Genomic DNA, 131728 nt, shown 5'->3' with positions numbered 1-131728 from the left:
ACTATCATTGGACTCATACGTAAATTGGAATAAGGACAGAACACGACATAAGACTCAGATACTTAAAAAAACTAAAAGATCGATTGGAATAATTATAACTTCAACGATTCAATAATAAATGAATTGATTTCAGATCCGTAAATTTTGATAAATTCTTTAAAGGATAAATATCGGGATTATTTGGATAATAAATTACCAAAAATATCCCCATGGGGTAAAATTACGAAAATTCCATTATGTTGTAAAAGACCAAGACTTCTCCTGATGGTGAAGAATAACCTAGAAAGTACATACTTGACCATTTATGTAACACCCCTAACCTGTACCCGACCTAGATACGAATCCGAGATGTCACATTGACTTTTCAAAACAATTTATTTTTTGAGTTGTATGAAAATTTAAACTCTTAACTTGTATTTCAGTGGTGAAACCCTTAGAATAAAATGTATAATAAAATGAAATATGAAAATAAGCATTCGTTAATTTACATAGATACCAAAATTATGAATTTACAAAATAGATCAGAACATTTCAATTTAAACTTGTAGTACATGCCAACAGTATACAAATTTACAAAAAACCTACATTTAAATTGTCTTGATTTGATCTTCACGGGAGTATGATATCCTCAACTAGCTTCAACCTTCCGTTTTCTTCAAACCTATGTGTGAAACAATCACACACTAAGTCGATGACTTAGTGAGGCAATTACGAGTGAAATAAACTTTGTAAACGAAATCTTTACTTATTTCATAGAAACATTTCATAAGGGATTCAAATTGCTTTTTATAACAAGAATGATACTTTTATATATTATTCGTTTTATATAACTTTGTTTTCAAATGCCCAATGTATACTACTGAGAACTATAGGTATTTGAGTACATTGAGGTTGTGCATTAATATTGTCACCACATCTCACATAATTTGCACTGAAGTGTCACATATTTGTCCTAAAGGACCACATAAGTTTGCCCTGAAGGACCACATAATTTTGTCCCGAATGACCACATAGAACCCTCGACTCTTGGCATGTTAACTATACCTCTAATCCTAGTACATATACCTTGGGCTTTTAACCATATAATTATTTATCATTTCGTTGTTCAAAGGATATATTGTTCACATAGGCACTTGCACATCAAGTATTTTCGTATACACATGTTCACATGTCACATTTTCATAATCATGTACACATAATCATCAAACATAGCTTAATTAATATAACTTGAATAAAACATTGTAAAAATATAACATAAAAGAAATTGAAAGGTTTTTTTATCGAAAACTTTGAGGTTGGCTTATCGCAAGCCACCCTCGAATCGAATATAAGAAAATGAGTTGTACTCACATTTGCCTCAGTGAAGTCCTAACGAATCCTTATCACTTTTGATCGATAACTTAAAATGTCGAAGTGTTCGAAACGTGTCTTTGGTCGATGTCTACACAAGAAAAATCGAAAATGAATATCACAATTTATATCTCTTATAACCACAAATAAAAACTTAAACTGAAAGAAACACTTATTTTATCATTTCAGGCGCATTAGTATCAGTACTCCCATAGTACCAATACTTCCCTTCTATGTTATCGATACCCACTTTGGTACCGATACCATTTCGACATTCTGGAATTTTAAACCTAATAATGGTATCGATACCTTACTCTTGGTATCGATATTCCCCTTTCAATATTGATACCTTCCTCAACCAGTACCGGTACTGATCATTGAACTCAAACTGATTTTGCCTTGAAGTATTGATATTTTTCTTCCAATACTGATACCCTTACCCAAAAATTACAATTTCCAACTCAAAATTTAACCAAATCACCTACTTTAATCTCCTTTAGTGCCCTTAAACTCAACTTTACTTATCAAGACCAAATTATCTTAAATTAACATTTCTAAATATCCAAAAATCTCATTAAAACCCTTGAATCTAAAAATCATACTATAATTTCAAACATGTTATTAATCATTTCTAATCTTTCTAACTCCTTCATTAGACCCTTGACAAGTTAAATTTGTCAATAGAAGTACAAAAACTCAACCATAACAACATATCCCTTAAAAACCTATTTTTCAAATTCATCTCTAACTCATCCATCTTTTAATTTTACTTAATCCTAAGCTTTCCTTAATTATATATATAACCCAAAGAACAAAAACCAACTTAAAAATTCAATGAACAAAAAATTGAAAATCAACTCACCCTTGAAATGGTTTCCACGAGCAAGAAGAAAGAATATAGTTAAAGTTCTAGATTTTCCTTTAACCCTTCACCCCACGTGTTTATATCCCTTAAAAAGGGATGATAAAAATCTTTCTTGTGAAAAGACCATAATGTCCTTCCAATGATCCAAATTTGATATCAATTCCTAAACAACAATTCTACAATAAATCCTTAAACTTTTCAAGTTATTCTAATTAAACCACTAAGTTTTGAATTCTTACAATTTAATCATTGACCCGATATTTGGGATGTTACAAATTATCATAAAAAGTGCATATTGTTTGGATTGAAAAGAATTATCAAAATGTCCTCGAGCTACGAAATGACCTCAATTATTCAAATGACCAAAATAACCTGAACTATAAAGGAATTAGAATATATTGAAGCCTAAGTTATCAGAGGTATACCACTGACATAATTGAATGAAATGATAATAATACCCTTAAAGTGTAAAAAAGAATATGGATGGCTATGATAAGAGCGACGATCTGAGAACTTATATTATGATCCAGTTGAATCTTAGAATCACCGATTAAATTCTTGATTTAGTTGAAATGCCCTTGACTTGTAATATGATTCGAAGCACGTCCAAGATCTAGAATAACTAATTACCCTATGCTTTGAAATGAACATATCAACCTCATATACCATTATGACTATATTATATGACCAAGTAAACGAAATGGAAGTAATGTATATATTAGAATTTCGGAAGCGATAGAATTACTCTGAAAACTCCAAAGTGACCAGGATAGACTTGACTACTAAATGACCTAAGTAACCTCAATGACTTAGGATTAAGTAAGTGCCTTGGATAAGTCTGAAAACGATGATGAACTTACATGATGTACCGTCCCTAAGGGTTATAAACCACTAATCAAGTACATAGATATTTCCTGATATCGTAGCAATGTGGAAATGAAATAAAGACCATTGAATATATGTTCGTCTCCCTAAGACCTATTATGTGATGATTCTGAAGATGATCAATGGATAAGAGTTGTCTGTATTTGTTACATCCGCAATACCGGGTTAGTGACTAAATTGAAAAGTCTCAGAATTTGGTGACTAAAGTAGAAGAATGAAATAATTCAATGATTATTGGAAATATATGATAAAGGTTATTTAGTAATTATTAAAGGAAATTAAAGGTATTATGGTCTTTATCCTTTAAAAGATATTTTTTTCCTTTTATAAGAGTGGAAAAAACGTGGGAAGAGAGCTATCTGGAAGCTTTCTTCTTCTTGCTTTCTCTTCTTCACGTTGGCCTTAGCTACAATAGGTAAGTTGGGTTTTTATCGTTAATTACTGTAAATATTAAGTGGATTTTGATTCTTTGGGTATTAAATAAGCTTAAGGAAAGCTTATATGGAATTTAAACAATAAGATAAAGGAATTAAGAAGGAATTTGTAATATGAGTTTTAAGATGGAATTTTGATATGGTATGGTTGTTGAAGTTTTATGGATGAATTTGACTTGTCATCAATCTAATTAAGAAGTATGAAGTGTTAGAATTGGAATTAGAACATATTGAAAATTTAGTGTGATTCTTGAATGCCATGTAAATGATGGAATTTTGGGTTTAAAGAAGTGATTATGGAATAGAAATGAGTTTAAATATGTGTATGGAAGTTAGGAATATTAAAGGAAGTAAAATATGAAGGTTTAAGCTGAAATGAAGTGAATTTCGAGCTCAAAATAGGATTTCTGGGCTAGGGGAATCGATACCCATTCAAGGGTAATCGATACACTCTCAAACGACAGAATTCCAGAATGTCATGAGGGTATCGATACCCCCTAAAGGAAAATTGTAAATATTGGTTTAATAAGTTTGTTTAAGTTGCTAGTATCAAATTACAAGGTATAGGTATCTAATAATTGTCTTAAAATGTATAATTATGTAGATTCAGAGCCTAAACAAGTTCTGGAATCATTGACAAGTAAGATCGATAAAAAGGGAAGATAAGAGATTAGAATGGACTAATGAGGCCAGGTGAGTGCATATTAGTATTATATGATGTTAAATGGAAATATGACTTGCGACAAGTCTATTTCCATAATAAAATGCATGAATTCATAAATAGAAGAATATATGTGTATGATTTATATGTGTTGACATGTTATTGTATATATGTATTTTATGGTTGATGTGAATATGTGATATGTTATGATGATATAAACCATATGATATGATAATAAATTATATGAATATAAAAGATAAGTTATGTGATAAGATCTTTGATATATATATATATATATAAATGAAATATTACTACGTGAATACATTTTATGAGATAATTTAAGTAATAATATGAGAATATGGTAAAAGTGAGTTTATGAGAAAGGATATGAACTAAGTAAGCAAAGATTACATAAATAATATATTAACTAGGAGACTTGAACTTCAGTGATACTATGAGCATATAAGATAAGATAGATGAGAAAGATTCATATGCTTAAATAAAATTATGATACATTAGTTGTATAATAGAAGCTATGGAGTGATATGAAATGATTATAGGAGTTGTACGGAATTGAATTAAGTAAATAGATTAAATTGTACATAAAAGAAATAATAGAAGTAATATATTCAGGTTTATAAGTATAATGTAGGTTAGGTAATGTAAGTGTATACTAAGAAATACAGAATAAGGTAGGTGATATGATGTAAATTATATTATGAATTAGTGATGTAGGAATGAGATATAAATATGCAATAAAACTTATGTGTTATATGATAAATATGAACATATGAGAATAAGAGATTAGATAAGTGACTTGGTGATAAAAGCTATATGACCATGGATTAGGTAAATATGAATAATTTAAGTGATATGTAACTATGAGTATTTGAGTATGTATCCATGTGAGTTGTTTCATGAGGTTATATGAAATATTATACTATATGACTATGTGAGTATATGAAAAAGAATATAGGTACATGCAAGTTATATCGAAAGGAGTTGTGTAACCATGCTTGATATGTATTACATGTATGGGAATATAAGAGAATAAAGCATAAATTATATGAAAAGATATGATTCATGTGATGTGAACCATGTGAACATATGAGAAAGTGTATAAGTTATATGTATTACATGATATATGTGATTTTATAAGAAATGACATGAGCTATGCGATTACATGATTATAAGAGATCAGACATGTGATAAAAGATAATTAATATGCATGTGTGAATATGAAATGATATAAATGATAATGCCCATGTTATGTGTCATGAGAGCTAGGGGTATAGTTGGCATGCCAAGAGTCGAGGGTCTATGTGGTCCTTCGGGACATATATGTATCCTTTGGAACATGTGTGAAGTCTGGTGAGACACATACTTGATCCCTAGTATATGTATATGATTCTTAAGGAATGATATGTGGTCATTCGGGACATATATGTATTCTTTGGAACATGTGTGAAGTCTGGTGAGACAATACTTGATCCCTAGTATATGTATATGATTCTTAAGGAATGATATGTGGTCCTTCGGGACATATGTATTCTTGGAACATGTGTGAAGTCTGGTGAGACACATACTTGATCCCTAGTATATGTATATGATTCTTAAAGAATGATATGTGGTCCTTATGGACATTATTATATGGCACTACGGTGCAATTCTACGCGGCACTACGGTGTAATTCTATGTGGCACTTCGGTGCATTTATATGAGCTGTGGTGACAGCATTAGTGCACAACCTCCATAAACTCACATATCTATAGTTCTCACATATGTACATGGGCTAATCAAGAAATATAAACAAATATATGTTAGTGATATGATAAATGTTATAGAAATGATATGATGTTGTGTATGTATAGTGTTTGATTGAAAAGTTTAAGCATAAAATTATGTGATTACATGATAAACTGTTAATGATGAGTTATGTGTATGTATGTATTTACTGTAATTAATCTTATATGATTTTATATATGATACGAGGAAATCATGTAATTTGGTATAACATGATAGAACAGAACATGCATGTATTGATATATGTTATAAAGTGCATTATAAGTTTTTATGCCTCACTAAGTCTTCGACTTAGCGTGTGATTGTTTCACACGTAGGGTACAGAAGCAAGAAGAGAAGAGAAGAAGAGTAATACAGGTCAGCATCTCCCTTACAAGATTTCAGATCAGAAAATAGATGAGTTAAATGATTTTAGTTATTTTGAATATAGTTGGCATGTACTAATTGATTGAGTTAAATATGCTCTGATCGATTTTGGTTATTGTGGTCAAATTACGTAACTAAACTACTTTTACTCTAAGGAAAGTTTTAAATTTTCTTTGAATTTTGACAAGAGTCAAAGTTTGAAAAGTCAATGTGACACCTCGGACTCGTATTCGGGTCGGGTACGGGTTGGGGGTGTTACATTTAATGGTATCAGAGCTAAGGTTTAGCCGATTCTCGGTATAAACCGAAGTCCAAAGTGTCATAAAATGTGTACATACCAACATAGAGTGAAAAATTTCTGATCTGATAGTGTAAGGAGTATGTTGCCTTGCTAATAAAATAAGAATAGTTTAATACAGTAGAAATATGATCGTGATAATTTTGAAGTAAGTGAAAGGTGATATTCCTGACTGTGATAGCTATTCACCTACCCTGGCCAGGCAGGATGAAGAGCGGACACCTCAGGAAATGCCTAGTAAGATCAAAAGTTGATTTCAGAAAGCTGAAATCATATATGAATAATGATAGAAAGTTTTTCATTGTTTTGAATCGGAAACACGATATGGAATAGTTTTGTTATTTTGTGGATATGATAGAATATGGTGAAAAAGTGTCACTATACGATTGTTAAAAAGATCTAAGGATGTAGTTAGAATTTGTGGAAAGTTCGAGAATAAGTGCATCAGTGACAAGCATATAAGATATATACAGTCAGAGTTGATGAGTTTGAAATAAAGGAATAATACTATGTATTAATAAGAATGTGGATAGAATCAGGGTTTGTATTTTGGATGGAAAGAGTTAGCGTTGACTAACCAGATTATGTGATGGAAAAGGTATAGAATTTAATATTTTTAGATGTTGTCATGATAAGACAACCAAATATGAAAAGGATCTGGATACAATTGTATATTTGGATCATAGTATTGTGGTATAGTAAAGGGAATAAGGATTTGTATATTTGAGTAAAGCTGAGGATTGATAAGAAGAGTTTAGGAATGGGTATATCGATGATCAATTTATAAGAGAAAGTAAGTCAGAATGTTCAGTTGAACAACGGAAATTATAGGATGTATGAGAATGGAGGTGAAATTGACAAGTTAAGTAAACGAATTTTGAGATAATTTCGATTGGAAAGGATGTATGTTTGGTTGATTAGGGTTGTGTTCTAGATTGGACAGATGTTATTGATTAACTGTCAGAGTAAAAGTGATAGAGTTATAAGATTGGAATAAAAGGTAAAGTTGAGTTGATCAATTATGATGTGAATCTGAATATAGTTGGGTATTCTGATCAGATAGCTATGATGTAGAAAAGGAGATAAGTATTTGCATGGAATTTTAAGAAATGAAAATACAAGTATAAGAAATAATAAAGAACAAAGTTCTGTATAAGAAATAGGTTATCAAAGTTATGAGGATGCAATGAAGATTGGTATATAGCGATGAATATAGGTGATAAGACAAGAGTATGTGAACATGAAAGGAAAGATATTATTTGTGTATAAGGAATAAATAAAGGAAGAATGGAATAAAGAAATGAAATGGGATTGAGTTAAAGGATCAGACACGATAAAGGTTATATGGAAGTGTAGGTGATAATTTTGGATATACAAGTGAGAAAAGAGGGATTTGTGAGGTGAAAAGATTTTATAAAGTGTATGTTGAATCATATTTAAAGAAGATTTAAGGTCGTGTTCTTGGTTAAATGATGATGGAAAACAAATTTGGTTATTATTATAAGGTAGTTAAAGATGGATTTATGATGTTGATTGATGAAAGTGGATTGAAGTTACTGGTTGTTGTTTAAGTGATAAGTGACATAATATGAATGTAGAAAAGAAAAAGGTAATTGAAAAGTTAAAGGATTGAAAAGTACGTTTCCTGATGATGACAAGAAAGAGTATGTAAATGAAGCAACATGAGAACATTAGAAGATATGTTTTATCAAAATGTTCAGTGAAAATTCGAGGGTGAATATTCTTAAAAAGGATGGGAGATTTGTAACATCCGCAATACCGGGTTAGTGACTAAATTGAAAAGTTTCAGAATTTGGTGACTAAAGTAGAAGAATGAAATAATTCAATGATTATTGGAAATATATGATGAAGGTTATTTAGTAATTATTAAAGGAAATTAAGGGTATTATGGTCTTTTTCCTTTAAAAGATATTTTTTTTCCTTTTATAAGAGTGGAAAAACGTGGGAAGAGAGCTATCTGGAAGCTTTCTTCTTCTTGCTTTCTCTTCTTCACGTGGGGCTTAGCTACAATAGGTAAGTTGGGTTTTTATAGTTAATTACTGTAAATATTAAGTGGATTTTGATTCTTTGGGTATTAAATAAGCTTAAGGAAAGCTTATATGGGATTTAAACAATAAGAAAAAGGAATTAAAAAGGAATTTGTAATATGAGTTTTAAGATGGAATTTTGATATAGTATGGTTGTTGAAGTTTTATGGGTGAATTTGACTTGTCATCAATCTAATTAAGAAGTATAAAGTGTTAGAATTGGAATTAGAACACATTGAAAATTTAGTGTGATTCTTGAATGACATGTAAATGATGGAATTTTGGGTTTAAAGAAGTGATTATGGAATAGAAATGAGTTTAAACATGTGTATGGAAGTTAAGAATATTAAAGGAAGTAAAATATGAAGGTTTAAGTTGAAATGAAGTGAATTTCGAGCTCAAAATATGATTTCTGGGCTAGGGGAATCGATACCCATTCAAGGGGAATCGATACCCTCTCAAACGACAGAATTCCAGAATGTCATGAGGGTATCGATACCCCCTAAAGGAAAATTGTAAATATTGGTTTAATAAGTTCGTTTAAGTTGTTAGTATCAAATTACAAGGTGTAGGTATCTAATAATTGTCTTAAAATGTATAATTATGTATATTCAGAGCCTAAACGAGTTCCAGAATCATTGACAAGTAAGATCGATAAAAAGGGAAGATAAGAGATTGAAATGGACTAGTGAGGCCAGGTGAGTGCATATTAGTATTATTTGATGTTAAATGGAAATAAGACTTGTGACAAGTCTATTTCCATAATAAAATGCATGAATTCATAAATAGTAGTATATATGTGTATGATTTATATGTGTTGACATGTTATTGTATATATGTATTATATGGTTGATGTGAATATGTGATATGTTATGATGATATAAACTGTATGATATGATAATAAATTATATGAATATAAAATATAAGTTATGTGATAAGATCTTTGATATATATATATATATAAATGAAATATTACTACGTGAATACATGTTATGAGATAATTTAAGTAATAATATGAGAATATGGTAAAAGTGAGTTTATGAGAAAGGATATGAATTAAGTAAGCAAAGGTTACATAAATAATATATTAACTAGGATACTTGAACTTCAGTGATACTATGAGCATATAAGATAAGATAGAGGAGAAAGATTCATATGCTTAAATAAAATTATGATACATTAGTTGTATAATAGAAGCTATGGAGTGATATGAAATGATTATAGGAGTTGTACGGAATTGAATTAAGTAAATAGATTAAATTGTACATAAAAGAAATAATAGAAGTAATATATTCAGGTTTATAAGTATAATGTAGGTTAGGTAATGTAAGTGTATACTAAGAAATACATAATAAGGTAGATGATATGATGTAAATTATATTATGAATTAGTGATGTAGGAATGAGATATAAATATGCAATAAAACTTGTGTGTTATATGATAAATATAAACATATGAGAATAAGATATTAGATAAGTGACTTGGTGATAAAAGCTATATGACCATGGATTAGGTAAATATGAATAATTTAAGTGATATGTAACTATGAGTATTTGAGTATGTATCCATGTGAGTTGTTTCATGAGGTTATATAAAATATTATACTATATGACTATGTGAGTATATGAAAAAGAATATAGGTACATGCAAGTTATATCGAAAGGAGTTGTGTAACCATGCTTGATATGTATTACATGTATGGGAATATAAGAGAATAAAGCATAAATTATATGAAAAGATATGATTCATGTGATGTGAACCATGTGAACATATGAGAAAGTGTATAAGTTATATGTATTACATGATATATGTGATTTTACAAGAAATGACATGAGCTATGCGATTACATGATTATAAGAGATCAGACATGTGATAAAAGATAATTAATATGCATGTGTGAATATGAAATGATATAAATGACAATGCCCATTTTATGTGTCATGAGAGCTAGGGGTATAGTTGGCATGCCAAGAGTCGAGGGTCTATGTGGTCCTTCGCGACATATATGTATTCTTTGGAACATGTGTGAAGTTTGGTGAAACACATACTTGATCCCTAGTATATGTATATGATTCTTAAGGAATGATATGTGGTCCTTCGGGACATATATGTATTCTTTGGAACATGTGTGAAGTCTGGTGAGACACATACTTGATCCCTAGTATATGTATATGATTCTTAAGGAATGATATGTGGTCCTTCGGGACATATATGTATTCTTTGGAACATGTGTGAAGTCTGGTTAGACACATACTTGATCCCTAGTATATGTATATGATTCTTAAGGAATGATATGTGGTCCTTATGGACATTATTATATGGCACTACGGTGTAATTCTACGCAGCACTACGGTGTAATTCTATGTGGCTCTTCGGTGCATTTATATGAGCTGTGGTGACAGCATTAGTGCACAACCTCCAGAAACTCACATACCTATAGTTCTCACATATATACATGGGCTAATCAAGAGAAATAAACAAATATATGTTAGTGATATGATAAATGTTATAGAAATGATATGATGTTGTGTATGTATAGTGTTTGATTGAAAAGGTTAAGCATAAAAGTATGTGATTACATGATAAACTGTTAATGATGAGTTATATGTATGTATGTATTTACTGTAATTAATCTTATATGATTTTATATGATACGAGGAAATCATGTAATTTGGTATAACATGATAGAACAGAACATGCATGTATTAATATATGTTATAAAGTGCATTATAAGTTTTTATGCCTCACTAAGTCTTCGACTTAGCGTGTGATTGTTTCACACGTAGGGTACAGAAGCAAGAAGAGAAGAGAAGAAGAGTAATACAGGTCAGCATCTCCCTTACAAGATTTCAGATCAGAAAATAGATGAGTTAAATGATTTTTGTTATTTTGAATATAGTTGGCATGTACTAATTGATTGAGTTAAATATGCTCTGATCGATTTTGGTTATTGTGGTCAAATTACGTAACTAAACTGCTTTTACTCTAAGGAAAGTTTTAAATTTTCTTTGAATTTTGTCAAGAGTCAAAGTTTGAAAAGTCAATGTGACACCTCAGACACGCATCCGGGTCGGGTACGGGTTGGGGGTGTTACATTTAATGGTATCAGAGCTAAGGTTTAGCCGATTCTCGGTATAAACCGAAGTCCAAAGTGTCATAAAATATGTACATGCAAACATAGAGTGAAAAATTTCTGATCTGATAGTGTAAGGAGTATGTTGCCTTGCTCATAGAATAAGAATAGTTTAATACAGTAGAAATATGATCGTGATAATTTTGAAGTAAGTGAAAGGTGATATTCCTGACTGTGATAGCTATTCACCTGCCCTGGCCAGGCAGGATGAAGAGCGGACACCTCAGGAAATGCCTAGTAAGATCAAAAGTTGATTTCAGAAAGCTGAAATCATATCTGAATAATGATAGAAAGTTTTCATTGTTTTGAATCGAAAACACGATATGGAATGGTTTTGTTATTTTGTGGATATGATAGAATATGGTGAAAAAGTGTCACTATAAGATTGTTAAAAAGATCTAAGGATGTGGTTAGAATTTGTGGAAAGTTTGAGAATAAGTGCATCAGTGACAAGCATATAAGATATATACAGTCAGAGTTGATGAGTTTGAAATAAAGGAATAATACTGTGTATTAATAAGAATGTGGATAGAATAAGGGTTTGTATTTTGGATGGAAAGGGTTAGCGTTGACTAACCAGATTATGTGATGGAAAAGGTATAGAATTTAATATTTTTAGATGTTGTCATGATAAGACAACCAAATATGAAATGGATCTGGATACAATTGTATATTTGGATCATAGTACTGTGGTATAGTAAAGGGAATAAGGATTTGTATATTTGAGTAAAGCTGAGGATTGATAAGAAGAGTTTAGGAATGGGTATATCGATGATCAGTTTATAAGACAAAGTAAGTCAGAATGTTCAGTTGAACAACGGAAATTATAGGATGTATGAGAATGGAGGTGAAATTGACAAGTTAAGTAAACGAATTTTGAGATAATTTCGATTGGAAAGGATGTATGTGATTGGTTGATTAGGGTTGTGTTCTAGATTGGACAGATGTTATTGATTAACTGTCAGAGTAAAAGTGATAGAGTTATAAGATTGGAATAAAAGGTAAAGTTGAGTTAATCAATTATGATGTGAATCTGAATATAGTTGGGTATTCTGATCAGATAGCTATGATGTAGAAAAGGAGATAAGTATTTGCATGGAATTTTAAGAAATGAAAATACAAGTATAAGAAATAATAAAGAACAAAGTTATGTATAAGAAATAGGTTATCAAAGTTATGAGGATGCAATGAAGATTGGTATATAGCGATGAATATAGGTGATAAGACAAGAGTATGTGAACATGAAAGGAAAGATATGATTTGTGTATAAGGAATAAATAAAGGAAGAATGGAATAAAGAAATGAAATGGGATTGAGTTAAATGATCAGACACGATAAAGGTTATATGGAAGTGTAGGTGATAATTTTGGATATACAAGTGAGAAAAGAGGGATTTGTGAGGTGAAAAGATTTTATAAAGTGTATGTTGAATCATATTTAAAGAAGATTTAAGGTCGTGTTCTTGGTTAAATGATGATGGAAAACAAATTTGGTTATTATTATAAGGTAGTTAAAGATGGATTTATGATGTTGATTGATGAAAGTGGATTGAAGTTACTGGTTGTTGTTTAAGTGATAAGTGACATAATATGAATGTAGAAAAGAAAAAGGTAATTGAAAAGTTAAAGGATTGAAAAGTACGTTTCCCGATGATGACAAGAAAGAGTAAGTAAATGAAGCAACATGAGAACATTAGAAGATATGTTTTATCAAAATGTTCAGTGAAAATTCGAGGGCGAATTTTCTTAAAAAGGATGGGAGATTTGTAACATCCGCAATACCGGGTTAGTGACTAAATTGAAAAGTTTCAGAATTTGGTGACTAAAGTAGAAGAATGAAATGATTCAATGATTATTGGAAATATATGATGAAGGTTATTTAGTAATTATTAAAGGAAATTAAGGGTATTATGGTCTTTTTCCTTTAAAAGATATTTTTTTCCTTTTATAAGAGTGGAAAAAACGTGGGAAGAGAGCTATCTGGAAGCTTTCTTCTTCTTGCTTTCTCTTCTTCACGTGGGGCTTAGCTACAATAGGTAAGTTGGGTTTTTATAGTTAATTACTGTAAATATTAAGTGGATTTTGATTCTTTGGGTATTAAATAAGCTTAAGGAAAGCTTATATGGGATTTAAACAATAAGATAAAGGAATTAAGAAGGAATTTGTAATATGAGTTTTAAGATGGAATTTTGATATGGTATGGTTGTTGAAGTTTTATGGATGAATTTGACTTGTCATCAATCTAATTAAGAAGTATGAAGTGTTAGAATTGGAATTAGAACACATTGAAAATTTAGTGTGATTCTTGAATGCCATGTAAATGATGGAATTTTGGGTTTAAAGAAGTGATTATGGAATAGAAATGAGTTTAAATATGTGTATGGAAGTTACGAATATTAAAGGAAGTAAAATATGAAGGTTTAAGCTGAAATGAAGTGAATTTCGAGCTCAAAATATGATTTCTGGGCTAGGGGAATCGATACCCATTCAAGGGGAATCGATACCCTCTCAAACGAAAGAATTCCAGAATGTCATGAGGGTATCGATACCCCCAGTAGGGAATCGATACCCCCTAAAGGAAAATTGTAAATATTGGTTTAATAAGTTCGTTTAAGTTGCTAGTATCAAATTACAAGGTGTAGGTATCTAATAATTGTCTTAAAATGTATAATTATGTAGATTCAGAGCCTAAACGAGTTCCGGAATCATTGAGAAGTAAGATCGATAAAAAGGGAAGATAAGAGATTGGAATGGACTAGTGAGGCCAGGTGAGTGCATATTAGTATTATATGATGTTAAATGGAAATAAGACTTGTGACAAGTCTATTTCCATAATAAAATGCATGAATTCATAAATAGAAGTATATATGTGTATGATTTATATGTGTTGACATGTTATTGTATATATGTATTATATGGTTGATGTGAATATGTGATATGTTATGATGATATAAACCGTATGATATGATAATAAATTATATGAATATAAAAGATAAGTTATGTGATAAGATCTTCGATATATATATATATATAAATGAAATATTATTACGTGAATACATGTTATGAGATAATTTAAGTAATAATATGAGAATATGGTAAAAGTGAGTTTATGAGAAAGGATATGAACTAAGTAAGCAAAGGTTACTTAAATAATATATTAACTAGGAGACTTGAACTTCAGTGATACTATGAGCATATAAGATAAGATAGAGGAGAATGATTCATATGCTTAAATAAAATTATGATACATTAGTTGTATAATAGAAGCTATGGAGTGATATGAAATGATTATAGGAGTTGTATGGAATTGAATTAAGTAAATAGATTAAATTGTACATAAAAGAAATAATAGAAGTAATATATTCAGGTTTATAAGTATAATGTAGGTTAGGTAATGTAAGTGTATACTAAGAAATACATAATAAGGTAGATGATATGATGTAAATTATATTATGAATTAGTGATGTAGGAATGAGATATAAATATGCAATGAAACTTATGTGTTATATGATAAATATGAACATATGAGAATAAGAGATTAGATAAGTGACTTGGTGATAAAAGCTATATGACCATGGACTAGGTAAATATGAATAATTTAAGTGATATGTAACTATGAGTATTTGAGTATGTATCCATGTGAGTTGTTTCATGAGGTTATATGAAATATTATATTATATGACTATGTGAGTATATGAAAAAGAATATAGGTACATGCAAGTTATATCGAAAGGAGTTGTGTAACCATGCTTGATATGTATTACATGTATGGGAATATAAGAGAATAAAGCATAAATTATATGAAAAGATATGATGCATGTGATGTGAACCATGTGAACATATGAGAAAGTGTATAAGTTATATGTATTACATTATATATGTGATTTTACAAGAAATGACATGAGCTATTCGATTACATGATTATAAGAGATCATACATGTGATAAAAGATAATTAATATGCATGTGTGAATATGAAATGATATAAATGATAATGCCCATTTTATGTGTCATGAGAGCTAGGGGTATAGTTGGCATGCTAAGAGTCGAGGGTCTATGTGGTCCTTCGGGACATATATGTATTCTTTGGAACATGTGTGAAGTCTGGTGAGACACATACTTGATCCCTAGTATATGTATATGATTATTAAGGAATGATATATGGTCCTTCGGGACATATATGTATTCTTTGGAACATGTGTGAAGTCTGGTGAGACACATACTTGATCCCTAGTATATGTATATGATTCTTAAGGAATGATATGTGGTCCTTCGGGACATATATGTATTCTTTGGAACATGTGTGAAGTCTGGTGAGACACATACTTGATCCCTAGTATATGTATATGATTCTTAAGGAATGATATGTGGTCCTTATGGACATTATTATATGGCACTACGGTGCAATTCTACGCGGCACTACGGTGCAATTCTATGTGGCACTTCGGTGCATTTATATGAGCTGTGGTGACAGCATTAGTGCACAACCTCCAGAAACTCACATATCTATAGTTCTCACATATGTACATGGGCTAATCAAGAGATATAAACAAATATATGTTAGTGATATGATAAGTGTTATAGAAATGATATGATGTTGTGTATGTATAGTGTTTGATTGAAAAGGTTAAGCATAAAAGTATGTGATTACATGATAAACTGTTAATGATGAGTTATGTGTATGTATGTATTTACTGTAATTAATCTGATATGATTTTATATAATACGAGGAAATCATGTAATTTGGTATAACATGATAGAACAGAACATGCATGTATTAATATATGTTATAAAGTGCATTATAAGTTTTTATGCCTCACTAAGTCTTCGACTTAGCGTGTGATTGTTTCACACGTAGGGTACAGAAGCAAGAAGAGAAGAGAAGAAGAGTAATACAGGTCAGCATCTCCCTTACAAGATTTCAGATCAGAAAATAGATGAGTTAAATGATTTTTGTTATTTTGAATATAGTTGGCATGTACTAATTGATTGAGTTAAATATGCTCTGATCGATTTTGGTTATTGTGGTCAAATTACGTAACTAAACTGCTTTTACTCTAAGAAAAGTTTTAAATTTTCTTTGAATTTTGTCAAGAGTCAAAGTTTGAAAAGTCAATGTGACACCTCAGACTCGTATCCGGGTCGGGTACGGGTTGGGGGTGTTACAGTATTAAAGAGTGAATACCCTTGAAGTGAATTGATTTGATCGGTTGACAGGCATCGTTACTGGGATTTATACAATTCGAGTTAACTCGATATTCCGATAGATCGACACAAATCGTAAATGTCCTGAATCTTCGTTTCTCCCTTATTAGCTCAAATCACTAAGAATTCTCCAAGAACCTTATGCCCAAAATGCCTCTGATTTCCTGGATAATGGAATTACTCCTGTCATTCATGAAAACACAAGTAACTCTGATGCATGTGATTCAAAATACCTCTCTGATTGCATAATGCCTCCGAAAAATATCTGAATACTTTATGATCCTGATAAATCACGTTCTGAATAACTGATGAATTTGTCAGCTATCAACCCTTATTATGGGGATCTCATTTCTGAATTTAATCATTTTACAGAAGTTTCATAACTCCATATTTGATAAATATCAACCACCTCTGAATAATATTTGGAACCTCTAGTGTGTTTCATGATCATACGGATGGTTTCTCTTATTTCTGTTTTGATCTCTGATTTCTTCTCTGATTTATTATATCTCTATTTACTGACTGAACTTATGTTTATATGGGGTACTTTGCGACTCTGATATGACTAAATACTCTAGCAGATTTCATCGTTGCTAGTAATTCCTTGTATAGGTTCAACATCGACTGGTAATTCCTTATGGACCAAAGACGACCCTTGGGTAGGCTCTGTGGCCTCGTGATCTTTCTTGGGTTAGCCATGCAGCCTCGAGATTCTTCTTGGGTAGGCCCCGTGGCCCCGAGAACTTTCTTAGGTAGGCTCTCAGACCCAATGTACTCCCTTAGGTTATACAGTTCTTGGGAACTGCATATGGCGTTCGGTTGGAGGTTTTACTACGGTTTTAAACATATGTTTTAAACTGTTACTGTTTAAAAAGATCTCTGCTTTTTCACTGGTTTTGCGAGAATACACTAGACACCATATTCTGATCTTTTGAACATGGTTCTCTGAATGTTTCCTCTGAACTGAGATCTTCATGCCTGTTACTCGAAAAAATATCCATAGAACCTCAGCTCATTCTGAAAACATGTATACGTCTGAATCAACAAGGAAATTTTAAGGCTTTCCATTTATCTGCATTTCCTTCTGCATCATCTGGTAGTTTTGTATTACTAAGCTTCCCAAAGCTCACTCATTTACTTACCATTTCAGGTTATAAGGATTCAAACTAGTGCATCTATCGGCTTCAGTAAATGAGTTCCACCGACATTGCTTGCAGAGTACGGTGCATATGATTAGGGGCATGTAGGTTGTAATTTGTTTTACATACGAGTCTGAAATTTGTTTTATTTCTGAATATTGTTAAATTTTACTTTTGTATTTTATAAATTGCTTTATGATTTTACGTGTTTTAACAGAATTTTTAATTGTTCCGAGATTTTTAAGGTGAGTCGCTCCGGTGGCCCTAATGTGACACCCCGAATCTGATCGGGTCACCCCCATTGGCTCATGGGTGTTACAATTGTCATGAACAACATTATAATTGAAAAATAATCCAGACTTCTCAAAATTATTTTCTTAGCCATAACTTTTGCCATAGATGTCCAAAATCGATTTAAGATCCGAAGCAGCAAGAGCATTGGCTTACTCAAACATCATGTTATCATCAGGAAACAATAGATGTGTTATAGTCGGGTATAATGATTAATTCTAACTCTTTTAAATATTCTCATGCAACTAGACTGGCACAAAAGAGATGAGAGTCTATCACTGCAGATCAAGAATAAATAGGACTCAATGGATCGCCTTGACGTAAGGCATGTTGGGGATAAATATTTCACTGGGGAAGTCATTTATCACGATTGAAAATGAAGCTGAACATACACAACGACGCAACATTTCAATCCATTCTAAAGAAAAAACCCATTCTTTCCATAATAGCCCAAAAAAATTGTCAATTGACCCGATCATAGGCCTTACTCATATCCAGTTTCAGAGCAAAAAAACAACCATTCCTTCTCGTTTCTGAGTAAATGAGTGTAGCAATTCATATGCCGCTATGACATTATCGGTTATGAGACGGCTAAGAAAAAAGGTGTTTTACACCTCATCGATACATAACTAAAGAGTATTTTGCATTCGGAGCACCAATATTTTCAACACAAACTTGTAAAAGACGTTACACAAACTAATAGGCCAAAATTGAGTAATACGAGTGGGCTCACGAATCTTTGGAAGTAGAACAATATGGATATGGTTTACTATAGTAATATATGTTTCACGTCGAGATAGTTTAATGCAAAAATATGCTATTTCACTTCCGACAATATGCCAGAAACGCTAAAAAAATAGCCCCTAAACCATCATCCCCAGCCGCCTTTAGAGGCTGCATGGATTTTACTGCCTTCCAAACCACATCGACCGAAAAGTCACACAACATATCAACATTCAACGATGTTGTTATACATGGTCTTATAACTTCAATAATTCTTTCATCCACTCCATCGATTGGGAAGTAAATAGAGACTGAAAATAGTCACGAACAAGTGATTCTAACACAACTTCACTCTCTCTTTGCTCACCATTATCATCCCGTAAAGATTGGATTCTATTACAGTGTTTCCTAAACGACGCAAAACGATAGAAAAATGGTGTATTGTTATCCCCAAATTTCAACTAGTTCACTTTTACACGCTATTCCCAACAAAGCTTTGATTTATCCGATTCAAAATTTAATTATATCTTAGTGTCTACAATGTCCCCAACACATCATCAGTGGGCTACTTCTTGGGTAATTTCGCTAGTCTCTTTTTTAGCATAGACTCTGACAACTTCTTTTCTTTATGAATACGATTGAACTAAGCATCCAAACCACCACGAAAAGTAGCTAACTTGTCAACAACAGAACCATTGACACTTCTCCACAAACGTTGAACTTTTGACTCACAAGTCTCCTGTAGGAGCCACGAGGCTTCGAATTTGAAATGCTAATATATTTCTTCACTTTGGGACCCAACAATGTCCATTAACAGTGGGAAACGCTCCGATAATGAGCTGACCAAATAGGTCAACATAAAATTGGGAAAAATAGATTCCCAAGATAAATTGGCTACACCTCTGTCCAAGCGTTCACAGATATTATTATCCGTCCGACGACCTTTTTCCCACGTGAAATATAATCCTAGATAACCCACATCAGCTAAATTACAATCACCTAACATACTTCTAAAAGATTTCATTTGCATATCATTCCAAATTAAACCACCTTGTTTTTCATGTGAGTATAAGATCTCATTAAAGTCCCCAATAACCAGCCACGAAACATCAAGACTATCATTTAATTGGCATAACAGCTCACATGATTCATGTCGACATTGCTCTTCAGGGGTCCCATAGAAAGTAGTACATCTCCAGCATAAACCGTCCAAATCAGGATTGAATAGTACATCAATATGTTTATTAGAAAACGATTGCAATGTAACATCACATGTATCCTTCCAGGCTAAGCAAAGACCACCACTACTACCTCTAGGATCAACTTCAAAACCAAACAAAAAACCACCAGACATACGAATTTTAATCATACCCGAACTCTACAACTTAGTTTCCATGAAGAAAACTATAGTGGACATGATATCTTCAGCATATGCCGAAGATGGTGAATTGCTCGAGGCTGCCCAAGACCTTGGACATTCCAACTAAAGATTTTCATTGTGACCTGCCATCTTGATCATTCAGGCCTACCGATATACCAGAAACAAGTCCACTATTATCCTTTCCACCTGACCCGTGTTCCATGGACAAACACTGTCGTGGCCTTTCCAAACCATCCATCTTGAGAATTGGATCATTCTCCTTCTCAGGCGTCATATCCACATCAAAACCCATATCTCCAACATTCTCCTTCCCAACAGAGGAACTAGCCAAATTTGACCTCGCCCGAATACAGCCCCTAGTAGTACCAAAAAACCCACGATAAACAACCTACTGACCAATCCCAATCCTCATGCCACTAGCACCCTCGCTCAGTGACAATTTTGTCTCCCCAGAACCCTGATCATCATCCCGTAACCACAGACTTTGCAGACTATATCAAAATTTAGGAGGTGCCTGTAACGATAAGTCTCATATCGAAATGAGTTGATGTTTCTCCTTAAGAACTCGTTGAGGACAAAAACTTTCACCATGACCCAAATACCCACGCAGGAAACAAAATAACCTCAACTTTTCGTATTGAAAGAGGTCATAAGCATGTTTTCCCTCCGGTAAGAGCAACTTCTTTTTCCTCTTGAGAGGGTTGTGTGTGTCCACTTGCACACGCACCCTAATATGACCCATATATCCCAACCAAACAACCTTGTCATCATATTCAATAAATTTGTCAATAAAGTTCCTAACTGTTGTGCAATTGGTTCCGACATAAAGCCCACTGGAAGGTTCGAAATTTGAACCCAAAAATTCATGAAATACAATGGGATATTCATCGGATCATCCCCAGTAACAAGATGATGCAACATCAAGAGATGAGAATTAAAGTACCACGATCCATCAGCTAGAATCCTCTCAAGGTCCACCGTATGATATAATCGTAACAAGAAATGATCATCCCCCAAATCAGAAGTCGAAATCCCGCCAATCGGGTGCCAGACATTTGCCAAAGTCGAGCGCATCGCCTGGAAATTTACCATTCCAGAAGTAAGGAATGAGGCCACTAAACAATTATCAAAAGAAATTGTATTCCCCTCTTTCGTTTGGACTAACAGTAATGCCTCCTCCTCATCATCATCAAAGCATAAACCAACCATCACTTGTTCTATGTCACCCATCACCGAAACTACGAAAACCACACTAAAAAACTTGAAATAAAACAAACAAATCACGGACCACAACCGTATAAATTAAAAAGAACCCTAAAGATCTTGTCAAAAGATAAAAAAACTAGGAAAACTCTAAAAAAATATTTTTTTTAAATTAGATTTTTTATATTGTCGATTAGTAATTATCATATAATTTAAAATTCAATGTTCCACATACTTTTCTCACATTGACATTAATGCAGCAATGAGCATATATTATTATTAAACTAACCCATCTCTTTCTCTCTCTCCATCTCATTCACTTTGAGTTTGACCCGTTGCCAGCCACCGCCACCTCTTCTATGTTGTCCAATGGCTACCCCATCCCTCACTATCTTGCAAGGATCTTCTTAGTGCAAAACATTTTTTTTTTATGAGATATCCTTTCTCTTCCCTCTTTTCTTTCATTAAAAAACAACCACAAAGCTTAAATACCCTTTCTTCTCCCTTCAGTTCTCTCTTTTCCTGCTCTTAAAAGTTAAAACCCTAATTCTTTTCATCTTTTATGGTGAGTAATCACAACAGCGACAAGAGAAAAAAAGAACAAGAGGGAAGATCAAGTTCGATATCAGGGGAAAAGGGGAAGCTTTAAGAATATATGGCAACTTTCTCAAGCTCTTGTTTTAGAACCATCCATCTCTTACCTGCTTTTTCAGTCTCTTCATAATTGCCTTTAACCCGTTTTTATTTCTTGTTGCCTTTTTCAAAGAAATTATAATCGGAGGTTTTCGCCATGGATTCTGGTAACAGTAGTAGCATGCAGTCTTCAAGCGGTGGTGGTGGTGGTGATGACGAGTACGACTCAGTCACGGGGCCTGAGTCAGTCCCAGCTTTTCTGGACAGTTCAGGCCATTTTAACCCCTTGTCAAATCAACACCCCTCACTCGTCGTCCACCAACAAGATCATCAGCCGTCCACTTTCTTTGATCCGTCTGCAAATTATCTCAACAACCCTTTCTCTCTATCTCCACCGAGCAACTCACTGCTGAATTTTGAAGGGGTTAGGCCTCGGATGAGCCTAAGATCTGAACCCAAAACCATTGACCTCGGTAACCTATCGAGGCAATCTTTGTTAGGCTCACATGGTCTTAATCAAGGTTCATTCCCGGGCTCATCGTCGATGCAATCGAGGTCAGTTCATCATGACAATGGTGTAAGAACTTCAACACAATCTGATCAGACCATAAGTGTTGTAAAGAACCCCAAGAAGAGGACAAGAGCATCAAGGAGAGCACCGACTACAGTTCTCACCACCGACACAACGAATTTTAGAGCAATGGTGCAAGAATTCACTGGCATCCCAGCACCACCGTTTTCGGGTTCATCGTATTCTCGAAGGCTCGACCTTTTCGTATCTGGCTCAGCCTCACGGTCCAGTCATTTGGAACCTTTGGGTTCTTCTCTCTACCCTTTACGTCCTTCGGCTAAAAGGGTCCAGACGACTCCATTCGCATCATCGTCTTCTCCTTCATTGTTAAACAATCCTTTACTTGCCGCTGCTAATACAAGCAACACCACCATGGCCAATGCTTTCAATCCTAGTTCCAGTAACTATCAAATTCCTTCTGATGTAGACTTACTAAAGCAGCCTCAGAATATGTCAAACTTGCAGAACCAGAGTCAAACCCTATTGTTCCAGTCCTTCCTAGACGCGCCTCCTCCTTTACACCCATCTCTTGGTTTGCCTGGTTTCGGTGTGAAATCCCAGGGAAGCTCTGCCATGCCTTCCATTGATGAATTGGGGTTTCGCCATGGTAATGCAAGCCTCGGTGGCTTACAAAATCGTTCAGCACCAGAAGCGGAACGTTCAAGGAGCGAGCGCAACTGGAGTGATCATGGTGTTGGATTGAACGATGGCAATCAAGATCACTTGGGGCCTTTAGATGGGAATTATGGTAGCAATAATTCACAAGGAGTTAACAGCTGCAAATTGAACTACCCGGCTTCCTCATCAGCTTTTCACCACCATGACAAGGGATTGGAGAATGTTTCTTCAAGAGCAGAAGGTACAGTTGATTCATGGATTTGTCCTGCAGAGTAGACATTACCGATCACCTACTAAACTTAATTTGTAGAAATACTGTCATGCAGAAGAAGAATAGTAGAAGGGTTTCTTTTCTTATTTTTCTTTTCTTCATTTTAGAGAATAATCAATTCATAATTCTATTATCATACTTATCAGACACATATTATGATATTATCGTCCTTTATTGGGATTAAACACTTACTAAGATATACAGTGATGCCATTTAAGTTAATTTAATTTATTATGTGTTTTAAACATTGGGTTGGGGAACTCAACTGCAGCATCTATGTATGATAAGGAATAAGGAGAACTCTTTCCTCGTACCTTGTCTTGTGGGAGAAACTAAATAGGTCGGTGCTGTTAATAAAATAAAAGACCTTTTCTTTTATTTTTTATTTCTTAAATTCTCCCCAACTCTAAACCTAATCTTTATTGTCCGGCGAATATATTGAATATCATTAGTAATAAAAGATAATATTAATCATCTTAAAATATTTAAATATTATTCCTCTTAAAAAATTAAATTTAAATAATTAAATAGAATATAAATAAAGTATGTATATTATCAATAAATTAAAAAATCTAAAAAAAATATTATTCTATAATTATTTTAAACTATATATAAAAAAAATTCTCCAATGAATGTGGTCCTTACCTACCCATTTTCCCAAGTGCTTCAAAATGTCTTGGGAACTGCTTCATCTTGTTATGTGACTCAACTGACAGAGAGAGAACCAAGTGGACCTTCCCTGGCCCTTCTCACACATCCGTTAATTTTTAACATATTCAACTTCTAATAGTTGCAGTAAAAATAAACAAAATAAATAAATAAAGACAAGGTTTTTTCTAGTTAATTTACAAGTCAATAATTCCTCAACTTTTCTATTTTGGGTATTATATTGTTAATTTATGGTATACTTCAAATAATTTTCTTCGTTGAACAAAAATATAATAATGTTCTTCAGTCTTCACATATAACTACAAATCAAATATTGAAAGTTTTAATTTTGTAGTAATTAATATGATCTTTTGTAGTTAATTAGTACGATTACTATAATATTTGTTTTAATTGATTTATACAATCATCTTAACAAATAACATTTGATGACATTGTATCATAGGGTGTAGTTTTTACTTTTTTATAATTCAAAAAAATTGAAAAATTTTATGATTAATGCAGTTAAAAAAGTTTTAAGGATTAAATTGAGAAAAATTATTGAGTTAAAGGGCTTAAATATTACTTTACCCCTTCACTAAAGAAATAAGGGAAGGGAGGAGAGATGGTGCGGAGTAATCGACGGCGAGATTGAAGCAATCCACACCTTACCTGCCGCAATCATTAACTACAAGTTAAAATATAGCTTCCTATTATTATTATTGTCCTTCATTTTTGATTTTATGTTTGATTAATATCCTAAATCATTCTCTTAAGTTATTATTAGTTTTTTAAGGCAGCTGCCGTTCACATTAAGATATACTCTAATTAACGATCAAAATTGTTGGGTTGCGTATGTACAAGGCAATTTTTATATACATTCTTCTATTTCTAAGTTCAAATTTCACTAATAATACATAAGAAAATAGTAGTCAGGGATGGATCGAAAAAGGTGTTAGAAGATACGATCGTGCTTTCTATAAATTTTAATTAATGTTATAAGATTTTAAGTGCATCCCTTATAGTATTCATAAATCTATGCCCATGGTGATGGTATTTGGGAGATTATATATGTAGTAAAAACTAGCTTGTGATGTTCACAATAATTCGTTGATGAACTGGATTCTTTGCATCTAAGTAGAGTAATTGGAGATGTATTACAATTGATGAAATTATTAAAGCAACGAGAGATGCTACATTCTGCCAAAAAGTCAATGATCATTAATTCTTTTTTTTTTTTACATAATTTGATTGGTTGTCCAAGATTTTGCACCACATGCTAGATCCTTGTAGCCTATTTATTGGAATATACAAAGAGATGTACATTATCTGTGGCCGTATATGGATGAGGAGAGAGAGAGAGAGTTTGGGGATAAATTGAAATCTGCTGTGAATCATGTTGAAAGCTTGGTGGAATGATTAAACATTAGAATTTGTGAGATGGGTAAGAAAAAGAGGATGCAAACAGGGACGGATCAAGGAGAGTGATCGAGATGATCGTCTGTTGAAAAATTTAAATTATAGTATATTATAGATATTGTTTATAATTTTTTTAATAATTTATTTTAACTTTTAAAATTTTATAAATTTATCTCTTAATATAGAATAATATGTTTATCCTTGATATAAATAAATGGCTTATTAAAATAAAGAAGACATGATAACAAGGAAGTGAAGGGGGCTGATTGTTACAATATGGGAATTTGTTGGTTGAAGATGAGAGGGAAAAATGTTGGTAATGACATGTGATATTTTCCCTTTTGGAATCGTGGTGGCCCATGCCAGAGAATAATCTGGTTTTTAGCAATTATGATTGTTTTCACTCCTTCTCCCAGTCATGTGAGACAGACAGCACTTTCAGGGAAGTTCTACAGTTTCACCTTAATATAAGCATCGATTATTGTTTAAATAATAAATCGGTAAAAATATCTAACATATCATTACTTTTATCTAAAAATTAATTTTTAACATTTTTGGTAAAAATGTCCAACAATAATAAAACCGATAGCGTTTATTAATGTTTTCGGTCATTTTTTCCAAATCCGGTAAAACACCTAATAAAAACAAAATCAGTAGCGTCTAATAATATTTCCGGTCATTTTTTACCGGTTTTGTAATTTAAACAATAACAAAATCGGTAACACCTTATTTTAGGCTTATATTAAGGCTGCCGCACGTGAGTATTTCCCGCACTTTCATCCTCGGGTTTTAAAAATTATCAGAAACCATCAAATAAAGGGCTTACAAATATCGTTTTCATTAAATAAAGGGCTAATATGGAACTAATTGATTTTTAAGGGACTAGAACAACAATTTCACCATTAACAGGACGTGTAAGAACAAGATTAGTTAAACTGTAAAATAACAGATGCTAAGAGGAATTACAAAGTAAAAAGATATACAAAAAGGTCCTTTCAAGGTTTTCAGCTATAATAATGAGGGTGTTGAGGCATTTTTCTTTTTGTTACTAGGGCTGTGTTTTGGGTTTGTAAGTTAAAGGGTACGTAAGCAGTGATGAAAGTACATGGCAACCTGACGCAATTCGGTCGTCTTTAAAGACTAGGAGCTGGAGAGCATAATAATAATAAACAAGCGATCGTGAATTCTACCGCCAAATGCCGCAATCTTACATACCATTGGGGTTAACAAAGAAAAATAAGCATTTACTTTTGACACTTATTTTGAATTTAAGTGAGGGGGCTAAAATGGATGATGAGTGAGTTTGTCCTCAAGGCTTAAACAAAGATATATTAATAAGAAAATTATTGAATGATATCAGTCATAAAAAATAATATTTTTTTTAAACGGCTATATTCGAGTAATTAAATTTACAAAATATGTATGTTTGATGTAAAGTTATGAGTGCCTAAAAATCATATAATCATCTGAGTATTTACTCATTATTCTTTATAAACAACTGATCATAAAATATATTTCATTATATACTTATGGAAAGGGATCAAATCAAACCCATTAAGTAGCCTCAATGATTAAATGGTGTGTTTATCTCTATAGAGGTCTTAAATTCAAGTAGTTACGTTTGTAAATGTGTGTACATTGTCAATGACTAATTTTTTTTTGAATAGATACTATTATTATAATCACATTAGACTATTAAAAAACGTAAGAAACCAACATATATTATATAAAAATGTGAGAATGCAAAGGGGGAGCAGTGACCACACTAGAAGTACAAGTAGAGCAAATGGTGTAGGCTAAAAAGGGGAGAGGTTGGGAATTGGCATCCTAGTCACTACTCAGGTCGGTATCATAGTGCAGTTAGGTAGCCCACTAGAGAATAAAACTCCTTGCTTCTAACCAACACCAGCAAACCTTGTTTACCACTACCAACCCATTCACTTTAATTTCTTCAATTGTGCTTATAAAAATTTACAAGCTATTTCATTTTCAAAAATACATTCAGAAAACCCGGTTTACCTTTAAAATAAAGTTGACCAATTGATGCTGCTGGATCTGAGATTTCAGCACATTCAAACTTGAACATATATTCTTCAAAAGTACTGATGGCCAGCATTTCATGCAGTGGAGAATATTTTATGTATGTCCGAGTCCGAGACCAACCAGCTCACGGCCTGGCTATTGTTCACTCTGCAAACACATGCCAAAGGTTAAGGACAAGTTAGTGGTCAATAGTTATGATGTTCTCAAGTCTTAAGTCTGCACTTTGATCCAAACCCAATAATTTACTCAAATCATAATTTATTAGGTTACTTAATCAACTATATTATATATTATTATATATTATATGTTTTGCATTTGAACATCGATTTCATGATTATTTTTCATGAAAAAAATTAAAATATAATTTAACTTTTTAATGGAATGATCCCTTGATTTCCCTCATTGTACTTCAAAGGAGATAATCCATTAGAAGAAAGAGATAAAGTGGAGACAAATCTATAACAAATACGCCACGAGATTAAATCATAGAGAATGTTATACACCGTATTTCAAAAACAAAAGCGAACATCGAAAGATAAAAGATAAAATTACAATACACTAATTACATAAACAAAAAAGATATGAAAGATCATAAAATTTAAAAGCAACGAATATAAGTTAATTTATTACAAAAATTATACAATTTTAATTATATATATTCATAATATGTACACCACACACAAATATATAAAATACATAAAGACAGTTCAATATCTAAGGGTTTTGAGGTGTATATTATCGATGACTAAATAATAAAAACAATACTAATCTATAATCACCTCAAAATAATAAAAACATTTATCATATAAATATGAATATATGAAAACGTTAAAAACAAAATCTTCTCGTGAAATGAACATTTATTAGTGTCGTGTGTTGGGGAGAAATTGACATTTCCGCAAGTAATGCTGCGCTAGGTTGGTAGAGTGAGGCTGGCGCTAAAATGTAGTTACTGCCAAGTAAAATTATTCTTTCGCTTTCCTATATGCTTACCTTATCTACGGGTCAAAAACAGAGTAATAGCGACTACACAATATTTGTAGATTACTTTTTTGATTCTTCATGTATTATTGGAAATATTTAAACTATATACCAGTGTTTCTATATTTCGTTACTGAATTTAATAAATAATTTATTTAAATATTACTTGATCAACGGGGTAGAATTTTTTTATTTTTACAAATGATTTTAATTTACTATAATGTGTCTAAATATAGATGAATGACATATGATAAAAAATGGCTGTCCCTTTTTCCCATATATATGGGGTAAGAGGGAGGTAAGATAGTAGGCTACCCCCAACATCAGGTTGAGAGCAGCTTCCGTAAGAGACCTCCGAATTTGTGAAGATAAAAAGGACTTTATTATCAATATGTGAATTAATTTAGGCTTAGCGTCGGCAGTTCTATTTTATAGAATTAAATTTTAAGGTTACATAACTAAATAAGTCGCTTGACATAACTACATCCCTACTTATTATTTTTTATTAATTAATATCAGTTTCAAATACGTTAAAAATACGTTAAAAATGATCATTGAAAAATATTTTTTAGATGAAAGGAGAGGATGAAACTATTCAAAATGGAACGTAAAATTTGATGTTAATCAAAATTAAAATGCGTAACATATTTCAATTATTATACCCTCATTTCAATTATTAAAAAATAATTACTTTGTATAGGGTTCAAACGAGGGCAAGAAAGGAATCAACCTTGTCAATTGGAGTAGTGTACAAAAACCAATGGAGGATGGTGGATTAGGATTGAAAATATATATACCAACAAAATAAAGGCGTTTCTCGTGAAATTTGGATATCAGCTTGTATTAAATGAGGACAAGTTGTAGATTCAGTTTTATTATTATTATTATTAAGTAGAGAGATATTACATTTTTAAATAAATATTAAGATTCGAATCCACATAAAATAAAATAATAATATTTTTGACGACTCGATCGATTAATGAATATATGTGAATTCAGCTCTTTAAGGCTAAGTATAAATGGACAGAGGCAATCCTTGAGTCTCTGATGGTGCAAGATGGTTCTCGTCTGTGGAAGTGGATAAGTACCATTTGAGAGGAGGTTCGAATGGGGCTAAGTTGGAACGTTCGTAATGGCCAAAGAGTTGATTTAGGTATGATCCTTGGTTAGATTTGGAAGGACTGTTAGTTCTTAAGCGATTTTGATTAGACATACATAAATCGGGTCCGACAATAGATATGGCTACTGAATTTTAAGGGTGTGTTAATTTTTTACTGAACTTTTAAATGAACTACTTGTAGACATCCACTCGTCGTTGACAGTGAAACACGCTTGTTATCAATCGTCATTCGTAACATATTAATATCAAAACATTATAATTTATTCAATTTTCTTATAAGATTGATTTTTTATAAAACCCACTTAAAATCATCATCTGAGTCGTTAATTACACGTGTTACCATGTGATTAACAGATTAAATTTATTGAATTAAATTAAAATTAGGACCAAACTGATGAAATCTGTAAGTAATGAGAACTAAATGTGTAATTTTACCAATTTATTAGCTACCATATCAACTTCTCCTTCAAATATTAACTACAAATGACTCGATTGCTATTATTTAAATAATTAAGTGATCATATTGACAAAATTAAAAGATTGATGGTCAAAATAAATCTCCCTATAATTAAGTGGTCATAGATACGATTAAACCTTAGAATTAAATACTTTTACAGATAAAAATAAAAAATTAGAAGTCTTTTTCCCAAGAACGTGTGTTTGGCGGATGGATTTGTCGTGCAGTAATGAATTTAAGTTTAATTTCAGGCGAAATTTAATATAAAATATTAATTTATTTAATATAAAATTATATAAATTTAAAACATTTTCAATTAAAATTAAAAATTATATTTTAAGTTATAATTAAAAATGTTACGTTTTGGTTATTTTAATGTTCATAACTGAAAATGTAAATGTTATAGAAAAAATAACATTCTTAGTTAACGTAAAATGTTATCTTGCTAAACACAAAAGTTAAGCCTTTTTTATAATATTTCTGATTACAATTAATTTTTTTCGATTTTTTTTATTGTACTCTCGATTCTTAAAGATTTGTCTTAATTAATTTGTATTGAATCATATCTTACATATAATTTTGATGTGCGTCTCCTGATATAAATTTTTTACATATACAAAATTTGAAAATCGAAACCTTTTTAAATGATACCGAACTATTTATCGCTTAAATCAACCTTATTAACGATTATTGCCGATTTTCAACTCTATATTTGCATTTTAAATTCTCTCGTATTTATCTGAAAACTTCCGACTCAAATAATCAACTTAAGCTGTAACAGTCGAATAAGTGAAGCAGTGCACAGTGACAGTTATATCATTGATACGAATAGAATCTTGGAACAGAGGTTCAACTATACAACCAAAGATGAGTATTATCGTAACCGAAAATAAAAATAAGATTAGTATTATCCGATGAACAAAAGGAAAACTCGAAAAAATATTTGAGTTTTATTAAGAAGAAACTCAAAGAAATTCAAATTTTGTTAATTTATTATATAGTTATATATAAATATTAAAATTTAAAATCAGATTTATAATATATTTTAATGTGGACTTTTTCCGTTATTTTTAAATTATAAAATAGAACTTCAAAAGTAATTGTTGCTTTAATGCAAATTTACTGAAGATTATCGAAACATCAGTTTCAAACCATTCAAATTATCATATCTCAATTGGTAAACATTTATCACTGTACTTATAATTTTTATGTATTATTTATTTATTTTAGAATTTAAGATATACCAATAAATTTTCTCTAAAATTAAAATTATCACGATTAAGAAAAACAGATAATTAATTTAATCTCCATCAACCCTAATCCTACAAACATTACAAAATATGGATCTACCCCTTAAAAACATGAATTTCACGTAATAACAATACAAAATACGGATCTACCACTTAAAAAACACACGTAAAAACAATACAAAATAGAATAAGGGATTGAATGCAATACAAGTAGCTCAACAACAAAGGAGATGGAGACATTATGTTTGTGTCCCTCACAGCAGGTCTAAAGTGATTTTCATGAACCCCACATGTTTCCCACTAAAAATAACACTCTCCTTTCCTTCAATTAATGGATCATAACCAAGACAAATTGTGTTAGCGGCTGCCACCGAGAATCGCAATGTTTTGGTTATTATTATTTGTTGATATGAACAAATGAGTTGTAGTGATAATATACATGTTGTTAATCTCTTCTGGTTTGACCGTCCAGTCGTAATCGGTGATGATACAGTAATTGACTATTGTTTTGATCAACTGTCTTTGTAAAGAGGTAGAAGAGGTATCAATGATTATAGATGTTTCATCCCCTCTCTCGTAGGTTGGCAAGTTTTGTTGATATGGTCGACTAACATTAGATTGAACTCTGGTATATCATATAGGCTTGTAAGAGGTCAACTTCCACAGCGGAAAAGTTCTACGAAATTGTGCGGAAATTGATCTTATAAAGGATGTTCGGAAAGGTATAATGATCTTCTATCTCAACAGATTTCTTATACATATATATACTAATTTTATACAATCAAATACAGATAAACAAGGGAAAAGGCAAGATTTTGTTGCGGAAGACGGCTATCGGATAGAGCAAAATCGCAACTGATAATTTGAGAAAATAAAAATAAAGATAAAAGAGACAAATTTATGTGGAAAACCCCTAAAATTTAGGGTAAAAACCACGGGCAACGGTAGAAGAATTTCACTATGAGAAAATAGGAATTACAACCTCTCTCGATCTACCAAGGAGAAAACAATGATAATTCTCTCTTGATAAAAAAGAGAAAACAACTCTCAAGAAACTCTCTAAATTCTCTCTAGTATTGGAAGAAAGCTAGAATGCTTTGGGATGGTTTTGAAGCCAAATGAGATAGGGTATTTATAGCTAAATCTTAAGGACTTAATCTTGTAAATACACTAAAGTTTAATGACTAAAGTTTGTAATTTGATCATATAAAAAATCAACAAGATTGACTTTTAATAATTTTTTTTTCAAAGCCACCGGCTGCTTAGCAGCCAATGTGGTTTGATTTTTCAACAATCTCCCACTTGAAGATTTGATTGGAACAATCATATCTTCACACCATTCTTTCTACCTTGTACCATCATGTTGCTTAAGTCTCTGACAGGCCACAGAGGATCGACACCAGGTAATTTATCAGCGTTGATTGCCTTGTCATGAAATCCGCTATGTTGTCTTTGGTATGGATTTTCTGCATATCTACTGTTCCTTCTTCCACCTTTTCACGAATGAAATGATACTGAACTCGTATGTGCTTTATCCTTGAATGAAATGTTGGATTCCTTGCTAGATGCAAGGCGCTTTGACTGTCACAAAACAGAGAGACATACTCTTGATTGTGCTCAAGCTCCTCCAATAGCATCTTCAACCAAATTGCTTCTTTACTGGCTTGTGTAACTGCTACATATTCTGTTTCTGTTGTGGATGTAGCCATAATTGATTACAATTTTGAAACCCAACTTATAGCTCCACCAGCAACTTTGAACACATATCCTGTAGTAGATTTGCTTTTATCCAAATCCTCTGTATAGTCAGAATCTACATACCCATTAATTAGTAAGTTTGATCCTCTGTAACATAATGCAACATTTGAGGTCCTTTTGATGTATCTCAAGATCCTCTTTACTGTATTCCAATACTCTTTGCCTGGATTCGTCATGTACCAACTAACCACTCCCACTGCTTGTGCAATATATGGTCTTGTGCATATCATAGCGAACATCAAACTTCCCACTGCTGATGCATACGGTACTCGAGACATCTTCATCCTCTCTTCTTCACTGCTAGGACTCATACTGGAGGATAATTTGAAGTTAATAGGAAGAGGGGTAGAAATTGGCTTACAATCTTGCATCTGAATCATAGATCTTCTTCAAGTAATTCTTTTGTGAAAGCCAAATATTCCTATTACTTCTGTCTCGGTGAATTTGCATCCCTAGAATCTTGTTTGCTGATCCCAAGTCCTTCATTTCAAATTCCCTAGCCAGTTGTGCCTTCAATTCTTCAATATGATCTTTGTTGGGTCCTGCAACCAACATGTCATCCACATACAACAGCGATATAACAAATCATTATCACCAGACCTCTTGAAATAAGCACAAGGGTCTGCATTAAGTCTGTTGTATCCAAGGCACATAATAAAGGAATCAAATCTCTTATACCAACACATCGGTGCCTGCTTTAGACCATACAGAGATTTGTTCAACCTGCAAACCAAGTTCTTCTTTTCTTTTTCTTCAAAACCTTCAGGCTGGAGCATGCAAATCTCTTCTTCAAGATTTCCATGAAGAAAAGTTGTTTTAACATCTAGCTGCTCTAGATGTAAGTTCAATGGAGCACACATTGTCAAAACTACTCGAACTGTTGTTAGTCAAACCACAGGAGAAAATATTTCATTGAAATCAATACCTTCTTTTTGAGCATATCCTTTGACCACCAGTCTTGCACGATACCTGTCAACTTGATCGTCACCATTTCGCTTGATTTTGAAGACCCATTTGTTACCAATTGGCTTCATTCCTTGTGGTAGTGGCACAAGGTCCCATGTATTATTTTTATAAAGGGCTTCAATTTCTTCTTGCATCGCCATCATCCACAGTGAAGCATCTGAGTTGTTTATTGCCTCCTGGTATATTGATGGCTCACTGTCCTCTGTTAAAAGGCAGTATGCAATATTACCTTCTATAACATAATCTGAGTGCCAATTGGGACGTCTTCTCACACGATCTGATTGACGAGTTGTTGGAGCTTCAGAACTCTATGGTTCTTGTTCATCATGTGCTGGTTTTGCTTCAGAAGAATCTCCTTGTTCAAAATCTTTTTCCACATGTTTCTGAGTAGTATCTGACTTTTCAGCGCTATCATCGGCTTCTTTTCTTTGTAGTTTATCTTCTACAAAGATAACATCTCTACTGATGATCACTTTGCGGGCAGTGGGATCCCACAAGTGATACCCCTTTACTCCATCAGCATACCCCAAGAATTTGCATTTCCTGGATTTTGGATTCAACTTTGAAATTTCTTGGGAGTTGTACATCACGTACACTATACTTCCAAATACATGGAGGTTTGAATAATCAGCTAGTTTCCAATCCACATCTAAATTGGTGTCTTCAGCTCTATTGCAGTTGATGGAGCTCGATTCACCAAATAACAGGCGGTATGACTGCTTCTGTCCAGAATGATTTTCTAGGCATGCATCCCTCAACATTGCTCTTGTTCCTTCTAACAAGGTTCTGTTCATCCGCTCTGCCACTCCATTTGTTGAGGAGTGTTCGCCACTGTGAACTGTCTTTTGATGCCTTATTTCCTGCAAAAGTCATCAAATTCTTCACTTGTGTATTCCCTCCATTATCTGTTCTGAAACACTTGATCTTATTTCCAGAATCAAGTTCCACCCGCGCTTTGAAGTTTTTGAAAGTTGAAAACACGTATGACTTCTTCTTAATTGGGTACACCCAACATCTCCTTGTAGTCAATAAATGAGACAAAGTACTTTGCTCCGCCTAAGGATGAACTGGTGCTTGCCATACGTCAGAGTGAACCAATTCTAGAACACTTTTGCCTCTAGAATTTGATGTGTTGAATTTCAACCGGAGCTGCTTACTTGTTATACAATGCTCACACAAAGGAAGTGATACCTTTGTTAAGCCTGAAAGTAACTTTTGCTCTACAAGGACTTTCATTCCTTGTTCTGACATGTGTCCAAGTTTCTGATGCCATAACATTGCAGAATCTAAACTACATGAGGTAACAGAGGCTCTGCTTCTATCAAAGTTTCTCCCTTCAGCATGTACAAGTTTGCTGCTATCTTTTCGCTTTTCAGCACCACAAGTGCTCCACAGAACACCTTCATGATTCCTTTCCGTGTTTCAATAAATTTTTCTTTAGGCCTTTCACGTGCCGCACATCTCGAATAACTTAATTGTTCCATCATACATCTTCAATTGATGGTTCCCACACCAACGATCTCCAAGGCATGATCATTGCAACTATAGACAGATCCTCATGAGACAGGTTCATAATGATGGAACCATTCTCTTCTTGAGGTCATGTGATATGTTTCTCCCGAATCAATGAGCCATATATTTGCATATCTCTTTCTACCTTCCACGGTGGTTGGCGCTTCACAACATAGAGCATCTCCATCAATTGAAGTGTGGTATTGCCTTGTGGATTGGAGTTTTTATTCAGACTCCAACAATCATTCTTCAAGTGACCCTTCTTTCCACAGTTGTAACACTTTAAATTCTTCTTGCTTCTCGACTTTGATCTACCATGTTTGTGACTGCTTCTTTGGCCACGTTCTGTTGATCTCCCTCTCGTCGTTGTCAACGCTTCTGCTTGTTGCAGATTTACTTGTCTGTCTTCCTTGTTCTTGCGCCGATTTCTTCTTGTAGAACAGCAGCTGCAACGTCATCGAAGACTAGACTGGTGACACTACTGTTTGTCAAGTTGATGATGAGTTGATCATACGAATTCGGTAGACTTGAAGTAGAAGTTCAACACGTTCTTGTTCTTCTATTTTACAGCTTAAGGATGTAAGCTGAGAAAATAAAGTGTTCAGTGTATTTAAGTGCTCCGTCACTGAAGTAGATTCTGGCATACGGAAAGTGTACAATTTTCTCTTAAGGAAAATTTTATTGTGCAGCGATGTGACCTCTTACAGTTTGGTGAGATGATCCCATATCTCCTTAACTGTCTTCTTCTCCTCGATGCTTGACAATACTTCATTGCTAATGTTAGATGAAAGTTTTCCATAGCATTCCCGTCCATTTCGATCCATTTGTTGTCATCTGTGAAATCCACCGACCTTTCACTGATAGCTGTTAGACAACCGTCTTTCCTCAGGATGGCCTTCATCTTCAATTTCCACAATGAGAAATTTCTCCCATTGAACTTTTCAATATCAAATTTCGTTGTCATAGCTTCTATTTCGGATAGCTCCCACTATTTCCCTATCGTGAATAGTTCTCTAGAACCGTCAAAGAATGGGTAATACCTTCTTACTTTCTTATGTTAGAGGATCCACCTTTTGGTGGCAACCACAAAGACAATAAGCAGATATTACACATTTTAATATAGCTCTGATACCAATTGTTGCGGAAGACGGTTATCGGATAGAGCAAAATCGCAACTGATAATTTGAGAAAATAAAAATGAAGATAAAAGAGACACAAAATTTACGTGGAAAACCCCTAAAAATTTAGGGTAAAACCACGGGCAACGGTAGAAGAATTTCACTATGAGAAAATAGGAATTAAAACATCTCTCGATCTACCAAGGAGAAAACAATGATAATTCTCTCTTGATAAAAAAGTGAAAACAACTCTCAAGAAACTCTCTAAATTCTCTCTAGTATTGGAAGAAAGCTAGAATGCTTTGGGATGGTTTTGAAGCCAAATGAGATAGGGTATTTATAGCTAAATCTTAAGGACTTAATCTTGTAAATACACTAAAGTTTAATGACTAAAGTTTGTAATTTGACCATAAAAAATCAACAAAATTAACTTTTAATAAAAAAAAAATTCAAAGCCACCGACTGCTTAGCAGCCCATGTGGTTTGATTTTTCAACAGATTTCATAGGCTGAGGCCAAATATAGATGCTGCTTTACATATATACACATGCATGTATGTATGTTTGAACTTTGAAGTGAAGAATTAAAGTTGATCACATTCCGACGAGCATCACTGAAGGTATGCTATACATTTTATATCATACGAGAAACAAAGTTAACTGAAACATGATAAAATGTAAACTTTGCAGAAGAGACTGTACAGGCTATGCAAGTTTGGCAACATTAATTGTACTTGCAAATATGGATGGTTAGCTAGCTGCTTTTTCTGGCTGAGATCATCACAAAACGTGCATTTCTGATGCATGTAAAATCAACGAGCCCACAAGTTTGGCAAAGATCTCCGAGTTCGCGATCGGAAAGGAAGATATGGCCACCTGCTATTCCCATTATACTCTACACCCAAAGTTAACCCACTGTCAACAATAGAAACAAATAGACAACAATTTATCTCTTGTGATGCAAGAAAGGCTCAAATGACACTTCCTCAATCAATTCAATAGCAATTAAGAAACCTGGCGGAATGTCCTCATAAATGGTACAAATGCAAATGGCCCATCAAGAATGTAGGTGGTAGCAACAAAAACACCTCCAGGTCGAAGAACTCGACTTATTTCAGCCACCTAGACAAATCATCATAAAATCCCTTTAAAACATAGGCTTAAAAGGTAAAAGTTCGAGAAATAAAGATCGGGATCTTATGTCGGAAAGTAAGCATTAGATGTGGCAAGAAAAAGGAATAGCTTCTCAGGTTTTTGTGCAAATCCATACAGTTTCAGAAACTGGTTCTGTACTACATTATTAACCCAAAGTTTAATAGGCTTTTACTCTTCTTAAGGAAGTATCTTTTCCTGAAACAGTTTTGCTCTTTTCAAGATCGCTTACAGCAAGTAATTGGAATGATTAATTAACCACAACATCTAAAAGAAATGCTTACAGCTGTTGATGGTGAAGACCAACAGTGCAAAGCAGCACCGGCATGTAAAGCATCGACAGAACTTGACTTGAAAGGAAGTCTAGCGATATCAGCTGGACCAAGGTCACTTTCCTATGAACAAACATAAAGAATGAAGATCAGCGGCAACATCTCCAATTTAAGTTATAAACGTTTAAAACTCAACTTATGTACTCTTTTGGGAAGTTTTCCTCCTCCTTGATGAATTCATAGCATTGCCGCAGCATTTTGTCCGAGTAGTCCAGAGCGATAACCTGAGAAAATAATCCACCCTTGGCGAAAAGTCTGGAGAACATCCCACTACCACAGCTAGCATCAACAATAGTTCCACCAAGAACTGGCTTTAAGTAATCCTTAGCCATATCAAACTGCCATGAAAATCATTAGTTACTTAGTGACTCCAAATTGCTAGCAAAGAGTATGAAACAACAACAGCATGAATAGGGGAAAAACTACTGTAAATATTATCCCATATCAATCGCATTAACTGCAGGATGGTTATCATTCCAGAAAAACTGTAGGATGATTAGAAATTGATGTTTTGTGTATGTTAGCATTTCAAATGTTGTATTCTCAAAGAGAGTTCCTTCAGTACAAATTACAGATAAACAGACTTCATTCCAAAGGGACATCCACACAAGGTCGAGATATAACACTTAAAGTTTCAAGCTTCGGATCCCAAAATGATGTTTCGGATATAGATATGTTTCGATAAGTATTCAGACATAACTTCATAATTCTTACTGATGAACACGAAAATATAAGTTTTCATCTTACCTCTTTCTCGGGACCTGGAAAGCCACCAAATATAAAGTTTTGACGCCAACCCCTCTCATAGAGAAACGAAACCATCGGAGTCCTGCTTAAGAAAATGACCAATAGACAATAGATAAGCAAGTTAACAGCAAAACAAGCGTCGGACATAGCATCAAGCACTATAATGAAAATAGCATCGGCATGAGAACATGAAAATGGTCTACAGGGTACACTTTAAAAGCAGATCAATATATTTTTTTATGACTTCATGGTTATTACAATTTTATAATCAGAGAAAGGAGAGAAATCATGTAGCCCCACCAAAGACTCACTAGATTAATCAAACGAATAAAGCTCTCATTTTCAATCTCCTATGATCAGTAGATATCCATTCAATTTGAACTCACAAATGCAAATGCTAAACAACACTATCCAAAACGATAAAAACTGAAAGGAATAGAAGAGACTGACCTGAACACTTCAGTAGCCAGTGGCATGGATTCATACTGCTTGGACCCGCTAGAAGCAACGAGGTCGAGATGCGTTTCGTTGCCGAAATAAGCCTTTTTGCAAGTGTTACATTGCAAATTAGACCCAGATGTCGATCCACTGTTCCATTCAAAAACACTAAATTAGTTCACACGCAACTCGAAATTGAAACATATCATTTTGAAAAGAGAAAACCAGCATGAACTGACACGCATAAAGGGGAGTCACCGATTCGGGTTAATGGATCATAACAAATAGGACAAGCTAGAATGTTATCACTGCCACTTTGCTCTTTCCCCTCCACAACAGGCCCTAAAATATTTACCAAGCAAAAAGAATAATAACAATTATAAGAAAGAAGGATGAATAAAAAAACTTGAGCAAAAGGAGAATATTTTACCGTAGGCTGGGTTTCAACAAATGCAGTAGAAGAAAGGCCAACTTTGGGCGTTAAACTTGTTGTGAAGACGGGAACAGTGAAGGGTCTTAACAAGAAACGGTCCGGGTTTCTCTCGAGTTGAGTGGGGAAAAACGAGGGTCTGAAATTACTGGTAATAACTGACGACATGTTTTCTCTTGTGTTGATCGTTTTGCTTTTTCCTATGGCTGAGAGGGACAAATGGGTAGCTATGTCGAAGATGAGGGGAATTTAAGAAATGCCTGAAATTTAAGAAAGAGATTATGAGTTAGTGAGAGGGAGTAGATATTATTTTTTTTGTCTATTTTCGGCTGGCTGGGCTCGGCCATCGAATGCTCCACCTTTTCCACCTGAAACAGCACCAAATAGGCTTTGTCTTGCCTTTGTTTTTTAAACTAAAAAAATAGTTGAAATCGGACATCTAAACGGTAGAATATCCTACAGTTACCCTATCAAATCTTTACAAATATATAAAAGCGTTGAATGCAATTGCTTGATTACGGACGGAGGCATGAGCCCTTGAGGGCACATTATTAGTCCCCATTAAATCAATTTCAACGATAATAGTATTTATTTGGGTAAACTACAAATTTAGTATTTAAACTATTGTTTTTTTAAAATTATATCTAACATCTAGTTTAAGTTTCAATTTGATATTCCGTTGTTAAAAAATTAATAGAATTATTGACGTGATATTTTTTTAGAATTTTCTCAATGATGATATGACATTATATGGTGACATATCAACATCGTCGTTAAGATTTTAGTGACAGGATACCAAATTGAAACAAAAACTAAACCCGTATTTCTATTTGGTTATTAAACTTAGAGCTTTTAACAATTTACTCTAAAGAACACCCGTTTTCTTGTAAACGACTTTTTGCACCTTTTTACTTAATTTTTAGGTAAATTATTTTTTTGATTAACCAAATTTGATCGTATTTCTATTTGGTTATTAAACTTTAAAAATTTTAATTTCATCAATCAACTTTTGAATTTTGCTCTTTTTGATCATTCAACCTCTAGATATTTAACATTCTTTAATTATTTTTGGAAATTTATGCAAGAAAAAAACCAACCCTTAAACTTTTCCCTTAAACCCAACTATTTTGTCCTCATTTGATTCACCAACTTGAGAGTATTTCATTTTAAATCTAAATAGTGACGATGTTGATAAGGAGGAGCAAAGCAATATATATTGATTCCATACTGATTCAATATTTATGATTGTAGATCAAACCAAAAAAATTAATAACTTTTTGTTTGAGTTTTGTCAATTTCAAGAAAAATCAAGCTAAGAAGAGGAGGAAAGAAACGAGATTATTTTAGTACTAGTTATGTTACAAAGGATAGTCCATTGAAAAGAGAAGGTTAAAAGTTTAGGTCAAATTTAGCAATAAAAAGACAAATAAATGCAGCATTTTGTGATGGCATTAGACACTTAACGATCGAATGGCAAAAAAGAGCAAATTTCAAAAATTAAGTGATTAAATTAAAAAAATTAAAGCTCAATTATCAAAATAGATATACGAGAGAATTTGAGGGATCAAAATAATTGCTAACCCTTTTTTATTCTAGTGAAATGTTGTTTTATTTTTTATTGATAACAAATTGTTTTTATCTTCTGGAAAAAGAAAACAAATCGGTTTCTATTTGAAGAATGGTAAATAATTAAATATTAAAAATACTAACATAGAGCAACAAGCCCGTCTAGCTCAGTCGGTAGAGCGCAAGGTTCTTAACCTTGTGGTCGTGGGTTCGAGCCCCACGGTGAGCGACTTAATATTTTTCCTCCTCCATTCCCATGAATTCACATTCCAGTTTGTGGTCACACCCTTCAATGCTGACTTTTCTGGGAACTGATAATTATTATTTATACATTGGTGTGGACAGTATTTATTTATTTTTACTTTAATAAAACTACAAAACGCAGCAAGAAAACATTTGTGTCGTACAATAAGAAACATAAACTACAGCCTACAGGATGTTCCTCCTGCTACTACAATTAAGGTTTCTCCGGTGATATATGAAGCATCATCGGAGGCCAAGAATGCAGTTGCCGCCGCTATTTCATCAACCGTCCCAAGCCTTTTCAGTAATTTCATTTCCTCATACGTCTTCTTCTGCAACTCAGAATTCATTAACACACCAATCAAAACTCAAATTCCTAAATTAATTCACCAAAATATTTGCACTTGTGCATGATCTACTCACTGCATCTTCATTCCCTGTTACGTGTGCCGCAAAACGAGTTGGTATGAAACTAGGCGCAACACAATTCAGTCGAACATCCGGAGCCATCTCAGCCGCCAGAGCCTACCGAACAACACGAACAAATTACACAGTTATACATTCATACATACATGCATACATACCTTGGTCAGGCCAAGAAGGGCAGTCTTAGTGACCTCATACATAGAATCATATTTACTAAATTGTCCTAGTTATATTTATAACTTTATAGAATTATTAATTTATAATATTGAAGGGACCATAATTTATATAAGAGTCTTCTGACAAATTATTATCATATTAATTTATGAAAATTATTAATTTAGACATTGGACCCTAGTTGAGACCCCAAAATTTTTTTTTAGAGAGGTTATTAATTTATCAAAGCAAATATCAATTAAATCATATTTTATTAAATTATCCTAGTTATATTTATAATTTTATAGAATTATTTTATATATTAAAGTGACCATAAATTTATATAAGAGTCTTCTGGAAAGTTATTATCATATTAATTTATCGAAATTATTAATTTAAAATTTGGGCCTAAGTTGGGACCCAAAAAGAATATTATTTTAGAAAGATTATTAATTTATCAAGTATTAATTTATAGAGTTTCTACTATATATATCACAAGTGTATATACAAGTGGGTCAAAGATATACCTTTAAATTATTACTGTGTATATGGGATGAGGTCAATGTCTCAGCTGGAAAAAAAATCAGAAACTTTGAGGCCTGGGTTCAAATTTTCAGTATGCATAGATTAATTCATATAATGGTAGTTTTTTTTTTGTTGTCAATTTGTATACATAGTCTGGAAATTTAGGATATCCTCAAATCATTTGAGCTGCTCCACACTAAAAATCATGATCACAAACACAAATAGTATCAGTTCAACAAGGGGGTTAAAATCAAGAAGCTAATCAAAACAATTCCAAATATGTAGGACAATTATGAACTTACGCAAACAATATAATGATTAAATGGGGAACTAAGCAACAAAATTAAAATCTGAAACAGCCCAACCTTCACCAAGTTGGGACTGAAATTCACAAGATTACAGACAAAGAGAGCAATTAGCATATGTCCACAGCTCATGTTAACCCTAAAACATAATCCCCAAAACCACAATGGAAAGGTCCTATAATATAATCACACCCGACTAAAGATAAAACACCAGACACAGCAGAAGCAATATGATAGGTTAGAGAGCTAAGAAGTTAAACCAGAGAAATGCTGCTTTCACCGCCGGGGGGTTTGCGTACGCCGCCATAGTAGTCTCGAGACTCCACCTTCCCATCAGCAAAGATGTTACTGCCACTCATCTCCCTTAGTTTTAACGCACTGAGTGGTTTCTCGGAAGAACCTGGAGAACCATCACCCTTAAATATGTCATTTCCTGAAAGCTCAGCAAATTTCTGATTATGAATTTTCTTTGCTGTCTTAACCGCCGCCTCCTCATTTGACATGCTACTTCCAGCAGACTACAAAATAACACCCAAATTCAACCGGTTAGTTATCCAAATTTAAGGACTGATGCAAATGGTAATTGATTAATCACAAACATGGGTACTTAATGACTGCAAAAAGCAAACCTCAATAAGAACTGTGGAAGCTATGCTATGCATCTCTGTCCAGTACAGAGTGATAAATGTAAATCTACAACTTATTCCAAGCCTAACTATATGGACTCCTAGAGATCTTAAGTGCAATTCCTTACCCAAGTAATACATACAAAAAATGGCATACCATAAGACATATCCAACAACCCGTTAGAGTACATTGAGAAAATTCACCAAGTTAGGATTTAGGAGTTTCTACATGTACTTACATTACGTGTATCAGGTTCTCCCATATCAAAATTGTCCTTCAATGCCAATGCACGTACCATTGACCTGGGTAAAATTTCAGGTGGAGGCGCAAAGATGTCATGTCCACTGAGGTCCTTGCACTTTGCATCACAGAGTTGCTTCTTCAACTTTGCATCCTCGCTTTCTAGGGTTCCACTTAGCTCACGCTGCTTCGCCACCTCGGGTAGAGTAGTCGGCTTTTTGGGGGAAATACTCTCTTCCTCGGCAAATGAGATGTGACTAATTCCAGCTAGTGCTTGCTGACAGTGCCAAAGATCATAATATTTCAAGGAAACATTACTTGATACAAACGTATTATGATCAAATGTGTTATGCATACCTGGTACATTCGTAGTCCGGTTTTGCTGTTTGAAGAAGGATTAGCGCTGCCTTGTTCTGATTCATCGTTTTCTCCATTGGCAGCAAAAATCCCACTGCCAGTCATCTCCTTCATTTTATATCCAGAACAAGGTTTCCTGGAAATTGCAACAGATGAACAACCAGCATAAAACCAAATGAACAGGAATGAAGAAGATGCAAAATCGATCAATGCACAGATATTCCTTTTTTCATTCCACGCTTAAGGATTTATTGACTAGTCCTAACAAATCGTCAAATCCCCTTAAGGCCTTAACAATAAAGATAGAGACGAAGAAAACAATAATATAACAATTTTTGTACAGAATTACCGAGTTTCACTTAAGAATGCCAACAAACAAGCAAATAAAATAAAAGATGTGTAGATGTATATTAAAACCATCGAGCCTTGCAATTCGCAAAGCATTAGGAAGAAGTGAGAACATTGTATCAACGACATTTATTGGTCAGGTACATTCGAAATGTATACAGTTCGATCTCCTTCAACGGTCAGTACAGTTGGATCAGAACGGAGATCCGATGGATCATGGTCGTTAATCACGGATAATTGAACAATCAAACTTCAAAAGGTTCAAAATTACGCCCATATTTGAAGTCAAAATTTCCTTTGTTGTAAAAAAAAACTGCAATTTAGATCATAAAGACTAAAGAGCGATATTGGCAGCAACATTTTATTTATAAAAAAAAGGAAAAAGACAACGAAATTCTAGTAACAGCTCGAAGCTTATGAAAATGTATTTTTATATTAAAAAATTGAGCTAAAAATGTTTTCAGATAAATAAAAATGGAAAATGAAGATAAGCTCTATAAGGAAGAAAAGGAGGCCAAGTAGATCTCACCGTTTGTTTAAGCTTTCAAATTCTTCATCGGTCACTTGACCTCCAAACACCACTTTTCTGATCCCATCCGACGGCTGCCAATAAGTAAAAAAATCAAAAACACTAAATAAATGGCAGAAAAAAAATTTATTTAAAAAAAGAAGAAGAAGAAAGAACCTGGTGAGGGCGGGTGGAGCGAGGGGCGGAGGAATCGGGTTGAGGAGTTTCGGACCAAGTGAGAAGATCGGCAGTGGATGTGTGTGGCTTCCTCACAGGAGTGCTTCTCTCCATTTTCGTTTGTGTTTTTTTTTTCTTTAATTCAACTCTCAAAACTACCAACAAAAACAAGAATGCTTCTGATTAGATGGAAAAAGTGCCTTGGATTTGATTCCCCTGCAAAAACAACAACAACAACAAAAGGAGTTTTACGAGCTTTGAAAAACTGGATCTGAGAGAAATAAGGAACGTGCGTGTGGGTGGGTGTTGTACTTTCTGTGTCGAGTGGTGTTGAAATAATGGAGTGAGAGTGGTATAATTATAAGTTGTACTTTCTCTGGAGTCGAGTTTCTATCTCCTCTACCACTGGCTCTACTGGTTTTTGAATACATTCTACCGCCCTGTGTACTATGAATTTATTTTCTTTTCTAAATGCCCATGTGCTCTCCACTCATCTCTCTCTAAATCATCACTAAAAATGTCACTTTCATATTTACAAATTATTTAATTTAATTTTTATCTTATAAATTACATCCAAATTTCCATTAAAAAAGGTTATATAGTACTTTGAGAACATGCCATATGGCATAAATATATTAGTTTAAAAAATATGTTGTTTGTCGATTAATTTAACCAAGGCCAAAATAGGTTTAATCAATTAGAGTAATTAAAGATGGTATCAAATGGGACTATATTGATAATCACACATCAGTCGGAAGCAGATGGAAATGCTGGCTGAGATATCGAAACACAGAACAAAAATAGAAGTCTTAACACTATAAAACATCAGATTCAATCATGTTTAAATAGGAGAGATCGTCAAGTAACAGTCTGAAAAACATCTGATGAACAAATTGATACAACCCACATCACAAATCCCGGTACTACTACTACAAACGAGTTGGAAGCAGGTCACTCTTAACAGCAAGCCATCTCATACCTCGACACACCAGGTCTTAAATGAAAACTCTTCCGACCGATTAATTCTGCAGAGATAAGCAAGTTTATTTGTTGAAAGTGAAAGGAAAAAGTGAAAACGGTTAAGATTTGCAGCACTACAGAAATCTAACATGCCGGAGATAAAGCGAAGTCAGCCGTCAATCGATATTTCGAATTTTAACATTTGCTTACCTCTGCCTGAGGTTCATCATCTGCTTTTGATTGCTCACCTGGAAAGTCAAGTAACAAATTTGCAAAAAAAGAAAAGAAAAAAAGGAATGTATCAGTGGCAGTTGACAATAGAAATCACTAATACCGTAAGGTTAAGCATCTAGAAACTAAGCATTAATGTATGAAATGCAAATCATAACAATAGAAATGTGCACGGATGTATATATTGGCATACAAAATAAAAGACATTACCTCCTTCTGGCAGATCCGAGGTCCATAAAGTCAGATTATCCCTGAGAAGCTGCATAATAAGGGTGCTATCCTTGTAAGATTCTTCATTGACACTATCAAGCTCTGCAATAGCCTCATCAAATGCTTGTTTAGCCAGATGGCAAGCCCTGCTCAGATATTGCTCACATTAGATTGACACTAGCTGCTAAAGTGGAACTCGTATTAATAGCTTTGTGCTCCAGCTATAATTATTTAATAAGTAAACATCAAACAATATCTATCGAAGAAACTATTTCTGAAATTGGCACTAAATGAATGGAAACAGTTGTGTTGCCATCATTTGCCCCAAATGAAAGAAAATTTTGAAGTGGATTACATGTATGTATTGGACTAGAGTGAGAGAGACGCATCCTAACCTCTCGGGAGAATTTACAATCTCATAGTAAAAAACAGAGAAGTTCAAAGCCAGGCCAAGTCTAATTGGGTGAGTTGGAGGCAAATCAGTGTTTGCAGTGGAGGTGGCAGCCTACAATATAAACAATAAATATTGCGCAAATATGAAATCAAAATAGGAGAGGTGGCTGATAAAAGCTAGAAAAACAAAAGGTATAGCAAAAAAGAGCAATGTCATGGACACTTTCACACACCTCATATGCCTTTCGCGACTGATCAGCAGCTTCTTTACGATCATCTCCTGATTTAAATTCTGCCAAATAACGAAAATAGTCTCCTTTCCTGGTAAAAAGGAAAGGCAACAAATAAGAAAATATGCACAACTACTGCCTATATGAACACAGAGGCAAGAGAAATAATCCGCACATCTTATAGTAGAAAACTGTTGATTCCCCTGTTGAGGAAGATGGGATGAGGTGCTCATCAATGACAGATAATATATCATAACAGATCTTTGCAAGCTCATCTTCAACCTTTTGCCTGTACTCCTTTATCCTCTTCACATTTTGCTCATTACCCTTCGACTCCTCTTTCTGCTCAATTGAAGACAGTATCCGCCATGATGCCCTTCGTGCTCCGATTACATTCTTATATCCCACAGATAACAGATTCCTCTCCTCCACAGTCAGCTCAACATCCAACTTAGCAACACTCTTCATGGCCTCGACCATCTCTACAATATAAAGATCTTTCACAATTCAAAACAGATTTCAAAAATGTAAACGAATTTCTAACGAACTAGTAGATAAATCCCAACAATGTTCCAACTATAGCTCCCCTCCCTCAGTTCGTTTTTTAAGAGAGGCTATTAGGGATTGGGTCGTAATCGCTTGAGCTAAAATTATTTTGTTTATTTAGAAGTTGTTAAAAAGTAAAAGCAAATATCATAAAATAAAGTATTGAAAATGAGCAATTTGTGTTCTTCCACCGAGTTTGAATTTTACTTGGTCAATAAATACATTTTATTTTGTATCAAATCACAATTTTTGTTCCTGGGTAAGCTAATCATGACTTCTTTACTACCCATATACTACTACTAAAAAAACATTAGCGAAAGAAAAATTAACAGATTCAGTTTCAATCCCCAACTCCATTACATTATCATCAAATCCGAACTAAATCCTATACTACAGTCCATATACATCAGATCATTACCAAAAGAAAGTAACAACGCAAAAAACTTACAAAGTAATCAGAGAAATACAGGATTTAAAAATACATCATCCATATATTGAAAAAAAATCATGAATAAAAACATAGATCCTAGAAAGCATGAAAAAAATTCAAATAATCTCAGAAAGGAACTTTAAAAAAAAAAAGTTAAAAATGTACCGTCATATCTTTCAGCTTGCTCAGCTAGTTTTGCCAAGTAAACTTGCTGCTCTCTTTCCTTCTCCATCGTTTCTTTCTTACTTTTTCCCGAGGCTTCGGGTCTCTATGAATCTTTGGTCTTTAGATTTTGCAGTTGTAGCAGAGCTGTGGGAGCAAGGAGGAAGGTAAACTGCCTTTTAGGAATGCCGTACTTCGTTTTCTGACCGTTGGATGATGTTCTCTTCGTAGGGAGAATCGACGGACCAAATTGAGTTCTTTGTGGGGACTCTGAAATGGGAAAAAAAAGAGTCGAAATGTTTGGTGCGGGAGAGGGCGGAATCAGAGCGGTTCATCTGAAGTCTTTAACTGAAATATTGGCCGTTGGATTGAATATTGTGATCAGATGGAGAGTAGGGACGGTGACTCGGACCACGACTGATTGTAGTTCGCTGGGGTCCACAGACATTTTGCTGTTTTGTCAGGTTGGTTGTTTCCACAAATTTTACTGCAGCTAGTCCTTATTTTCCATGTCATTAAAGAAAATTTTTACGCTATTTCGAAAATTACGATGCGAAATTAATATAATTTTCTTAAAATCGCAATTTTTTTTTAAAGTAATTTTGATTTTTTTCAATATCTAATATGATATTTGATGGAACAATTGTGACATAATTATAGACTTTTTGTACTTTTTTATTTGAGTGAAGAATCATATTCGATGATTATAAGATTATTGATAATCGTCAAAATTCTTTATAATATGACATACATAATTGATGTGATCAACTTAATTACTTTTGATTTTTAATAGATCATACATGTTTATCGGCGGTCACATCATGATATCATCTAATAGATTATTTTTAGCACTATTTCAGGGCAATGACAAATTTACAAAAATATCTTTACACTTAAACATGTTATATAGGATTTCATCGTTTAAATTCGTGTAACCCGCAATATAGTTGCATTGTTAACTTTTACAAGAATTGAACGAACGATTTCTAGACCGGATGGAGTTGTCTCCAAACTTGTATTTGTACCGCATGGACAGTTCTTAACGCTTTCATTTGTCAAAGTCCATAGTTTGAACGTTTTCTTTGTCTTAATCTTTATAAAAATGAAATAGGTAAATTTTAGATTAGGCGTAATTATTTCTACGCATTATGTAAAGGATTTTCAACGTTTCGTTGAGATGCCCAGACGATAGTAATATCTTAACACTTTACGAAGGCCGACGATAGATTCCTATAACTTTAGCATAGGCATTTCAACTCTGTTAGGCTAATAGAGATGTCATTGTATGATCTTCATAAAAAGTTTCACTTTTTTAAGAGCATTGAATAAGTAAATCTAGATAACTAGAATTAATTCTTTTTTCTTATAAAAATCTCCTTAATTTTTAATGCTAATTTTAGTGGTCTGTTTATTTCATCTAGTGAGAGTGTAATTAGATCCTATAGGGTTTGGTTTAATAGGATTTGAAGTTCATCACACCAACACCCATTGAGATTGTGAGAATTGTGCAAGTCAATATAACTAATTGTCAAGATTTTCAAGCCCTAAATAAATAATTCCTCTCTCCCGTTAAATTTGTCCATGATTATTTTTTATTAATTTTTAATTTCGACTCATTATTATTTAAAATTTATTATTCATAAAGACAAAAAAAAAATTAAAAACCTTCAATCAAATAATATTTAAACATATATTTTATAAAATTTAATTATTTTAAATATATATTTTATAAAATTTAATTATTTTATATACTTAAAATAATCAAGATCAAAGTTTAAAAATTTAAATTTTTAAAAAGCTAATAATACACAGATTTAGTAAGATGAAGGGAATAATATATTACATGGAATTCAGGTCTACTATTATTTAACAAAAAGTTGCAACATGCTTTAAAGAAGCCAAGTAACAGCTTCATTAACAGTGGAACTCATTGCGGTTCTTGGAAGTAGCCTATTCACAAGTTGCAGTGCCGCTTTATGTGTAAACATGTATTCTAGATCATATCAACAAATGATAAATAACTAGTGCATGGTCAATATAACATAGCATAATTCAAATTAATACTCAATCTGGTGTATGAACTCGTGAAACAAAAGGGATCCTGCTTCCCGGAGATGGTAGCCAAACATTGCATAGGAAACAAATATACCTATAACACCAGCAAAAGAGTTAGTGACATCCGGTTGTAGACACAGCACTGCTTGTGTTGGCATCGCCGATTGAAACAGTTGCAAGGGATTTAGAGGCCCATGCTCTAGCATTCATTGCGCCTTGCAAATTGCTTCTCTTGCAAGGTTCCTTCAGGGAATTAATCAGTTGAATCACTCGTTTCAGATATGCCACGGGATGTTCCAACAAAGCCCCAAATTTCACATTTCGGATAAACCGTCCCCAAGATAGCTGTGCAGTTACAAGCAAAGTTGGATACAACAAGTAAAGCAATCTTAAAAGCACAAAAGTGGTGGCCAGAGCCAAATATGTCTCTTGTCGAAGTAAATTCTCCAGAGATCTTGCCCACGGGAATGGACAGCTTTCCTGCTCAGTGCTATTATGCTTCTCATGATTTGATGAGTGTCTGATTTTGTCCAGTGATATTTTATCCAGAGAGTTCTTAATGCCTAGAACAATGTAACAAATTCATTAAGGAAAACAAAGGGGGAAAAGTTTCAGCTATGCTAAATGGCCATGCAAATATGTTAGGTATGCTTTTCATAAGACTCCGGATGTATAATATTATTAAACACCATCAAACTTTGTTTTCACTCAAATTCCCTGTCCTGGAAATGAATGAATGACAGATTACCATTACTTGATGGGGAACATGTTTGAATGGGGCATGAAAGAAGGTAAAAAACTCTAAATCATTAAAGCCCTCAAAAACAAGGGGAAAAAACTCCTTAAGGAAGTGTTTACTATGGAAAGCAGGATCATAGAATATCATTAAAGCCTGCACAAACGACTGTCTTATGATCCTACTGAATTCATAATCTTATGCACTACCCCCCCCCCCCCAAAAGCACAAAACACAAAAAAAGGGAGCGTTATCAATTGAGCACCAGACAGGTGATCACCGGCTAGAACTAGAAAGCATTTTTAACTAAAGTAAACAAAAAGTACATTAAAGGTATGTCATTAGTCAAAACATATGAACATACCCGGTCTCCACTTTATATCTACTAAATAAATCAACTCAATGAAACATAGATATCACAGAAGTTCATGAATTGCAGAACAAAGGCCTTACCAGTGACATCACCATAGAATGCACTGAGAGATTCCAGAGAACGGTTTCCATGATAAAGTGCACGCATTGTGGAATTTAAAAGGAAAAGAGTAGGAAACCCGTGAACTCCATACTTTGAGAGTATGCTGAAGAAATCAAAATCCAACAGTTTAGTTTAACAAGATATACATACTCATGGCAAGCATATAACAAATGAAAGAAATTCATTTGCAAACCTTGGCCTGACAGCTGCCTCTTCTATATCAAAATGAGGAATAGAAGGATACGAAGAAGAAAGGATATTGAAGCTTGGTCTAAAAGACCTTGAAAAGGGGCACCAAGATGCATAGAAAAGCACAGCTACATATTCATGGCTGTTCTTGTAAACCATATTAAGCGCCCTTTGCAATGAAACCTCATCTCCCTTCACCGAACAAAAGAAAAAGTGTAAATAAAATTTTCACAGACAAAAAGTAAAATCATGATTCAACGCAATTTCTAATATGAATTTAGTTAAAAAACGTTAGTTCCTTTAGACCTAATGCAATGAACTGATAGAAATAAATAAATAAATAAATAAATAAATAAATAAAAGCTTAAAGAAATTTAAGATATCTCCAATTCCATCAAGATCAATGGAGAACTAATCCAGAGAATTTATACAAAAATGCAAAACTGAATGATCTCTTTTTTGTGATCACATATTTGTAAGCTCATACATGATAATTAGCGTATTTTGTCTCATCTTGAGAAATTATGCTTCCACTTTTCTAAAGCAAATTTTACATTTTTAAGCAACCAAAATGAAAAACCCTAAATACATTCCCTTTTTTCTTATTACTTATCAGCTTATAACTAAATAAAAAGGTTTCTAGCTATTAATTTCTAAAAATCTAGTTCAGAATATAGCACCAAACCAGCCAAAAAAGGAGATAATTTTCAAAGGAATGGATAAAGTGAATAAAAATTGAAAGGAAATACAGAATCTGAAGGTACCTCGGTAAAGCCAAGGAAGTCGATAGATTCAACATCAGCAAAGGTAATAGGACAATAGGAGTCTCGGGAATCAAAGATCGCGTCGGAAACGGAGACCTTGGGACAGAACGGAACCCTAAAGGGTACGAAGACGGCGCACGTTAGCCTCCACCAGAAAACCAATATCAGCAACCTCGTTTGCCATGCCTTCGTACCCATCAACTACCGACAACAATGGTTTGCCAATTGACACGAATTCTTTTTTTTTTTTTTTTTTTTTGAGAAAATCACCTCAGTGACTAAAAATATTTTATAATATACGATTTTAATCAATTTTTTTTAAATTTACCAAAATGATCAACAAAATCGCAATGCGAAATAAAAATCGTAACGCGATCTCCAGAATCGTAAATCAGTTCCCAGAATCGCAACGCGATTATAAAGAATCGCAATGCGATAGTACAAATTCGCATTGCGATTTTCCAGAATCACAACGCGAATATGAAAATCGCAACGCGAACATATAAATCGTAACGCGATTCTGACTATCGCAACGAGTATCCGTAAAATCACAACGCGTATCCGTAAATCGCAACGACAATACGTAAAATCGCAACGTATATCCATAAATCGCAACGAGAATACGTAAATCGCAACGCGAATCTGTAAATCGCAACGAGAATACGTAAAATCGCAACGCGTATCCGTAAATCGCAACGCGATCGATAATTCGCAACGCGATCTCCGGTATCGCAAATTAGTTTCCAGATTCGCAACGCGATTCTGACTATCGCATTGCGATTTCCCAAATTCGCGTTGCGATTTTCCTAATTCGCAATGAGAATACGTATTGCGATTTCCCAAATTCGCGTTGCGATTTTCCTAATTCGCAATGCGAATACGTAAATCGCAACGCGATTACGTAAATCGCAACGCGAATCTGTAAATCGCAACGAGATTCTGACTATCGCAATACTGAATTTCAAATTCGCAACTTGATTTCTGAATTCGCAACTTGATTTCTGAATTCGCAACAGGTTTTAATTTCACAACACAAATGTTTTGGGTATATAACTACGCAGCAGCAGCAACTCATAACCTAAATCCCTAAATCGCAACTCATTACATCTCCATCTATCACTCTCTCCGGCGACATCCGTTCCTATATCCAACGACATCCTTCCCCATCCAGCAACAGGTTTTAGTTTCGCAGCTCGTTTGTTTAGTAAATTAATTTACAATAATGAAATCATCTAATGTTGATCATGTTTGGATAGATTTGTGTTTTGGAGGGTCATGGGAGAATGTTCATGGTGTTTTACAATATATGCCTTTACCCATGAATCTTCAACTAAAACTGTCATTAAAAAAGTTAACTTATGAAACTCTAATGTTACGTGTTGCAAATAAATTGAATTTAGAGCCCCTAAGTGGATTTAGGCTATCTTATCAGAGAAATGGTAAAGTTTATTTGTTAACCGACAATGAAGATGTTGAACGATTCATTGCTTACATTAGTGTTTCAAGTGATGATGTTACATTGTATGTTGTTGAACCTAGAAGTAGTAAAGTTGGGTCAGTAGCGGGTAGTAATCAACTAAGTTTTTCAACCCCAGTTTATGGTGCTCAAAATTTAATGGTTCCACCACAATTTCATCACCAAGCAAATATTGTTTCACCACATTTCCAATACCAAACACAATCTCAAAACCCACAACCTTTCCCTAATCCAAATCTCAATCAACTTTCAGCACCAAATTCCGGTTTTCGTATTGACCAGTTAGACGATGATGAGCCAACATAAAAAATTGTGAGTATTAGTCAGTATTCGAAATTTGATCTTGGTCAATACCCGGACTTTGATCTTGGTCAATACTCGGATTTTGATGATTTTTCAGAAGAAGAAACAGACCCTGCGTGTAATGATTTTGATATTGGTCAATACCCGAATTTTGATGATGAAACAACCGTTGCCGAGGAAGATATTGTTGATGATAATGAGGAGGAAGTTACGACTGTAAATGAACATGTTGAACATCCATTCTGTAATTCATATAACACTGAAGAAGAAGAAGAAGAAGAAGAAGAAATCCCCAAAGAAAAGTCCCCGAAAAAAATGCCACGTGAGTATAACTGGAATATGCCAGAATTACTTCAGATACCAGAAGAAGAGTTGGTAAAGATAGCAGTTGATTGTTACACAAAAATTATTCGTATCAAGAAAGATGATTGTTTTGATATAAAGGAAGACTTGAAGATAGCTTTGTATACGAAATGTGTGGAAGATAGCTATCAACTAAAAGTTAACAAATCAAGCAAAGATCGTTTCGAAACAAGGTGTATGATTGACAAAAACTGTATGTGGCGTATGATTGCAAAGAGGATAAAAGATTGTGAAATGTTTCAAGTTAGGACTTTTATTGATAAACATACATGTTCAAGAACCCATGTTTTTCCTCACCATAGACAGTCAAACAAAAAGGTGTTGGGTGGTTTTCTGGCTGAGTTAATGTTTTTGAATGGTAGGGTATATCGGGGACATGAAATTATGACTGACATGAATGCTCGGTTCAAGATTAGTATCTCGTATTCTCAAGCTTGGAGAGCCAAATATTATGCCTTGGAATTGTTGAGGGGGTCGCCAGAAGCATCGTTTGCCCAACTGCCGGCTTATTGTCACAATTTAAAGCTGAAAAATCCTGGGTCGGTAACTCATATCAAAACAGATAGAGATGGACGCTTTGAGTTGCTGTTTATCGCCATTGGTGCTGCGGTTAGTAAATCAATATAATTTTGTTGACTCATTTTTGTTAGTTACATGCATTTCATATTTAAATGATTATATTTCTTGTGTATATGATTTTGTAGATTCGTTCATTTATTAATTGCATGCGCCCAGTTATTATAGTTGACGGAGCACATTTAAAAGGTCGATACCTTGGAGTAAACTTATTAGCAGTAGCCATGGATGCTGACAATGAGATACTGCCAATAGCTTACGGGGTTGACAAATCTGAAACATCTGATTCATGGATATGGTTTATGGGGCATCTTAGGGATTGCATAGGTCCTATTAGCAATCTGACAATCATATCCGATAGGGCAAACTCAATTGACAACGCTGTTAGAAGGTGTTTCTCATATGCTTTTCATGGACTTTGTGGTGTTCATTTGTATAGAAATCTAAAATCAAGGTCAGCTGGTATAAAAAATCACAAATGAACATACTGGAAGGCTGTAAAAGCTTATCGGGAAGTGGATTTTAATAAGCATATAAACTGTTTAAGATGTGTTTTACCTCAGTATGCTCAAACACTAGAAGATGTCGGGTTTGAAAGATGGTCAAGAGTACATCAACTTGGAGCAAGATATGGTTTCATGACGTCTAATAGTGCAGAATCAATCAACTCTCTAAGTCGTCATTCCCGGAAATTACCCATTACTATGTTAATGGAGTTTTTTCGAGCCTCTATTCAACAGTGGTACTACAAGAAAAGAAACCATGCAGGTATTATTTCTTTAAATTCGTAACTTATCATATATTTTACTAAGTATTATTTATTTAAATTTACAAGAACATTGGAACATCGTGTTACACCATGGACAGAAAAAAAGATAACGAAACGTGTTGTGAAGTCAACGTCATGGACAGTTGAACCATGTTCAAACACTTTGTTTGAAGTACTGGATAATAACTTAAATGGGCTTGTCGATCTAAATGCAAAGACGTGTAGTTGTATGAAATGGCAAACATCTGGTTATCCGTGTGGCCATGTTATAAAAGTTTATCTTCATCTAAACCAAGATGATTCAAGCGTATACGCTATGGATTGCTACACTACAGAAGTATATCGACAGACTTATGGCGAGATTGTCTACCATATTCCACATCCTTCTGAGTGGGACATACCAGATGACTTACAAACAGTTTTGCCACCAGCCATGGACAGAAGGCTACCTGGCCGACCAAAAAGTCACGATCGTATACCGTCTAAGGGTGAAGAGATCGACATGTAGTCGGTGCAAGGAAAATGGTCATACAAGGTTGACATGTGGATCACCAGTGCCATCACAATCATCTTTTCCTCTACCAAAATATGGATCCTCATCAAAATCTCAATCACAACCGGCTTCACCTTTTGGGACTGTTAACTTAGGTGATTTTTAAATGCAAACGTTGTATTATGTGTATATTATGTGTGAACTTTTAATATTTTCAGTTAGGCATGTATTAGTAACTTGAGTTTGAACATTGCTATGATAAGTTCAGTTGTTATCACTTATTAGACATTCATTTGACTATCGCAACGCGGAAATCGCAATGCGAATATGACTATCGCAACACGGAAATGACTATCGCAATGCGAAATTGACTATCGCAACGAGAGAATCGCAATGCGAAATGAAAATCGCAATGCGAAATGAAAATTGCAACGAGTGAATCGCAATGCGAAAATGAAAATCGCAACGCGAAATTAGTTTCGCGTTGCGATTTTCATTTTCGCATTGCGATTCACTCGTTGCGATTTTCATTTCGCATTGCGATTCTCTCGTTGCGATAGTCATTTCCGCGTTGCGATAGTCTGTTTTGCATTCAACATAACAAATCAACTATTACATTTCAATCAATTAAACAAGCACAAATATTATGTACACATCAATTAAACAAATCAACATTTGCAAATCATCTTTTACAAATCAATTAAACAATCAAATAATAATAATGAAATCAACTTTTGCACCCATACATCCATTTCACACAGCTCACTTCAGGATTAACCTGCAGAAACCAAACATTGAATCAACAACACTTTCTACACATCTAAAACCTACAAACAACAACTTATTGAATTCTAGCTACTTAACCAAACATTTTCAAACCAAAAAGAGTAAATATGTTTAACAACACTTGCATTTGACTTACAAATTGTTTATGGACACTTTCATAACGCGGATGCAGGTAGGCAGCGTCTCGCATATATCGCTCTAGCCATAAAATGCCGAAACCACAAGCCTACTGCACCTCTATCTCTATCAGTGGGAGGTAGAAAATGTGTACTTCCTGTCGTCAAACGCTCCAAGCACATGCATACGAGAGGACCACAATCCCCTCTGGCTTCCTTCGTTTGTTGTGGCACGGTCTCGTCTCTGATAACTGTAACATTGAACTTCTTTGGCTTCTTGTTTCTAGACTTAGTCCAATAATCAATTGCATCCAAGAATTTAGCCAAATGAGAGCTCCATCCCTTAATCATATCTCTCAAATCAGATTGACTGTGATTTTCCCGGAAAGAAGAAGGTCGTTGTGGTATTTCAAGAGCTGAGGCTCCTCTACCACTTCACCCAGTTTCCTTCCGACCAAACCGATTTGAAGCAACGAAAAAACAAGGAAAGCATTACAGAAACATCGAGTCACAAAAGAAACCATTTACTGATTTACAGAAGAAAAACTCTAAGCAACTGAGATAGCTCTGAGTTGAGGATTTTTTCCTGGGGTTAAATGAACTTAAGGAACCGGCTAAGAAACGGACAATAAATAAAGATGTCTTGGGGGCATTTCGAGTTGCAACTTCTCCAATAAGCTTGTGTTTTTTTAACCTTTTTTCTTAATTCACGCGCAATGAAATATTGGTAGGAAAAGAAAGCAGTGCACTAAGGTTGAGCGAAGTCTTTTTCGTCGCTAGAAAACAAAAAGCATTACAGCTTCGTCACAGTTAGCATAAACCGTTGAATTGACGTGAATAGCCTTGAATTTCTAATGGATAAGTAAGATGAAGATGAGGAATTGTGTAGGGTGGGGAGGTGAGAGTAGACGCGCCTTAAAAAGAGTCAAGCTCGTGAGGTGAGAAAAAGGTTGAGGTAATCCATATATGAACCCAAAATTTTATGTTAGAAGAAAAATTAAAAAAATAATTCATAATATTTTAAGAATTTTTTATTAAAAATATATAAAATATGAAATACAGCTATTGACTCGGTAGTGGTTCGCCAGGGCCAGCCTCTCCTTAGTTTCGTGGTTGGTGCATTTGGTGCAGGTGAACGTTGGTTAACTTAGTTTTGTTTTTTCAAGTTGGGATGCTAATTCCCTCGAGGGACGGAGTAAGATACTAACTTGGAGGAATAAAGTAGAAAGATAATTTATAATTATGTTACAAATATTCAAATTATATATATGAGTTAAACGTAAAAATTTGTGGGGTTTAAGGGACTATAACCCCACCCATGTACCAGATACATCCGTCCATGATTCTTTTCACATCGTATATTTTGTAAATGCATGGATACACCATTTCAACTTTTAGCTTTATCCGATTTCAATCCAATTTTGAGTCAATTTAAGTGTAATTTCTAATACTAAACTGTAGATTATGATGATTCACTTTTGAGGAAATTAAATAATTTAACAAAAATGATAAACTCATGAAACATAGGATTGAACTCAATTTAACTTGAATTTTTTTTAAAAAAAAATATAAAGTTAGAATTATCTAATTATTTATTTGAGTTCGACACTAATTTAAATACTAAAAAAGTATATAATAATTTTGATGTAAATATCCTTTAAATCTATCGATTTTATATAGCTTTATACAATGGGTACGATTAACCAATTATACCTAAAAGACTCCACAACATAAGAGGTCATAATTACCATACATTTCATTAATCACATTTTAATCATGCTTAACAAGTTCATAGGGACTGAAAGGAAAATGCACGCCACATTTCTCATACACTATGGCAATATGGCATCATGCAATATATATCCAACCGTGGCACAATTCATGGCAACATCATATCATGATCTCATGCATATCAATTCCTATCTCATCAACCCATGGCATGAGTACAATACACAGGCATGATTATACCCTGAGGACTCCATTCCCTCGTAATTATCCTTAGCATGAATACATATATGAACATAACATAGCATGAGGGTTAATCACAAAACCTAAATACTTCTTAATCTAGTAAGCACAAATAGAATGGCACTCACCTCAAAATCAACACACAAATACACCAAAAGATGAGCTCTTTTTCACTTTACTCTATCAATTTGGCCTTGCCTTTCACCTAGGAAGATCCCACTTGATCTTCACATTTCAAAGCTTCAATACAAACATATGTAACATATGTTACTTAAAAATAATGTAGAGGAGCTTCTAACATTACGTTTAGTTCGCGGAAAAAATCATTACTTAGGAGAATAATCTTTTCCGAAATTGTATTCTCGCGTTTGGTTTACAGAAAAGATTATTACCATTTAATAACTTATTACCAATAGTAATATTTTTAGTTAAAATTGTGGGAATGTTATTACCTCTAAATTCTTAGGTGTTACACAATTCACATTGCTTTGGACAAGAATATCCTTAGAATAATGAATTTGTTTCATATAGATCATTCTAAATTATTATTCTCCGTGTTTTACTCAAATTTATAAACATAATAATAATAATACACAAAGATATTGATTTAATAAAAAATCAATAAATTTGAGTAGTTAAAATTATTTTAAATTTTCAATATCGTACTCAAACTTATCGTAAATACTGATAAATATAGGATCACCATCATATTTTTCCTCAAGTTTAACAAAATTATCATTTTACCCCTCAAACTTCCAAGCTTTACTATTTTGTCCCAAAATTAAAACTCTCCTTTTTCACGTAACACTATTATTTTAAATTCATAGTAGCCCCATTATTATTTCACAATATAATAATAGACTCAATATTTCATAATATAATAATAGACTCAATATTTCATAACAATTAAATATCTTACTGAATCAGAATTGATATCAATAATTTTGAGATATTACAAAATCTACTCTAAACCCACTCAGTACCCTTGTTAAATATGATTGTTAATATTTGTATTGTTCGTCAATTTGATCGATAATGTTTTTTATAAAACTTAACTTCAATTTTTTTTTTGAATAAATCTTAAATTACATTCTTCAATAAATAGGTTGATTAATACATTATTTTTCTAACGATATTAACACAACAATCCACAAAACAAGTTATATGTATTTTATTTTAATATAAAATTGTTCATATTATATATTATATCAATTATATCTACATAAGTGGCATTATCAAAACAATAAAGAAATTATAAATAAATATACTAGGTTTTAATAATTCCATACCAATAAAAAAAATTAACTGGGGGACTACCCGAGGGAGGTAAATAAGAACCTTGTAATATGCCATTGCCATGTCCATCTCTTATACAGTTATACTCCCCACCACACGTTAATTATAATTTTCAACACTATAAATACATTTCCCTCCTTTTCCTTCTTTTCATCCCCAACCCCACAAATCATTCTCCGTTTCATCGGTTCATGGCTTCTTTTGCAACTTCCAAAGTTGTTTTCTTCCTCCTTTTCAATACAGGGGCAAGGTCCGCCGGAAGGACGCTTACCGCGCAGCTGATGCAGGGGGATCTGAGACAGATGATGCTGAGCTGTCAGATTGCACGTTGATGGCGCTGAGATACCATGAGTTGGCAGATCAGCGCAAAGGCGGGAATTGATTGTGACATGTTCCTTATTGGGGTCGTTTTGAGTATGTTTCAGTCTTTTGGCCATAACTTTGGCTACAGGTGTCAGAATCGCGCATAAGACCCCAATCCGGAAAGCTCTTTTCGACGCGCACGCTCTCCACATGAGCTACGCTCCATGTGGCCTTTTTTTCAACCTCAAATTCTGCCGTTTTCCCCTCCGAATCACTAGATTTAGTTATTTTTTACTATTTATGGTAATATTTCGATTGTTAATTAGGAAGTCAATTTAAATCCGATTTAGACCGGATTTTTGGGAGATTGCTTATTTTATTTCGAATTTCAATTTAGAGTGATTTTCGGGATTTTGCTATTTTTGGCAAAATTCGAATAAATACGATTTTTGCTATTTTTGGCAAAATTCGAATAAAGACGATTTTTTTAGCTATAACAGTCCGGCTTGTGGACTGCTTTTGACAGTTATTGATTTTATAATATTTTATTAAACCCTAGAGACTTTTTTTCTCTGGTTTTGGGCGAATTTTCTCTTGTGAATCGTCTGTCGGAGCTAGCCTACAGGATAATCACTATTCTGTCTGGCGTCAGTTGGTATCAGAGCTTCAACATCTTCTTGGGAAATTTCACCAGTTTCAATGGCTGGAGGTCGTGGTCGTGGTCGTCGTGAGCAGGTTCCGAATGAGGAAGCCCAACGCCGTGATCGCAGCGTTCAGGATGTGATGATTGCGGATTTGCAGAGGCAAGTCGCAGAATTAACCCAGCGCCTGGCGGCGCAGGATTTAGAGGATCGTGAGGCCTCTGATCACGATACAAATTCCACTTTCGAAAACCCATATCACAATCGCGCAGGATTCCGGGGCGCAGGATTCCGGGAGCACCGTGGTCGGGAGGAGCGTCATGGAGACCTCGGTTTTCGGGTCGATCTCCCTGAGTTTTCTGGTACATTACAGGCCGAGGGATTCGTGGATTGGATTAATGAAGTGGAGCGTATTTTGAATATAAGGAAGTCCCCGATCGTGTGAAAGTGAAACTGATCGCCATCAAACTCAAGGGCAGAGCATCTGCGTGGTGGGAACAGTTACGACGTTCACGAGAAAGACAGGGCAAAGCCAAGATCACTGATTGGGAGAAGATGAAAAAGAAGATGAAGGGCCACTTCCTTCCCTTCGGCTACACGCAAACCTTATTTCAGCGACTTCATGCGTTGAGGCAGGGCGCGCGATCAGTCGATGATTACACGGAGGAGTTTTACCAATTGGTCGCCCGGAACGATTTATCTGAGACGGAGGAGCAGATGGTGGCGCGATATTTGGGGGGTTTACGCCAGCCCTTGCAAGATGTCCTCAGCCTTCATTCATTGTGGAGTGTTTCGGAAGCATACCAGCGTGCACTTGCTGTTGAAAAACAGCAAAACAGGAGACCAGTGATCAGGAGCGATCACAACAGTCGACCAGTTCGCCCTCAAGAGTCCCGTCCTGCTCAGCAGCCACCGCAGGGTAATTCTAACCCTACTATTAGGTGTTTTCGTTGTGGTGAACAAGGGCATAGGGCGACTGATTGCAGGAAGCCTGCTAGTCAAAAGGGCAAAAATTTGTTGATTGAGGAAAACGTGGAAGACGAGACTGAGGAGATTGGCGAACCCGTGTATGACGATGATGAGACTGATGATGTGCTGTATGGAGATGGTCATGAGACTCTGGTCGTTCGCAAGAGTCTACTTACCCCCAAGGGCGATTCAGGGGACGATTGGTTGAGAACCAATATTTTCCACACGACTTGCACAGTTGCAGATAAAGTCTGCAAAATGATCATTGACAGCGGCAGTTGTGAGAATGTAGTGTCCGAGGAGGTTGTCCAGAAATTGCAGTTGAAGACGGACCGTCATCCTAAGCCATACAAGTTGTCATGGCTAAATAAAGACAGTGAGGTAACAGTTGATAGGCGATGCCTGGTGTCTTTTTCAATTGGTAGAAAATATTTTGATAATGCCTGGTGTGATGTTGTGTCTATGGATGCGTGTCATATATTGTTGGGTCGACCTTGGCAGTATGATCGCAGTGTCATTCATGATGGACGGAAGAATACATATTCCCTTAGCATCAAGGGAAAAAAGATTGTGTTGGCACCCGGCGGGAAGGACTTACTCCTACCCCAGTAACCCATAATACTAATCTGCTTTCTATGTCCAGGTTTTAGATGAGATTGAGCATGGCGACGTGGTCTATGCCTTGCTACCTTGCGAGAACAATGCAGTAGACGTGGATACAGATTTACCAGTAGAGGTGCAGCGGTTGCTAGCAGAATTCTCTAACTTGATGCCAGAGGATCTTCCTCCTGGACTACCACCTATGAGGGATATTCAGCATCAAATTGACCTTGTTCCTGGGTCAAGTTTGCCAAATCGACCATCATATCGCCTCAGTCCTAAGGAGGCCGAAGAGTTGCAGCGACAGGTGGAAGAGTTGTTGGAGAGGGGCTATATCCGAGAGAGTATGAGCCCATGTGCAGTCCCTGCTCTGTTAGTGCCAAAGAAAGATGGTTCTTGGCGTATGTGTGTTGACAGCCGAGCGATCAACAGAATTACAGTGAAGTACCGGTTTCCAATTCCCCGTCTAGATGATATGTTGGATCAGCTATCTGGTTCTAAGATCTTCTCAAAAATTGACCTTAAGAGCGGTTACCACCAAATCAGAATAAGGCCTGGAGATGAGTGGAAGACGGCGTTTAAAACGCCACAAGGGTTGTATGAGTGGATGGTCATGCCTTTTGGGTTATCCAATGCGCCCAGTACATTCATGAGATTTATGCATCAGGTCTTGCGGCCTTTTATGGGGAAATTTGTTGTAGTTTACTTCGATGATATCCTCGTTTATAGTCCGACATGGACTTCACACTTCGATCACCTCCGTGCTGTTTTTGAGATGCTGAAAACGGAGTGCTTGTTTGTCAATCAAAAGAAGTGTTCTTTCTTCACTACTTCTGTGACTTTTCTTGGTTTTGTTGTGTCTACTGATGGTGTTCATGCAGATCAGTCAAAAATAGATGCAGTCTTGGAGTGGCCCAGACCAAGAACCTTACATGACATCCGAAGTTTCCATGGCTTGGCGTCTTTTTACCGTCGATTCATTAGAAATTTCAGTACTCTGATCGCCCCTATCACAGAGTGCCTCAAGGGGCGTGATTTCCAGTGGTCTGAGGAGGCAGAGGCCAGTTTTCAACTGGTCAAGCAGAAGATGACCGAGGCTCCAGTTTTGGCACTTCCAGATTTTGACAAAGTGTTCGAGGTAAATTGTGATGCATCTGGCGTTGGCATTGGTGGTGTTCTGAGTCAGGCAGGTCGTCCGGTTGCTTTTTTCAGTGAGAAGCTATCGGGATCAAAGAAAAATTATTCCACTTATGATCTGGAGTTCTATGCCATAGTTCAGTCCCTGAAGCATTGGCGTCACTACCTAGTACAGAAGGAGTTTATTCTGTTTACCGATCATGAGGCCTTGAAGTACATCAATGGCCAACACAAGCTGAGTAGACGTCATGCCAAGTGGGTAGCATACTTGCAAGAATTCACTTTTACGCTGAGGCACCAAGCAGGGAGTTTGAACCGCGTCGCAGATGCCCTGAGCCGTCGTACCTTACTTCTCACCACCATGAGTACTAAAGTTGCAGGATTTGAGACGTTCACAGATATGTATGCAGCTGATCCTTCCTTTGGAAGGATATTTCAGGAGGTAACTGAGGGTCACCGTCATGATTTTGTTTTGCATAATGGGTATCTGTTTCGTGGATTACAATTGTGCATTCCAGATTGTTCATTGAGGCAGCAAATTATAAGTGAACTCCATAATGAGGGACACTTTGGCCGAGATAAGACATTGGCCCTTATCTCTTCTGAATTTTATTGGCCCAAGTTGACTAGTGATGTGGCCCATTATGTGGACCGTTGTTATGTGTGCCAGCGATCTAAGGGAGTTCTCACCAATGCGGGATTGTACACTCCCTTACCTGTTCCTGAAGCTCCTTGGTTCGATGTCAGCATGGATTTTGTACTAGGCTTACCCCGCACCCAAAGGGCCTCTGATTCTATCTTTGTTGTGGTTGACAGGTTTTCCAAGATGGCTCATTTTGTAGCTTGCAGAAAGACTATGGATGCTGACCGGATTGCCCATCTCTATTTCAAGGAGATTGTGCGTTTACATGGTGTTCCTCGATCCATCACTTCAGATCGTGATACTAAGTTCATCAGTCATTTCTGGAAGAGCCTGTGGGGGAAACTGGGAACGCAGTTGAATTTCAGTAGCGCCTACCACCCCCAGACGGATGGCCAGACTGAGGTGGTGAACGAAGTTTGGGAAACCTTTTAAGGTGTTTGGCAGGAACGAAGCCGAAGCATGGGATTTGGCATTGCCTCAGGCAGAATTTGCCTACAACAGATCAAAAAACAGAACCACAGGTTTAAGCCCATTTGAGATTGTCTATGGTCAGAACCCATCCGGGGTGTTGGACTTAGCCCCTATTCCACGTATAGGACGTTTCAGTCCTAAAGCAGATGAGATGGCAAAGTATCTTCGGGGTATCCATGAGCAGGTGAAACAGACCATTCATGAGAGCAATACCAAGTACAAGACTCGGGTCGACAATCATCGTCGTCAGGTACTTTTTGATGTTGGTGATTTTGTTTGGGCTGTATTAACTCGTGATCGTTTTCCTGTTGGTGAGTATAATAAGCTTAAGGATCGGAAGATTGGACCTTGTGAGGTCGTGCAGAAGATCAATGATAATGCTTACAGGTTGCGACTTCCCAGTCACTTGAAGACTTCTGATGTCTTTAATGTGAAGCACCTGAGTCATTGTTTTGTGGATCCTGATGACACTACTCTGAACTCGGGGACGAGTTCTTTCCAACCCGGGGCGACTGATGCAGGGGGATCTGAGACAGATGATGCTGAGCTGTCAGATTGCACGTTGATGGCGCTGAGATACCATGAGTTGGCAGATCAGCGCAAAGGCGGGAATTGATTGTGACATGTTCCTTATTGGGGTCGTTTTGAGTATGTTTCAGTCTTTTGGCCATAACTTTGGCTACAGGTGTCAGAATCGCGCATAAGACCCCAATCCGGAAAGCTCTTTTCGACGCGCACGCTCTCCACATGAGCTACGCTCCATGTGGCCTTTTTTTCAACCTCAAATTCTGCCGTTTTCCCCTCCGAATCACTAGATTTAGTTATTTTTTACTATTTTATGGTAATATTTCGATTGTTAATTAGGAAGTCAATTTAAATCCGATTTAGACCGGATTTTTGGGAGATTGCTTATTTTATTTCGAATTTCAATTTAGAGTGATTTTCGGGATTTTGCTATTTTTGGCAAAATTCGAATAAATACGATTTTTGCTATTTTTGGCAAAATTCGAATAAAGACGATTTTTTTAGCTATAACAGTCCGGCTTGTGGACTGCTTTTGACAGTTATTGATTTTATAATATTTTATTAAACCCTAGAGACTTTTTTTCTCTGGTTTTTGGGCGAATTTTCTCTTGTGAATCGTCTGTCGGAGCTAGCCTACAGGATAATCACTATTCTGTCTGGCGTCAGCAGCCTATGCCACGGTGGCCCTCTTTTATCAGGTAAAGTCTCCGTTAATCTCATTTGGTACGGAAAATTCAAGACTTCTCAACGTGCCATTTATATCCGATTTCATCGCTTCCCTAGTTACATCTTCCAACCCGACTCAACCCTCGGTGGCCAAATGGTGGAAAGCCAATAAAAAATACTATCGTCTCACCAAGAAATATCCTTCCCTGGACCTTTCATTGGGTACAGAAATCCCTGATGAGAAATACTCTTTCGGGAAGTCATTAAATAATCACCAAATCCTGCAATTGGCATCAAATTAAGGGTCCTCAGAAGAACGCCATTAACGTCGTCTTGACATCGGCTGGCGTTGCCGTCGAAGGGTTCTGCTCGAGCAGGTGCGGAACCCATAATTCAGGTTCAGGTTCAGGTTCAAGCGTGGGCTATAAGTTTGCTTACATCTGGGTTGGTAACTCGGACACACAGTGCCCGGGTCAATGCGCTTGACCATTCCACCGTCCCATCCACAGACCACAGTTCCCACCTTTGGTTGCACCGAACAACGATGTGGGTCTGGATGGGATGGTGTTGAATCTAGCTAGCCAGTTGGCCGGGACTGCCACGAATCCGTTTGGAAATGGCTATTATCAGGGTCCACAACAAGCGCCACTGGAGGCTGCTGCTGCTTGCCCTGGGATATATGGTAAAGGGGCTTATCCGGCTATGCCTGTGACCTTCTGGTGGACCGCACCACCGGAGCTAGCTACAATGCAAATGGTGTCAATGTCAGGAAATACTTGCTCCCCGCTTTGTTTGACCCAACAACCTCCGCTTGTTCTACTTTGGCTTAAAACAATTACTTATACAACATGCAAACATGTCAGTGCATAGAAAATAAATGTTAGGCAGTTTAATTTTTTTTCAGATTATTTTATGAGTTACTATTTGATAAACAGGTGTAGTAAAATTTATTTATTTTAATTTTAAATCATAAAATTTAAATATTTAGATTTTAATTTTTTATTGCTATTTTTAATTAAAAATATGGAATATCTTAAAATTTATATGATTTATGTATCAAATATTTTTTATTATATTATTTAATTATTTTTGTGCGCAGAAATAAAATATTCACACCTAAATTATCATATATTCTAAGTTCAATATTTCTTCCCATTCTTGTTATTTAAATAAATTGACTGAGTATGAATTAAGTGATCTTAATGATTACAGCCAAAGAGGGCAAAACTTTCGAGATAATGTTCTCGAATTTTTTATTTAACGATATAACGTACTCCCAAGATTAATTACTCAAATAGGGTGAAATCCACAGTGTTGGCCGTAGGTCGCCATGCCTTCCGGGCGACCTACTAGGTCGCCATGTCTTCCCGGCGACCTACAAGAGATTGCATGTTCCATGCACGTCCCAACACGCTGGGCATCCGAGGCCATCCGACCGGGGCCATCCGAACGAGCCATGCGAGGGAATCCGAGGGCAACCGAGCGAGGGTAGGTCGCCATGCACTCCGGGCGACCTACCCTCGCTCGGTTGCCCTCGGATTCCCTCGCATAGCTCGCTCGGTCGCCCTCGGATTCCCTCGCATAGCTCGCTCGGTCGCCTTCGGATGCCCTCGCATAGCTCGTTCGGATGGCCTCGGTCGGATGGCCTCGGATGCTCTCGAATGCTTTCGGATGCTTTCGGATGGCCTCGGTCGGATAAACAAGAAACATGTATGACTAAATTATAATTAAACATAAATACTAAACAGTGGCTAAAATAACATGTTTACAAATTTCATGGCCAATTTCGAAAATTAAGGAAAATATATAAAACACAAGAAATCTGTGATTAAAATGAAATAACTAAAAATATTATGATCAAAATGAAGCATACACAAACTTGACAGAATAAACAACTAGTGACTAAAATATAATTATTAAAATATACATGCCTGAAACAAAATATTAAAAATGTCACTAAATGATTAAACAAATAGATTACAAAGCATAGGGGACTGAAAATGCTATTATCCCCTAAATATTAAAACACACGTATGAGAGTGTAAAGTTGTGAGGACCAAATTTGCATTTAACCCAAACAATTATTGTTTGATTGTTTCTCCCATGGATCACCTGGCGACCTTCATTGGTCGCCCAGAACACCCGGCGACCTTCATTCGAACTGTAGCAAACACCCTATCTCAACAATTAATTGTTGGAACGCGTTATCTCGTGAATTGTTTTTTCTCACAACATTATCTCGTAAATTCAGCCTTTATGATTAAAGAGATGGTTGTTATCTTTAAAAGTTTTGAGTTAAAACATGTGATCTATAAGGATGGGAATCATAAATACTAATTTTTTTTTTAAGAAATTCTTTTAAGAATGAATCATTTCTGAATTGTTAAACAAAATCAGTTTAACCCCTACTTAGGTTCTAGAGTTGTTCAATTCGAAAGAGTGCACTTTCTTTTTCCTCAGGGCTGTAACACAGTTTTATAACATAAAAAGTTATATAATTCGATAAAATTAGTCTCTGCTTAAATCCTTAACGGATAAATGGAAAACACCCGGAGTTCGCAAAAAAAAAAAATTTAACAGAAACACTATATATAACACCTGTTTAATAATAAATGGTAAATTACCTGAGAGATCACTAAATCGTTAGATCAATTCTATTTTGACCACGAAATAGAAACTTTTATTAATTAAATCACTAAACTTTCAATTTTCATCAATTAGGTCACTAAACCCTAAACATTATATTTTACTCAATGATTAGGCGTATCTATACCCATGACTTAAGTCCACCTATGTTTTTTCCCCCTTTTAATTTTCACCAATAATATGATTTACATACAAGATGTTATCAACCATGAATCAAGCATTAAATTTGACTAGTAGTTAGGCATGCCTACACTTTATGATCTAAGTTGAGTCGCGCTGAAAACATTTCAATTTTCTTTATTTTTACCAATAAGATCGTAACATATATCACTACCTCATTGGTTGATTATTAAATTGTTTTTAATTAGAATTAAGAATAAATTGGTAGAATATGTAAGTAATGAGATTATGAGAACCAAATATATTATTATACAAATTTATTTATTTTTCACATTATAATTCCTTTAACAGTCAAGATCAATAGCTTGATTGATATCGAGTTCGAGCATTGCGCATGTAGGGGTATGAGCATCCATTGTCAAATAATAGAGAGTGTTTGTACATGTATTACTTTGTATTCACCCTAGATTAATAAATAATAATAAAAAACCCATCAAAATTCACAAGATAACACCTAATTTGTCTAGTATTTAAACTTACAATGACCTAAATTGTTATTAAACCAAAATTATTTAGAACACGAGGTTATCCTTCTTTAGTTCGGTCCTTACTTGATTAAATATATAATAAATCCATATATTTTTTAATTTTAAATATTTATTTTTACATGAACCAAAATACTATTAGATTAAAATTATATTGAATATACAAATTTTAACAGGGGCCGGAGCCCTCTTAACCCCTCACTAAGCTCCGTCCGTGTCAATAATTTTATAATCTTTGAGGTATTTTACCTTATAATAAAATATATTTTAAAAATTAATATAATGATAGAGATTTTTTTAGTTTCTTTTATCATTATTAATTTGGTCTTATGGTAATATATATTTTATTTTAATATTAGATAGCTCGAGTCACCTAATATGAATGTATCACTTTTTATCCCCAAAAACGCTAGTTGAATTCGTTTTTAAAAAAAAATTATATTTTGAAACTTAAAAATGTTGGATGGACGTAAAATAAACAGACTCAAAATGTTTAAGCATTGATAGCTTCTTGCTATGAAAGCCTAAGCATCCATCCGCCATTATTAACCTCAAAATAAGGCATTCACATTCACAAGATGCTTGAGAAGATGAGGATTTTAGAATGGACCCAGTTTGATGCTTTAATCATTGCCTTCTAACCTCATGAATGGCTTTGGAAAACCGTTGGATAACTTAAATTTTTGTAACATTTTTTTTCCTATATTAATCCACAATGTGGGGATTGATAGATAATTATATTTCATACAATGAAACTAGCTGGAATGCATCATAGATTATATATAATATGGTTTTGGTTAAAGTATTGTTTCAACAATATAATAAGGTATTTGAAGGTTAATCATTGAGCGGTTTAACTGAATATTGTATTAAAAGATGCCAACGCCAAATTACCTTCAACTAAATGGAAAGTTTGTGAAGTTTGATGTTTATCATTTTCTCATCCTAATAAATGTGTAATTCAATTGAGTGACGAGGCAAAGACAGTTGTAAATTAAATGTGAAGGGAAAACAGCGCGTATGGCAGTTTAATAACCAAAACCTCACAATTAACTTCATCCGCGTTCTTCATTCAACGCATCTCTCCCCTTTCCATTTACATTAATTGTGTCTCTTAATTTCACACTCATTTTTTCTCTTAATAAAATATCATTAAACATGCATATATTTGGATGATAATGTTATCTGGATTCGATAAATTCCGATTCGATCCAATTAGACTATATCGATATTTTATTTTGAAAATATGAATTTAAGTCAAGTCGTGATTTTTGTTAGTATATAGGAGTAATTTTCCTTTATAGTCATCCTATTAGGAATAATTATAAGAACACTCCTTTTTTTAAATTCAACTATTATCTTACATAATAAAAATGAATGCATGTATATATATTTATATATATGTCAGGGTTAATGGAGTCGGTACAAATTTTAACCTAAAAATAAGTTTAAATTTTGGTTTAGGCAAAACCTTTCTAAACCTAAAACGGATAAGATACGAGTAGAAGATTTAAATATTCGAAATTAAGTTAGGTGAACAAAAAATCTAATCTGATCTGATCCGATCCATTACCATCATTATATTTAAAATATTAACAATCTTTTGTATATATAGGAGTATAATTTTTAAAAATTACATTTAATAAGTATACTAAACAAAAGGTTTTTGTTAGTGAAAATTGGTTTAATAAAACCGAAAGAGCCAACTCTACGTTCCCTGCCTCCATTTAAACGCCAACAATCCAACCTATTTCTTTCACCCCTATATATACTCACTTCCACAGCTCCCAAACCAGCTAAGTTAGTTTCCATCATGGCTAGCAATGGCGCCATTCCTTTCTTTTTACTTCTTTTGCTCCTCTTCTCCTTCTCTTTACCTTCCCCTTCCTTAGCCACCGCTAGAAAACCCTGGGTTCTCCTTCAACAACAACAACCCACCCTTCTTAAATACCACAACGGTCCTCTCTTGAAGGGTAATATTACCGTTAATCTCATTTGGTACGGTAAATTCTCCTCTTCACACCGATCCATTATAGTCGACTTTCTCAACTCCCTCAGCACAGCAAAGACGCCTTCACCGCCATCGGTTTCCTCGTGGTGGCATACAACTGAGAAGTACCAGAGAGGTGGTTCGAGTGACTTCGTTGTAGGGAAACAAATCCTTGATGTTAAGTACTCTTTAGGGAAGGCTCTCAAAACTTCCCAACTCAGAGCTTTGAGTTCCAAAACCGGACATGGAAATGGCGGAAGAGGGGTCAACGTTCTTTTGACTTCCGCTGACGTTGCCGTTGATGGGTTCTGCGTGAGCAGGTGCGGGACACATGGTTCGGGTCGGGTTAAGAAGCAAAGGTTCGTTTACGCTTGGGTGGGTAACTCGGTGAGCCAGTGTCCGGGTTATTGCGCGTGGCCGTTTCATCAACCCGAGTACGGACCGCAAACTCGGCCGTTGGTTGCTCCTAACGGCGACGTCGGGGTTGACGGAATGGTGATTAATCTGGCGACGGTTTTGGCGGGAACCGTGACGAATCCGTTCAATAGCGGGTACTTCCAGGGGCCGGCGGAAGCGCCACTGGAGGCGGTGAGCGCGTGTACGGGGATATTCGGGAAAGGGGCGTACCCGGGGTATCCTGGAGAGGTTTTGGTGGACAAAACCACGGGGGCTAGCTATAACGCCGTTGGGGTTAACGGGCGTAAATATCTGGTCCCGGCGATGTGGGATCCTCAAACATCAACATGCAAAACACTGGTTTGAGCAAACACAAGTGGCATGGAAGAGTGATGGGTTTTTATGTTATTATGTATATTTACGAGCTCAACTCTGTATACATTTGTCCAAAAAAAGAAAAGAAATTATTTTCCTATATTTGAGTGTGGTTTTATTTTAATAAAAAGGTTTTCCTCTCTATATAAATATTGAACGTCTACTTTGTATTCCCTATTAGCAGACAACATTTTTTTAAAACTATTTGTTTTCCTTTAATCATATATTATTTCACATGTCAAAGATAATTAATTTTTGACCAAAAAAATACTGAATGAATTGACATTTTAAAATTGAAAAAATAAATCATAATTTGTAGCCTTTTATGTTAAGGACTAAATCTCAAAATTAGTCTAGGTATAAGGATCAATGACATAATTAACATTTTTTCCTTTCTTAAATATAATATTAAAAATATTTATAATCTCAAACCTTAAATCAAATACAATAATTGTATTTAAACACATTTGAACATATGACATCCAAAACAAAATCAAACAATATTAAGACGATAAATTACAATAAAGTATTAATGGTGAATATAACATTATGTCACGTTTGGTAGATAAATATTAACGTGGAAAATGTTAATTGTTATATAAATTATTATACAAATTTCAAAATAATTTGTCATAATATAAGGAAAGATCGTTATAAATCTAAATTTAAAAATTAAATATCTATTCAAAATAAGTAAGGCTTATTTTTTTTACTATTTTTCAGATTAAATTATTTAAACAGTTAAAAATTAATTAATTACTAATTTATGTAGTAAGATATAAAAATAACATTTTTATCAAATATACATTTCCGATTCGAGATTCATTTTTGTTACTATTTAACTAAACAACAATCCGCAAGGGTCACTCGTGGGCTAGTATTAAGCCCAGACCCAAGACAAAACAAATGGTATATTTGTGCTCAGCAAGGCACGTGAATAGATGGTTCGGCACTTCGGCTTGCCACTTTGGACCAATAAGTATTTTTTATAACTTGAGTTATTAAATTAAGTGTATGCATAATTGAGTGGAAATTTGGAAGGAAAATGTAAAAAAAAAAGTTAATTTATTTTTTAATTCCATATATAGTTGATTTCAATTCCAACCTCAAAAAGAAAATGTTTATTGATTAGTATCGCGATGTTGATTGTAAGCTAATTAATTGTTAATTATACTAATTTTATTAATTGTCACGTCAGTTTCTTCTTTAAATGTTAATATCATAAAATTTGATTGATATCATTTAAATAGTTAAATGGTATAATTGATAAAATTAAAAGATTAATGATCAGAATTGAATTCAGTTATAGTTAAGTGGTCAGGGGTGTAGTTTACTAAAAATAATAAGAACAACGTGTAAAAATAGACAATCAAATAAGAGGTAGAAAAATGTAATTATCCACTTAAAAAAGGGTAAACTACGTAGTTAGTATCTAAACTATTAATTTAATCGATTTTAGTATCTAAACTTTTAATTTTTTCAAAACCATACATAAAGTTTAGTTTTTGTTTTATTTTAGTACCGACGTTAATTTAAAAAAAATAAAAGTCTAGGTACCAAAACACGTTTAGTACCTAAATCATACTTAAGTTTTGAAATAAAAACAAAAGTTTATGTACTAAAACAGATCAAAATTGATAGTTTAAGTATTAAACGAGTTAAATTTTTAACGATAGAGTATTAAAATGAAACAAAAAGTAAACTTTAGATATATTTTTGAAAAACTTAAAGGTTTTGGTACTAAAACAGGTTAAAAGTTATAGTTTAGGTACTAAATGGGTAGTTTATCCAATAAAAAATGAAGACAGATTTTGAGTACAGATGTCATTGGAACCAGAAACTATGAAAATCCAGAGCCATCGTAGTTTGTAAGCCGATAATTAAGAACCTCCTTTCCTTCTTAAACCCATAAAAGCTAACGGAGTCGTGTCGGTTCACCCATCCCTTTCCATTTTTGTTTTGTTTTTTAACCTCCCCCCAATTACTCTCTTTCTTAAATCGCACTCAAAATATGAAATGCTTCCGTCACTTTCACTTTCAGCTAAAAGGGACATGAATGTATGGCGTGAAAGGTGAAACCCAAAATGCCTTTGCTGTTCAAAATCTGTCATTAAAGAACCCAATTTCTGGGGTAAAAAGTTAACCATACTTTCTTTTCTTCTTCTTCTTCTTAAAACCCTGTTTTTTACTCTGGTTTTCTTGTTCTTCTTTGCTGGCTTGCTTTTGATGCTTTGGTTAGGTGGGTTCATAGGCTTGATTTTACTGCTTTCTTCTCGTTTCTCTTCTAATCCGGCCTTTGAAGCGAATCAAATGGGGCTCTTTTGAATATCAAAAGGACGGAATTAAGGTAACACCCATTTTAATTTTCTTCTACTCTTTCTACTTCTTTCTGTTCGTTGGGAAATCTTGAGCAAAAGAACGAAAATTTTATTCTTTGGGTACTTAATGTTCTATCTTTATGCGATTTCCAAAGCATGAAACTACACCATTTCTTGGTTGGTTCTTAGATCTATATACAAACTGTAAAATTTTCGTTTCTTTCACTCTGCACATCAGTTTTAATTCCAGTTGACAAGTGTATTATGCTTTGTTTCTTTGTTCCTTTGTTCCTTTCTTTCTGAACTTTTTGGATCTAAAGAATGGTTTTAATTTCCTTTCTTAATACTATAATAATCTGTTTCCTTAGTGTGTGCAGTATTGTATTCTAAGTTGTACTCTTTTTTGCCTGTTCTTTCTGTTTTTAACTTAGCATAAAAAGAAATCACTTTGGTAAAGTTGTGTTCTTTCCTGTGTCCATAAGCGTTTGTGCAACATCGTAATGAGCTAAATCTCTCAATTACTGCATTATAAATCCTGCTATGTTATTCAAGAACTCGGGTATAAGTTAGAATATGATCGAGATATACTTCAAAAGATTTCCACATTTCTTGTTCTATCGTTGTGTAATCTTTTCAATTTATTTCTGCTACCTTTTTTTTGTCTTCTTAGCTTTTAATATTATTGGAGTTGCTCATTATATCAGATGGAAGAGCAATGTGATTTTCGACAATGGGATGAACTGATCCCTGATGCATTGGGGCTAATTTTCAGCAACCTGTCCTTACAAGAGATACTAACAGTCATTCCCTGTGTCTGCAAATTCTGGAGAACGGTAGTGATGGGTCCCTATTGTTGGCAAGAGATAGACATTGAAGAATGGAGCAATGGATGCCAACCGGACCATCTTGATATGATGCTTCGAATGCTCATCACTAGAAGCAGTGGATCTCTTCGCAAGTTATGTGTTTCCGGCCTTCAGAATGATACGATTTTCTCTTTCATTACAGAGAAGTAAGTTCAATTGCCCTTAACCATTTTGGTAATTGCCTTCGCCTGCAATATAATAAGTCTTGGTTCATTTGTGATAACACTTTTCCTATCATTAATTCTTGCTTCCTTAATTTGTTGAGTAATATTATAGTAATATATGATATGTTTTTGGTTAGTCTTACATTTACTAGTTTGAACAGCAATTTCAGTGTTCATGATGAGATTTCCGATGAGACATTTGTAATATCTTTAAGAAACACAGGATCACACTTTTTACTTTTAAGGGATCATTGTTTAATGGACACTTTTAACTGATATGATATGTTTTTCCCCCCTTTTCCGTTGCTTTTGCAAGTGCTGGTTCCCTTCGGTCTTTGCGACTGTCGAGAAGTGAAATGAGTGATTCAGTTGTTGCACAAACTGCTGGAAGGCTTTCCTCAATCACTTGTTTGGATTTGAGTTACTGTGGTAAAATTGGTGCTCATGCTTTAGAGGCCATTGGAAAGCACTGTAAGTTGCTAGTTAGTTTGTGCCGCAACATGCACCCGCTAGATGCAGCAGGCAAACTCTCACAGGATGACGAGGCGAATGCCATAGCTGCTACGATGCCTAGGCTCAAGCGCCTCGAGATGGCTTATCATCTTATCAGCACCGCAAGTGTTCTGAAAGTCCTATCCGGCTGTCCCCAGCTTGAGTTTTTGGATTTAAGAGGTTGCTGGGATGTGAAACTCGATGATCAATTTGTGAAGGAAAAGTTCCCAAAATTGAAGGTTCTGGGACCTCTGGTCATGGACTGCTATGAGATGGGTGAATGGGATGATTGCTCGGACTTCTCAGACAGTTTCGAGTATTTGGCCTGGGAGTTTGAAATGGGCAACTATGACGAGGATGACGATGATGACATTTATGATGAAATGTGGCATGGTGAAGGAAGACTGGAGGAACTTGAACTGAGATTCTATGAAGGAATCGGTGGTGATGCCGGAATGTTAGGTTGGCCACCATCTCCTTAGGTTCTAGATATATGGTAATTCTAAATATGAGAAATGAAACCATGTATTTCTATGTTTGAATGTGAATTTGTGTGATTTGTTCCTCATCATCTACAGAATGCCTTTGTATAGTGTAGAATTCATGGATTTTGTCTCCTGCGTAAATAAGACTTGGCATGCAAAGGACCCTATTGGATTCATAGGGGAGATGGGGCCACTTGTTTAGGCAAAAATGCCTGTTGAAATCAAAGGTGTTTGTACGGGTGAGTCAATTACTATTCTAAAACAATGACCTTTGTCTTTGAGCCCACATTCCAAGTACAGTAGTGATATAAAATAGAATTTATATATAATAACAAATTATGTATTTAGTCATCTAATTATTCTAGTGGTTTTGTTTTAGTTACCTAACTATTTGTCTTTCAAGGTTACATTTAAAGTTACGTTTTGGTTACCATTATTAAAAAAATATCAACACATTTTAAGAAAAATTTAAAAAATTCATCACGTTAGTAGCTTTGAAGTATGATTTTTTTAAAAAAAAAAATTAAATGATGAAACCAAAAATATTAGAATAATTGAGTGATTAAATACATAATTTATTTTAAAATAAATATAAAATTGAATTTTACATATATTATTAAATTAATAAATGATTTTATAACTTAAAGTCATTTATTAAAACATTAGGGATTTTAGTATAAAAATAGTGATTTATATAACAAAATAGATTATTTTTAGGGTCACCAAATCAGACAAACCTTTGAAAAATAAATTATATCATAATCTAAATCCAATAAACAATTAATTTGAAGATTAAGATTTGGAATTAAGGTTAACGACATCAAAACCTAGTGAAGTCGCGCGTAAATGTAATCATGTGACTCTGTCTTTGGATCTTACTATTCATTACATTACTCTATTTTCAAAATTCAATGTTCCATCGGCCACTGACTTCTGTTTTAGGTTTCGGAATAGATGTGCACATTTGTCGGATTTCAATCTGATCCGGTTTTTTTCTATAGAAAAAAAACCGGTTTATAAAATAATCGGTTCGGTTTCTAACCGGTTTGGAGGGCCGGATATCCTAACCGGTGTAATCGGTTTCGGTTTTAAAAAACCGGTTTTTTTAAAAAACCGGTTATAAAAAAACCGATTTTAATATTCCAGATTGCTCATAGGGAACCGATTCCCCCCAAGGGGGTACCGATTCCTCACTGAATGGTTTGGCTCCGAGATTTCCAGAATGCTCGGAGGGAACCGATTCCCCCATAGGGAGTACCGATTCCCTATTCACGGTCGAAATATTTGAATTTTACACTTAGGGAACCGATTCCTATGAGAGGAAACCGATTCCCTATGAGAGGGTACCGATTCCCCCACGCTCCAAGCATTTTTATTAAATGTTTTCACACTTAAACGGCTATATTATCTTCATTAATTATCACTAACGTTCAGAAGTGATTCAAGGTGTATTTAAGCAAGCTTAGAAGCCATTAATCAAAGACAAGAACATCAGCAACTAGAATCAGAGAGAATTAAAAAGAAAGCATCAAACCTCAAGTTCGATAAATTCAATACTTAATTGAAATACTTATTAACTCAAATAATTGAATACTTAAATACTTCCAAGTTTGATAAATTCAAATACTTAAAAACTTCCAAGTTCGATAAATTCAAATACTTAAAAACTTCAAGTTCGATAATTGAAACAAAGTTTACGATAATTGAAATAAAGTTATAAAATAAACTACATTGCCATCTCTTCTTCATCATCTTCGCCTTCTTCGTTTGGAGGGGATATTCCAAGTTCGACTTCTTCAATGTGTAAGTTTGCTTCCAAATCGGCATCAATTGCATTTCTAGGGTGGTGATATGTTGCTTACGAGCCGCTCCATCCAAATAATCCTTTAAACAAATGCATACTTCCACCGACTCGGGACTTAGTCTTGATCTCCGTTGCGATATAACCCTGTCACTAACAGAAAAAGCGGATTCCGAAGCTACCGTAGAAGCTTGAACGGTTAGTAAATCACGGGCCATGGCGGCTAGAATCGGAAATTGTGCTTCCTTTTCTTTCCACCAAGCCAAAATATCCAAACTTTCAAACTCTTCAAATGTCATTTTTGATAGAAAATCGCATGACATGTAATTTTCCAACTCGCTACTTGGGGTGGTAGTACGTGATCGTTTGGATTGGGAATTTACAAGAGTGTTAAAAAGATTTAAATTTATGTTACTTGGACGTCTACTAGATGATTCCGCATTCATTCTCATTTGATCGTGTATTACACTACTTGATCTGTATTTAGTTAAATAAATTGCAAACATGTCTCGAAAACATTTGTTAAAATAATTTATTTGGTTTTTGACAAAGTTGGGTTCATCATCGGTTAGATTAAAAGCAAACGCAATTTGTTCAATTAGTGTTTCAACCCCACCAACATTTAACGTTGGGTTTAAAGCGGCGGCACAAGTAAAAATGGGGGGAATCTCCTTAAAATATTTTAAAAGTTTTTCCTTCATTGCAAAGCCAATTTCTTGAAAAACTTCGGTTTCAAATTCAAAGTCATTTAGTTGGGTAGCCAACAAAAATATTTGATTAAGAACCAACGAGCTAGTAGGGTAATAAACACCGGATAAAAAAGTTGTTGCATTTTTAAAAACCTCAAGCAAATCGGTTATTTTGGCTATAGTTTCCCAACTCGAATCCGGATAAATGTTTGAGACATGACCCCTCTCGAAAAGCCGATCGTGAAATGTTTGCAATGTTTCCCTTTGCCTTAAGGCAGTATGCATCATCATCCAAGTTGAGTTCCAACGAGTTGGACAATCCAAATTAGGACCCAAAGCTTTTTTATTAACGGACTTACAAAATCGTTTTATAATCATTTAGTCTTTTGTTGTTGTTACAAAGAATCGATTTTATCATTGTTTTAAATTATAATCTAATCAGCTTAATAACCTCCAAACCAGCTTGCACGGATAAATTAATTATGTGTGCAACGCAACGGGTATGAAAAAACGCACCGTCTAAAATCGGTGAAAGTAATATTTTCAATCTTGGAACCGCGTTTGTATTATTCGATGCATTATCAAATGATATAGAAAAAACTTTATTTTCTAATTTATAAAGACAAATTACCCTTTTTAAAAGTGTAAATAAATTAGCACCGGTATGCGGCTCACCGAATAATTCAAACGCGATTGTTCTTTTCATCATTTGCCAATTATCTTGATCTAACCAATGTGACTTAACGGCTAAAAAAGAATTTCCGGTATTATGAGGGGAACTCCAAACGTCACATGTAAGCGACACACCATAACGGTGTTCTTTGAATCCTAAAATCATTTTTTCCCTCGCCGTACGCCACATTTTTATAGCATCTCTTCTAAGGGTAGTACGACTTACTTGAGTATAACGTGGTTGCATTAGTTGTTGAATTGTTGTCGTGAAATCTTCATCATCAAAGTGGTCGAACGACAATGCTTTTGTAATCACGAACTTTGTAAACGCTTCTCGTAATTTTTTCGTTGTCGTAAACAAAAAACACCACCTTGCGGTGTAAGATTCGATTGACTAGGATCCGATCTTGAGCGAAGTGCCTTGCATGATTTTGTCAAATGGTTCTTCAACGTTGTGTTTCCTTCCGATGCAAGAAACTTTAGACAAAGTTTACAACGCGCCCTCCTCGAGCCATTTGACATCTCACATAAATCGTAGTGATTACAAATGTCTTTGTTTCGAGTGTGTTCGATCACTCTCACGACTTCAAGGTTTCCCCCGACGGAAGATTCAGCCATGTTACTCATGATGAACAAAAAATTAAAAAAATAAGATTTGAGAGATGTTTAAGTGTTGTGTAATAAGATTTGAGAAATTTGTAATCAACCAAATACATCCCCAACCTATTTATACATGTTTAGGGTGGTAAAATGGTAATTTTTTAAAGAAAAAATGGTCAAAAACGGTCACAAAATCCTCCCCAACGGCTATATTAACGGCTAGTTTTTTAAACCCAGACCGGTTTTTTTTTCCGGATAAAAACCGGTTTTTAATCGGTTTTTTTCAAACCGGTTTTTTATCCGGTAAAAAAACCGGTCTAGGTTTTTTTTCCAAACCGGTTAAAATAACCGGTTTAAAAAAATCCGATCCGGTTAAAAAAACCGGTTTTTCCCAAATCCGGTTTCAGATATTTTTTTCGCAAAATCAGATATTCGGATTTTTTGTGCACCCCTATTTCGGAACACCTCCCCCACCCAATAATAACTCTACTAATAATATAGTTGTGTTTCATATTTAAAATTTACTAAATAAATAAATTTTAATCGGAGCTTTAAAGTTAAAATGAGTAGTCTTTCTTCTTACTCATATTATTTTTTCCTCATGTACCATCTCTAAATTAGTTTGTAATAGAGATATATTCGATTCGGTTTGATTCGATTTATTTTTTTAATAATAGATAAATCAAATTGTATTATATGATTTTTGAATGTTATAAAAAGTAAAAATTTATGTTTAGTTTGATTTAATTCAATTTAATTTTATGATTTTTAATTTTCATTATTTTTTAAATTCAACGGCTTAAAAATAAACTTCAAGCTTAAATCGAGTATAAGCATATAACAAATTGAAAATATACTTAATTTGGATCATTATTTTTTTAAATTTAGTTTGATTTTGAGCAATCAGATTTCATAGGGAAAAAAAATCAAAATCGAACCAAGTTATGAAATTATACATCTAAACCAAATTAAAACTGAACCGCAAAATAAAACCTTAACTGATTTAAACAACATAATTAGGGATGGCAATGGGTCGGGTCGGGTCAGGTTTTTGGGCCACCCGACCCGACCCGAGAAGAAAGGGTTCTCCACCCGTGACCCGACCCGACCCGACAAAATTAATGTTTCACCCGACCCGACCCGAATATATGACTTAGAAACCCGACCCGACCGACCCGAAATTAAAAAAAAAATTTAATTCAATGAAAACAATGACTTAATTGAAAAAAATTATATATGGAGGGATATTATTGTAATTATCCCTAAATATATAAGATAAAATTATATATATTTTTCGGGTCGGGTCGGATTTTTTTACCCTAAACCCGACCCGACCCGACCCGAACAGTGCATTTAAAAAAAAACCCGACCCGACCAGACCCGAACCCGAAATTTTTTTAAAAAAATTCGACCCGATCGGGTCAGATCGGGTAGGAACCCATCGGATTCAGGTTGAGTTGCCATCCCTAAACATAATTCGATTTAAATTATTTTCTTTTAATTTTTTCGATATCGTTCCCCTGTCCTATTTTACAGTAGTTAAAGCGAATGGCATGAACATGCATTTTGGTGAAAAGGGGGAAAGCCCACTAATTCTTCTTCTCCATGGCTTCCCCGAGCTTTGGTATTCATGGCGCCCCCCAAATCAACACTTTAGTTTAAAAAATCTCTTATTGTTTTTTGCAATCAAGACTTGGAAACAGTAGATCACGTTTTGTGCCACTGTGATGTGGTGTGGAAAGTTTGGCAACGCTGGTGTAGTGTATGGAAGGTTCATCTAGTATTCCCTAGGAAGGTTAAAGTGTTGCTTGAGGTATGGACACAGCAGAAAATCAGAAGAAAAGTTCGGGAATTATGGGTTTTGGGTTTTTTTGGCCTGATCTGGAATATTTGGATCTGTAAAAACAAAGTTAGGTTCAAGGGTACTGCCTTTTCTGTTGATCAAATTTTTAATACATGTTTGTTCCAGATTGGAGTTAGGTTCAACGCTGGGTTCTGTTGATCATATTTCTATGGAGGCTTTTTACTGCAGGTAGTTTTTTTTAAGATTCTATCCAGTACTGCTGCTGTGTTTTTTTTCCTGGTTTCGTTTGAAAGGCTATTGCAGGTCTTTGTTTATTCCCCTGTGGAGAGGTATTTTACATCCGATGATTTTGGTTTTGTTGATGAGTTGATGTTTCAACTTGCTGCTGAGTTTTTGCGGTTTGTCGTGCTGTCCATTTTGTTATAATTCCCTATATATGCTTTTTTTTGTATTGGTGTCGGTATGATATTGGGAGTGGATTATTATCGAGTTGGATTGCAGATTGATAAAGTTTGGGTTAAAGTAGTGTATGAAGCCCCATATTTTAGTAGGTTTTGGTAATCTGGGCGTTATTGCAAGTTGGTTAAGTTGATTCATTTCATCGCCGAGGTGATTGCTTTCTAGTTGTTCTTTTCTACCTTGGATTGATGGCGAGCAAGGTTACGTTTTTATTCTGGTGTTAGTATGAGTTCGGTTGTAGTTTGGGGAATTCATTGTTCGATGTAAGAGCTATACTTGTATAAGTTCCTCTCCACCTTAAGGTTCACCCTTTTTTCTTTATTTAGGGATAGGGAAGTTTTTTAACGAGGTCATTGAGGCGGTGTACTTTGTTACGATTATAATACAAAGTACTCTCTTTAAAAAAAACACTTTAGCTTAAAAAATCTAAACATATATAATCTTTTTTATTAATATGAGATAAATACAAAATAGTATTTGTTCAAATATAAATCTCAATCTCTCGACATTGAACGCTCGTACTCCTTATATCTATGGTGCTTGAAGCACTTCCTAACTCAAGAATTATAATAAATTTAAACTAAAACAACCATACTAGTACGGTTAAATAAAACATGAGTCAATTGCAGCGTTATTAAATTATATTTTAGATTTTAAAATATCTTAATTATATATTGACATTATAATATCACTTGAATTCTGGGTTTATGATGCGAATTGGAAGAATAGCTCGTGCTTTGGCGAAATTATGGAGAACCCGACAATAACTTGTTTTAGCAAAATCTCTGCTATCTAGGCAGGGCAAAAATAATTGAAATGGGTGATCGACGTGCTAAATGACGAGATAATGGAAGAGAACTTAAGAAACGTTCTAATAAACGATTGAAAAAGAAGGTTGTATGAACAAGATAAGACATATTTGAGGAAAAGGTAACAAATATGTTGATCGATTCATATGATAGTTTGAAGATAAGATAAAATTATAATATGTGAAGCTTCGAGACAAACATAAAATCTGGGCATAGTTTGAGGATTCCTAATGCAATTATCTCAGAAAAATTGAAAGTAAAAAGAAAGATTAAGCAAGAAGAAACGTTAGAGGGAAGCGCGTGAGGAAATCCTGCGAATGGAACGCGGGAGAACTAGACTGCCTCCTAAAGTAGACTCGGTCGCCACGTGGCAACACGCTTCGCGTTGTTTCCAAGCATAATTGTTTAATAGACAAAACAAAACTCTGTGTTCGGTTATCTGTTTGCTTCGATCCCCATAATTCATTCCCTCTGGAAAAAAAAACCCAAAAAAGAACACTCATCAATGGAAATTTCTCACGAATCCCAGAATTTACAGCTCAAAGATCGTCGACTCGATGCTCTCGGCAACTTAAGCGGGCTCCCTGACGAACTCATCTGCGCTATGTTAGATTACCTAACTCCCCCGGACATAGCTCGTCTCGCTTGTGTCAGCAGGTTTTTATTTTATTTTCCCCAATTCCCGTATTCTAACTTTTTAATCTTCCTTCTGTTCTAATTTTTTTCTTTATTTGGTATTTCAATTTGTTAGTGTTATGTATATATTCTGCAATGAAGAGCCGCTTTGGATGAGCCTTTGCCTCAAGAAAGTTAACGGTCCACTTCAATACAAAGGCTCCTGGAAAAAGACTACTTTGCATTTGTATTTTGCTCTTTGCAACCCAAACTTAATTCCTGTTTTTATATTTCTTATAATTTGCATTTTAGTATCTAATTTTTTGGGGTTTTTATTTTTGATGCAGAGAGACATTGCCGAGTGAATGTATTGAGTACAAAAGAAAACCATTGCAGTTTGATGGTAACTAACCTCATGTTTTTTTTCTTCATGAAAATAAGTACTTATTTTATTTAAATGATTGTATGGATTTGAATAATTTTTATTATCAATTTTTTGGGTGTAGGATTTAGCTCTTTTTTCTTATACAAAAGACTATATAGGTGCCATACTACATTAGACGGATTTGCTTTTGACAAAGGAAATGTTGAAAGACCAAATGAGTTATCAATGGAACAGTTTGATCAGGAATATGATGTGGAGAAACCGGTATGCTCTATATATTTTATGTTTGCTTTCAGTAAATTGCGTTGAACTCACTAGTCACTACTGCTGCTAATGGTATGCTGTGGTATCCCATAGAAATTAGTACTTTGTTGAGTATTTAGAAGAAATCAGTTGCATTATATCTGTAAATGAGCCACTGCATAACTAATTGCACTTTTTGGATGGGGTTCTTGTCTATTCACATGCCAGGTTTTGCTCACTGGATTGGCCGAGTGTTGGCCTGCTAGGAATAATTGGACGATTGACAAACTACTGCTCAAATATGGAGATACAACATTCAAGATTTCTCAAAGAACCCCTGGAAAAGTTTCAATGAAATTCAAGGATTATGTATCATACATGAAGGAACAGCATGATGAGGATCCTCTTTATATTTTCGATGAAAAGGTGAGCTTAGGGTAGGAATAGCATGCTTACAGTTTTGTGTGTCTATATATGTGTGTTTTTTTTCGCAATGGGAGCATAATGAAATAATGCCCATTTTTAGAAAACTGGGTAGGATCCTCTTTATACTTTGATTGGTTGCCATGTAGTTTGGAGAATCTGCACCTGGCTTGTTGGAAGATTACAGTGTGCCCCAAATGTTTCAAGAAGACTTCTTTGATGTTTTAGATAGAGATAGTCGGCCACCATTCAGATGGCTTATCATTGGGCCAGAGAGGTCTGGTGCCTCTTGGCACGTTGATCCAGCACTTACCAGTGCCTGGAATACTCTTCTTTGTGGTCGTAAAAGGTATTTTGAGATATTACCTCTGTATTTATAAAATGCTTCCATGCGGTGATTTTGGATTTCACATATTGTGCCTCAAACTTAATATTAGTACAAGTCTGTTTGTGGAACTCATTCGGAATACCCTAGAGCAACTATTTTAAATGTTTTCTTTTATCCATTTTATTTGACGTTATACTTGTGTCCTGGTAATTGGTTCATGATGTACCATAAACTGCATGATAATTGAATTTCAGCTGCATAAGGTTGTCTCTTTTTCTCTTTTGTTGCTTCGTATAGGTGAAATATTACTGTCCTGGATGTCATATCTCTAGTTTTTTGGACAGGTGGGCATTGTATCCTCCTGGAAGAGTTCCTTTGGGTGTTACAGTGCATGTAAATGATGAAGATGGTGATGTCAACATTGATACTCCATCATCATTACAGGTATATAAACTATGGCCCTCTGCTTGCATTCCTAGTTCTTGTCACATTTTTCGAGGTTACGCATATTGAATACCCTTTGTGTGTGTGTGTGTGTGTGTGTGCAGTGGTGGCTAGATTATTATCCACTTCTTGCTGATGAAGACAAGCCAATTGAGTGTACTCAGCTGCCTGGGGTGACGATATTTGTTCCAAGCGGATGGTGGCACTGTGTCCTGAATCTGGAAGCAACTGTTGCTGTGACACAAAATTTTGTAAACCCCAGAAACTTTGAATTTGTATGTTTGGATATGGCTCCTGGTTACCAGCATAAGGGAGTTTGCCGTGTTGGATTGCTTGCTCTTGATGAAAGCTGTTTAGAGAACATGGAGAAGAACATGTCCTGTGACAGAGACAATTTTAATTATTCAGATCTGACAAGGAAAGAGAAGCGGGTTAAAATTCCAAGTTCTCAAGAGAGTGAAAATCATGAAGGAATAGCTAATGGTGTTTCTAAAAGATATAATCTATGGAAACATTGCTTTCCTTATGATATAAGTTACTTGGCCATGTTTTTGGATAGAGAGAAGGACCACTATACTTCTCCATGGAGCTCAGGAAATTGCATAGGGCCACGAGAAATGAGGGAATGGCTTTTCAAGCTTTGGGTTAGAAAACCGGGAATGAGAGAGCTGATTTGGAAGGTATGTTACATTTTTAACACTAGTGTGTTCATCCCACCAATCCAGTCCTTTCTTTTTCTTCGATTTCACTTCCAATGGATGAGTTGACTGAGAAATTTGTTATAGGGACCCATATGTTTTAAGAGAGATAAACTAGGAATATACTGAAAAAGGTTGTTTCTGATTGCAAATTGTTGAAAAAGAAAACAAATATCATATTGATTGTTTAGAAGTGCATGGTAAGGAAAACCCTCTGCTGACATTTTTGTATTACTATGCCTGGCTAGTTTCTTCTCTCCTAAATGCTCTATGTGGTGTTCGCTAGTGATTTCTCCTGTTGTTATGCTTTGTCCAAATCTTTGGCGTAAGATATATATGTTCACTATTAAAAATATATTTTATCTTGTTTTTAACTTCTTTTGAATTCCTCCTTTAATTGTCTTAGGGAGCATGTCTTGCAATGAATGCTGACAAATGGTTGGAGTGCTTGGTGAAAATCTGCTCATTTCACAGTTTGCCTTTTCCCAACGATGATGAGAAGCTTCCTGTTGGAACAGGCAGCAATCCTGTGAGTTCTTTTGTCATTTCCATTCATCTCTTAAATTTTGTTTTCTTTTACATATTGGAAGTTAGGGGAACTGATTTTTGAGAAATAATTCAAGGATACTACAGAACTTGTCATTACCTTGTTGAGTGGCATGCTTTTCTCTAGTGTCATAATACCCATATTCCATTGGACACGATTAACCTTGATATAAGATCTCAGAGCTTTTTAAGGAATACTAAAAGATTGTGAATGGCTCCTACATAGTGGTCTTCTGCAGCATGTGATCTGAGTGCTGTTTATTTAGTACGTTGATAAGAATTTTGATGTATCTGATCTTTATGTCAACTGTTTTTTACTAACATTTTTATAAGCGGTCATTTAATCAAAATAGATTTATTTTTGTAGTTTTGATTGATTCTTCTGCAACAGGTCTATGTCATGGATGAATATGTGGTTAAAATCTTTGTTGAAAAAGGGCTGGAATCTTCAATACACGGTTTAGGCACTGAGGTAGGTATATGTGCAAATTTATACTCTGTGTCCATGGATCTTTTACATACTGTTAAGTTTTTTGTTTCCTTCCATGCAGCTTGAATTCTACAACACTTTGTGTGAAGTTAATTCCCCTTTGAAAAACCACATTCCTACTGTATTGGCTAGTGGGATTCTGCACTTGGAAAATGGATCTTACAAAATTGATTTTTGGGATGGTAAAGAAGTTCCTGATGTGCTTGCAAAGTGCAATTTGATTCCAGAAAAGAGAGAAGGTGGTGTTTTCCCTTTTGGTGTACGGAGCAAGAAATTATTTGAATATAGAAAAGTTGGGTCTCCAGAACCTGGACCTGGGAGTTCTGCTGGATCCTCTTGTATCTGGCCTTATCTTATAACGAAGCGCTGCAAAGGAAAGATATTTGCACAGTTGTAAGTAATCTTAATTTTACATGGATCTTAACTTCTAGAATGAGAGATGTGAAAAGTAGATTGCTGTTATTAATCTTCCTTCAATTTCTATTGCAGAAGAGATGAACTATCATTGGAAGATACGCTTAACTTAGCTTCCTTTTTGGGAGAGCAGCTACAAAACCTTCATAGTTTACCCTATCCTTCCTTTGGTAATTCAACTGTTTCAGATGTTGAACAGGTTTGTTCTTTTGCCAATGGTATGGACATCGATTTTGTCTCCCGCAAATTAGATATTCCAGCTGAATGGGAACTCGTTGTGAGGACTCTAAGTCGGAAGAAGAAGGATGTTTACAGCCGCTTGAAAAAATGGTATACTATCTATTAGGAATGATGTTTGCTGATCAACTTTGACACCAATAATGATTCTATTTAAAATGTTAAGAGAAAATTTCTTTTACTTTCTCCTAATTGCAACCAATGATACTGTGTTTTATTCATTGTGTTCATACTCCATGTCTGTTGTAATCATGAAAGCAATACCAGCTGTGCAGACCTTGACCGGTCCTTTTATACTGTTATGCAGCCAAAAGCTTTTTCTCCATGGTTAAAACTTCATTATTATATGGAACTCATTGCTACATAATGGGAAATTTTCTCATCACCCTTCTTATTTTTGGGAGCACTTTGAGATCAGTTCTCTTTAAACTTCATGTTCGTTATCTAGTTTTGTTATGTCTTCATTCTGCTATATTGTTCCCATAGTACACAACGAGACAATTTCTCAGATAAAGATTTCTTTTGCTATATATATATATATATATGTTCACTTTATTTATTTACTTACTGTATCACAGCCTTTAATTATTATATGCCTCTGAAATTCTACTATCCAAATTGTAGGGGGGACCCAGTTCCTGAGAAGCTGATGGAGAAAGTTGACGCATACCTCCCTGATGATTTCCTGAAGCTGCTTTCTGTATCTGAGGTATTTCACAGTCCCGCTATGCTTTTTAAATATTTCTGATATTCCCTCTTGATGTTATGTTTGGAATATCTTGCACAGTTATACCTAACGCTGTTCATTATTGATTTATTGATAGGAAAATGGCATGAAAAGAGTTTTTAAGCCTTTGTCGTGGATACACTCGGATATTATGGATGATAATGTTTACATGGAAACATGCCGTCCATTTGGCACAAATGGAATAGCTGCCGTAATGGATAACGGTTCAGTGAATGGGCATGGTAATGATGGAGAAGCAAAATCATGGCGCGCGAATTACATCCTTGATTTCAGCAATATTTCTATAGGTCAGCGTACTTCCTTAATCTGATTGCATTCGTTGTTCCTATGATTAAAGCTGTTTTCGTTTTTAATTCGTTCATCTCTTTCATGGAATTGAATTGCGGAAACATAATGAACTGATACCGAGATTAATGCAAATGATATTTTAAACCTAATATGATGTTTGCTTATACCAAGTTTAACCACAGCACTTTCCTGTTATTCATGATTTGCTTTTTTATTTCTCCTGGTAAAAGGAAGGGATAAAGCAAAATTTTTTCCTTGAATTTGTCAACTCTTCCCAACTTGGTTCTTGAACTTTTCTTGGCCCACATTAGTCCCTAAATTTGACAACTTTTCTCATTTTTAGCACCTGAACTTGACACATTATTCCCTGAGCCTTACACAATCTCAGCGTGCCACTTTATCAAAATGACAAAAAAATCAAGGATTATTGTGGACAAAAAAAGTTGCGAACCAAATTGGGAAAAATTGTCAAGTTCAGGGATTGAATGTTCCTTTGTCCCTAAAACGAATAAACCCTTGGAACACTGAAAAAAATGAGTAACTGTGAGCACTTGTGTCTGGTATCGGAACTGACGCATACCTAGACATGGGGATAGTTCCCCTCCAAGGACCCTCTAAATACATGGAAAACTTAAAAATAAGTACACATACGCTTGTTGGACAAATAAGAGTCAGAATAACTCGAGTCATTGGTTTTATATTTGAAAGTAGAGCAATTTGATGCCATCCATCACAACTTGAATTGGATTTAATTTTTCAGGTGATCCCCTTTGTGACGTGATACCATTGCATTTGGATATCTTTAGAGGCAATTCATGTCTCCTTAAGCAGTTTCTCCAAAGCTATAAACTTCCGTTGATGCAAAAAACACCAGAGCATGGATCGGTCACTGCTAGTGATAAGTTCAGACGACTTTCGTACCATGCCATGTAAGTAATAATGAGTTATATTCTCTCCTCGATATCATTTTTGTCATGTTTAGTGCCAAAAAAACCATCTGGTTATTTTGTATCTGCAGGTGCTACTGCATTTTGCATGACGAGAATGTATTGGGTGCTATATTTAGTATATGGACTGAACTCAAAACAGCAGAATCATGGGAAGAGGTTGAGCAGACAGTATGGGGAGAATTAAATAACTATGAAGGCGTTGCTTGACGTGTTCGTCTGACTCATCGTTTTTCCTAAAACACTTAATCGGATACGTACATGAGGCGCCTTCTTCCAAGTTTATAAAGGAGCTTCGTCCGGGTCGGACACATACTTGTATTTGACACACTACTCGAGTCTGAATAACATGATTTGCATAAATTTGACATTTTACTCGAGTCTAAATAACATGATTTGCATATAAACGAAGGATATAATGTGTTGGCGGCACATTGCAAGTGAGCAGGACATTTGATTCTTACTATTCAAATTAATTTGATTGTGTTTAGTTTTCTTGAAAAGGTTATTGTCATTCATTTGAGTTAAACATCGTGCTGAAATCGGAATTGTAAGGAAAAGAAAAGTTTATGTAATGAACATTTCCTTTTACAGCTATAGCCCAGGTTGTGAAAGTCTTCTTTAAATAATTTATATATTTTATTAATTTGATTTAATTTAAAATATTTTGATAAATTCAATTTTTAATATTTAAATATTTATCGTGAATAGTATTTCACTCTACCCGACTCACCTAAAATTAATTTTAAAAAAAACGAATTAAAGTAATTAAATCAATTTAAACTTTAGAGGAATAAGCGGGTTTGTTGGAAAACTACAGCTGATTTAATTTTTTAATGAATATTAAATTAGTTAATTTGTTGTTAAGTTTGATTAAGCATTGTTTTTTTGTAAAGGTAACATATTTGAATTTTGTGAGTTTTTGTTTCCGTTGTTATGGTCTACCTTCTGAATTGTATGTATGGTTGTCATGTCTAATCTTTGTGTGTATGTTTCTGAAGTAAACTTGATCGGTACATGCATCCTGATTCTGATTCTGCATCATGAAAGCATGGTATACTTGCTATGTTATATCGGGTGGTTTGTTTAAGAGGAAGTATATGGTAATTAAACCATGATCGGGTTGGTAATTTCATCGGTTCAATCATGATATGATCGATAATATCCACTTGTTGGTTCAACCATAATCTGATATATAACGTCTATGAATTTTGTGTCATATACACTGTAATGAATTGTTTTTTTTAACATTTATTTTTATATTTTTCCATATTATGTGACTGCATTGAACTTTATAATTTATCCCTTTCTTCTATTTTTTATTTTATAATATTTCAGGATATTAAAACCGTATTAAGTTGACACCACTAAAGTAGTTAGCCGTGTAGGATCTTCTGTAAACTTTTAAGCAACATATACCACAAAGTCACCAGTATCAAACAAATGTATTGGGAAGGAATTAAAGCAAGTTATGTCGAGCTAATTTTCACTTCTTTTTAGTAATTGCTTTGCTTCAAAGATCATTGGGACCAAAACAATTGTACCATTTACATGTATCCTTTTTTTTTACGAGAACCTCAGCGTAACAATTTATTGTCTGAAATATACATATTTTAATATGTTTTAAAAAAAAAAATCTTAAGCTCTTTCGAAACTTCAAAGTCTGATTCTTATGTAAATGTAGAAAGTGGAATATTTGGCCTGACAAAATAGAAGCATTTCATGCTTAGTCAAAGAAGAGTTTATATTTACTAATTACACACTGGAGAGCTTGAACTGTTCTTTGGTGGGTTGTGGTTAGGTTTGGATTGGATTCAGTTTTCTAACTTTTTCCTAGCTAATGTTTTGTACTATGTTACATTAACGATATCAACTTCCACTTGTACATTGTAATTATATATATACATGAAGCTAATACTAATACCTCAATCCTCAGCTATTTCTCTTTCAAACTCCAATATAACAAGTCCAAGAGGCAAAAGGAAGAAAAAACAGTAGCCTTTTCCTTTTCAGAATACAGCAATGGCGGATCAAAGTTACCAACAGAAAAAGACAGAAATGGAGTCTGCTGCAGAGGTTTCCAAGGAGCTGAAGCGAAAGAAACGCATGAAATGGATTGTTTACGCATTAGCTTTCGCCATCTTCCAGACTATTGTCATCTTGGTTTTTTCACTTACAGTCATGCGTTTCAAAAATCCCAAGTTCAGGGTTCACTCTATCACCGTCCAGGATCTCACGGCGTCCGCCCCCAACCCTCCTTCTTTCAGCATTAAACTCAACGCCCAAGTTGCCGTAAAGAACACAAATTTCGGCCACTTCAAATTCCAAAACACCACCATTTCGTTCGATTACGGGGGAGTTGGAGTTGGAGATGCATTGGTTGCTAAAGGAAGAAGCAAGGCAAGATCCACAAAGAAGATGAATGTCGCTGTGGAATTGAACTCAAGCAATATACCAAATAATTCAAGCTTGCAAGTGATATTGAATCAGGGTTATTGGAAGTGAACTGCCATTCCAAATTGAGTGGGAAAGTGCAGTTGATGAAATTGATCAAGAAGAAGAAATCTGCAGAAATGAGATGCGCCATGATAGTAAATTTGGTGACCAGAAATGTCCAAGATATCAAGTGCCAATAGAGTTCAGCTTTGCAATATCTTAACTTCTCAGGTTATATCATATGTATCTTTAAAAAATTCTTGCAGTTGTATCCATTTGTCTATGATTATTACTAGTAAAAATTGTGCGTTGAAGATTGAATCATTATCTATATATATTATGCATCACTAATAATTTTAAGATGTTTTGTTGGCAATGGACTACTAATATTACATTTTTCAGACTCCGTTTTCTTTCTTGAAAGCCTGCTTGTATAGCCAAGCTTATAATGCGCATGCACTTGTGATGGTTACCGTATTTGCTCCAATTTCTAAATTTATTTATATACGCATATAGAAGGTTTTACGGCAAGTGTGTTAGTACTTGTAATTATTCAGAGATTTTATTTTTCTCTCCGGTGAACTTCTACTCTGATATTCCATTTTGCTGCCGGAGGCGGACTGCTAACCTAAATGTCATTTGGATTGACCTATTGCAGGCCACAGTAAATCATGTTTATAATTTTAATAAGGTAGTGTTATAATCTTAAAATCTCATTTTAAAAGATAATTTTATGATCCGTAAACCAAACACGTCTTAATATCTTAAATAAAACAAATTAAGTCAGAAAAAATAATCTATAATGGACCTTTATTAATTTAAATTAATTAATTAAATATAAAAAACTTAAATAATACACCATATAAGAAGAAAATAATAATAACCATACCGAACTTGTAAAAAAGTGGAAATGCAATAGGGAAAAAGAAAAGAAATGTTGTAACTTGTGACCCAAAACTATTGGGCATACAAGGTGGGCGCAAAACCCGAACATCTGAAGCTAAATTTGTGCCCTAAACCCAAATAACTTGTTTTAGAGTATTGCTCTCTGTAGGTCGTGAAACCGAAAGAACCCAGATTTATCAGCAATATCAGTGTCAGAAGGAAGACGGAAGCTGGTGTTACAGGCAAGATTTATCAGCAATATCTCTGTAAATTCTGTTAGTTATGCTAAAAGAAGACCAGCGAATCTAACCTGTAAAACCTCAAAAAAGGGGAAAAATGGCACCCCCTATCAGATCTCTTATCTCATTGTCTCTCAATAAATCATCCTGTTTTCGGAAACCCATTTCTTGTTATCCCATCTCTGTTGCTTTCTTCGTCTCTGCTGCCACCCAGGAATCAAAATCTTCATTTTCTTTAGCTTATCACTTAATCGAAAAGCACAACTTATCCCATGAAATTGCCGTCAAAACTGCATCTTCCTTAAGCAATGTGAAGGACCCTTCTAAGTGTGATAATATAATTTCCTTCTTAAAAGAAAGCGGTTTCTCAAAATCCCATATTGAAGAAACCTTACAAAAGAAGCCTAAACTTCTAAATTCCAGTCTTGAGAAAACCATTCAACCCAAGTTCAAGTTTTTCCGGGATTTAGGATTTTCAACCAATGATTTTGCTGATTTGATAGCTACCGATCCCTCGATTTTGGTTAGAAGCGTGAATGATAGAATAGTACCTTCGGTTTTGTATTTAAAGAGTGTTCTAGGGTCAAATGCCAATGTTGTTAAGTTACTGAAAATTTTGTCTTGGTTTCTGGCTTTTGATTTGCAAAAGACTATGATGCCTAACATAGAGTTCTTGAGGAGTTGCGGAGTTAGTTCGTCGCAAATTGTTTCGTTTTTGTTTCCCTATCCTAGATTTTTCTTGCATAAACTTGAGAGCATTAAGCAGTTTGTTAAAAGGGCAGATGACATGGGAATCGATAGGAAGTCGACTATGTTTATTGTTGCTATTAGGACATTGGCTTCAATGAGTGAGGATACTTGGGAACAGAAGTTGAAGCTTTTTAGGAAGTTGGGTTTCTCTGAAGATGATATCAACTCTACATTTAGGAGGATACCACATGTGTTTTCTGTATCAGAAAGGAAGATCAAGGAAATCAGTGATTTTTTGCTTACAAGAAAGAATGTAGGTATTTCTCTTATAATAAGCTACCCGATGGTGTTTACTTACAGCCTTGAGCATAGGCTTAAGCCTCGCCTACAGGTAATTGAGATTCTGGAAAGTAAGAATTTGTTAAGAAGGAAAGTTAGCCTGAGTACAATTTTTAATATGTCCGAAAAGAATTTCAGAGTGAAATATGTTTGTCCTTATTTAAAAGAACTTGAGAATGCATCCATAGCTATTGTGGACCATAAGTGTTAATTTTCATATCATTGAGGGCATATATCAAATATTTGATGTACTTTGGATTTATTAAGTGACCATTTTGATGGTTTTTAAATAGCCTCTAAGATGTTTCTTTGCTACAGATTATTAATCCTGGTTTAATTTTCAGATTCTGTTTTCTTTCTCGAAAGGCCTGCATGTATAGCTAAGTCTTAAGTTTGAACTTTGAATTTCCTTACGGTCTCAAAATTGTAATTGTTTATTGTTTGTGATTGATTCCTGTCTCTTCACAATGCACATGCACTTGTGTTGGTTCGTGTATTTGTGCACGTAGATGGCTTTACGGAAACTGCGCTCGTACTAGAGATGTTTAGAAATTTATTTTCCTTTCCAGTGAATTTCTATCTGATATGCCATTGTGTTGTGTATGCAAATGGTCATTCTACTGCAGGAGATGGACTGCTAATCTAAATGTTATCAGAGTATTGTAGAAAATGTATTAAAGATTGTTTTGAATAGGAAAGCACATTGAAGAGAGTAATGCGTGTTCAATGTTCATGGTAATCTGATGTGATGATATGTTCCGAAAATTCGAAACCAAAGCAGCATATTGTCAAAGAGCATGCTGCTGCTGGCTCTCCCACCTGATATCCGGCCTAATTGTAATTAGGTTTTCGTGTCATTGCCTTTTGTCCGTAAAAATGTTTTTTCAGACCTGGCAACTATGTCAAAAGACTATGAAGAACTTGAACTGTCCATATAGTTGTACTAATCTATTGAGGTTTTAAAATAATCAAATATAATTGATTAATAAATATAGTCATTATTATTTTTATTTAACTCTTGGTATCTAATCTATTGATCAATTAATTAGATCCTCTCAACTTAATTTGTTTTATTAATAAAGTCATGATTTGAACTCTTGACTTTGTTTAAAAGATCTAATGTCTCACTTCATTAGACCCAATTGTTGATAATATAAATGTTATTATTATTATATATATCAACATTAGTTTTTTTATTTATTGTAAAACTAAATAATTAAAAGTTTAAATTTATTAGTTATTGATATATATTTTTAAAATAAATACAATAATATAAATTATTATAGATATCTATAATATTAGAAGAAAATAAATCATTCATTTTATTTTGAATATCTTATTTTTGTCATCAAATGAAAACTAGAAGTTGAACCCAAATTTTATATTATTTTTTCTGAAAAGAAGAAAAACTTTTGAGTTGGGTTTCTTTAATCAACGAGGTGCAATTCTTTTAATAATTCCAACAACTTAAACAAGCCCAAATAATGGCGAGAAAACCAGTCCTTTGATATTCCAGTTTACAGCTTCATTTGCTCCAGTGCTTCACGATCTAATTATATTAATTAAAAGTAATTATTTTTTAATGAAGTGTAGGCTCCATTTCTCTCTCCATGTTACTTTTATTTTTCAATCTTTAAACAGAAACATCTCGATCTTCATGTCCCAATTATCAGGTACCCCTATGTTTATATATATATTATTGAAGTAATTAAGATATATAAACTCGTTTTAAGTTGGGAACCTTTTCAACAGTCAATATCTGATCAATCATATAATATATGTAGGTATATAATGGTGGAAACCAGGCCCCTCAGACCTGGTTTAAACAAGTTCAAAGAATACCACTAAAATACGACAAGCTTATTAATTCTAATTAAAGTATTGTGGTGTAAAAATTTGATGAAACGTATTTCTCTTTCATCTGTGGCCGAGTCGATGTTCACTGGATCAAACATTGATTTGATTGATTTCCATCAAAACATCTTCAATTTATTTTGTTGGCAAATTTTGTTCAAACGGTGTTATGATTTTTTAGAATATTATTTCATATTAAAAAAATAAAAACTGAAAACTAAAAACTTGTTCAAATGGTGTTTCTCAAAAAACCTTGTTTGACAAAGTCACTGTCGCCCTATAAATTTTACTTGTTGGATGAAGACATTAGGTAAGGTTTTTGTTCAGTAAGTTTGCACATTTTTCTTTTGATTAAACTAAAGGTGATTACAAAGTAGTATGTGTTCTAAATACCCTCAACCATTTGACAATAAACGTTCAATCACTCTTGCCGTCATTAGTGCTCGAATCCGTGACCTCTAGAAAGATCAACGATTCCTTTAACTACTGAAGGAAGTTGGTTCGTGTGTAAGTTTGCTCATTTAAAAAGGAATATTAATGAATTACTTTATAGATAAATATGTAATAAAATAAAATGAAAAATAGGAGATTTTCTATTCAAGTTGACATATGCTTATATATATAAATTTAGGTCTTGAATTGCGGGTGAGTTTTAAGAATTTTTATTGTATTATTTGAGAGAAGTTTATTGTTTCGTACAAATCAATTTATTTTAAAAAATATTATTAGAATACTGTCAAGAATTTTAAAAACTGTATTTACAACACATATTAATTAATCAATGGAAAAGCATGCATGCTGGGATCATTTTCTATAGAGCAAACATCTCAAAACGAAAGATCAATTAATGCATTAAAAGATAGAAGATGAATTGACTGTTTTCATATATTTTTAATATAAAAAATAGGTTATGGGAATGGGACTTCAACTGTCCCACCACATCATGGGCAGAGTTTTTATAATACAGGCTTAGGAGCTGTTTAATATAGTAAAGCATCTATGATTTGTTGGGAGCAAGAAGCATTAAAGCTTTGAAAGGAAATCCTCGAAAACCAAGTATAGAATATCAAAATGTTTTATTTCGAGACACATAGTTAGGGAAATGGTGTGAGTGGGAGGGTAGTGATTAGAACCGTAAACGAGTATAATCGAATTTGAGTATTGTTGAACTTGATTTAATTCGAAAAGTTTAAAATTGAGTTTTATTCGATTAAAATTTTTTTTAGCTTAAAATAGACAAGTTCGACTCGAACTCGAAATAAAAAATTGAAGCTCGACTCGACTTGAAAGCTTGTGAGCTTAAAATTTTCAAGGTCGACTGAAACAAAAAATTGAAGTGCGACTCTAACTAAATCTTTTTTAACTTAAAACATTCTCAGACTTGGATCAATTGAAGCTCAAATTCGAGTTCGGTTCAAGTTCGAATATAAACCTTAAGTATATGAAAATCTTATATTATCAAATCCGGATATCAAATAGCTCATAATTTATCTCGTCTTAATTACAACCCTAGTAGTGATATCTTTCGCCTCCAATAATTGGAGCTTTCGAATACTTAGTTTAATTGTGTTGACGAACCTCATCATGGGTTTGGTTAATTACCTCTCTTTACACGTATGAAAGAGCTGGGGGTGGGGGTGATTAATGGGTTGAAAGCATATGTTGGATGTCCATGTCCTCTTCGAGCATTTCAAGTGGATTCCAACTCTTCTTCAACAATGGATTTTCCCGGTATTCACCTACTAATGCTGGGCATCCTTTTCACTACCTAACCCTATGAAAAATATAGACAATGTATTCCTAACCCTAAACCCCGAACATTAAAATCATTTAGTGGTTTTAATTGTAAAAAGAAATATTATTCTTCCTATAAATTTCATGTTCGAGCAGTTATATCTACAAGATGTATGTATTGTCAATAGGTTAAGAAAAATTTTGAACAAATAATATCTTATAATCACTTCAGATTATCCAATATATAATTATGAGATTATTTATAAATAAAGTACACAAATGATCACTAAATTATATTAAATATATTTTTAATCACCGACATTTTAAAAACTATAAAATAATTATTAAACTTATCAAGTTATTACGAAATTATTATTCTATGTTGCAAGACAGTGATAAATTTGATAAATTTAAAGACCAATTTGTAACATTTTGATAAATTTTATGGTGCCAGTTGCCCTTATCTTTTTTCTTTTTAAACATTATTTGCTAGTCTTCTAAGCTTTAATTTGGTGTTACTAATTTATGGATTCAAGTAAGTTAATAGAACCCTAAGTTGATATCTTATCTTTTATGTGTAATGAATGTTGGTAATGCTCAATCCCACATAGTGTTGGAAATACTATTGGGAATAGTATTTAAGGCTTGACATTCCCACTTCCTTGTTGAGTGATAGAGAACAAGATGGGCTCTCGCGCACCGCCGCTGCCGTCCGTCTCGTCTCGTCTCGTCTCGGCACGGCTCGGCTCGGCTCGTGGTCGAAGTCGAAGTCGAGGTCGAGGTCGTGGTCGTGGTAATAGTAATAGTAATAGTAATAGTAATAGTAATACGTGTCTTCGACACGTCCGCGCGGATACTATCTTTTTAGAAAAAATTCTTGAGGAATTTCTCTTTGAAAGAAACAAATGGAAAATGTGAAAGATATCAACTGATATTTATAGGCTGCTGAGGACTGTTTGAATTTCAAATAATAACAGCTGAATTATTTGTTATCAGAAATTAAACAGTTTATTCCTAAATTAAATCAGAAACGTTAAGATGTACCTGGACTGATTTACAGCTTTGTACAGAGGAGACAAGCTGTTAATATCAGGAGTTACAGGAGTTATTTGATTTAATTCCAGGGGTTACATGATATAATTTCGGGAGTTATAACAGCTGAATAATGATACAATGAACCTGGACTATTTCTGAGTCAGATTCATCTAGACGTTTCAGTTGTTACAAATAAGAGATTTAATCCTGAAATTTTATAGACTATTTTAACCTTATTTCTAGCCTATAAATAGAGAGCTATATTCAGCTTCTCAACTCATTCAAAAACATTCACAATTCACTTACAAAGTGTTTTCTAAAGTTCTCTCTATGAGTTCTCTCTAAGTGCTTTCCGATCAGAAGTACAATACCACCAGCAGTCCACTCCGGTTTCGGGTGTACGGAATTCGGAGCGACCGTGTTAACCTCAGGGGACGGTCCGCCTACTGCAGCGATTACACACATCATGGCGAATTCGTTTCTAAGGCAGTTGTTCTTACCACGACACGGTTTAAGAATTTGTTCTTTCTTAATTACTGTTTATATTTCCAGTCAGTGCTAACGGTGTAGTTTTGCAGTTCATATATCCAACAATTTAGAAACGAATTCCATAAACTGCAATCATGTCGACACCTTTGAGCAAACTCATTCCCGATCTTTCCAAGCTCGATGCACTTGATGGAAAGAACTATAGAAGGTGGTCCCAAAGAATTATGATATTCTTCGAGTAACTTGATCTTGACTACGTGTTGCTCAAGCCACCACCTACCATGCCGTCAACCCCTGCTGCCGGTAATGATGCAGATGCGGTCCTCAATGATGATGCCTTAGCAACTGCCGCCGCCGCTCTCGCTACCTACGAGAAGGACAACAAGACGGTGCGAGGACATCTGCTCAGCCATATGTCAAATAAACTATTTGATATGTTCCTTAGAGAAAGGAGTGCCAAGTCAATATGGGACACTCTCGACAAGAAGTATGGTGCGGATGATGCGGGGATCAAAAAGTACGTTGTCGGCGAATGGCTCAAATTCCAGATGACAGACGACAAGCCAATAATGGATCAAGTCCATGACTATGAGAACTTAGTCACTGACATCATCGCTGAAGGGATGCAAATGTGTGAGTGCTGCAAGCCAATGTACTCATTGAGAAGCTGCCCAAGTCCTGGTCCGACTACCGCAACTCTCTAAGCATAAGAAGAGAGACATTTCGCTGAAGAACTTGGGCCATATGAAGATGAAGAAGCCAACCATTTAAAAGATGAGCTTACTAATTCTATGAGTAATTTATCTTTTAGAGCTAACTTGGTTGAGTCTAAATTTAAGAAGATAATGAAACGTGGGAATCAAGACAAGAAGACGAAACCATAGAAGGCTACCAACTTCAAGAAGTCAGGAAAGGCCAAACCGGAAGGAAAGACGTTCAAGTGTTATGTCTGCGGTTTACCCGACCACAAAGCTTACCAATACCAACACCGCTCAGACCGCCAGAATGACAACAAGCCACAGATGCACGTTGTAGAAGAAGATGATGAGATCACTGCTGCGGTGGTCTCAGAAGTTAATCTGGTGGAGAACAGTTCAGAATGGGTAGTTGACACTGGCGCTTTGAAGCATTTCTGCGCAAGGAAGGAGTTTTTCACCGAGTTCGAGGATGGGAACACTGGTGAACGTGTATACATGGGGAACTCTAGCAGCTCTGAAGTGCTAGGCAAAGGCAAGGTTTTACTCAAGCTGATTTCTGGTAAAACTCTGGCTTTAAATAATTTATGTATGTACCTGCCTTGCGTAGAAATCTGATAAGTGGTGGGCTTCTGAATAAGGCATGCATTAAGTTAGTTTTTGAGGCAGATAAACTTGTACTTTCCCGAAATGGTGATTATGTGGGGAAAGGGTTTTTAAGCAATGGTTTATTTGTCATAGAAACTCAATTTAATGAAAATAAAGCTACCACTTCTGCTTATATTGTTGAATCCATTGATATGTGGCATGCTAGATTAGGACACGTGAATATTCATGCTTTAAAGAAATTAATGAATATGAATAGTCTGCCTAAACTAGACACAACTAGCTTTAACAAATGTGAGATTTGTGTAGAAGCTAAGCATACTAGACCTCACTTTAAGACTATTTCTAATAGAAAGACTGAACTGTTAGAACTCATTCATACTGATCTAGCAGATTTTAGAAACACTGAAAGTAAAAGAGGAAAACACTACTGCATAACTTTTGTAGATGATTATTCAAGATATACAAAAGTTTTATCTCTTAAGAACTAAAGATGAAGCTGAAAACTTCTTTCTTATTTATAAGGCAGAAGTTGAAAATCAGTTAGATGGGAGAATCAAACGGGTTAGATCTGATAGAGGTGGTGAATATGGATCTAATTTCTTAAAAGATATTTGTGAAAAGAATGGCATAATTCATGAAACATCAGCCCCCTATTTTCCTCAACAGAATGGTATAGCTAAAAGGAAAAATAGAACTTTAAAAGAGATGATGAATTCTTTACTAATAAGTTCCGGGTTATCTGATAACATGTGGGGGGAGGCCATTCTATCGACAACTCATATCTTGAACCGAGTTCCTCATAAGAAATTAGATTCTACTCCATATGAATTGTGGAAAGGATACGCTCCTAATTTACAATACCTGAAAGTGTGGGGGTGTCTAAAGTGGGCTTGCCAGACTTTAAGAAGTCCACCATCGGACCTAAAACCGTTGATGCAGTGTTTATAGGGTATGCTACGAATAGTGCTACATACAGATTCATGCTTTTACAAGATTATTCTATTTGTGAGTCAAGAGATGTTGTTTTCTTTAAAAATACTTTTCCTTTAAAGGAACCGAGAATAAATATTGAAACACAAATAGAATATATTCCATTAACTTCTTCTAGTAATCCCGCTAGGTCTTCTGAACAAATTGATTTTGAGCCTAGAAAAAGTAAAAGACAAAGAGTTGAAACCTCTTTTTGGACCAGACTTTATTACTTTCTTTATTTCTGAGATAAATGATTTAGACTTCATTTCAGATCCTATAGCTCAAATTTTTCTATTAGATGAGGATCCTAAAACTTTTGAAGAAGCTATAAGATCTATCGATGCTAGTTTTTGGAAAAGCGCTGTTAATGATGAACTAGAATCGATAATGTCTAATCATACTTGGGAATTAGTTGACTTGCCTAAGGGATTCAAACCTATCTCCAACAAATGGGTCTTCCGGAAGAAACTAAGGCCAGATGGTTCGATTCAGCGGTACAAGGCAAGGTTAGTCGTCAAAGGGTTCACTCAAAGGTTTGGTTTAGACTATTTTGATACATACTCCCCCGTTACAAAAATCTCAACGATTTGTGCATTATTTGCACTAGCCTCTATGTAATACCCTAATTTTGTCCGGGCCTTTTAATTTCATTTTGAAGATGATCAAGAGTTAATTTGAAGATGTTAGTGCTCGATTAATTCAAATAATGAAGCGTGGAATTTCACGTTTGAAAGCTTTAGGTGCTCGATTGGAATTGGAATCGTATATGGAAATCGGGGCACAAATTGAAATCCAAATTCTAAAATTAAAGTCCATTTACAAGCCCAAGTTCAAATAATTGACTCAACAATTACAAGACCCGAGTTGACCATTGCTTCCCACGTGAGACCACTGGTGGCTGTCATCCATGCCTTCCATGTGCAGCACAGCTCCTTAGCAACTGTCTCCCACGTGAAATGCTAGAACCGAGCAGCTTCCCATGCCAGCACCAAACCCGAGCAGAACATCTCGATTCTCTACTCCACTCCCAACAGCAGCTGGTGCCTCCCGAGGCCTTGTCCCATGTTCCCATGTCACCTGTGCCCATACTGCTGAAGCTCCACTGCCCATGCCAACACCAGACCCGAGCAGACAAGCTCGGTGCCCCATCACCCGTGACCTACAACACGCGAAGAACGAGGGCATTCAACAGAACCAGAAACTAATAGGAAAGACAACAGTCAATGTAGAATCACGGGGATATCAATTGAAAAGAGACATAAACGGAGGGAACCCATCAACAACAAAAAAAAAAGAAAGGAAACACCAATCTCTCAGTCATAAAAAAAACAACAGAGAATACAACCCCAAAAGAACACAAAACAAAATACCCAGAAACCAGCAACCATAGAACACAAACCCAACGCAAGACACTTACCCTTTCGATCCAGTAACTTTCGTCACTAGGAATCCACACCCGTCTGCGATAAGGTAAAACTTTCGCTTCCCGTTCATTTTGAGTCGTGCATGTCAGTTTTAGGTCTCGAGCTTTAGGGATTTGAAGGGTTCGGTGTAGATTTGGTCATATGTTGGCTGGGTAGTTGGATGGTGGCTCTCATCGGAGTCTTTTAGGGAAGGAAAAAGGTCGCGGTGGCCGTGGTTTTTGTAGGTCTACTGGAGAGTGAAACAGAGTGGGATTCGAGGGTTTGGTTTGAGTCACGGGTTAGGGTCGTGTTTATTTTAGGAAGAGTTCGGCTGGGGTTGTCGTTGGGCTTACGAGCTCCTCATCGGAGCGTAGAACGGCGGAGCCATGGAGGCTCTGGGTTTCGTCGAGGGTTAAGAATGAGAGGGGGAGAGAAAACCAGAGAGAAGCGGCGAGTGTCTGGCAAGGGTTGAGAGGATAAATGATTTAGGTAAAAAATATTATCCTAAGTATCATATATATTCAATAACTAAAATGGCGTCGTTTAAAATAGGGCCAAAATGGCAGCGTCTTGATAGCTGAGGGGAATCCGTGTTTTGGGATGTTTGGGGGAAACCGCGCGTAAGGTCCATTAGGTTTGATCTGTCTCATTTTGGTCCCTAAATCGAGCTTTCTTGGGGTTTCAATTTTACCTCCTAACTTTTGGTGTGTTTCATCTTAGTCCAGAACCATGTTAGGGCCATTTTGATGTTGTTTATGCATTGGATGTGTAATTTTGAAAACTTTCAATGTGGTCTATGTAGCACTTTGGTTGTATTGTGTTTCGAGTACCAATAAATGAAATGTTTATGAAAATAGCCTGTTGTTTATTGTTTTTATATTTTAGTCCCTTTAATATTTCATGTATGTTTGTTAGGTTAATTTAGAATTATTTTTAAGTGTATGCAAGTGGGTATTATTTTGAGCATGTACTTCGTACGAACGTACTTAGGCGTATTTCTTTTTAAAGCATGTTGACCTCATTTACTTTAATCGCATGTTGTTTTTTCATGTATTATTTATTAGTTAGATAATTTTAAATATTGTATGATATCCTCACGAGCATAACTCGACTTTATTACATAATTTAATTAAGGGTAATATCCTTTTAATTTAAAATTGTTCAAGTGGATTGTCTTAACTGATTAGATATCCGCTTTCAACGACTTTAAATTAAAAGTGTATCCTATCAGTGACACCTAAGAAATTGATTTATCACTTTAAAATTTGGGAATGGAAGAAAAAAGAAATATTCGGCTATTTAAATTTATCGAGAAAAGATAGTTAGAACTTATCTAAGATTTGATCTCGATATTTGTAAATAATCGAATATTCTTTATCTTTCTAAAGGCTTGATAATTTTAATTTAATCTATTTTGGCATTTTTGAATGTCGTAAAATTCATGCGTTGTTTTGTTGGGGATCATAAACTAAATTAAACTCGAATTTGTAAATTTCATTGCAAAGACATTAATTAATCGATGAGGTTCCGATTTAGGGCGTTGTGGGGGTGCTAATCCTTCCCCACGCGTAACCGACTCCCGAACCCGGATTTTGGTAATGTAGACCGCAAATTTGTCGTTTTAATTAAAATTATTTTTTTATAAAATGACAATGTTTTTGGGTGCCCAATCACACCCTAATCAAAGATTGGTGGCGACTCCTCGAACCATATGATTTTATTGTAAAAGGAATTTCCAAATTTTCGAAACGAGAGGTTTTCTAAAATCACATTGTTTTTAATTAAAAATCAAACATAAAGAGAATAATTAAAAATGACGCGGTTTTCCAAATCGCCCCCACCCCGTTTAAAAATCGTTTCGACAGCTTGGCGACTCCGCTGGGGATTTTAGAGAGTCAGGCCTATAGTCGATTAATTAATTGTCTTTGCAAACGAAAGTTGTAAGTTCACTTTAATTTGATTTTTGATCCCTGATTTGTTTTAAATTGTTGTTTGCATTTTAATTTGCGCTTTAATTAACAAATAAATAGTTGTACTAACGTGTGATTTACATGTTTCAGTTTTTTGACCTTCACTTTAGTTTGTTGTGTTTCTTGGATCGAGGGAAAGGATTATGGGTTTCTCCTTTACTGTCGCAACAACCATTTTGATATTTAGAGCCTTCTAACTGTGCTCTGTCCCGTTAGGTAGGGGTGAAAGCTACGCTTACGTGAGAAAAATTACTTTTCTCCGCATGGGCTTTAGCTAGTAACCTCTGGGGTACATGCCTTATGTTTACGAGTGAAACATTGAGTTTCATCGCATGGACATAGGGAAATGTATCCTCTCGAATTGAACTTGATCCGTTTTAAGCCTATAATGGGCGAGGATCGAGGGTCTGGCAAGCCCAAGGGGGTACCAGCAAAGGACAATTCGAGGACCCTTTTAGAAATACTGAAACTCTGCCCATCTTATGTTGAATCTCTGTCTGCAGACACGAAGGGGAAACTCATTCTAACCTTTTCCTCGAATTTATTTTTGCAATAAGTATGAGAACTAGAAAAGCATGCGGTTAGGTTTTATATTTTCGCACAAAACATGTGAATTAGATACCATGCGGTTAGGATCTTTTATGAATGACAAAACATGTGGGTAGATATCATGTCGGGTATGATCTACTAAAGCATGATTGGGTAGCCAGCATGTGAGGGTAGGTTTTATGTGATGTTTACGGTATCCATTATCTTGTTGTTTATCTTATGTGTACTAACCCGTTTTCGTTCTATGTCTATTTTATTGTGATTTTATTGCATTTGCATCCTCATGTCATCGAGGGGTGTTAATTCACAAGTGATTGACTAACAAGAAGGCTGACCATATTGAGGCAAGCAATTCTCCACTATGTAGTCAAACCAGGAGATCCAGAGATGTTCAAACGATCCATGAAGAACACCCGATGAATGAAGAGATCTGAAGCTGATTGAAGAAACTGTAAAGGCCAAGATGTTGAGTCAATGGATAGATACAATCGTACCAAGGACGAGAAGAGCATTCATCAAGACGAGAATGTCATTCATCAAGACGATAATGCCATTCATCAAGACGAGAAGGTCATTTATCAAGACGAGAAAACCATTCATCAAGACGAGAAGACCATTCATAAAGACGAGAATACCGCATCGCATGGAAGATAAGAATGAAGATTTTAAGATTCAAGACATCCGACGTCATCAAATGTGATGGAATACGCCGACGATTTTGAAGGTGCAATACCAGATCCCATGAAGAGTACGACTCAAGGAAATGAAGAGATGAAGACTCACAGTTGTATTTCGACTACATGGTGTACTTATTGAATTCTTGTTGTCTAAGTGAACGGTTGTTCTATAAGTGGTCACTTTCGGGATTAGCACCTCGTGCATTTGCATTTGCATTGCATGTATTTGTTTAAGTATTTTACATGCATTAATTATGAAAACACGGAAATAACTTATGAAAGATTTTTGTTCAGTAATAACAAGATCATTCATTCATATTGTTCCTCATCATCGTGAGCAAACAAATGGAAGCAAGGGAGCATTCTAATGAGAAATCACAAGATCAGCTGCAAGAACAGTTACTCGGGTTACAACAAGATAAGAGGAATCAAGCATCGGGTTATCTGCAAAGCGCATCGAATCAAATGATCCAGGTGCTGGCAACCAAGGCTGTTGGCAGAGAGAAAGTGGAGGATAAAGGAAATCAATCTCATCAGACTATTGCACCAAGAGTAATAATTCACCCCGGAGCATCTAACTCAAACCAAGGGAAGAGCCTCGTCAATTATGGACAGTATGAGAACGAATTCAAGTGGTTGAATGAAGCCGTTAAAATAGGAGGGTTGTTAATGCCACTCACAAGGAGTTAGAAGCCCGGGAACTCAGTTTGGTCCCTGATTTGGTCATCCCCCATGAATTTAGAGTACCTAATTTTGAGAAATATGATGGCACCAGTTGCCCCCTACTTCATCTGAAAATGTTTTGCAGAAAAATGGAAGTGTACTTAGATGATGATAATCTGTTGATCTATTACTTTCATGATAGTCTTGTTGGGCCAGCTGTGGTGTGGTATAACCGGTTGAACAAAGAGCAGATCAAGATGTGGGTCAATCTAGCTGATGCTTTTCTGGGGCAATATCTATATGTTAAAAGCTTAGCCCCAAAGCGTCATCACCTTCAAAAGATAAGAATGAAAGCTACTGAGAGCTTTAAAGAATATGCCCTGAGATGGAGAGGAGTGGCGGCACAAGTTCAACCTCCTTTGCTAGATGAAGAAATATCATATATATTTCATGATTCTCTCCCAACTCCCTACTTTGAGCTAATGCTGGGAAATTCGATGAATGGCTTCAAGGATCTTATGGTGGCTGGAGAAGCAATTGAAGATGCAATCAGTAAAGGAAACTTGAAAGTCACTTCCAAAAGCTCAAGAAATGAAGAGCGAAGAGCTGATGAGGTGAATGAATGTCACGTCCATAGCTCCCACAGTCGTAAGAGAAAAGGGGCAGCTGGTTACTTGAGTCATCCAAAGAAGGTCCCACGATCGAAAAGTACTTTGAAGGTGTTTCAAATTCCTATCTCAGAGTTGTACCCACATTTGATTAAATTTCAACATCTCAAACCGAAACCAATGAAATTACCACCAAACCCTTCTGGCCACAATTACGATCCAGATAGTGTCTGTAATTTCCACTTAGGGGCATTGGGGCATGCTACGGAGAATTGTAGGATGTTCTTCAAGGAGATAGAGAGGATCGTGGAAAATGGGAAGTTGACACAAGAATTGGTGGAACAATGGATGACGAGCTCGAGTGAGGCACCACAGCCCAATATGTAGCACTCGATCAAATCAAACACCACAGCATCAGAAGAATAATGGGGGCATCCTGACTGCACAGAAATCATTTTGTTCATCGTGGAACTTTTTGTCATTTGCAACATCTTGTTTGAACATGTTTTTGTCATTTTTCTCAATTTTTTTAAAAGGATTTTTAAATGAACTTACGTCATTCTCCAAAGGTCATGGGCAATGAATCAAGTTTTAATCTTGTAATTCTTTGAATATCAAATGAGTTAAAGGTTGTTTTGCTACTTCAATAATTATATGCTTTTGAAAAAAGGCAAAATTAGACCTTTCATGTCCCATCCAAAGCCGAAGAACCATTGGTGGACTCTTTACCCGAAACAACACAGAGACTAATCATTGATATCAATTCCCCAACCTCAATAAATCCCATGGGGCATGACGAGGACCTTTCCTGCAAGAAAGACAAGATGGAGCGCAACAAATCAAGGGCATGCGAGGACTACGTGGAAGAAGAAGAAATAAAGGGAATCATTGAAATAATTCTATCATGCATTAATTATATTGTTTTCATGTAGATAAGGTTAATCCTGAAAATTCGTCCCCCTGGGGATACCTCTTTTATGAAGACTTCCATGTATGAGATGATGAACGGCTTTGTTTTATTTATCCCTTCAAATATATGTATATATACCCCTTGTTGTCCCCTTTTGAGCCTACAGTAATTTCCTTCGGATTCAACCCAAACCAAGGATCACCCTCTACACTAGGGGGCAAAGGTGAATAACATCTGCTCGCACGAGTGAAGATTATCAATTCGGATTTCTCTACAGAATCAAGTCATGAAACCATGAGGCAGACCAAACACAATGCACTCTAAGATCGAATTGAGTTGACATCATGAAGAGAAAGAAGAGAAATGTAGAAAGAGAAAAAGAAAAGATGAAAAAAAGAAAAAAATTTGGAAATGAAAAAATGAAAATAGAAAAAGAGAAGGAAAGAAAACTCACCCAAAACTTCAAGACGAGCGGTTCAAACATCTCAAGTCTATCGCGAAACATTGAAGGAAAAAAGAAGAATAGAAGATGCACGAGCAGATTCAAATCAGGCAGAGCAAGGTTGAAGACAACAAAACAAATTGATCCTTAGTTCGATCACCCTTAAACACTTGTTTGAGCCTATTTATCCATTTCTTTCATAACCATGAGCCCTAGCCTGCGTTACGTGCCTGAAAAGTCCCTTCTAATCATACATGGATTTCTAAGTGGAGAGGCTATCTTCAGACTTCATTCCGCCCCTCAGGGTTAATTTTATTTGTAAATAATTTTTTAAAATAAAATCTTTAATGCATGATAAGAAGAAGAATAAAAGGAGGGTTCAAGACGTAAAATTTTAGATAACGTCTTGAAAACAAAGGAGAGTTCGAGTTGAAAACCTGAAAAGGCTGCTCGAACACAAAGATCGTCAACCACTGTACAGAAGAGTGATATTATACATCTCTTAACAAAGTATTGCACATTCCAAAGACGCTCACGAAGGCTGAGAACCAGTGAACATTTCCAGAAGAGAAGCAAAATGGTTGCCTCATCACATCAATAAAACACCAGGATCAAGGATGCAGGAAGCTAACCTGAAACACATTACCTGCCCAAGTCAGCCTAAGCCTTTTTTCGGCATTAATCTTTACTCTTTTCAAATGTATATAACTTTTGAAGGATTGAAAGAGAATTTGACTTATTTGATATTCATTGAACTCTTATAATTTGTTTTGATTGTGAGTCTGAAGAAAATGACAACATTTTTGAAATTTATTCATAATTTTTTCACATTCCCTAAAAATAAGAGAAGGGATAAAAACATTTTCAAACAGGACAAGTTTCAAACGTGAAAAGTCCTTGCAGCTGGAGAGGCTCGTTATGCCTCCATTGGAAGAAAGAGAATAAGCGGCGCCATAACATGAAGCATTTCGCGACCTTGAAGTAGAAGGTCCAAGAGATCAGAATAGATGAAAGACAGAACTGGCAACATTTCTTTGTCACATTGTCAGTAACCCAGTAAGAAGAAGATTATCTCATCATTCAGAAGGGGCACATATCTCAGCCCGAATGAAAAAGAAAGACATTGTGTTAGAAGGGTTGATCACTTCTTAAGTAGCATGAAGAAAAGCCCTCAAACTATTTGACAACACTACTGTGTAGTGACACCAGAATGAGAACATTCGTATATGTTAGGGCACGACTGAACCCCCATCATATTGAGATGATAAGATTTAAACCAAGGAGGCATGAAGAATGAGCCTTACAATTTGAGGTGTTGGGGCATTTTGATGCCCGTACCAGTAAAAGATAATGTTGGGGCACGACCAAACCCACGTCATGTTGAGATGAAAAGATTCAGACCAAGAAATTATTGAGAATTAGTCTCGCAACTTGAAGTGTTAGGGGGAGACCGGGAATTTGAGCTGAGCTTACCTTGTAAAGCAAATCAACTGAGCATCGATCAATGGCAGAGTCCTGGAAGAACAAATCTGAAAGTATAATTGAGCCAATGGCAGAAATAGGGCAACACAATCATGCTTCTGACCATAGCAAGAAGTCGAGAGAGAAAACACTTTCTCCAAAATGAATACAGAAAACAAAGATGACAAGAAGATATAAGAAGATCAGAGGGCTCCTCAAAAATGTAAGTTGGAAACTATGAGTTGCTACACGAGCATATGAAGTAGACTTTTGAAAGAATGATCAAATAAGAAGAAGATCGAGCTCACCATTCTGGAGCCAAATGAAGATTGATTCAACATTTATGCATTCATGAAAACATCATTTTCATAAAAGAAAATGCATTACACTGATACATTGAATTGCATTCGTGTTTCTTGCATAAATACATGATTTTGACAGATCTTCCATTGAAGAGAGAAGATGCAGAATGTTGAAATCCCGATGATTGAAAGGGAGATTTCAAACCTCAAATACAAACAGTTGCATTTAAAAAGGCATACCCTGAAGAACAGAGAGGTCTAATCCACAGAAGAAGCATTGCTTTGAAGTGAAGACCATCAGATGTAGAAGAAAAACAAAGATTTTCGTGTATGAAGAAAGACTTGCACACATGAGATTGGAGAAAAGTCAATCCTAAGCCTTCACCGGAGAGTAGTGAAGCAAACCATCTGAAGCCTTCACCGGAGAATAGTGAAGCAATCAATCTGAAGCCTTCACCAGAGAATAGTGAAGCAAACCATCATAAGTCTTCACCAGAGAGTAGTGAAGCAAACCATCTTAAGTCTTCACCAAAAAGTAGTGAAGCAGATCCATTTTAAGCATTCTCAGAAGAGTGTTGGAACAAACCATCCGACCATTAGATGTATGAGAAAAAGAAAAAGTTTTCGAGTACAAAGAAGCTGATCAAGTGATTAAAAGGAAACACGCGCGAGAAGTCATTAACCGATTCAAGGTCCCAGAAAGGGAGAGGTTCAAATGGCAGTCAAGTCAAGAAAGACTCTCGTACTCAATTGCGGCGAGACAAGCTCTCACAAGAGAAATGATTTCGAAAAGATTCTCTTAAATTCTAAATTTTTGAGTATAATGTTTTTCGAATCTTCAAGCATACATTAATGATTGATAATTTTGATTTTCAGGTTCGACCTTTGAAGCAAATCAAACTCAAGCCTTCACAATAAAGTGGTGAAGCAAATGAAGATATGCAAGTTCTATACTCCTTAAAGAAAGAAGGAGCGAACCCGTTTGAAGATGTTCGAGTTCCATACTCCTTAAAGAAAGAAAGATCGAACCCGTTTAAAGAGATGTTTGAGTTCCATACTCCCTAGAGAAAGAGGGAGCGAACCCGTGTGAAGATATCCGAGTTCCATACTCCTTAATGAAAGAAGGAGCGAACCCGTTTGAAGATGTTCGAGTTCTATACTCTTTAGAGAGAGAATGAGCGAACCCGTAAGAAGAAGATTTTTGAGTTCTATACTCCCTGAAGAAAGAGGGAGCGAACCCAGTTGAAGATGTTCGAGTTCTATACTCCCTAGAGAAAGGGGGAGCGAACCCGTTTGAAGAATATGTCTGAGTTCCATACTCCCTAGAGAAATAGGGAGCGAACCCATTTGTTGAAAATTGTGGGTCTTATACTCTCTGAAGAAATAGGGAGCAGACACGATCGTTGAAGATTGGGGGTCTTATACTCTCTGAAGATATAGGGGGCAGACACGATAGTTGAAAATTGTTCGAGTCTTATACTCTCTGAAGAAATAGGGGGCAGACGCGATTGATGAAGATTGTGAGTCTTATACTCTCTGAAGATATAGGGGGCAGACGCGATTGTTGAAGATTGTTCGAGTCTTATACTCTCTGAAGAAATAGGGGGCAGACGCGATTGATGAAGATTGTGGATCTTATACTCTCTGAAGAAATAGGGGGCAGACACGATTGTTAAAGATTATTCGAGTTCCATGCTCCTTGGAAGCAATAGGGAGCGAACCTATTTTTAGAAAATTCTTTTCAAGACTCACCCTGAAATAGCAGTAAAGCAAACCATCCATAAAACCTTCAGCCTTTTTCAGAATAGTGTTAGAGCAAGCCATCAGGCATCGGATGTGAGAGGAAATCGAAGATTCTCGAATATGAAGAAGCAAAACAATCTATTAAAAGGGTTCGTGCAAGTGAGATGAAGACAAAAGTCAAGAAGAAGGCTGAAGAAGGGAAATGACGTTACAATCAGACAAAATTAGGTCATTATTTTTGTCTTTGCCACGTTCTTGTGTTCACAACAACGAGCAAAGAGTGGCAGCTGTAATACCCTAATTTTGTCCGGGCCTTTTAATTTCATTTTGAAGATGATCAAGAGTTAATTTGAAGATATTAGTGCTCGATTAATTCAAATAATGAAGCGTGGAATTTCACGTTTGAAAGCTTTAGGTGCTCGATTGGAATTGGAATCGTATATGGAAATCGGGGCACAAATTGAAATCCAAATTCTAAAATTAAAGTCCATTCACAAGCCCAAGTTCAAATAATTGACTCAACAATTACAAGACCCGAGTTGACCATTGCTTCCCACGTGAGACCACTGGTGGCTGTCATCCATGCCTTCCATGTGCAGCACAGCTCCTTAGCAACTGTCTCCCACGTGAAATGCTAGAACCGAGCAGCTTCCCATGCCAGCACCAAACCCGAGCAGAACATCTCGATTCTCTACTCCACTCCCAACAGCAGCTGGTGCCTCCCGAGGCCTTGTCCCATGTTCCCATGTCACCTGTGCCCATACTGCTGAAGCTCCACTGCCCATGCCAACACCAGACCCGAGCAGACAAGCTCGGCGCCCCATCACCCGTGACCTACAACACGCGAAGAACGAGGGCATTCAACAGAACCAGAAACCAATAGGAAAGATAACAGTCAATGTAGAATCACGGGGATATCAATTGAAAAGAGACATAAACGGAGGGAACCCATCAACAACAAAAAAAAAAGAAAGGAAACACCAATCTCTCAGTCATAAAAAAAACAACAGAGAATACAACCCCAAAAGAACACAAAACGAAATACCCAGAAACCAGCAACCATAGAACACAAACCCAACGCAAGACACTTACCCTTTCGATCCAGTAACTTTCGTCACTAGGAATCCACACCCCGTCTGCGATAAGGTAAAACCTTTCGCTTCCCGTTCATTTTGAGTCGTGCATGTCAGTTTTAGGTCTCGAGCTTTAGGGATTTGAAGGGTTCGGTGTAGATTTGGTCATATGTTGGCCGGGTAGTTGGATGGTGGCTCTCATCGGAGTCTTTTGGGGAAGGAAAAAGGTCGCGGTGGCCGTGGTTTTTGTAGGTCTACTGGAGAGTGAAACAGAGTGGGATTCAAGGGTTTGGTTTGAGTCACGAGTTAGGGTCGTGTTTATTTTAGGAAGAGTTCGGCTGGGGTTGTCGTTGGGGCTTACGAGCTCCTCATCGGAGCGTAGAACGGCGGAGCCATGGAGGCTCTGGGTTTCGTCGAGGGTTAAGAATGAGAGGGGGAGAGAAAACCAGAGAGAAGCGGCGAGTGTCTGGCAAGGGTTGAGAGGATAAATGATTTAGGTAAAAAATATTATCCTAAGTATCATATATATTCAATAACTAAAATGGCGTCGTTTAAAATAGGGCCAAAACGGCAGCGTCTTGATAGCTGAGGGGAATCCGTGTTTTGGGATGTTTGGGGGAAACCGCGCGTAAGGTCCATTAGGTTTGATCTGTCTCATTTTAGTCCCTAAATCGAGCTTTCTTGGGGTTTCAATTTTACCTCCTAACTTTTGGTGTGTTTCATCTTAGTCCAGAACCATGTTAGGGCCATTTTGATGTTGTTTATGCATTGGATGTGTAATTTTGAAAACTTTCAATGTGGTCCTATGTAGCACTTTGGTTGTATTGTGTTTCGAGTACCAAGAAATGAAATGTTTATGAAAATAGCCTGTTGTTTATTGTTTTTATATTTTAGTCCCTTTAATATTTCATGTATGTTTGTTAGGTTAATTTAGAATTATTTTTAAGTGTATGCAAGTGGGTATTATTTTGAGCATGTACTTCGTACGAACGTACTTAGGCGTATTTCTTTTTAAAGCATGTTGACCTCATTTACTTTAATCGCATGTTGTTTTTTCATGTATTATTTATTAGTTAGATAATTTTAAATATTGTATGATATCCTCACGAGCATAACTCGACTTTATTACATAATTTAATTAAGGGTAATATCCTTTTAATTTAAAATTGTTCAAGTGGGTTGTCTTAACTGATTAGATATCCGCTTTCAACGACTTTAAATTAAAAGTGTATCCCATCAGTGACACCTAAGAAATTGATTTATCACTTTAAAATTTGGGAATGGAAGAAAAAAGAAATATTCGGCTATTTAAATTTATCGAGAAAAGATAGTTAGAACTTATCTAAGATTTGATCTCGATATTTGTAAATAATCGAATATTCTTTATCTTTCTAAAGGCTTGATAATTTTAATTTAATCTATTTTGGCATTTTTGAATGTCGTAAAATTCATGCGATGTTTTGTTGGGGATCATAAACTAAATTAAACTCGAATTTGTAAATTTCATTGCAAAGACATTAATTAATCGATGAGGTACCGATTTAGGGCGTTGTGGGGGTGCTAATCCTTCCCCACGCGTAACCGACTCCCGAACCCGGATTTTGGTAATGTAGACCGCAAATTTGTCGTTTTAATTAAAATTATTTTTTTATAAAATGACAATGTTTTTGGGTGCCCAATCACACCCTAATCAAAGATTGGTGGCGACTCCTCGAACCATATGTTTTTATTGTAAAAGGAATTTCCAAATTTTCGAAACGAGAGGTTTTCTAAAATCACATTGTTTTTAATTAAAAATCAAACATAAAGAGAATAATTAAAAATGACGCGGTTTTCCAAATCGCCCCCACCCCGTTTAAAAATCGTTTCGACACTCTATTCATAAGTTGCAGGTACATCAAATGGATGTTAAGACTGCTTTCTTGAATGGGGATCTAGATGAGGAGATTTACATGGAGCAGCCACTAGGTTTTGAGGCACCTGGTATGGAAGGCAAAGTCTGTAGACTCAAAAAGTCACTCTATGGACTTAAGCAGGCTCCTAAACAGTGGTATGAGAAATTTCATAAAACTATTCTTAGTTTTGGTTTTGTTGTGAATGGTTCGAATGCTTGTGTGTATTCGAAGATGTTTGAAACTGAATGTGTTATCATAAGCCTTTATGTTGATGACATGTTGATTTTCAGTTCTAACATTGAGTCCATTAACAAAGTTAAAAATTTATTGTCTACTAAGTTTGAGATGACAGATTTGGGAGAAGTAGATGTAATCTTAGGAGTCAAAGTTACCAAAACTGAGAAGGGATTTTCTTTATGTCAAGCACATTATATAGAGAAAATGCTAAAGAAATTTGACAGTTTTGATGTCGTCCATGTTTGAACTCCTTATGACCCTAGCATACATCTAGTTAAGAATAAAGGAAGTAGTGTTTCCCAAACTGAATATGCTAAATTAATCGGAAGCTTAATGTTCTTAATGAACTATACTCGGCCTGATATTGCTTATGTTGTGAGTAGACTAAGTAGATATACTCATAATCCGAGTGGTGAGCACTGGATTGCACTTAAACGCTTACTGAAGTATCTTAAGGGTATTGTGGATTGGAAACTTGAGTTTGTTGGCTTTCCTGCGGTACTGGAAGTATATTGTGATGCCAACTGGGTTTCTGATAATGATGAGGTAAGCTCTACGAGCAGGTATGTTTTTGCTTTGGGTGGAGCAGCAATCTCATGGAAATCATCAAAGCAGACTTGTATTGCTCATTCTACCATGGAGTCAGAGTTTATAGCTCTTGACATAGCTGGGCAAGAAGCCGAGTGGCTCAGAAACTTGTTAGCAGATATTCCGTTGTGGGGAAGACCGACTCCTCCAGTTTCATTTTTGTGTGATTCACAAGCTGCGATATGTGTGGCTAAGAACCAAGCTTACAATGGTAAGAAAAGACATATTCGTATAAGACATGAATCAGTTAGACACTTGATAAAGAATGGAGTGCTCTCTTTAGAGTATGTGAAGTCGGAAAGGAACCTAGCAGATCCACTTACCAAAGGGTTAAGTCGGAAGCTGGTCCTAGATTCGTCGAGAGGGATGGGTCTAAAGCCCATTGGTTGAGGAATTCATGGTGGATACACAACTTAGTTATCTAAGTTCCATGTGGTCAAACGAAACCATGGAAAGACTCATAGTGCACATTCCTACTGCCTATCCCTATGATGAATAATGTGCATGCCCAGGATGAGCTTAATTGCTCTTAATAAATTCATAGCCCAGGCTTTGGGTGGTCTTAGTGAGAAAGACTTGATGAATTTACCGATTTTGGCTGAATATCTATTCTTAATAAGTTCATAACCCAGAGTGAGTGGGTAGGAAATGATAAACTTACCGACAGAAAGGTTGAGTTTGTTAAACTCTTAATAAATTCAAATCCAAGTATTTGGATGGTTCTAGTGAGAAGGACTTATTGAATTTACCGATAAATGAGGTTGAATATTTATTCTTAATGACTTCTTAGCCCAGAGTTTGGGTGGTTCATTTATAATGAACTTGAAAAAAGTCACCATACCCTTTGTGAGGTTGAGCTATTATAAAAACTCTTAATTATTTCATATCCCTTTTTAAAGGGTGGTTTATGTGGAGATAAACTTGATGAAATAACCTATGTAAGTGAGAAGGGTTAGCCGCCTTCTATGAAAAATATTGGGCCATTTTTCTAGTACACTTACTAGAATCCTGAGGTAAGATGGCCAAATATATACTTTTATATATATATATCTTACACATCGAGGACTCAGGTGGATGAAGGGGTTAGTTGTGTGTTATGAGTTTATCCTGATCTTAGAAAGTTCCAGACTAGTTTCACTTATCTAAGAGAAGGATTGCTCATCATCACTATGTACTAGTTCCAGATATGTTCACTAGTGCTTAAGCAACTAATCTCGCTATTGCTCTTCTGGAAAGCTTGTTTTCGAGTTTCAGAAGATTTCTTTCGCATTAGTGGGGGAATGTTGGTAATGCTCAATCCCACATAGTGTTGTAAACACTATTGGGAATAGTATTTAAGGCTTGACATTCCACTTCCTTGTTGAGTGATAGAGAACAAGGGGGCTCTCGCGCACCGCCGCCGCCGTCCGTCCGTCTCGTCTCGTCTCGGCTCGGCACGGCACGGCTCGGCTCGGCTCGGCTCGTGGTCGAGGTCGAGGTCGCGGTCGCGGTCGCGGTCGTGGTCGTGGTAATACGTGTCTTCGACACGTCCGCGCGGATACTATCTTTTTAGAGAAAATTCTTGAGGAATTTCTCTTTGAAAAAAACAATGGAAAATGTGAAATATATCAACTGATATTTATAGGCTGCTGAGGACTGTTTGAATTTCAAATAATAACAACTGAATTATTTGTTATCAGAAATTAAACAGTTTATTCCTAAATTAAATCAGAAACGTTAAGATGTACCTGGACTGATTTACAGCTTTGTACAGAGGAGACAAGCTGTTAATATCAGGAGTTACAGGAGTTATTTGATTTAATTCCAGGGGTTACATGATATAATTTCGGGAGTTATAACAGCTGAATAATGATACAATGAACCTGGACTATTTCTGAGTCAGGTTCATCTAGACGTTTCAGCTGTTACAAATAAGAGATTTAATCCTGAAATTTTATAGACGATTTTAACCCTATTTCTAGCCTATAAATAGAGAGCTATATTCAGCTTCTCAACTCATTCAAAAACATTCACAATTCACTTACAAAGTGTTTTCTAAAGTTCTCTCTGTGAGTTCTCTCTGAGTGCTTTCCGATCAGAAGTACAATACCACCAGCAGTCTACTCCGGTTTCGGGTGTACGGAATTCGGAGCGACCGTGTTAACCTCGGGGGACGGTCTGCCTACTGCAGCGATTATACACATCGGGGCGAATTCATTTCTAAGGCAGTGGTTCTTACCACGACACGGTTTAAGAATTTGTTCTTCTTAATTACTATTTATATTTCCAGTCAGTGCTAACGGTGTAGTTTTGCAGTTCATATATCCAACAATGAATTCTTCCATTTCAATTGTATAATATATATTGCGTTTGAGGTTTAAGAGAGAGTGGGTTCAACCTAGCCAAAAGAAAAAAGAGCGAAGAAAATCGAATAATCTATATAATTGATTAATACTATAAACTCTTATTAAGTGAGTGTGATGAATTTTGTGTTTGTTTGTATGTTTATATATTATTTTTGTGATGTTTGTATATGTTAAAAATCTATATGTTGTACTAAAACGAGTTTTAAATTAAATTTTCGATTATCATGCACGTCGAGAGTATATTTGTATGTGGTTTGATTATAAAAGTGTAATGTTAATAATGTTTGAAAATGATTGTATATTGATATTTGTTATAGAAATTACATGTGCATATTATAGAAATATAGAATGAAATATTAGATCCATGGATGTTACGGTTATAATATATATATCGTTAATTGAGCCTTGTATTAACTTTTATGGAATCAATACTCCAATTAAAGAATGTAATTTTATCTATATCTTTGCTACATTATGATGCACATTATGTTCATATCACTACGACAATAAAAAGTTTTAGTGATATATTAATAGTGACTATTGTTGGGGAAAACGGGTTATTTCCCACACGAACGTAGTTTTAAAATTGACCTAAAATGTCAAGATTAAAACCACCAAAGGTTGCACAGCGGATAAACCTGTCAAACTATTGAATATTGAAACACAATAGAAAAGAACCGAATAAAAAACAATAAAGGAGAGAACACACCAAATTTACGAGGTTCGAAGACAATATTGTCTACTCCTCGGGCACCACACCGGATGATAACTTCACTATATCGCCAATATTACAACAAATGAAATTCTTTGGAATTCCCAAAGTGGGAGAATGAAGAATACAAGAGGAAAAGAGAACTTGTTTTTGGGATGATTTCTAATGGAAAAACTTAGGCCTATTTATAGTTGAGTTTCTAGAACAATATGTTCAAAGTTTGGCCACCTACCAAAGAATTTTCCAATGTGTTCAAGTTAGCCACCAAATATGAAATTCACATGTTCAAAGTTTGGCCACCAACCAAGATGAAATTTCCAATAAGTTGGCCACCAACCAAGATGAAATTTCCAACTTGTCAACTTAATTTCTAGACAAATCTAACAAATCTCCACCTTGGCTTGAAATTACCAAGCCTACTCAACTTCTTCAACTCCCCAAATTTGTAGTGCCTCTAATTACGCTCACAAGCGCCACACACCCGAAGGTGTTCATACTTTCAGGATGTTAATCAAGTTCAAACAATGATTGAACTTGATTACTGTTACCACCTTGATCATCATATCTGCAGGATTTTCTGATGTCGTGATTTTCTGAAGTAGAATATTTCCTTCTTCAAAGATCTCCCGCACAAAGTGATACCTCACGTCGATATGCTTAGTCCTTGAATGATAGACTTGATTTTTCACTAAGTGAATAGCGCTCTGACTGTCACAATAGAGACTAATGTGACTTTGAACAACTCCCAAGTCTTCCATCAACCCGTTAAGCCAAATTGCTTCCTTTACAGCCTCTGAAACTGCCATGTATTCTGCCTCTGTAGTAGACAAGGCCACCGTAGATTGCAATGTAGACTTCCAACTTATTGGGGCTTTAGCAAGAGTAAACAAATACCCAGTAGTTGATCGACGCTTATCCAAATCACCAGCATAATCGGAATCAACATATCTAACCATACACTGACCAAGTGCTTCATCCTGTTCAAAAACTAAACCAACATCCACGGTTTGTTGGAGATACCGTAGAATCCATTTCACAGCTTGCCAATGTCCTTCTCCAGGATCATGCATGTACCTTCTCACAACACCAACTGCTTGTGAAATGTCAGGACGCGTGCACACCATTGCATACATCAAGCTCCCAACTGCATTAGCATATGGAACTTTTGCCATATACACTCGTTCTTCGTTAGTTTTAGGAGATAATTGAGAACTAAGTTTCAAATGAGAAGCCAATGGGATACTTACATGTTTGGTATTTTCATTCATGCCAAAACATTGTAATACCTTTCTCAGATACTGCTTCTGTGTTAAACAAAGCTTCCCTCTCTGTCTATCTCTGCTTATCTCCATACCAAGAATCTTCTTGGCCTCACCTAGATCTTTCATCTCAAACTCTTGATTCAACTGAGCCTTTAATTTGTCTATCTCCTTTTGACTCTTCGAAGCGATCAACATATCGTCAACGTACAAGAGAAGATAAATAAAAGATCCATCTTTGAGCTTTTGCAAATACACACAATGATCATATTTGCTTCTAGTATACTTTTGCCTCCTCATAAAGCTATCAAATCGCTTGTACCACTGCCTCGGAGATTGCTTCAATCCATATAGCGATTTGTTCAGCTTACAAACCCATTTCTCACAACCACCATCTTTGTACCCTTTTGGCTGTGTCATATAGATCTCCTCTTCTAAATCACCGTGCAAGAAAGCCGTCTTTACATCAAGTTGAGCTAGCTCCAAATTCAACTGTGCTACCAAGGCCAACAATATTCTAATAGAGGAATGCTTCACAATAGGGGAAAATACTTCATCATAGTCGATTCCTTCCTCTTGAGCGTAGCCTTTACCTACCAACCGTGCCATGTAGCGAACATCTTTCTTGTTATGAGATCTATCTTTCTTTACAAATACCCATTTGCATCCAATGGCTCTTTTACCTTTCGGTAATTGTGCCAGTTTCCAAGTGTCGTTCTTTTGGAGAGATTGCATTTCTTTATCCATGACAGTTTTCCACTTATCACTTTCCAAGCTTTGTATTGCTTCTTGGTAAGTGATAGGGATATCATCATCAACAACTGGAATAGCATAGGCCACCATATCAACAAATCGAGCAGGTCTACGAATTTCTCTCCTTGGCCTTGTAACTGCAAGTATTTTTTGGTGTCTCCAATGGTTCTTGGGTTTGAACCTCTTCATCTTCTGATTCTTCTATTGGAGTTGAAGAATCAGCTACATCAACTTCTGGGATCATCGTCTGCTGAAACTCCACCTGTTTTGGAGTATGCTCCACCTGCTGCGGAGTACTACTTGTCTGGACAGCTTCACTTGTTACCTTCTTTACTAGGGCAAATTCATCAAAGGTAACATCTCTGCTACAAATTATCTTCTTGGTGTCTAAACACCAAAGGCGAAATCCCTTCACTCCATGAATGATTCCCATAAAGAGAGCCTTCTTTACTCTCGGATCAAGCTTGGATTCATTTACATGATAATAAGCAGTGGATCCAAATACATGTAAGGAATCATAATCAGTAGCAGGTTTTCCAGACCATACCTCCAATGGTGTTTTTCCTCCTATCGCTGATGACGGCAGATTATTAATGAGATGGCCAGCATATGTCACAGCCTCAGCCCAAAATGCCTTGCCTAACCCAGCATTAGACAACATACATCGAACTTTCTCCAATAGTGTTCGATTCATACGTTCTGCCACCCCATTCTGTTGTGGTGTATGTCTAACAGTGAAGTGTCGAACAATACCATACTCATGGCAAACGTCAAAGAATGAGTCACTTTTATATTCCCCTCCATTGTCCGTCCTAAGACGTTTGATCTTTCTACCAGTCTGGTTCTCGATCATATTTTTCCATTTCAGGAAAATTTGAAGCACTTCATCTTTAGACTTCATCGGATACACCCAAACTCTTCTGGAAAAGTCATCTACAAAAATTACAAAATAATGGTTTCCTCCCAAAGACGATGTCTTTGAAGGACCCCATACATCTGAGTGAATATAATCTATAATACCTTTTGTATTATGTATAGTGGTGCCAAACTTCACTCTCTTCTGCTTTCCCAGAACACAATGCTCGCAAAAGTTTAATTTGCAAGCCTTTGCACCTTTCAACAATCCTTTCTTTGCCAGAATTTGCAAGGATTTCTCTCCAGCATATCCCAACCGCATATGTCACAACTGGGTTGCGTCCAAATCATCACCTCCAGAAGCTGCTGCAACTGCTCCAATAATTGTACTACCTTGGTAGTAATACAAATTATTTTTCCTGATACCCTTCATCATCACAAGTGCGCCATATGTGACTTTTAAAACTCCATCTCTCATAGTGACTACTGAGCCTTTGGATTCTAAGGCTCCCAACGAGATGAGATTTTTCTTCAAACTGGGCACGTATCGGACATCTGTCAGAACTCTGGTTGATCCATCTTGATTCTTCAATCGAATTGAACCTATCCCAACAGTTTTACAGGCATTGTCATTGCCCATATAAACAAATCCTGCATTTAGTCCACTAAACCACTCCCGATTAGGGGACATATGATAGGTGCAACCCGAATCTAATATACACTCATCGGAATGGAATGTTGTTGATGAAGCAACCAATGATATGTCAGAGTCATGTGCATCATGCTCTGCAACACATGCATCTGGAGAAGCTTTTCCTTTCTTCTTCAGCTTCAGACAATCTTTCTTCCAATGGTCTTTCTCATGACGAAAGGCACATTCATCTTTTCCTAGTCTGGACTTCGACTTTGATCTCCCTCTCCACTTTGGCTTTTGACTTTTCGAGCGACCTCTTGCCACCATGGCCTCTGTTGCTTCGTACTTGCTCTTCTTCTTGGTTTTCTTCCTGAGTTCATAACTATACAAAGTAGCAGTTACATCTTTAAGGGTAACACTATCCTTACCATGAAGTAACGTTGTCTCAAGGTGCTCAAATTCATCTGGAAGAGATGACAACAACATCAAAGCCAAATCTTCATCTTTGAAGGTTTCATCCATGCCCAATAAGTCTTCCACTAGCTCATTGAACGCAGTGATGTGTTCATTCATACTGGTGTCTGGTTGATAATCAAATCTGAACAATCTTTTCTTCATGTGGAGATAATTCTGAGAGCTTTTCTTCAGGAATTTTTCCTCCAAAGCTTTCCACATCTTACTTGCAGAAGTCTCGTTCTTGTAGCCATACTTCTGCTCCCTGAAAAGACAAGATCGAATCGTGCTGCACGTCAAACGATTGATTGTTCCCCATTCTTTCTCCTCCATATATTCGGGCTTTTCTTCCTCAATGGTGATGTCTAGACCTTGTTGGAATAAAGCGTCTAACACCTCGCCTTGCCACATGTTAAAATGATCGGATCCATCGAATAACTCCACCGAAAAATTTGCATTTGACATTACCCTCCTCACCGGTCCAGATGAAGAGCTTGATGTCTCAACTGATCCGTATTTTGGCATTTTAATTCTAACGAACAATATTCAATATCACGAACTGTATCTTTTCAGCAACGGAACCACCAGGATAACCTCAACCGAAGCTCTGATACCAATTGTTGGGGAAAACAGGTTATTTCCCACACGAACGTAGTTTTAAAATTGACCTAAAATGTCAAGATTAAAACCACCAAAGGTTGCACAGCGGATAAACCTGTCAAACTATTGAATATTGAAACACAATGGAAAAGAACCGAATAAAAAATAATAAAGGAGAGAACATACCAAATTTACGAGGTTCGACGACAATATTGTCTACTCCTCGGGCACCACACCGGATGATAACTTCACTATATCGCCAATATTACAACAAATGAAATTCTTTGGAATTCCCAAAGTGGGAGAATGAAGAATACAAGAGGAAGAGAGAAATTGTTTTTGGGATGATTTTTAATAGAAATACTTAGGCCTATTTATAGTTGAGTTTCAAGAACAATATGTTCAAAGTTTAGCCACCTACCAAAGAATTTTTCCAATGTGTACAAGTTAGCCACCAAATATGAAATTCACATGTTCAAAGTTTGGCCACCAACTAAGATGAAATTTCCAATAAGTTGGCCACCAACCAAGATGAAATTTTCAACTTGTCAACTTAATTTCTAGACAAATCTAACAACTATAAGTAATTTTACTATAAATATTAAATTGCTTGTGATAAATTTTTTGTACGATACTATTACTAAATATAATTATGGTGTATTTTTATTTTGTTACTATTATAGTACTAATTGTGATGTTTATTTTTTTCCATAATTAAATTCTCGCTATAAATATATAATTATGACACAAATTTTATTGTCACAAAAAATTAAACACTATTAAGATACTCAAAGCATCAATTATTTTTTAGCGAAAAAAGATATGATAGCGACGACATATAAAATGTTTACTATTACTTGATATTTGATTTGACAATAAAATTACTTGTCAGTCAAAATTTTACTTTTTATTATAATAAATTTTGATATCAATAATAATTAAAATTAATGACAAATATATGTTATCATAATAATAAATTTATTTTTATAATCATTGTAATAATAACAACTATAAAAATTATGATTATTATAAACTAGTTTGCTAAAAGGTAAAAAATTTCATTAGTCTCTATATTATGTGTAAATTGTGGTTTTAATCATTATATTTTAATTTGATCAATTTTAGTGCTTATAATTTTAAAAATTTTAAAATAGAATATAATATTTATTGTTTTAAATCTTAATATTTATATGTTTATATTTTAAAATCAACTCAATTATTTTTTTATATTTTTTTCTACATATATTTCATATGGAAGAGTTGTGCTTGGTATGCAAAAGGGGAGGAGTCGAAGGATCATCCTTTTTTCTAGTGTGATTTTTTGAAAAGCCTGTGGAATGCTTCTTTGAGTGCTTGTGGGATTCGTAGGGTTGTTTCGAGCTAGGAGCTCGAGTTGGTATGGGTATGTAGTGTAACACCCACAGATCGATACAAGTGACCTGATTCGATCCGAGGTTTCACATTAGGGCCACCAGAGCGACCCACCGTAAAAATCCCAGAAATTTAAAATTTTTGTTAAAACATGTAAAATCATAAATATAATTTATAAACACAACAATAAAATTTAAAAATATTCAGAAATAAAACAGATTCTAGACTCGGATATAAAAACAAAATACAAGCTACATACCCCTTAATCACATGCACCGTACTCCACAAGCAACACCGGTGGAACCCATTTACTAATGTCGATAGTTGCACTGGTTTAATCATTTTGACTTGAAAATATAAATAACAGCGTGAACTTTGGAAAGCTCAGTAATACATAAGTACCAGATGATGCTGAAGAACATGCAGATACCATACAAACATATGTTTCCTTATTTATTCGGACATCTACTGATTTTTATGCTGAGATGGGGTCTCAGTGATATTTCAGGTAGTAAAAGATAGTAAGCTTTCGGTTCAGAGAAAATGTTTCAGATGACTGGGTTCAAGAGATCATAATAGGGTATCTACTGTGTTCCTACAAAACTAGTGAAAAAGTACTGATCTTTTTAAAACAATATCAATTTAAAACATTTTTTTAAAAACTATAGTAATCCCTCCAACCGAACGCCATATGCAGTTCCCCAGAACTGTATAACCTAATGAAGCATATTGGGGCCTGAGAGCCTACCCAAGAAAGATTCTCGGGGCTATAGAGCCTATCCAAGGGTCGCCTTAGGTCCATTAGGAATTACCAGTCAGTGCTGAACCTATACAAGGAATTACCAGAAAAGAATGAACCTGCCAGAGATAAGGAATTAACATTCGGTGTTGAACCTATACAAGGAATTACCAGCAGCGACTGAACCTGCAAGAGTTTTCAGTCATACCAGAGTCCCAGAGTACCCCATATAAAATTAATTTCAGTCAGTCAATAGAGATATCAGAAATCAGAGCAGAGATCATAACAACAATAAGAGAAAACATCTATGTGGTCAGGGAACACACTAGAGGTTCCAGATATTATTCGGAGGTACATGATAATCATATCGGGCAGGGAAACATGAATCCTCAGTATACCGATAGAATGTCGGAAGTTAGAATCACTATCGAAAGAGTTCATTAACTGACGGGATCATTAGGTATTCAGAACATGATTTGTCCAGATCATATAGTATTTAGATATTTTTCGGAAGCACTATGAAATCAGAAAGGTATTTAGAATCCTTTGCATCTGTGTTACTTGTGTTATCAGATATGATAAGAGTGCTTCCATTATTCAGGAAATCAGAGGCATTTTGGGCATTAAGTTCTTGGAGAATTCTTAGTGATTTGAGCAGATAAGGGAGAAATGAAGATTAAGGGCATTTATGATTTGTATTGATCTATCGGAATATCGATTTAACCCGAACTGTACAAGTCCCATCAATGATACCTGTCAACCGGTCAAATTGTTGCATTTCCATAGTATTCACTTTTTAATACAGTCAATTCTTGTTGAATTGATCATCTTCAGAATCATTACGGAATGGATCTTAGGGACGGTACATCATGCAAGTTCATCAGTGTTTCTAGGCTTATCCAAGTCACTCACTTAACCCTAGGTAGTCAAGTCTATCCGGTCACTTTGGAGTTTCCAGAGTAATTCAATCATTTTCGAAATTCGAATATATATCGTACTTCTATTCAGTTTAACTTGGTCATATAATATAGTTATTTTGGTATTTGAGGTTGATTTGTTCATTTCAGATACGAGGGTATTAGTTATTCCAGGGCTTGGACGTGCTTCGAATCATATTACACTTCAGAGGCATTCCAAATAAATCAATAGTTTAATCGATGATTCCAAGATTCCAATGGATCATGATATAAGTTCTCATGACGTCTTCATTATCATAGTCGTCCATATTTCTTTTTACCCTTTAAGGATATCATCGTCATTTCATTCAATTCAGTCAATGTCATGACTTCAAATAACTTAGGCTTAAAATTATTCTAGTTCCATTAGAGTTCAGAGTACTTTATTCTTTTGATCACTGGAGGTTATTTTCACTACTAGGGGATGTCTTGGTCATTTTTCAATATAAGGGTATTTTCATAATTTTACCCCATAATGCTATTTTTGGTAATTTCTTATCCAAATATTTCTAACAGTTAACCTTTAATGAGATTAATCAGAATTTACGTGTTCTGAGATTGATTGATTTACTGATTGAATCTTTAAACTGAGATTTATTTCTTATCGGTTTGCCAATTTATTTTACGAGCTGTCTAAGCCTTATACAGTGTTCCGTCTTTATTCCATTTTTTGTCTGATTCCAAAGATAGTTAACTATACCTAATGGACTAATCATTTCTATTCATGCATTTACAATTTATTAGTGGGTTTCAAAAAGCATACAAAAGGTAATACTATTACCTCGATTTTCATGCCATATCATTCCACTATTTAAACTATATTCGATCGACCTCGAACTTTAATTCAATGTCCAATAATTCCTCATATACATAGCAAATAATTTTACGTCAGAAATTGAACTTAATTGAAAAACCATATTGAATCCGAAGGTAAATCATTGTAAAACGACTTATCGGGTGTGAATTTGGGGAAAAGGACTTTAGATTCGGACTCATGACATTGAAATACATAAAATATGGCTTTTCATAAAATTTGACTTTTTCAGTCAAAGTCACTGGTCAACAGTCACATCGGTAAAAGTCAACGATCTGACCGATCAATGGTCAACTCTGGCCAAAGTCAATAGGTCGGTTGACTCTGTCTGAGTTGACTCAACTGACTCAGTCAACTCGATCGAGTTGACTCAACTTTCCAGAATTTTTGGCTGGAAAGGAATCCCCACGCGCGTACGGCGGTGCGTGGTGGCACATGACACCGGCGACGACCTCGGGGTGGTCGGCCGATTACCCCTTGTTCAGGCACTTGTCAAAATCAGTCCAGACAACATCATCCTTCAGCTAAAATCCAACGGAATTAAAAAAGAGAGGACCGAAACGCTTACCCACACCAGCGATCGACGAAATCAACGACGTTGACCCGTCCCATCGGTCGAGTTTTGAGCGGACGGAGGTGGGGAATGCATTGATGGCAGTCGTGAGCCAAACCTATGTCTAAACTGGCCGGGATCGGGGGTAAACTAGTGATGACGCTAGGGATTTGGTGAACCGAGGCAAGCTCCTACACGGTGAACGGCGACATCTAACATCGAATGGCCTTAGGGGTTTTGGTCGGACGACCATGGTGCTTCAAGTGGAGATGGCGGTGACACTCACCGGCGACCAGAGCAAGGCGGATCAAAGGAGGGAAACGACGAAGATTTTTGGCATTTTCTTCTAATTCACGATGGACGATGGCCGATTTGATCGATCTCAGGGTTGGGTTGAGGTCGCCGGTCGATGGCGAGCTCGGAGGGCATGACGACGCGCTCCAAAGGCGTCCGAGCGACATTGGTTCGACGGAGTGACAGATGCTAGGTTAGGGAAATATTTTGGGAATTTTGGTTCTTACCAATCGGAGGAAAAAGTTTAATTGAAATTATTTTTCACCATTAAAAAATGGATAAATTCAGGTTTAGGTTCCTGAATTTCCTGCACTTTTTAAATATGTCTATAAGTTTCAAAAACTCATAATTTGACCCCTAATTTGGGTGTTACATGTAGCACTTTGAAGTGTTGTTTCTTTCCAACTTTGATTTTGAAATTAGCTACTTCAATCAGCATTCTTAAGTAGGATATCATCAACAAATAATTCAAAATTTGAAACTTCAATTAACAATAAAAGTGTTCACACAATTAATATCAGGTCATCCGATGAGTGAATAAAGAAAAAGATTCTAAGAAAATATAAATAAATATTAAAGAAAAATTGAATTTAGATAAAATTCATGAGAAAATAATGTGAAAGGAAAAATGTGTAATGTTGTCCTTAATTGAAATGTTAAAAATAAACAAGGCCCTTAAGAAAAGGATATATATTACTTAAGGATAAAAACATAAGGTTGATTATGTGCATTGTGTCACGGACTAAACTTTTGGGTCCATGGATATTGGCGCAAAGGTTCACAGAAGGGGTTCTATTGCGCATACTTTGGGCTTGTTGGGCATGGCGAGTTGGCCTTGTTCTTGGAGAATGCTTACGAGTCCGTAAAGGCTCGAGTTCGTGAAGGATCAAGTCCGAGGCGTCCGAGAGAAGCGACGAGGGTGTTACATGTTCGATGGGGGCAATTTTGTCGAGGCTCGTGGATTCGGTCCGAGACATATGTGCGCAGATTTCTGTAGAAGAATAATACAGAGTGTTGGGCTTGCCCATAACCATCAGACCTGGCCCGTTCCTTGGAAGATTCTAGAAAGGATATTATTATCCAATAATTATGGATTTAATTATGGATAATGTTTTATTTGAATTCAAATACCTTAGAGATAGAGTTCTAGTTAAGGTAGGATTCAATGTAAGCCGTCAATGAACTTTGATCTAGACCATTGGATCTTGAGGGCCTCAACTATAAATAGAGAGCTCCTCCCCTCATTTGTAATCAATTCACTTCATTCATTCTCTTCAGAGTAATAAAACTCAGGCATTTACTCTTACTCTCTCTGAGTTCATTCTTTCTAGCTTTCTAGCTTGCTAGCTTTCTAGCCTTGTCGGCTTGTTCTCCTTTGTGCTTAAGCCTTTGTGGCTTGTGTTACCGATCGTGAGGGCTGAGATAGCCTCGAGAGTGTTATTTTCCGAGTTCTTTCAAAGTGCCAAAGTTAATCAAGTCTTGGTGACGTAGGAAGTTCCCACAGTGCTCGTGCTTCAGAGATCCGCTTCAACCCAAGTGGCTTGGATTAGCCCCGATTAAGTGTCGTTTCCGCATTGTTGTTTAACCCTTGAGGGTTTGTTCGTCGCTTAGTGAGCCAGAGACTCATAGTACGTGGATAAGGCTGACTTAGGCGCC

General features: G+C 35.4%; 8 protein-coding genes, 1 non-coding gene and 3 pseudogenes across 14 annotated transcripts; 8 read left to right on the top strand and 4 right to left on the bottom strand.

Annotated features, from left to right (window-relative positions):
* Nucleotides 1-22227: 22227 nt before the first annotated feature.
* LOC120197970 lies at nt 22228-23987 on the top strand. Of its 2 annotated transcripts, XM_039199368.1 has the most exons (2): nt 22228-23692; nt 23723-23987. In XM_039199368.1, the coding sequence occupies exons 1-2, from the start codon at nt 22573-22575 to the stop codon at nt 23878-23880; spliced, it is 1278 nt and encodes a 425-aa protein (XP_039055299.1). In that variant the 5' UTR covers nt 22228-22572; the 3' UTR covers nt 23881-23987. The 2 variants fall into 2 exon arrangements, with proteins under 2 accessions (XP_039055299.1, XP_039055298.1); XM_039199367.1 differs by having other exon boundaries at nt 22228-23987.
* A 13770-nt stretch (nt 23988-37757) lies between these two features.
* Nucleotides 37758-40486, bottom strand: LOC120198291 (annotated as a pseudogene).
* Nucleotides 40487-41963: 1477 nt separating this feature from the next.
* Nucleotides 41964-42036, top strand: TRNAK-CUU. Its single transcript has one exon. It is a non-coding gene; the product is annotated as a tRNA-Lys (tRNA).
* A 1430-nt stretch (nt 42037-43466) lies between these two features.
* Nucleotides 43467-45984, bottom strand: LOC120198004. Its single transcript, XM_039199403.1, has 5 exons — nt 45717-45984; nt 45561-45634; nt 44684-44819; nt 44325-44603; nt 43467-43977 (listed from the first exon to the last, which is right to left on the bottom strand). The coding sequence occupies exons 1-5, from the start codon at nt 45828-45830 to the stop codon at nt 43714-43716; spliced, it is 867 nt and encodes a 288-aa protein (XP_039055334.1). The 5' UTR covers nt 45831-45984; the 3' UTR covers nt 43467-43713.
* Nucleotides 45985-46519: 535 nt separating this feature from the next.
* Nucleotides 46520-49082, bottom strand: LOC120198030 (14-3-3 protein 7-like). 2 transcript variants are annotated; one of them, XM_039199425.1, is made up of 7 exons: nt 48882-49081; nt 47916-48222; nt 47744-47831; nt 47513-47622; nt 47118-47263; nt 46887-46924; nt 46520-46741 (listed from the first exon to the last, which is right to left on the bottom strand). In XM_039199425.1, exons 1-7 carry the CDS (start codon nt 48946-48948, stop codon nt 46736-46738), a joined length of 762 nt encoding a protein of 253 aa, XP_039055356.1. In that variant the 5' UTR covers nt 48949-49081; the 3' UTR covers nt 46520-46735. The 2 variants fall into 2 exon arrangements, with proteins under 2 accessions (XP_039055356.1, XP_039055355.1); XM_039199424.1 differs by lacking the exon at nt 46520-46741 and having other exon boundaries at nt 46794-46924; nt 48882-49082.
* A 1635-nt stretch (nt 49083-50717) lies between these two features.
* On the bottom strand, nt 50718-74820 carry LOC120198416 (5'-adenylylsulfate reductase-like 4). 2 transcript variants are annotated; one of them, XM_039199763.1, is made up of 6 exons: nt 74798-74820; nt 56485-56487; nt 53098-53334; nt 52338-52525; nt 52123-52247; nt 50718-51496 (listed from the first exon to the last, which is right to left on the bottom strand). In XM_039199763.1, exons 3-6 carry the CDS (start codon nt 53293-53295, stop codon nt 51048-51050), a joined length of 960 nt encoding a protein of 319 aa, XP_039055694.1. In that variant the 5' UTR covers nt 53296-53334; nt 56485-56487; nt 74798-74820; the 3' UTR covers nt 50718-51047. The 2 variants fall into 2 exon arrangements, with proteins under 2 accessions (XP_039055694.1, XP_039055695.1); XM_039199764.1 differs by having other exon boundaries at nt 52425-52525.
* Nucleotides 58848-68067, top strand: LOC120198185 (annotated as a pseudogene).
* Nucleotides 72290-73434, top strand: LOC120198417 (protein EXORDIUM-like 2). Its single transcript, XM_039199765.1, has one exon. The coding sequence runs from the start codon at nt 72324-72326 to the stop codon at nt 73260-73262; it is 939 nt and encodes a 312-aa protein (XP_039055696.1). The 5' UTR covers nt 72290-72323; the 3' UTR covers nt 73263-73434.
* Nucleotides 74821-75217: 397 nt separating the features above from the next.
* Nucleotides 75218-77595, top strand: LOC120198648 (F-box protein FBW2-like). 2 transcript variants are annotated; one of them, XM_039199954.1, is made up of 4 exons: nt 75218-75402; nt 75511-75618; nt 76289-76601; nt 76936-77595. In XM_039199954.1, exons 3-4 carry the CDS (start codon nt 76294-76296, stop codon nt 77591-77593), a joined length of 966 nt encoding a protein of 321 aa, XP_039055885.1. In that variant the 5' UTR covers nt 75218-75402; nt 75511-75618; nt 76289-76293; the 3' UTR covers nt 77594-77595. The 2 variants fall into 2 exon arrangements, with proteins under 2 accessions (XP_039055885.1, XP_039055884.1); XM_039199953.1 differs by having other exon boundaries at nt 75219-75402; nt 76294-76601.
* A 7311-nt stretch (nt 77596-84906) lies between these two features.
* Nucleotides 84907-91791, top strand: LOC120198314 (F-box protein At1g78280-like). Of its 2 annotated transcripts, XM_039199649.1 has the most exons (16): nt 84916-85087; nt 85182-85292; nt 85393-85448; nt 85552-85694; nt 85902-86099; nt 86246-86445; nt 86769-86868; nt 86973-87548; nt 87973-88095; nt 88504-88584; nt 88664-88995; nt 89092-89346; nt 89878-89962; nt 90078-90288; nt 91050-91218; nt 91308-91791. In XM_039199649.1, exons 1-16 carry the CDS (start codon nt 84936-84938, stop codon nt 91444-91446), a joined length of 2931 nt encoding a protein of 976 aa, XP_039055580.1. In that variant the 5' UTR covers nt 84916-84935; the 3' UTR covers nt 91447-91791. The 2 variants fall into 2 exon arrangements, with proteins under 2 accessions (XP_039055581.1, XP_039055580.1); XM_039199650.1 differs by lacking the exons at nt 91050-91218; nt 91308-91791 and adding an exon at nt 90484-90654 and having other exon boundaries at nt 84907-85087.
* A 1370-nt stretch (nt 91792-93161) lies between these two features.
* Nucleotides 93162-93879, top strand: LOC120198184 (annotated as a pseudogene).
* Nucleotides 93880-94872: 993 nt separating this feature from the next.
* On the top strand, nt 94873-96087 carry LOC120197847 (transcription termination factor MTERF5, chloroplastic-like). The gene has a single exon (XM_039199244.1). The coding sequence runs from the start codon at nt 94894-94896 to the stop codon at nt 96034-96036; it is 1143 nt and encodes a 380-aa protein (XP_039055175.1). The 5' UTR covers nt 94873-94893; the 3' UTR covers nt 96037-96087.
* The last annotated feature ends 35641 nt before the right edge of the window (nt 96088-131728 follow it).

This window comes from Hibiscus syriacus, unplaced genomic scaffold (genome assembly GCF_006381635.1).
Source record: "Hibiscus syriacus cultivar Baekdansim isolate YM2019G1 unplaced genomic scaffold, ASM638163v2 tig00117056_pilon, whole genome shotgun sequence".
NCBI lineage: Eukaryota > Viridiplantae > Streptophyta > Magnoliopsida > Malvales > Malvaceae > Hibiscus > Hibiscus syriacus.
This window is presented reverse-complemented; position numbering and strand designations above follow the sequence as displayed.

Excerpts from the sequence above, each read along its gene's own strand:
- LOC120198416 (XM_039199763.1), bottom strand. The coding sequence starts at position 53,295 with ATGGGTACGAAGGCATGGCAAACGAGGTTGCTGATATTGGTTTTCTGG. Across the intron at positions 52,248-52,337 it reads GAGGCAGCTGTCAGGCCAAG|CATACTCTCAAAGTATGGAG; the intron begins GTTTGCAAATGA and ends TGATTTCTTCAG. Across the intron at positions 51,497-52,122 it reads ATTCTATGGTGATGTCACTG|GCATTAAGAACTCTCTGGAT; the intron begins GTAAGGCCTTTG and ends ACATTGTTCTAG.
- LOC120197847 (XM_039199244.1), top strand. The coding sequence starts at position 94,894 with ATGGCACCCCCTATCAGATCTCTTATCTCATTGTCTCTCAATAAATCA.
- LOC120198030 (XM_039199424.1), bottom strand. The coding sequence starts at position 48,948 with ATGGAGAAGGAAAGAGAGCAGCAAGTTTACTTGGCAAAACTAGCTGAG. Across the intron at positions 48,223-48,881 it reads GCAAGCTGAAAGATATGACG|AGATGGTCGAGGCCATGAAG; the intron begins GTACATTTTTAA and ends TTTATATTGTAG. Across the intron at positions 47,264-47,512 it reads ATTGTAAATTCTCCCGAGAG|GGCTTGCCATCTGGCTAAAC; the intron begins GTTAGGATGCGT and ends ATATCTGAGCAG.
- LOC120198648 (XM_039199954.1), top strand. The coding sequence starts at position 76,294 with ATGGAAGAGCAATGTGATTTTCGACAATGGGATGAACTGATCCCTGAT. Across the intron at positions 76,602-76,935 it reads TTCTCTTTCATTACAGAGAA|TGCTGGTTCCCTTCGGTCTT; the intron begins GTAAGTTCAATT and ends TGCTTTTGCAAG.
- LOC120198004 (XM_039199403.1), bottom strand. The coding sequence starts at position 45,830 with ATGGAGAGAAGCACTCCTGTGAGGAAGCCACACACATCCACTGCCGAT. Across the intron at positions 45,635-45,716 it reads GCTCCACCCGCCCTCACCAG|CCGTCGGATGGGATCAGAAA; the intron begins GTTCTTTCTTCT and ends ACTTATTGGCAG. Across the intron at positions 44,820-45,560 it reads TTTGAAAGCTTAAACAAACG|GAAACCTTGTTCTGGATATA; the intron begins GTGAGATCTACT and ends TGCAATTTCCAG.
- LOC120198417 (XM_039199765.1), top strand. The coding sequence starts at position 72,324 with ATGGCTAGCAATGGCGCCATTCCTTTCTTTTTACTTCTTTTGCTCCTC.
- LOC120197970 (XM_039199367.1), top strand. The coding sequence starts at position 22,573 with ATGGATTCTGGTAACAGTAGTAGCATGCAGTCTTCAAGCGGTGGTGGT.
- LOC120198314 (XM_039199649.1), top strand. The coding sequence starts at position 84,936 with ATGGAAATTTCTCACGAATCCCAGAATTTACAGCTCAAAGATCGTCGA. Across the intron at positions 85,695-85,901 it reads AATATGATGTGGAGAAACCG|GTTTTGCTCACTGGATTGGC; the intron begins GTATGCTCTATA and ends TTCACATGCCAG. Across the intron at positions 87,549-87,972 it reads TGAGAGAGCTGATTTGGAAG|GGAGCATGTCTTGCAATGAA; the intron begins GTATGTTACATT and ends TAATTGTCTTAG.